Here is a 144,179-nt window from a genome sequence, read left to right as displayed (position 1 = left end):
CCTGGAATATCAGGTTCACGAATCAAGGCAAATTGGAAGTGGTCAAACAAGAGATGGCAAGGGTGAACGTCAACATTCTAGAAATCAGCAAACTAAAATGGACTGGAATGGGTGAATTTAACTCAGATGACCATTATATCTACTACTGCGGGCAGGAATCCCTCAGAAGAAATGGAGTAGCCATTATGGTCAACAAGAGAGTCCGAAATGCAGTACTTGGATGCAATCTCAAAAACGATAGAATGATCTCTGTTCGTCTCCAAGGCAAACCATTCAATATCACAGTTATCCAAGTCTATGCCCCAACCAGTAATGCTGAAGAAGCTGAAGTTGAACAGTTTTATGAAGACCTACAAGACCTTTTAGAAGTAACACCACCAAAAGATGTCCTTTTCATTATAGGGGACTGGAATGCAAAAGTAGGAAGTCAAGAAACACCTGGAGTAACAGGCAAATTTGGCCTTGGAATGCGGAATGAAGCAGGGCAAAGACTAATAGAGTTTTGCCAAGAAAATGCACTGGTCACAGCAAATACCCTCTTCCAACAACACAAGAGAAGACTCTACACATGGACATCACCAGATGGTCAACACCAAAATCAGATTGATTCTATTCTTTGCAGCCAAAGATGGAGAAGCTCTATACAGTCAACAAAAAGAAGACCAGGAGCTGACTGTGGCTCAGATCATGAACTCCTTATTGCCAAATTCAGACTTAAATTGAAGAAAGTAGGGAAAACCACTAGACCATTCAGGTATGACCTAAATCAAATCCCTTATGATTATACAGTGGAAGTGAGAAATAGATTTAAGGCCCTAGATCTGATAGATAGAGTGCCTGATGAACTATGGAATGAGGTTCATGACATTGTACAGGAGACAGGGATCAAGACCATTCCCATGGAAAAGAAATGCAAAAAAAGCAAAATGGCTGTCTGGGGAGGCCTTACAGATAGCTGTGAAAAGAAGAGAGGTGAAAAGCAAAGGAGAAAAGGAAAGATATAAGCATCTGAATGCAGAGTTCCAAAGAATAGCAAGAAGAGATAAGAAAGCCTTCTTCAGCGATCAATGCAAAGAAATAGAGGAAAACAACAGAATGGGAAAGACTAGAGATCTCTTCAAGAAAATTAGAGATACCAAGGGAACATTTTATGCAAAGGTGGGCTTGATAAAGGACAGAAATGGTCTGGACCTAACAGAAGCAGAAGATATTAAGAAGAGGTGGCAAGAATACACAGAAGAACTGTACAAAAAAGATCTTCACGACTAAGATAATCATGATGATGTGATCACTAATCTAGAGCCAGACATCCTGAAATGTCAAGTCAAGTGGGCCTCAGAAAGCATCACTAAGAACAAAGCTAGTGGAGGTGATGGAATTCCAGTTGAGCTGTTTCAAATCCTGAAAGATGATGCTGTGAAAGTGCTGCACTCAATATGCCAGCAAATTTGGAAAACTCAGCAGTGGCCACAGGACTGGAAAAGGTCAGTTTTCATTCCAATCCCAAAGAAAGGCAATGCCAAAGAATGCTCAAACTACCACACAATTGCACTCATCTCACACGCTAGCAATGTAATGCTCAAAATTCTCCAAGGCAGGCTTCAGCAATACGTGAACCGTGAACTTCCAGATGTTCAAGCTGCTTTTAGAAAAGGCAGAGGAACCAGAGATCAAATTGCCAACATCTGCTGCATCATCAAAAGAGCAAGAGAGTTCCAGAAAAATATCTATTTATGCTTTATTGTCTATGCCAAAGCCTTTGACTGTGTGGATCACAATCAACTGTGGAAAATTCTGAGAGAGATGGGAATACCAGACCACCTGACCTGCCTCTTGAGAAATCTTTACGCAGGTCAGGAAGCAACAGTTAGAACTGGACATGGAACAACAGACTGGTTCCAAATAGGAAAAGGAGTACGTCAAGGATGTATATTGTCACCCTGCTTATTTAACTTCTATGCAGAGTACATCATGAGAAACGCTGGACTGGAAGAAACACAAGCTGGAATCAAGATTGCTGGGAGAAATATCAATAACCTCAGATATGCAGATGACACCACCCTTATGGCAGAAAGTGAAGAGGAACTAAAAAGCCTCTTGATGAAAGTGAAAGAGGAGAGTAGAAAAGTTGGCTTAAAGCTCAACATTCAGAAAACGAAGATCATGGCATCCGGTCCCATCACTTCACGGAAAATAGATGGGGAAACAGTGGAACAGTGTCAGACTTTATTTTTTGGGGCTCCAAAATGACTGCAGATGGTGACTGCAGCCATGAAATTAAAAGACGCTTACTTCTTGGAAGAAAAGTTATGATCAACCTAGATAGTATATTCAAAAGCAGAGACATTACTTTGCCGACTAAGGTCCGTCTAGTCAAGGCTATGGTTTTTCCTGTGGTCATGTATGGATGTGAGAGTTGGACTGTGAAGAAGGCTGAGCGCCGAAGAATGGATGCTTTTGAAGTGTGGTGTTGGAGAAGACTCTTGAGAGTCCCTTGGACTGCAAGGAGATCCAGCCAGTCCATTCTGAAGGAGATCAGCCCTGGGATTTCTTTGGAAGGAATGATGCTAAAGCTGAAGCTCCAGTACTTTGGGCACCTCATGCGAAGAGTTGACTCATTGGAAAAGACTCTGATGCTGGGAGGGATTGGGGGCAGGAGGAGAAGGGGACGACAGAGGATGAGATGGTTGGATGGCATCACCAACTCAATGGACATGAGTTTGAGTAGACTCTGGGTGTTGGTGATGGACAGGGAGGCCTGGCTTGCAGTCCATGGGGTCACAAAGAGTCAGACATGACTGAGCAACTGAACTGAACTAAACTGATGTATCTTTGAAAGTAAAGTTCTTTCCAAATACAAGGGTATTCATTTCAAAGTGTAGTTACCTGGGACTGTGGATAATTCTGTGGACAAGCTAGGTAGGAGAGAAAATGGAATAAAGCAGTCAAGATCCTGGCAAACCTGGATGCTCACTTAGCTGCCCTAGATAATTTGTTTATGTATCTAGGCAGAGAGAACACGGTTGGTCAAGGGAACATTGGGGCTTTGGGTCCTAAACCCTAGAGACTAGGACAGGACCATATGTGAAGTGTAGGAACTCTAATACATACTTCCTGATAAGTCTACATCAGTGTTTATCAAACTTGAGTCATAAATTAACTGCAGTTAAAAGGAAAAAGAAATTTATTATGGATACCATAATTTTACTTAAAACCTATCAATAAAATATTGTTTAAATACTCAGAAACAAAATTAGGCATAGATTTGTTTTATTTATGGGGCTTCTGAGGTGGCCTTAGTGGTAAAGAACCCACTAACCAGTGCAGGTGATGCCAGAGACACGAGTTCAATCCCTGGGTCCAGAAGATCACCTGGAGTAGGAAATGGAAACCCTCTCCAGTGTTCTTGCCTGGAAATTTCCATGGACAGAGGAACCTTTTGGGTTACATTTCATGGGGCCATGAAGAATCAGACATGACTGAGTGACTGAGTTTCCCTCTATTTTCTCTCTCTTGTTTTATTTACCAATCTAAAAGCTAAACACATCAAAAATTTTTAAATGTACTGAAAAACCACACACTAGTAAGAATCAAATAACAACAGCTATTAAATGTTATTGTCTGATACTGTTTTGCTGAAATTGAATGCCGCTTGTAAAGTGGCGATGGTTCTGGCTGGTTTGGATGGGCTCTTTTGAGCCTTTCTGTGTCTGCTGTAGTGAACAGTGATGACTTCTAATCATCACTCTTCTCTGTTTGTTCTATGGCAAAGTTTGTATTTGAGTAAGTGCTGTGGCATCAGTTGGTCTTCACATGGCACAAAGCACCAATCACATTTAAGCTCATCTTCTTCTCTTAGTATCTGGTGACAAAGTAATGCCATTGTAGTAATATTTCCAGGAGTAGCGTGAACTATAGATTATAAGATGAACCTGTGAGCCATATGGTTTGGGTTTTAATCTCAAGGTCATTAGGTATCAGCTGTGCATTTGGGGGCAAGTTAGTAAGTGTTTTATGCTTTTTCTTTATCTCTAATAAGAGTGAATACTTTATCTCATGGCTGTTGTGAGGATGAATGAGGTATGTATGTTAAACACTTACCAGAGTGCCTCCTGTATAGCAAGCACTCAATATAGTCCTTTGAGGCTTGTGTAAATATTGTAAGACTTTGCTTGACATCAAAATGTGAAATATAAAATTCTTAAAGGTAATTATCGAACTCCTGGAAAGACCTCAGTTTGAAAGATACTGACCTATGGTACAAACAGACAAAATAGACATTTGGCTCATTTTTCTCCCTACAGCCTAATATGAGCTTTTAGGATTGCGGCTTCTACTCTTTCAAGGTTCACAGTATATTTAGAATACTAAAAGTAATACATTTGAAGTGATTAAAAAGTAATTACTGGTATAGATAAAGAGCACATTTCAGGGTGAAAAAAATACAGGTTCTTGTATTTATTCCAAGAGATTAGACAATCCTTCATACTTTGATAAATGAGTGCAATTTATTTTTTACTACTGACAAGAATGTAAGCCATAATAATAACACTTGTTGGGTAGAACACTGAGTTGAGTGAGGACTTGTGTGACACATTGTAAAGCAGTAAAGGGCATTTAACTTTCTGCAGGTAGGAGGTATTCACAACATTCAGCTAACGCCAAAGAAATACATCGTCAGTAGAACCTGGAAGGACTTAGCTTTGGGGTTGTATAAGCACACAGTCATTTTCTTGGGCTCCAAAATCACTGCAGATGGTGACTGCAGCCATGAAATTAAAAGACGCTTGCTCCTTGAAAGAAAATCTATGACCAACCTAGATAGCATATTAAAAAGCAGAAATATTACTTTGCTGAAAAAGAGTCCATCTAGTCAAAGCTATGGTTTTTCCAACAGTCATGTATGGATGTGAGAATTGGATCATAAAGAAAGCTGAGCACTGAAGAATTGATGCTTTTGAACTGTGGTGTTGGAGAAGACTCTTGAGAGTCCTTTGGACTGGAGGGAGATCAAACCAGTCCATCCTAAAGCAAATCAGTCCTGAATATTCATTGGAAGGACTGACGCTGAAGCTCCAATACTTTGGCCACGTGATGCAAAGAACTGAGTTCTTGGAAAAGACCCTGATGCTGGGAAAGATTGAAGGCAGGAGGAGAAGGGGACGGCAGAGGATGAGATGGTTGGATGTCATCACTGACTCGATGGACATGAGTTTGAGCGAGCTCTGAGAGTTGGTGATGGACAGGGAAGCCTGGTGTGCTGCAGTCCATGGGGTTGCAGAGTCGGACACGACTGAGGGACTGAACTGAACTGAACTGAAGCACACAGTCAAGGCAGTAAATGTTTCTACACAGATAACAACAGACTGCTCAGGGTGATCAGTTAGAATATAAAAACAATATGTATCTTTAGCTGGAGCCCAAACAACTGTGCACATTGAACACACTGGCAGAGAGTTCAGCACTGCAGTGCCTCATGGCCCACAGTTTGAGGCTCACCACTGCCCTCAGTGGTTCTCAGCCCTGTGGCTTTCACCATTGCTTTGAGGTTCTCAACCTTTTCCGTACATCAGAAATACCCAAGGAATACTTTCAAAATATACTGATGCCTTGAACCCACTGCTGACATTTTCCTTTTATTGCGGGGATAAGAGTCCCAGAGTCAGTGGGCTTTTAAGTATCCACCAGAGTCAATTCCTGGTGGTCTATTGGCTAAGACTCTGTGCTCCCAGTGGAGGGGGCCTGGGTTTCATCTCTGGTCAGGAAACTAGATCCCACATGCCACAACTAAAGATCCTGTATGAAGATCCAGTACCACCAAATAAATTAAATAAACAAATCTTAAAATCTCCCAGGTACTTTGAATGGGTAGCCAGAATTGAGATGCACTGTTAAAGATACAGGACTGTTACTACATTGTAAGAAGAATGAAGGAGCGATGGACTCGAGGGAGTTTGTGTCAATGGTAACAAGCAATATCTTGCAATTCACCTCATTTACACTTCTTCCAATACAATCCCATCTTTTAGTAATGGGGCACAATTTTAATTTTAATTTTATCCTTGAAGCTATCTAGGGGATCTGGAACTCCTCCTAGAAGCTAGAAGTGTCCACTAATGAATTTCTGATAGACCCTAGAAAACTCTGGAGAATTCAAGAGAGCACATATTGGCTGAGCTCCTAGGAACAAGGCATTGTACCAAGTGTGGAGATTAGGAAAAAAGCCACCAGAATAAGATGCTGGGGAGAAAGGATATTGATTACAGTATAGTTTTTAATTTTGAAAAATTGCAAAATAACCTGTCTTTCAGCAGAATAAATGGATTACTAACCTATGGTATTCCATACAAGGAGATGCTATAAAAATGTTAACATGTGTGAATGAGGGTGGCCTGTCTCAAGCTAATTTATCAAGATATGAGGAAAAATATGGTAACTTGCAGATCATATGTACTACATGTTAGTAGAATACCATTTAGATAGTTCTAAAATGTGCAAAAGAACAGTATATACTATTTTTGGATATATACAATGTGATAAATGAGAAAAAATAAGAGAAAAAAATTGGAATGATACTTCTGTGTGTAAGCTCTGAAAGCAGAGGGTTTTGTTTCATTTATTGATGTTCTTTCATTCCTAGACCAGTGCTTGGCATTTAGTAGTGCTTGAAAAATTTTTGTTGACTAGAACAGTGGGCAAAGGGGAAGGAAATGAAGTCAGGAATGAATTTACAAGGTCTTCAGCTATAAATGGTACTTTTCTTTCTTAGAAGGCATTCTACGAATAATAGCAAAACACAAATATTTGATAGAGCTTAAAGGTGGATACATGGTGTCCATTATGTTATTTTTTAAAATTTTTTTCTATATGCTTAAAATACTGCATTGATAATTTTGAAAACACCACAGATGCAGAACAGACAGGGATGAATATAATTGATGAGAATGGGGTGAGGGGGCTTCCCTGGTGGTCCAATGGCTAAGAATTCGCCTGCCTAGACAGAGGACACAGGTTCAGTCCCTGCTCCAGGAAGATACCACATGCCGCGGATCCACTAAGCCCATGTCACAGCTACTGAGCCAGGGCTCTAGAGCCCTCAAGCCTCAGCTACTGAAGTGCGCATGCCTGGAGCCTGTCTGTGCTCAGCAGCAAGAGAAGCCGCCACAATGAGGAGCCTGTGCACCACAACTAGGAAGTAGTCCCTGCTCTCTGCAACTAGAGAAAGCTCATGTGGCAGCAACAAAAATCCAGCACAGCCAAAAATAAACAAATAGATAAATCTAGAAAAAAAATTGGGTAAAAAAAGTGGGAGTTGAAAATGATTGAGATTTCAAATCTGGGTGACTGCAGAGTAGCAATGCCTCTCAGTTGCCATTGCTAAATGGAATGAAACAGAGGATGAAAGCACCACTTTGGGATATATAATCCTTAAAATTCAGGCTGCATTTCAGCTAGAGATGCCCCCAGACCTCCTGGAAATGTTCATTCTGATACTATCAGTTTTGAGAAGAAAAGTACCAGGATGTCATTTAAGGGTTTCACACTCAGCTTTTCCTGATGTACTTTCAGAGCAACACAATTAGAAGTTGAAAACTGCGGAAAGTTAGTGAAAAGCAGTATTAATGAAGGGACCTGCCATTGGGCTCAAAATTAATACCTGATCACCTTAAGTGCCAAGGGATAAAGGCCTTGGCATATGGAGGTGGTGAACTCTGGGGAAAGGGCGACTAGAAGGCAACAGAAAAGAATTTTGTTGGATCAAGATAAAATTGGCCTGCCAGGCTGGTTGCGCAAACAATACTAGGCCCCCACAGGCAGGTTTTGGGTTTAACTTCTCCCTATTTTTGCCCACCTCGTTCTCTCCAAGTGCGTAATTGGTTCGTGTGAGAACAGAAAGACCCCTAGTACTTAAATTATCTGGACTTGGTTCTTAGGACTTAAATAGCCTGGCTTTTCGCAGGAGAAAATGAAGACTGGGTGGGATGAAAACTCTTCAGTGGGAGTCAAAAGGCCTGGATTCTTGTCCTGGTCCTGTCATAAACCAGCTGGTAAGTTTTGGATAAGTTTCTTTGTGTCTCCCCAAGCATTTGGTCCTTGAAGTCTCTGAACTCTATGGCTGGTATTATAAGTAGATTTCCTCTTTAGTGCTCTTGTAGACTGATGGTAGCTATTTGGAGAAGTGTACAGAGGAGAATTGAGAGGTGGTGTGTGGGTCCAGTGGGAAATTGTGATCTCATTGCTTTGCACTAACATGTGCAGGGGCTAGATTGTGTGTGCTTGTGTTCAGTCATGTTTGACTCTTTGGACACCATGGACTGTCGCCCGCCAGGCTCCTCTGTCCATATAGGATTCTCCAGGCAAGAATACTACTAATGACACCTAGGAAGCCCTGGGGTCTAGATTAGTGATCAAATAATGGTCTTTGCTCTTCCTGATCTACAGAATTCTATTATTGAATCTTTTCAGGGAGAACATATGTGTGTGTGTGTGTATATCTATATCTATATAGTTTCCAGAAGGGGAAGAAAAACATTTCTTATCCAATTTCAACCTTCTTCCCCTCCAGCAAAATACACCACTGATTGATAATAGCCTCTCCTAGAGAGAGGAAGGGTGAATCTACATTTACTCTGTGGGATTTCTCTCTATGTTAAATCTACAGTGCCATCTACTGAAACAGGTAGGGAATAATATAAAGACTGTTAAAGCATTTTACAGTCAAAGGATGGGATGGCCGGATGGCATCACCGATGCAATTGACATGAACTTGGGCAAACTTAGGGAGACGGTGAGGGACAGGGAGACCGGGTGTGCTGCAGTCCGTGGGGTTGCAAAGAGTCAGACATGACTGGGCAACTGAACAACAAAAAAGCATTGCAAATGACAATGAAAGGAAATCTGCTTTTCATTTAAGACCATATATTTTAATCTCATAATTTAGCTGCAATTTCATTATAATATTTTGACAGGAGAACGTTTTTGAAAAACTCACAGCATTTTTAAATCCATGTAGACAATCATTAGTATGTTGTTGATACATGTTGAATCACCTGTTTCCTTTTCTTGAATTAGTTTTTTAAATCATAGGGTCGAAGATTAAAAACTCAAAACCCCGAAGTGTATTTCTAATGTCCTTGTGGCCACAGTAAGGTTTGTTTGAGTCTATTAGGTTTTGCTCCAAATTAGTATTGGCAGAACTGTCTACGCTAGTGTCATGAAAACAGTTTCATGATCCAGTAAATTTGGGAACTACTGTATGCTCAACCCCAATCTCACAGATTCACAAGATACATTATAATCATGGAGGTTTTCAGACACTCTAGAGGCCAAAAATTTATTTAACCTGTCGAATTCAGTGCTTCCTAAAATTAGTTCAAGCATTTCAAATATTAGACTTCATTAGTGGCTCAGTGGTAAAGAATTCTGCCAATGCAGGAGTTCAGTTCAGTTCAGTTCAGTCATTCAGTCGTGACCGACTCTTTGCGACCCCATGAATTACAGCACGCCAGGCCTCCCTGTCCATCACCAACTCCCAGAGTTCACTCAGACTCAGGTCCATCGAGTCCGTGATGCCATCCAGCCATCTCATCCTCTGTCGTCCCCTTCTCCTCCTGCCCCCAATCCCTCCCAGCATCAGAGTCTTTTCCAATGAGTCAGCTCTTCGCATGAGGTTTCAGCTTTAGCATCATTCCTTCCTAAGAAATCCCGGGGCTGATCTCCTTCAGAATGGACTGGTTGGATCTCCTTGCAGTCCAAGGGACTCTCAAGGGTCTTCTCCTACACCACAGTTCAAAAGCAGCAATTCTTCAGTGCTCAGCCTTCTTCACAGTCCAACTCTCACATCCATACATGACTACTGGAAAAACCATAGCCTTGCCTAGATGGACCTTAGTCGGCAAAGCAATGTCTCTGCTTTTGAATATGCTATCTAGGTTGGTCATAATCTTCCAAGGAGTAAGCGTCTTTTAATTTCATGGCTGCAGTCACCATCTGCAGTCATTTTGGAGCCCAAAAAAATAAAGTCTGACACTGTTTCCACTGTTTCCCCATTTATTTCCCATGAAGTGATGGGACCAGATGCCATGATCTTCGTTTTCTGAATGTTGAGCTTTAAGCCAACTTTTTCACTCTCCTCTTTCACTTTCATCAAGTGGCTTTTTAGTTCCTCTTCACTTTCTGCCATAAGGGTGGTGTCATCTGCATATCTGAGGTTATTAATATTTCTCCCGGCAATCTTGATTCCAGCTTGTAATTCTTCCAGCCCAGCATTTCTCATGATGTACTCTGCATAGAAGTTAAAGAAGCAGGGTGACAATATACAGCCTTGATGTACTCCTTTTCCTATTTGGAACCAGTCTGTTGTTCCATGTCCAGTTCTAACTGTTGCTTCCTGACCTGCATACAGATTTCTCAAGAGGCAGGTCAGCTGGTCTGGTATTCCCATCTCTTTCAGAATTTTCCACAGTTGATTGTGATCCACACAGTCAAAGGCTTTGGCATAGTCAATAAAGCAGAAAGAGATGTTTTTCTGGAACTCTCTTGCTTTTTCCATGATCCAGCGCATGTTGGCAATTTGATCTCTGGTTCCTCTGCCCCAGTGCAGGAGACTTGGGTTTAATCCCAGATTGGGAAGATCCCCTGGAGAAGGAAAACGGCAACCCACTCCAGTATTCTTGCCTGGGAAATCTCATGGACAGAGGAGCTTGGGAGGCCACAGTCTATGGGATCACAAAAGAGTCTGACATGATTTAGTAACTAGATGGCAATGATTTCAAATATTGGTCTTTCATATGCCAGACATGGTGTTGGGTACTTCACATATGTTAACTGCTTTATGCTTCATTACAGTCATTTGATTCTAAATCGTTGAAATGGTTTGTGGAGCAAACCAAATGAAACGTGTGGAGCGTATGATTAGAACGTGGCAGTGTTAGCCTGCTTCCTCAGAAGCTGCTGTTTCTAACTGTATCACAGGATCTCTCAACAAGGCCTTTCAGGTACCAAATAGCTGAGGACAGAATCTTCTGCTTGACAAGGGGGTGGGAGTCACAAGAGCCCTACTTTTAGTTGGCTTTTCCCTGGGGTGGAGACTCTTTCAAAGCCTACTATTGTAGAAGCAGCTGATTCTCTTCTCCAGGAGGTAAGAGACCCTGGCCTGCTGAGCTAGCTTGTGTTTCTGTGTTATCCCTCAGAACCTTCACCGTCTGCTTCCACAGCTGCCCTTATTTGGAGAATACCCAGAGAATAACAGTGTCCCTAGGGGATTCTTAATTTGCGTGAGATGTTTTGCCTCTAGTCTCTTTCCACGTCTGTACTAGGCACTGGTTTTGTTAGCCGTGAAAGCAGAGTTTCTAGTCTAATTCTCTGAGATTCAAAGTCAGTTCCCTGAAGAGATCATAGCTTTTTGTACCTTTCTAGTAAAGAACAGCTATTAAAGAACAGGTAACTTCAGAAGGTCACTTGTCAAGAAACTATTTTTAGGGAGACTATTTTGGGTACTTTCGGTAGGAAAGTTGGATGAGAGCAGGCCTTTAGGACAGAGGACCGGAAAAGATGGGCTCTTTAAAACCCAGCTGAAACTCTTGCTTTCTGTGTGATTCTCGGTTTCCTCAGGTGTTGAAAGGAAGTGAATATACCTAGTACTTGAGGCTGAATTCAGTACAGATGAGATCCTGAAGATCTGCATTCTCCCACTCCAAGTTGTTGTAAGTCTATAAAATCCAGCAAAGACAATGTGGAAAACAGTTGCCAAGGTTTATTAATACGGTGAAGGAAACTTGCATGTCTGACCCATGATGCAGAAACTATTTGGGATTCCCTCACCTCTTCAAATGGTAGATTTAAAGGAAAGTGAATTTTAACAGTTTGATCTGGAGAGAGGCAGCCAGGATGGTGAAATAGGGAGACCCTGAACTCGCCTCCTCCCATGGGTACACCAAAATTACAACTACTTGCCGAGCAACCATCTATGAGAATGACCTGAAGACTAGCAGAAAAGATTTTTCCACAACTAGACACACAGAACGGAATCACAATGAGACAGGTAGGAGGGATGGAGACACGGTATGGTCAGGACACACTCCCCGGGGTTGCTGCCCCCCAGACAGGAGGAGTGTGACAATTGTGGAAGTCCTCCTCCTCAAGGAATGAGGGGTCCAAGTCCCCCATCAGACTCCGCACCCTGGGAGTCCCGCACCGGGAAGGCAAGTTCCCAGGATGTCTGGATTTGAAACAAACATCAGGGCTTATGTTTGGGAGAGCCAGAGAGTTATAGGAAATAGACTCTACTCTTAGAGGGTACGAGCGAAATCTCAGACTCTTGAAGTCCAGGTAGAGAGGCAGTAGATTGAAAGAAACCAGGGTCAGACCCACTTGCTGATCCAGGAGGCAACAGGGACCGCCCCTGGGGATGGAGATGCTAGTGGCAGGCCTACTTGGAAGCTCATTCTACCATAATAGCATTGATTCCAGCAAGCAGTATTTTAGAATTCTCTCTTTAGACTATTAACCCTAGAAGTCCAGTCCCAGCTTCCAGAAGACTGACGTCAGTTCCTTGTCTCCCCATGCCCGGGTCATACAGCCAACCATGCAGGAAACCTACCTTTATTTCCAGCAGTCCTGCAGCCGCTGTGCAAGGCTCAGCCATGCAACCAACCAGACTGGAAGCCATCCTTGCCTTGTACACCCAGAGGAGTCAGCCCACTGCAACAGAAAGGCTCACGCAGCCCACATAGAGGGCACACCTACATCACGCAGCTCTGGTGGCCATAGCGGACAAAGCTACTGAGCCACATAGGACATCTATATGAGGCCACTTGTCCCCAGCTGGGAAATATAACCAGCCTACTACCTAACACAGAGACACAGAATTGGGCAAAATGAGGACATAGAGAAATATATTTCTGATAAAGGAATAAGACATAATCTCAGACAAAGAACTAAAAAGTAGAGCTATTCTATCCAATACAGAGTTAAAGGTTATGATCATAAAGATGCTAACTGACGCAGTAGAAAAATGGATGAACATTGAGAATCTCAACAAGGAGATGCTATAAAGAACCAAAGTAGAGGGTTCCCTGGTACCTCAGATGGTAAAGAATCTCATCTACCTGCAATGTGGGAGACCCAGGTTCAGTCTCTGAGTTGGGAAGATACCCTGGAGAAGGGAATGGGTACCCACTCCAGTATTTTTGCCTGGAGGATTCCGAGCACAGAAGAGTCTGGCAGGCTTAAGTCCACGGAGTCAAAAAGAGTCACACATGACTGAGTGACAAACACTAAACAGAGCAGACGAATATAATGACTGAAATAAAAATTACAGTGGAAGGAATCAACGATAGATTAGATGATAGATCAGTGAACTGGAAGGCAGAGTTGGGGGAATCATCCAAGCTGAAAAGGAAAAAAGAACTTTAAAAAATTACTATAGTCTGAGACTGCTTGGACAACATTGAGTGTACTAACACTGGCATTTTAGGAATCCCAGAAAGAGAAGAGAGTAAGTGGTATTTCTTTTTATTTGAAGAAATAATAGCGGAAAATTTCCCTTATCTGGGAAAAGAAATAGACATCCAGGTCCAGGAAATACAGACAGTCCCAAACAAGGTGAAGCTAAAGAAGTCCACATCAAGACACATTATAATTTTAAAAATTAATTTATTTATTTTAATTGGAGTGTAATTACATTATAATATTGTGATGGTTTTTGCCATCAGTTCAGTTCAGTCTCTCAGTCATGTCTGACTCTCTGTGACCCCATGAACTGCAGTACACCAGGCCTCCCTGTCCATCACCAACTGTCCCTGTCCAAACCATGGGTTTGAAGTCCACCCAAACCCATGTCCATTAAGTCAGTGATGCCATCCAACCATTTCATCCTCTGTTGTCCCCTTCTCCTCCTGCCCTCAATCTTTCCCAGCATCAGGGTCTTTTCAAATGAGTTAGCTCTTCACATAAGGTGGCCGAAGTGTTGGAGTTTCAGCTTCATCAGTCCTACCAATGAATACCCAGGACTGATCTCCCTTAGGATGGACTGGTTGTATCTCTTTGCAGTCCATGTGAAGTGAAAGTGAAGTCGCTCAGTCATGTCCGACTCTTAGCAACCCCATGGACTGCAGCCCGCCAGGCTCCTCCGTACATGGGATTTTCCAGGCAAGAGTAGTGGAGTGGGGTGCCATTGCCTTCAATCAGCCGTGTGTCCCCCCAATCCTGAAACCTCCCACCACCCTCCCCACCCTATCTCTCTAGGTTGTCCCAGAGCACCAGTTTTGGGTGCCCTGCTTCATGCATCGAATTTGCACTGGTCATCTGTTTTATATATGGTAGTGTACATGTTTCAGTGTGATGCTCTCAAACCATCCCACCCTCAGTTTCTCCCACTGAGTCCAAAAGTCTGTTCTTTACATCTGTGTCTCATTTGCTGCCTTACATGTAAGACTGTCAGTACTGTCTTTTTAAATTCCATATATATGTGAAACGGCAAAAGTTAGAGATAAACAGAGAATCTTAAAAGCAGCAAGAGGAAAGCAACTAGTTACACACAAGGGAAGTCCCGTAAGTCATGTGTGACTCTTTGCAACCCCGTGGACTTAAGCCTGCCAGACTCTTGCTGACTTTTCAGCAGAAGCATTGCAGGCCAAAAGGGAGTGGCATGATATATTCAAGGTGATGAAATGAGAAAAACCTATAATCAAGAATATTTAGCAAGACTAGCATTCAGAGACAAGATAAAGAATTCAGACAAGCCAAAGCTAAAAGAGTTCAGAACCACTAAACAAGCTTTACAAGAAATGCTAACATGACTTCTCTAAGTGGAAAAGAAAAGGCCACAAGTAGAAATATAAAAATTATGAAAGGAAAAATCTCACTGGTAAAGCAAACATACGCTGAAGATAGCGGATCCACCACTTATGAAGATAGCAGGATGTTAAAAAGACACAAGTAGCAAAATCATCTGCATCTATAAGAAGTAGTTAACAGATATACAAATCGAAAGTAGAAAATGTGGTTGAGGAAGGAATTAAAATGCAGGGTAGCTATAGTGCATATGAATTAGATCAGTTTAAAATAGTTATATGTAGGTTGTTACATATGGACCTCATGGTAACCACAAACCAAAAACCCATAATAGATACACAAATGAAAAAGAGAAAGGACTCCAAACATAACACTAAAGATAGGCATCAAATCCTAAGGGAAAGGAGTAAAAGAAGAAAGAACAACCAGAACTATAAAAACAACCAGAAAACAAGCTACAAAATGGCAATGTGCTTAAAACTCCAGAGATTCAAGGGCAAACCTGCCAGAGGTCTAGTTGCCTGAGAAATCCAGGTGCCTGTGGCGAGAGAAAACTGACCCTTGCGGCTCAGCTCATCTGCAAAACTACTCTTGGTTCTGGGGAAATCATTTAAACATCACAACCTGCGCTTGATGGGGAAGGAGTTCAGTCTGTTAGGGGGTTGTGGGCATCTTCTTCCTGGAGAGATGAGAGCAGCTGCAAGGGCGGGGTTACAGAATGTCTCAGGGTGTGGGGGTCCTCAGCTTGGCTTCTAGCCTAGCTTCCTGCAGAACAACTCTTTGTCCTTGGAGGAGGGGAGCTGTAACACGAGATTTAATCTAACAGAGTGGTTGTGTCAGTTTGGAGTGGATGAAAAGCAGCTGCCAGGTATTTTGCTTTTACAAGAGCCCAGTAATAAGCCCAGAGCTGATTCTTCATTTGCAGTTCTTATTAGTGAAAGATGGAGGCAGGACGGTCAGATGCTTTAGCACTGATTTTTAAGATGGAGGAAAGGCCTTGAGCCAAAGAATGCTGGCAACTTCTAGAAGCTGGAGAAGATAAGGAAACACATTTCCCTTTGGTTTCCGGAAGGAATACAGTCTTGCCAACACCTTGATTTTAGCTGGTGAGATCCATCTTGAACATCTGATTATACTGGTAAAATACTAAATTTGAGTTTGTTTTAAGCTATTAAATTATAGAAGCACTCGGAAACGAAACATATCCTGAGTTTGGCCCTTCTCTAGGGATTTTTCTCAACATGTTACATTTTATGTTTCAAAAGTGCTTTTGAATCAGTTCTTTCTTTTTTAAAAAATATGTGCTTGGCTGTGCTGGGTATTAGTTGTGGCTTGCAAAAGCTTGGTTGTAGCATGTGGGATCTAGTTTCCTGACCAGGGATGAAACCTGGGGCCCCCTGCCTTGAGAACATGGAGTGTTAGCCATTGGACCATCAAGAAGTCCTCAGTTAATTCTTTCTTATCCAGTCTCACACTTTTGCCCCTGGGTCAAGCACACTTAGAATCGAACCCCAGGGTCTGCTTGTACCTACGAGGTGATTCTTGCTATCCATTCTGGGGATATACTTTCTTTTCTCTCTTATTGAGCCCAGCATGGTCCAAACTGAATTATGCTGGATTTAACCCTATCTATCATCCTGGCAGTTAGGAGAGGAGGTGGGACCATCACTTTGGGAGTTACCTGTTGGAGTAGGAAGGAGCAGCCTTGGTAGTGTCTTCTCACACAGGAGAAGTACTAATTCTAATGGTGGATGGCACCTCTGGAAACTCTTGGGGGAAGATCTATGGAGTGAAATCCTTGAGGGAATTCCACTCAGATGTCTCCATCCCACGTTTCTAGGGTCCCGTGCTTTCCCAACCAGAGCCTTGGCTTTAGCGTAACTGACATATTTTGGCTGAGTCTTGAAATGTGAGTAACTATAAATCCAAGGGCAGCACTGCAAGAGTCAGACAAGTTATATACTGTGCACAGTAGACAATCAGCATTAATGAAATAAACAGGAATCGAGTGCACACCCTCCGATACTTCCGAGAGTAATATGTGGACTGGAATAAAAGATGAGAACAGGTGCTAGAGCCACCGATGATGTGTTGTTTCTTACTGAAATATCTTTGGAGTTCTGCAACATTGTGAACTTCTAAACATGCTCTTCAGCTGTGTTTGCTTTTCTCCTGCAGGAAATAAGCTTCCAAAGAGGCCCTCTGCTTCTCTCAGTCAGCCAGCAACCACCACACCTGTTTCACATTACTACTCTGTGACGCACTAGAACAACTTGGTAACTAACTCAAGAGACGAATTCTCTTGTCTTTGTAGGAATCATTCCCCAATATCTTTCAAATACCTGAGTCATTGTATGGCCAAGAGCTTTTCCTTCCCACAGAGCATTTTCCAGATTAGCACCGGTGAAATCTTCAGCAGCTGGACTGCCCCCTGCGCCAGGAACTATCTGTGCCCTGCAGTCTCTTCAGAATGGACTCATCCCTGGCATTCGGTTAGTGAGTGAGCCAGTCCCGACCCTGTAATACTGCCTGTTTTCTTGGACCACTTCTGGTATCACCTGTGTCATCCAGGAAGCAGATGCCAAGATGAGATTACACATCCAAGAGATTTATTGGGGAAAATACGCAGTTAGGGAAGGGAACAGAAGCAGGTTAGAAAGCCTATAGGCTGTGGTGCAGACCTGGCATTTGTAAGAGGAGAGAGGGAGGGAATGATTGCATAGGAAACTCCCCAGACCACAGTGCAGTCCTGGGAAAGTCTTGGTTAGGCTGATAAGGAATCTCTGAGCAAAGTCTGATTGATAGAGGAATCCTGTGCTGGGCGATGATGGCCCAGTTCTAATATCTCTGCTGTGCTCATTGTCTGGGAGCAGCCTGGGGTAAGTGCAGCCTTGTCATGAATGACATGGTAGATCCAACCATGCTTCCTGTTCTCTTAAAGAAGGTCTGAGTGGTGGCCTTCCGTGGCTATGACAGTGCTCAGAGTTTGAAATTTGTTTGTGCCACTTATTTGCTCTTTGGTTATTCATTTCTCTACTGCTGCTGTTGCTGCTGCTAAGTCGCTTCAGTCGTGTCCGACTCTGTGCGACCCCATAGACGGCAGCCCACCAGGCTCCCCCATCCCTGGGATTCTCCAGGCAAGAACACTGGAGTGGGTTGCCATTTCCTTCTCCAATGCAGGAAAGTGAAAAGTGAAAGTGAAGTCGCTCAGTCATGTCCAACTCCTAGCGACTCCATGGACTGCAGCCTTCCCGGCTCCTCTGTCCATGGGATTTTCCAGGCAAGAGTACTGGAGTGGGGTGCCATTGCCTTCTCCGATTCATTTCTCTAAGCCCTAGTTATCACATCTGAAGTTGTGAGGTTTACAGTAAACACAGGCAAGCTGTGAGGTTTAAAGGCTTGATACATATGAAATGCATAGAAGACAGATTTTCACATGGAATAATCAATTATAGGAGACAAAATTAGAATTGGTGACTCTGGAACCTATTCTCTTCTTTGAGTCTACTTATTGCTCTTGTGAATATTGTAGGGTGTCCACTCTAGTCTTCTTTAGTTATTTTACAAATACTAAAAGTATCCTAGGCACAATATAGAGTGTTGCTGACTCTTGTAGTACTATCTTAGGATTTGTGCAGCTCAGGTGTGAATTCTCTGAAATCATCAACTTGAACTGTGTGGCTACCACACAGGGTCCCTTTCTAGTTCTTACCTAGTTCTTACCTGTGGTGTTTATACCCTGGAGAAGGAAATGACAAACCCACTCCAGTACTCTTGCCTGGAGAATCCCATGGAGGGAAGGGCCTGGTCTGCTACAGTCCATGGGGTCGCAAAGAGTCGGACATGACTGGTGGTGTTTATATGGTAGAGAAGAATCTCATTTGTGCACATCAACATCTCAAGTAGTTTTTCCCAGGAACTTGAAGTTTAAAGCTGTTCCTATCTCCTCATACTGTGCAACACCAAATTCGTTCACATATATTTTCTTTCTTTCTTTCTTTCTTTCTTTGGCTGTGCCAGGTCTTCAGTCTTTAGTTGCAGCATGCAAGATCTAGGTCCATGACCAGGGATAGAACCCAGGCCCCATGCATTGGAAGTTCAGAGTCTCAGCCAGTGGGCCATCAGGGAAACCCTATTCCTCAAATGTTTATTGAGTATAGTCAGTGGTCAGGCATGAAGATGAAATATTAGTAAGATGACTGAAATACTCAGAAACTTTAGTCTCCAGGCAAAGATAGATAAGGACACTACTCTGAATTTAACGTGAAAAGCCCAATTAGAAGAAAAGCCATGAAAAAGACAAAAAGATATAGTGAAATGATTCCCAGGAGCCTTCAAGGACAAGATGGCAGCAGGGACAAATCTAGAATCATATGTAGAGAATGTCTGGAGATTTTGCCTGACTGCAGTTCAAGCATCTCAGAAGACTTTATAGCAATATCACATTCTTCTTCATATGTTTCTTCCAAAGCCCTTTTGCAGATAGTATCTTGGGAACAGTGCTGGGGATACTGTAGCTTACAGTGAGTATGCAAAGTGACTCTGATAAGAGTTTAGGGCCCTGTGTATATATGTATGTAATGTGATTTAGCAATACAAGTAGTACGTGCTTTCCATGTTTGCTGGTGATACCTACAGTGGTTCCTTGAGCACCATTTTAGCTCTAAAGTATTAGCTAGTCAACCTGCTGTTGGGCTTCAGTAAAGAATCTGCAGTAAAGAATCTGCCTGCTAATGCAGGAGACTTGGGTTCAATCCCTGGGTCAGGAAGATCCCCTGGAGAAGGAAATGGCAACCCATTCCAGTATTCTTGCTGGGAAATCCCATGAACAGAGGAGCTTGGAGGGCTACAGTCCACGGGGTCACAAAAGAGTCAGACACGACTTAGTGACTAACTACAATAGCAACCTGCTATCACTTTTGCAGAGGTGGAGCAAGAATCCCTAGTTAACAGGAAATGAATAAGAGCAGTCTTATATCCAAAGCCAACGTGGAGCAGTACTTGTAAAATTATTACTCCAATAGATGAATAATAAAATTCCTGGAAAGAACCGAGTTTTGTGCTAGAAATACCCTTTTCACATCTGGCCCAACATAGTGTAATCCTTCAATTAAACTATAAAAAAGCAGCCTGTGTGGGGCATTTCTTCCCATCAGAGGAAATTTTAGGTGGACGTCATTTTTTCCTTTTTGGCCACACTGTAGGGCTTGCAGGAAACCAGGGGTTGAACCCACATCCTTGGCAGTGAAAATACCAAGTCCTTACCACTGGTCCACTAGGGGAGTCCCTAGATACGCGTTTCTTTGGAGAAAGGAACACATGAGGACAGGACTCTGAGCAAAATTACTGAATTCATGTGAGAATTATTTTCATTCTCCTAGATGACCAGATTTTTCTTGACTTAAATTAGAGGTGTTAAAAGATAGATTGAAGCATATTAAAACTTTTCAGAGTTTATTTGAGCAAAAATCAATTGGTATTGGGCAGCACCAAATTGGAAGTGGGCTCTGGGTCCACAGGAACCAAGAGAAAGACATATATAGAAAGTGTCAAAGCAAATTATTTGATTGACTACCACTTGGCTATGATCAGTTATCTGTAGATTTCTATTTCATATCTAGACATTTACAGGCTTAATTACGTTTCCTTATGTAGGCCCTCATAGCATTAGAACCACCTCAGTCCAATGGCCTCCTTGTTTAACAGAAATAAATTTTACTTCCAAGGATTTTCCTATTGGAGATTTTGAATTTGAGAGGCAGCAGTTTTCAGGAAAGAAACAGTTTTATACTGATCATGGTCTGGATTGCCTGTGGAACCTGAAGAACCAACTCATTGGAAAAGACCCTGATGCTGGGAAAAACTGAAGGCAGGAGGAGAAGGGACAGGTTGGATTACATCCCCAACTGTGTGAGTTTGTGCAAACTCTGGGGGATGGTGAAGGACAGGGAAGCCTGGTGTGCTGCAGTCCGTGGGGTCATAGAGAGTAGGACATGACTTAGCTATTGAACAACAACACAGAGCGTTGTAATATGTAAATGAAATAGTTTAAGTAAACTCATTTAGTAAACAATCTAAGTAAAAAGATGCTCCAGAAGTGCTAGCTCTGTTCCGTTTGTTAATCCACATGGCAAAATCTTGGCCAGCTAGAAACTAGCTTTCCAGAAAACTCCATTAAACACATCCTTTCATCTGCCTTTCACAGAAGAAAAGCTGGTATATGGTGTAAATATTAGTTTATAAACTTCAAACACAACTTCATACATTCTAAACTTGTATAGTTACCAAGAGAAAGAGAAAGGGAGAGAGGGAGAAAGAGAAAGAAAGGAAGAGAGCAAGAGAAAGAGAATTTTTGTTTACCATGGAACCTTTAGCACTTAGAATTACCTGGCACATTGTAGGTACTCAATAAATATCTGTTGAATGAATAAGGACCCAGAAATCCTTAAGGAGCTTCTTTCTTTTTTGAACTTTTTACTTTGTATTGTTGTATGGCTGATTAATAATATTGTGATAGATTCAGGAGAATGTGAAGAGACTCAGCCAAACGTATGCATGTATCCAATCTCCCCAAACCCCTCTCCAATCCAGGCTGCCATAACACATTGAGCAGAGTTCCATGTGTTATGCAATAGGTCTTTGTTGGTTATCCATTTTAGATACGTCAGTACGTACATGACCATCCCAAACTCCCTAACTATCCCTTCCCCCCAGCAATCATAAGTTTATTTCCTAAGAAAGAGCATTAGGAGACTTTTCTTACTGAGGTCTTCAGTGAAAAATGTTGCAAGTAAAATACTTAACTGGAGATTTCTCTGAGTTTCTCTGAAATGTTCTGTTTAATCAGCAACTTATAAGTATTCAAAAATTCATTAGTATTTATTTTTTGGTTACTATATGCAAAACAGCAAGATACAGAGTCACTTTTTTCAAGGAACTCAGATTCGAATAGGAAGATAGGGAACGTCAGGCCTAATTGAAAGAATGAAGAAGCATGAACTGAAATTGAAGCTGTGCTGCAGTAGAATAAGGAATTCCCTCTCAGGGAGGGGTGCAGGGAATTCTGTGAAGGGGAAATTTTACTGTATTTGAGTCAAACCCTAAAGTGGGACTTAATTCGTTACAAGTGGGAGTGACTAAACTGATAAAGAAGACTAGAAGGGAGATGGTTATGAGGGGAGAAATTCCAGGCATAAGACAAGACATGGCTGGTAAAGAAGCAGAGAAAGCTTTTGCTGGGGATTTTGAAGGGACAGGTCCCAGAGAAGACACAATATGTGAGAAAAGTAGAGAGGACAGGTGATAAGTTTTACCACGTTTACTGCAGATTTTGTACTTGAATGCCATTCAGAGTCACTTGGAAAATATGAAGAGTAAAACTCCTTATAAATTATTTCTTGAATGTGAGTCTGAGACTGATTTGAAAGAGATTAGATTTTTATCTGGGAAAAATAGGCAAGGGGTATTAAAAAATAGTTCCTTATATGGGAATGGTGCCCCCATAGTTGTAGCCTAAACCAAAGACTAATGGCAGAAGAATTTCTGGCCAGACGATGGATGTCATCTGACTACTCCTTCAGGCTGCTCTCAAGGGTTTAGAATGTGGCAAACTAAAGCCAGTCTTCGAGATAAGCTATTTAACTGCAGAGAAAATGTTCACTCTCATTATTTTGGATGTTAAATCTTTCTCAATTAGATTACATATTTCCTTACTTGATTAAACATAGAACTCTAAGAATAATTTAATTGCTTTAATGACTCAGGGGTCATCATTGTGGACATTAATTATTATGCCAGGTTGTACAGAGTGAGACCTTTGGAACTTAGAGTGTGTCAGACTTCTTGCCTCTGTATCCATGGTACTACCATCACATTCAAGTTTTTTTGTTTTTGTTTTTTCCAATTATTGTTCGTTCCTTTCTCTCCTTTCTGCTGCCTATGGTTGGTATGAAGCAGAAGTTCATTTCTAACCTTCCAGTGGTCAGAGTGGGAGCTTTTCTCTGATACAAAGCAAAGGGTCTTTGTATTTCAGGGGCCCTGGTGGAGATAAAAGATGTTTCAGTTTAGTGGAGTTTATAATGAAAATATTAATTGGTGGGTCTTCTGTAAGACTTGAGTTTTAGCCTCAGCCTTTTCCCTCGTTGCGATTAACTGTTTGGCATCACTTAAACTTCCTCAGACTAATTTCTACATTAAAAATAGAAATTTGAAGACATGTACCTCCAGAATGATGGATGCAGCGTGGATTCAGGAGTCAGACAGTATTTGCAATTTCTTTTTTCCTTTTTCCCCCTGCATTGTATTTTTAAATTGGTGGGTAATTGCTTTACAATGTCACGTTGGTGTCTGCCATCAACAATGTGAATCAGCCGTAAGTATACACGTGTCTCCTCTCTCTCCAGCTTCCGTCCCAGCCCCCACCCCATCCCAGCCCTGTATTTACAATTTCTTCTATGCAAGCTTCACAAGTTACTTGGATAAGTTAGCTCATCTCTATGCCTCCTTCTGTTCCCTTTTCCATTTTGGTGGATGATAATAGTTTTTTCACTGTGGAGTGTGGGTAGGCTAAATGGGGAAAGTTCTCACAGTGCCTACAACCCAGGAGGGAATACTTGTTAGTTCCAGTTCCCTTTCTTCCACTGGAATCTTTTCAGCAAAACTGAGTGCCTGAAAGATCAGAATTCCCCAAGCTATTGAAAGTCTCTAAGTGTCATTAGCAAATGGGCCACTGGATGTCACACTTGATCTAAGCTGCTGTACCTGCTTTGTCCAGTACACTCGGGCTCTGGACAGTCTTGGGCTTCTAGAGCTCAAGTGGACCTTAGTGATCTTTGAATCAGAGTTTGAGATGGAGTTTGAAAACTGAAATTTGTTTTGCTTGTGTTCCGTTTTGTTACGTTTTAATGGAACATAAATGCACCCAGGCAGAGGGTGCCCTATTCTAATCTGTAGAGCCCTACTTGGTCCTTTCATTCATCTGGGTTACCCACCTGGTTCCTCGAGGCAATGGGGTGTAGAGCACCTGATCTCATTTTACAGAGGAGGAGACTGACCATCCAGACACCTTACATGGTTTGACTGAGGACACGGGTTGAATTGGTGGTAAATCAGGCCACCTGCCTCCCTGATGTTTAGCCAGGTACCCTAGATTCCATCAAGATTATGCACCTTTAGCAACTTTCCACTGTACAAAAGCAGCTGAGAGGGCTCATTATCTGACTCTCTCTCCTAAGCTCTGTTCAACCACAAGCCTCAGAATATTTTGACTTTCACCGCAGCACTAGATGGGCAGTTTTATCTCATGAATGTTTTATCTCATGAACTTGGTTGGGGGGTTGGGACTGTGTTTGGACATTGGAACATGTTTCCCAAAGCACTTAGCAGAGAGACATTAGGCTAACAATAAAGTCCACAACCTCTAACAGGAAATCAGTAAGACAAGCCAAGGGTCATGATTTATACTGACTCTTATCAGAAAAAACACGCCAACAGAGCTCACTCTGAGTATTAATAAGTTATAATGTAACCGTACACAACTACACAGGAGTTTAAATTTTCATGACTACCAGACAGAGGATAAACACTAATATTGCTCACACTCTACCTACCAAGTTTGGAAAAACCAGATCAGAGAGGGTAATTATCTCTCAAATTTAGATTTCCCTGGTTGTGTTCTCTTTAGAAGAGAAGAAGGTTCTTTCTGGGACAGGGTCGGCAGAATTGTAGGCCTATAGGAATTAACAAGATAAGAGTAAATCAGGCTTCCATTGAGAACATTTTCCTGCCTAGGTCGGGGGTCCCCAGCCTCTGGGATCTAGTGCCTGACAATCTGAGGTGGAACTGATGTAATAATAACAGAAATAAAGTGCACAATAAATGTAATGTGCTTGAATCATCCTGACACCATCCTCCTGCCATCCTCTGGTCTATGAAACAGTTGTCTTCCATGAAACCTGTCCCCAGTGGCAAAGAGGCTGGGAACCACTGGCTTAGGGCACTTATTGGGATATTCTGCACAATTTGGGAAGGCTGTGATCCCTTCCCTGGCAGCCAGGAGTGCAGAGAGTGAAGCAAGCCTATCTCTTTAGTTGATAAGGATTTTGAAGGTTCTAAAAGGGAGCTTGCTGGCAGTCTCTTTAAAGTCTAATTTGAAGAACTCTTATGTCAGTGATCAGAAATGGTAGCGTAGTCTGTTAAAAGAGGAACAAATGTTAAACAGCATGAAGTCTAACAATTTTCACATCGAACAATCAAAAATAGGGGTCCAGAGGAGACAGAGGCCCTGGGTTCCACAGCAATTTAGCCGAGCCCATACTTTTTCCTTTCTTTTTCCTTTTGTCAATACTTTCTTGCATCCATATCATCAGAATTCTCATCTCTTGATTTCTCGAATTACGCTGATACTTTTACTATTCCATACTCATTTTTAAATATTGAAGTCTTATTGACATAAGACCTATACAAATATACATAATAAACTATACAAAATAAAACTATACAATTTGGCAACTTACCCCAGGATTCTTGCCTGGAGAACCCCGTGGACAGAGAAGAGTGGTGGGCTACAGTTCATAGGGTCACAAAGAGTCAGGCATGACTGGCTGAGGATGCAGGCCTGACATGTATATACTCACTAAGCTGTCATTGCTGTCTGGATGATGAACGTATTCACCACACTCCAAAGTTTCCGGCTGCTGCCTGGTAAGCCATCCTTCCTTCTCTCCCCACCGCCAACCCCAGGCAAACACTGACATGTTTTCTCTCACTATAGAAGAGTGTGCGTCTTCTAGAATTTTATATACATGAATCTCTCTTGTCTGAGTTCTTTCACTTAGCATACTTACTTTGAGCTTCAGTCATGTTGTAGTGTGTATCACTTGTTCATTCTATTTATTGCTGAGCAACAGACATTACTTTGCCAACAAAGGTCCCTGTAGTCAAGGCTATGGTTTTCCAGTGGTCATGTGTGGATGTGAGAGTTGGACTATAAAGAAAGCTGAGCGCCAAAGAATTGATGCTTTTGAACTGTGGTGTTGGAGAAGACTCTTGAGAGTCCCTTGGGCTGTAAGGAAATCCAACCAGTCCATCCTAAAGGAAATCAGTCCTGGGTGTTCATTGGAAGGACTGATGTTGAAGCTGAAACTCCAATACTTTGGCCACCTGATGCAAAGAGCTGACTCATTTGAAAAGACACTGATGCTGGGAAAGATTGAAGGCGGGAGGAGACGGGGACGATAGAGGATGAGATGGTTGGATGGCATCATCGACTCAATGGACATGGGTTTGGATGGACTCCGGGAGTTGGTGATGGGCAGGGAGGCCTGGTGTGCTGCAGTTCATGGGGTCGCAAAGAGTTGGACATGACTGAGTGACTGAACTGAACATTCATCTGCTGATGGACCTCTGGACTTTTTCCAGTTGTTGTTGCAAATAAAGCTTCTATGAATCTTCATGTACAGGTCTTTGTATGTGCATGCCTGGGTGTGTGCTCCGTTGCTTCAATCATGTCCGACTCTGGGAAACCCTATTGACTGTAGCCTGCCAGGCTCCTCTGTCCAGGCAGGAATACTGGAATGGGTTACCATGCCCTTCTCCAGGGAATCTTCCTGATCCAGGGGCTGAACCCACATCTCTTAAGTCTCCTGCATTGGCAGGCAGGTTCTTTGCCACTAGTGCCACCTGGGAAGCCCTGGTCTTTGCATGCATCTAAGGAGATGGCAACCCACTCCAGCGTTCTTGCCTGGAGAATCCCAGGGATGGGGGAGCCCGGTGGGCTACCGTCTATGGGGTCGCACAGAGTCGGACATGACTGAAGCGACTTAGCAGCAGCATACTTTTGACTGAGCGACTGAACTGAACTGATACTTTTGATTGGATCAAGATTCAGTAAAAGAATGGCTAGATAATAGAATAGGTATGTATTTAACTTTTTTTAGATGAAGCTTAACTGAGTTACATTTGATCTATAACAAACAGTACATATTTAAATTACACAATTTGATGTTTTGACACATTTATATACCTGTGAAAACATTACATATTCATACTAGTAAACATATTCATCAGAAATGTTTCCTCAGGATCCTTAACTGTCACTCTGCCCTTCTCAGCTTCAAGCTCAGGCAACCACTGTTTTTTCTCAGTATAGATGAGCTTGTGTTTTCTAGAATTTTAGAAAATGTAGTCATACAGTATGAGTTATTTGATGTTTATTTTCTTTCACACAGCATAGTTATTTTAGAAGTCATCCACGCTGCAGAATATCAATACTTCATTTCCTTTTCTTAAAGAGTAGTATTCCATTATATGGGTGTATTTTTGTTTATTACAGATAAAGCTGGTGGGAACAGTCATGTGTAAACTAATGTTTTGGCCACAACTCATTGGAAAAGACCCTGATGCTGGGAAAGATTGAAGGCAAAGGGAGAAGGGGGCCGCAGAGGATGAGATGATTACAGAGCATCACTGACTCATTTGATGTGAATTTGAGCAAACTCTGAGAGACTGTGAAAGACAGAGAAGCCTGGTGTACTGCAGTCCATGGGGTCACAAAGAGTCAGACATGACTTAGTGACTGAACAACAAAATTCTTAGATTTTTCTTAGGGTGGATCATATAGTGCACGTACATTTAGCTTTCTAAGGAGGAGTTTTCCAGAGCGATTGTATCATTTTACCTTCCAAAGAGTAGTGTGTAAGAGTTCTGGTTCTTCCACATTTTTGCCAGTGTTTGGTAGGTCTATCTCTTTAAGTTTTGGTTACTCTAATAAATGTATAGGGACATTTTCTATGGTGTTAATTTGCATTTCCCTTAGGACTAATAATGTTGAACATCTTTTTATGTATTTGACACTTCACTAAAATGTCCAGCCACATCCTTTGCCCATTTTTTAAATTAGGCTGTTTGTTTTCTTAGTGTTAAGTTTTGAGAGTTCTTTTCATAGACTGTGGTGTTGGAGAAGACTCTTGAGAGTCCCTTGGACTGCAAGGCGATCCAACCAGCCCATCCTAAAGGAAATCAGTCCTGAATATTCATTGGAAGGACTGATGCTGAAGCTGAAACGCTAATATTTTGGTCACCTAATGCGAAGAACAAACTCATTTGAAAAGTCCCTGATGCTGGGAAAGATTGAAGGCAGGAGGAGAAGGGGATGACAGAGGATGAGATGGTTGGATGGCATCACTGACTCAATGGACATGAGTTTGAGTAAACTCCAGGAGTTGGTGGTGGACAGAGAGGCCTGGTGTGCTGCAGTCCATGGGGTCACAAAGAGTCAGATATGACTGAGCAACTGACTTTACAGTCTGGATACACGTCCTTAATAAGATACATGCTTTGCAAAGATTTGTTCATTGTTTGTGTCTTGTTTCATTCTCTACTGAATGCCAGAAGTTCTAAATTTTGATGAAGCTCAATTTATCAGTTTGTCTTTGTATAGGCGATGCTTTTGATATTATATCTAAATAATCTTTGTCTGAGGGTCACAAATTTTTCTCTTATTTTTTTATTCTATAAGTTTTATTTTAGGTTTTAAATCTTGTTCTATCATCCAGTTTGAGTTAGCAGTTATGTACAGTGTGAGGTAGGGATCAAATTTTGCAGTTTTACATATAAATATCCAATTGTTCCATCACAGGTTGTTGAAAAGAGTAGCCTTTTTCACTGACTTGACTTTGAACTTCTGTCAAAAATCAGTTGTGTGCGTGTGTATATTTAAACTCTTTCACTCCGTTGATCTATTTCACTATTCTGATGCCAGTACCACAAGAGCTGGGTTCCTTTAGCTTTATAATAAGTCTAGAAGTCAGGGAGTGTAAGACCTCAAGCTTCATTGTTTTCAAAGTTGTGTTAGCATATTGTATTTGCATTCTATATAAATTTTGGAATCATCTTGTCAATATCTAAAATATCTTCTGGGATTGAGATTTTGATTGGGATTGCACTGAAACTATAGACCAATTTGGGGGGAATTGACATTTTTAGGAACATTGAGTCTTCTGACTCATGAACATGGTGTATCCATCTACTCATTTAGACTTTCTTTAGCTTTTTTTACTTTGTTTAATCTCAGAAGTGTTCTGTAGTTTTCATTGTATAGGCCTCACATCTTTTGTCAAATTTAAGTCTTTGTATTTCACATTTTTTTGATGATGTTGCAAATTGTATTTCTTTTTAAATTTCAACTTTGAATTCTTTGTTGCTAGTACATAGAAATATAATTGATTTTTGTATTGGTCTTATATCCTGCAACCTTGCTAACTAAATGATTAGTTCTAGTAGCTTTTTTAAGAGCCCTTCAGATTTTCCGTATAGAGTATCATGTTGTCTCTGAATAAAGACAGTGTTACTTCTTCCTTTTCCATCTAAATTTTTAAAATTTCCTTTTCTTATTGCACTGGCAAGAACCTCCAGCACACTGCTGAATAGAAGTGGTAGAATCGGCCATCAATGTCTCTGCTGTTACAGCCTTTCTCCTTTGAGAAGTCCCTGCTGAGGCTGGGGGCATGGGTGTCTATTCAAGCCTGCCTCAACTTGCTCTGCAGCCATTCTTCTCTAAGATCTTATTACCACCTGGTGGGTGCTGCTTGGATGCAGAAGCCAAATTCCCCATATTCTTGGCTTTTCAGATCTCACTGTCCTCTCTCTCCCCATCCCCATCCTCTTTCTTCTCTATGATAGTCTGTTTATACTATGAATCACTGTCTCCTATTCTTTCACTCACTGTAAATTCTTTGAATGGATAAAGCTTTTGGAAAAACACAGTCAGATATCCTTCCATGGAATCTCCAGTGTTTGGCCACATACCTTTACTGAAGCAACGTAGACAAATGGGCCTGCTGAGAAAGGGGGACAATACGGTGAGAGCCAAGTGAGTTCATGTCATCCCTTCTTTTCCTTTTCTCTTTCCCTTTGTCTCTTTCTCTATACCTCCATCCCTTTCTCCCTTTCTGCTTTCCTCCATCTTTCACTCTCTCCCTTCATCCATCCCTCCCTTCCTTTCTTCTTTCTATTCAACCAGCAATTCTGAGCACCTCCTTTCAGGTACAGCCAACCTCCTTAGCTTCAATCCTCTGCAGTAGTGGGCAAATGCTCCTGCATATGGGCAACAGCAAAGTGATTCACAAACTCAAAAACCGAGTTGGGTTCTCTGATTTTGCGAACAGCTTCAGTGACTCTCAGATAATAAGCACAATTTACATTCACTCTAACTTGATAACTTTTCACTGTTTTATTATTATCTATTTCTTCCCAATGAATTATCCTGAAGCTTGGCAACTTAGACTTAAAACCTCCTATAAGTGATCCAGGGATCCAGGGGCAGTTTAGCTGGGTCCTCTGCTTCAGAACCTCTCACGATCTGCCATTAACCTTGTTAGCCTGGGCTACGGTCCTGTCAAGGCTCTGCTGGGGAAGAATCAGCTTCTGAGTCCAGTCATGTGATTCTTTGCCTGATTCAGTTCCTCACAGGCTATTCCTTGCCATATGGTCCTTTCCATAGCACAGCTCACAGCAGGGCAGTTGGCTTCACCAGAATGAGCAAACGAGATGAACTAGCAAGATGCCAGTGAATGGAAATTGTAATCTTTTATAACCTTATCTCAAAAGTGATATTCTATATTCTCTTCATTAGAAGTGAGCCACTTGGTCCACGTTGTACTCAAGGAGAAGAGATTATTTAATGGTGTAAATACCAGGAGGTGAGATCAGTGGAACCATCCCTACCATAACTATACTTTGAATGGGTGCCAATATCTAAAGAATTGAGGTAAACTGGCAGTTTCCTTTATTTGGGGAAGGGGAAGGAGCCAAGGTTTGTATGCATCTCCCCTGTGTCAAGCCCAGTGTTGAATGAGCTTATGTGCCTTCCTTATTTCACTCCCACATCTTTCCTGTGATATATTTGTGGCAGATGTATTGAGGCTTTCCCTCGATATTCATCCTTCCGTTCTTTCCTGTTGTTCCGTCGCTAAATCATGTCCAGCTCTTTGCAACCCCATGGACTGCAAAATTTCTGATGGTTGCCCAGATGAAGACTACATTTCCCACTCATTTTCTGCAGCTAGGGATGGCCGTGGGCCTAAGTTCCAGCTGATGGGTTGGAAGCTGAAGTGTTGTGTGGCAGCTTCCAATAAACCCCCTTGTGGGACAGCTAGTAGGTATCCCTTCCTCTGCTTTGTCCTTCCTCTGTCCTCCAATTTGGAATGCCTAAGTGCCATAATTTTAGGTCATGAGATTGACACCATGCAGGGAAAACAGCTAGCAGAGAGACCTCCTGTTTATGACATTGCGAAGCACAATATCAGCATTGTATTGCCTTTTGGGACTTTAGGGGAGGGACAGTGAATTGCTATCTTATTTAAGCTGCTATTTGGGGTGCTGTCAAAATGTCTGGTTGGCAAACTTTTTGTAAAGAGCCAGATAGTGAAGTCTTTAGTCTGTGTGGGCCACCTATGGTCCTTGTCAAAAATTCTTCCTTTCTTTTTTTCAAAACAACTTTTTAAAATGTAAAAATAGTTAAGTCGTTGAAACAACAGCAACCATCCATAGCTCAAGGTTCAACAAAGCACAGGCAGCTGGATTTGGTCTCCAGGGATGGTGTGCTGACCTCTCTGCTCTTGTCTTTTAAGGGAACAGTAGGAACCCCAGGGTAAATGTTGACTTCAGGGTCCACTTACCTTTCTGGAGCCATGTTTTCTCATTATTTTTTGTTTCTGAGTATTCTTGTTTTCTTTATTGATTGGAAAATAATGCATTCAATCAGTAAAAGTTACATTTACTCTCAGAAGTTGCACCAGAGGAAACTTTTATAAAAGATGTGGATGCAAAGAAGTCACCAAAGGAAATATTGCAACTATGGATCATTAATATTTAGGTATTTACTCAAAGAGGGAAAATTTTAATTTTCAGGAAAGGAAAATGAATCAGCAACACATGTTGATACTTTTTAAAATTTTATAATGGTTCTTGAAAATTCAATTAAAATCATTTCACCATCCTGGAATTACACTAATCATTACAATATCACATTATTGATTATCTTATGAGATTTATGCTTCTATAGTGCACATTATATCTTCCAAACCAATGATTACTTTCCCGATGAATGAATGTTGTAATTTTACTCAGTATATTTAGATAGATCACAGAGTTTTATAAAACATTGTACGCAAAGTACAAAAATAAGTGCCTTCTGCACACTCTTTAATACTGTTTTCGTTTCTTTCTTTGGTACCTCAGCTAACTAACTTCACATAAATAATGTTAATAATAACAAGAAGGAAAAGAAGCAAGAAATTGCTTAACATCTAGAAACTAGAGATGCATTTTGCAGACAGCATGCTTTTTATCAAGAGTAGAGATAATATCTGGCTATATTGTAGTCAGAAAAGTAGAAAGAAAAAAAAAGAACTCATGAAGAAATAGGGATAAAATGCCAATAATTACATCACATCTTTAAACCACTGATAATAACAAATTGATTTAAACAGACTGATCTTCAGCCTAGGAGCTCAAATCTCTCTTATGAATTATTGCAGAAAATGCAAAGTTTTAAAATTTATGTTTGGAAAAAGTTATGTATACTTCATTGTAAATCATCTACTGGAAAGAAATAAAGGTATAGACAAGGATTGTTAAACTTTGTTAAATTTTATAAACACAGGTATACTTAGAAAATAGAAATAGCTAATAACCAAAATGTTCTCAAGTAAATAAAAAGCATGGATCCCTGCTCATTAAGATCATAAGTCAATAAGTGAATTTGTCAACTCCATGTTTTAAAGCTCCCCTGGATCTCTAACTATTTTTTCTTCTTTTAAAATTTTTGGATAGTCTGTTATGTTTCTCCTGGGGAAAATATTTGAAAACTAATTTTTACTTATTTGTCTTTAAAAAGGCCTACTGTACCAACCTAGTGTTTGGCTGGAAATAAAGTTTAGAGCAGAGTTGATTTATTTTGGGGATTCTGACTAAATGACAAAACCTACCAGCTGATGCACTTAAATATGTGCAATTATATTAATTTTTAAAAACTGCATAATGGATCACTAGACTGTGTACCCCACTGAGGGAAAAAACTTTTTAAAAAATTTGTATTCACAGTTTCTGGCATAAGAGTAAGTGCATAGTAAAACAGACTGATCATACATTCTATGAATATTTTTGTGGGCTAATAGCAATAGAGATTAATAACACTCAGTAAAGAGAATAAAGGAAGAGTGAAAAACTTTCCTTTTTAACAGGAATTTCTATCTATTAATATTATTTTCCATTACAAATAATAAAATCTTTATATGGGATTATATGAGGATGGGGGGTGAAGAATAGTTGATGAATAACCATAATGGTGAATTAAATGCAAGGGAGTTGGTGTTTGAGCAAATCTGTAAGACACAGAAGGAGGGGAAAAGGCTACATGCCTCTTACTGTGAAGCTTTATATAGGAAATCCTTTCTGTTTTGAGGTGCAGGTAACTTGGTTCAAGAAAGAAAGAAACCAGCAAGTGCTCTAAGACCTTACAAATGCCCTCCGGATTTTGACAGACCAAGCACATGCCTCTAAGGGCTATTTTTCATCTTTTCTGCTGCACTCTTTGGCCAAGTGGCTGCGAGCTCAGTGAATGACAGGCAGAACTCAGGACCCAGCACCCAGGGGCAGTGGGAAGAAAGCAAGGGTCAGAATGGGGTCATAGAGACTCCGCTAGACAGACAGTGGATCGAGGGTAACGCTGGAGGAGAAGACGATGCATTCTAATGTTCACCATGCTCCTACCCCAGTCAGCAAGAAGTGGTCAGGTCTCTTAGTTTAAGCTATATCTGCGCTGGAGACAATAAAGCCACCTTGACAACATGAAGAAAACAAAAAGAGCTGCAAAGATGGAGTCGCTGTATAGTTTGTTGTCTAAGCTGAGACATGTTTGAGAGTAAGGGGGACAATTGTTTTAATTGTTGATAGTTAATATTTATAATGGGACAACAGATGTAAGCCTACACTGTCCTGGCAAACCAGGATGTACAGTCACTCCAGAGAGATGCTATTAAACAATGAGTGGCGTGGATGCTCGTTCGTCTCTAAGAAATTCCTGCTGGCAGCTTACTTTCTTTAAAGAGCTATTTCTTGCTATTTCTCCTCCCCTTTAGGCAAAGTAACATATGTGAAGAGAGAGTGGGGGCATCTTCTTTTCTTGATTTCTCCCTCAAAATAGGAGAGAGGTCCACAAGAGAGAGGTAGATACGGAAGTATTCTATATTTTATTCCAGGCATTTTTGAATGAATGCAGCCTTCTGGTTTCATATTGTTTTTTTACTTCAAGATTGGTTATGAACTTCTCTTCACTACTAGCTAAAGTATAAGGTATTGTTTTATCTTTCCTACAAAACTGAGGGCAATGGGGCATGTGTAAAGCCTGCTATCTTCCATCAATGAGTCTCTGTGTTCAAGGTATACAGTGCTGTCCCTATTATACCTGTTCATTCTATATTCTGTATAACATTGCAAGAAAAAGCTGGCTTTTAAAATGTTGGCATTTGCGGGGCAATAGAATATTCTATACCCATTTTTTTATTGAGTAAAAAAAAAAATTAATGTTTTACCCCATAAGTAAAGAGATAGGTACGAGGGGGGAGTCAGAAAAAAAAATCTTATTTTCCTAGTACTTTCACTAATTATAGCAGGATACATTTGGCTTTGTTCTAATGTTGGCAAATACAAATATATAGCCTGGTGAATACTTGACATGTTTTATGACTATGTCCTCATTTAACTGAGAGTATTTTCAAGATATTGCTAGAATGAAGTGAAATATCAACATCAGATTCGACAGATTAACAAAACCAGTAGACAGCTGTTGCTTGTCAGGTAGGAATGTCTATTGTCTTCTCTTTCAATAAGTATATTAAAATTCCTAAGTTGTGCTATTAATATTTTCTCTTAAAAAGTGTTTATCACAAAGTTCACTTATGGTGTCATATTTGAAACTTAGTTTGTCTTTAATAGATGTCTTTACAATATATAAAAATGTATCTACAAAATATAAAAAGTAAGGATTCTCTAGTTTAAACTGTAGCTTTGTTTTTGCCTCCTGGAAACTTCTATATGAGTTCAAGGGTGAAGGGGGTACATGACTATGGACTTGTGTTGTTCCCTTTTAGCTGTAAGTTCCTTTTGGGAAATCTGGGCTAGGGCTGGAGTTGTATAATCATAACAAACTTTATCAAACTTTGTAGCTTTGAATACAAGACAATTTACTGAAAAACCCTAGCTTTCTTTATTGACCCTTATTCTGCCAAGGCACCCTGGAAAATCTCCCTATCCCCATGAATTCAAACTGTGACCCAGTTGCCCAAGAAAGAACTATAAAATAGTCATTTAAAAATGCAGTGAAAAAGAACATAAGTTAAAAATTAACATCGAGGTAATATTTCTGAAAAGCTAATCTATATGACTGGAAGAATATTTTGTTTTATATTTTTAAAAAACTTCTAACTTTTAAGTAAGACTGAAAGTAATTTCCTGCATATCTGTTATCAATACATAGCTATAATTTAATTTCCATCCACCATTAAAAAGTTAAATATCTGTGGTTTGGAAATATGTTCTCATTTGTTAGATATTTCTTGAAGTTGATGTTTTCTTAACATGAGGTAGCTTCCTAGCAGCATTTTGGGTGCTGTCACCCGAATACAGTGTGGTTTGGCATGATACTAGGTTTGAGCAGGGTTGGCTGGGTATGGATAGTCAATCTAGGAAAATTATATTTTGTGGCAGTTAAGGGCCGTTCTAGCTATATTAATGGGGTGGGAGAGAAATTCAACAATTTAGGAAAAGGAGCATTTTTACAGAGAAAAAAATTGACATCTAATCTCACTGCTATTGCATCTCCTCCTAAGAACTGTAGGACTGATTTTAATTCTCACTAAGCTATTAATACCCAAATTTAGAAACCCAATTCTAACTTACTAGATGTTTCTAGATTATTGGCTTGGGTATTTTGTTTTAATCACTTGGTACGTTGATTTTAAATTTTTCTATGGAGATTTTTTTTCTACTAAGCAATAAATTAAGAAATAGGAAAATATCAATACACAAAGAATGATAGGTATTAGATAAGTGCTAATTTCTGAAGTCCAAAAACATGAACATGTGAAAAGAAACTGTGGTTCAACATTTGCTTTTATATTTAAATCTCAAGTTTTAAAGTTTCAAATTCATCACAGTGGGACTTATTCTACATTATTTAATTTGGGCAAAGGAAATGAAAACATATGGTATGGTGAACACACTGAAATTTTCATGATTTATGTTCTAAATGGGATTCCCTAAATTTTACTAGAATAAAGTTTTAGCAAAAAAATAAAACTATATCTACTCACTTGAATAAAACTAGCACTCAGGAAGTAAATGTCATGAATGCTTGTTTTCCTTTGAGCAAGAATGAGCTGATATTCCAGTGGAAATTTTCTTTACACTTTGGTATTATTGTATATTTATGTTTCTGCTCTTAACCTTTAAAAAAGTGATTATGATTTAATTTGGAATAATAATTTTTTTCTCATAAAGAGATTCTTATATTAACTAATTGTTCTTTTTGATTACGTTTTAAACTACTCTGGATCTGACCTTCTATTGTACATATACTAGCCATGCAGAGTGACTTTTTTTTTCTGTTTATTTTCAATGATTTTAAAGAGCATGAAAAGTTTCGTCCTTGGAATTTGAAATGCTTCTTTGGACTGAGTAGAAATTTGCCTGCCTTCACTGTAATTATTCTCCATGAGTATGAAAGCAGGTCCGTGGGGGAGTATAAATTTAAACCTAAGAATTGCTTAAGGAAGTATTTTTCACTTTCTTCTATTTAGAATTGGTTTGGCCCAAGAGTTAGTTTGAAGCCAGTATGAATTACAGTCACATCTATACTTCTCATGAGATGAATATATTTAAAACTAAGATCTGGCTATTTGTTTTCATTTATTAGACATTTTTTTTTTTTCATGCATCTTTCTACTTAACAAAAGTGAAATTTAAAACAAAAATTTTTTTTAAACAGAGTGGAAATACAAAGAATACAGCAGTTCCCAAATTTAGCTGCATACTTGAATCACCTAAGGATCTTAAAAAAAACCCAAAAAACTACTGATGTCAGGCTCCGATCCCAGGACATTCTGATGTAATTGGTATGAGGTGTGACCTTGGCTTTGGTGGGCTGAAAAGCTCTCCAGGTGTTTCTAATGTGCAGTCAAGTCTGGGAAACACTGTCCTTGGACATAAGACAAGTAAAACATAAAATTGAAAGCACGAGGCCTTTCAGTGTTTCAGCTGTAGCCTTGAAGCCTTCGATACCTAACTGGAGTTAACAGAACTGAAAGGTTACAAGGACTCGTAATTGTTGTTGGAATTTACCTGATTTTGACTGGAATCTGGACCGATCGTTTGGATCATAGAATTCCATTTAAGAGTTAACACATTTTTCTACACTTTGGTGTTTATGTTCGCCCTTTAGTCTTGCAGAATTTTACAAAGGCCAAGGGATTTTTGAAATGGAAATTGAGTACTGAATGTCTTTCACCACTAATGAGACTGCAGTGGTTCATAATAGGTATTCTGTGTGTGGACTTTGCTTATGTCTGTTTTGAACAAAAAGCCATCATTTACAAGTACAAAAAGAAAGCCGCACCTTCTACTCCCATCTCCATCCCAGTTTCTGTAGCACTCACACCTCGGATGTTCTAGAGAAGAGGCCTCAAACTCTGAAGATTTTGATAAATAGCACCTTTGCTGAATATCTGAAGACTCAGCTTCTAATATTCAGTGATGGACGCGAGGTTCTCCTGTGATAATTTTCAAGACCAAAGGACTCAGACATGGTAAACGGGTCTGATACTTACTGAAAGTAAAAGGAAGAAAAGGCAGTGGATTTCTCAGCAGATTTAGTACAGGTGGGTTAGAGTCCATGGCTGAACGTAAGATGATATAACTGTCTCTGAATGCTGGATGGTGGGCTAGGTACTGCAAAAACATCAAAGAAATATGAGTAAATCTTCACTCCCCTCTTAGTTTGAAGTGACTTTTCAGCCAATGTGAATAGGGAAAAGTATCATAAATGGTATTCTGTAGATTTGATTTTTACAATATTGGAGATGAGCAAAATGAGACTGAGAGGAAAATACATCACTATGAGCAAGTCAGGATGTTTAAAATGAGAAAAAGTCACTTCACGTTGGTACGACAATTATCTTCTGGGGATCCTTGGGATTGGTAGGAGTTCTAGGGAAAAAGAGGTGTGGGCTAACGAGTTAACAAACGATGGGCCTGGATTTGTTTTAACAATAGCTATAACAGATCACATCAATTACCAAGTCCCCAGGGGGTGCAGGGGATGAGAAGATCCTGACCCACAACAAAATGACTGGATGGAATTTTTCAGACTGACATGATGCTGATTCCCTTAAACCCTGGACAATCTCTCACAAGCTCCAGGCTGTGAACATGCCCCATGCAGTGGGCAATGGGAAATGGACTTGGAAACTCATCTCCTGCCTTCCCTGTCTTTTGTGACTGTGTATTAAAGCTGTAAGCCAGGGCCTAAGACTGGAACTACTTGGCTCCTTTGATTGTTACTGGTTGCCCAAGTCTGTTTCGCTCCTGAATTCTTGCTGGCTAAAAGGTCTCTCTCTACTTTGTCAAGGTTTGTAAACATGCTCCCCAAACCCTCAGGAACCCTGAAAGAAAAACTTTTGGGGACAATAACTCTTTAGCTATCTGTTTAGATAAATGGCTCCTTAACATTGCATTTAGTTAGGAATAAAGTCCTCTTAGCATAATTTTTACAATTAATATGAGTTGTACAGTCTCAGGACAGGCATCACTTGGGACAAGTATTGTGATCATTGGGAGACTGAGTTAGCGGTTTATTTCTTCTGGACTGAGTTTGTGTGTTTTATTCTTAAGACAAAGATGTCTTCAGAAGGTTCCGTATCCATCCCCTCGGGCAGTCACTGCAAAAGTGGGGTAGACCTCATATGCTGCATACGCTGCTAAGTCTTGTCCCAGGGTCACCGCTTGCTTGAGCTGGGCTGCAGACACAGACGCAGTTGGACTGGGGACAGCGTAGCCTGGAGGAGGAGGCAGAGAAAACTGCATGAAGGGGGTTTAGATTTGCTTCCTTTTGGCTTGTTGTCTTCTTTCTGAAAGATGACAATTTAGCATGGTTGCTTAAAGCCCCAAATTAATATGTACATTTTAAGAGGTGCCCTCTGAAGACATAATATCCGGACTCATGCATTAGGGAACAGTGTTTCTCAGAATAGGGTCAACCACCTATGTCAGAATCATTTCACTTTTAGAAAACTAGAAACATTGCTGGTAGGTCCCAAGAAACACTTCACAGGATGCTGAGTTGAGAAAAGCTTGAGGTTCAGAACTTTTTCAGAGGGTCTCAAAACTTATAAAGGAGGGTTGGCAATTGATGGGTCGGCAAGGCATGGGGGGTGGGCTCTGTGGGTCCAGTACTGCACCCCCACCTCACCTAAACAGAATATTAAAAACCATTGCTGTACTCAGGATTGTAAGGACTGCGCAGACCAGTAGGATAAATATTTAACATTTTAGCACATTTCTATGTAGCAGCATAAAAGCAAATACCTAGTGTGGCCATATTTTGACCTAACTGGACAGGGCCAAAAATACCTAACCCCCCAATCAGTCTGTCTTTGGTGTATGTGGAGGCCTTGATGCTCACCCTGTCAGAGAACCAAGGGATTTGAGTAATAAGGACATAATCATGTACTTTCATATTACTGTTTTTCTAGCTGATCAGTATTCCCTTTTGAAGAAAAGAGCATAATAGCTGTTATCTACAAGCAATATTTCCCTGTTAATGTTTCAGATCAAAACCTGGTTCTCTCTGAGATGATCCCCAAATTGTGAAAGCTAACAAGAAAAAGGGAAAAGTGTGCTTAAGCAATGAATGGGGACCTGATTTTTTTTTTATTTTTTAAAAAGCCCATTGGTTTCTGTGTTGTGGAAGTCTGCCCAGCCCCAGACACATTGATTTCTTTCTGGTGGCTTCTCAGGAAGTGGTGGCAGGAAGCTGGCTGGACTAGTTTTTAAAAAATTGAATCCGCTCCTTGGCTCGCGCCCTTGGGGCAGTAATGCTGACTCATGCACGAGTGGGGTTTGGTACATTTTCTATGGATATAAGAAATGTGTTAAGAATTACTTTCATAACTTTGGAAACAGTATTTCTAAAGTAAGTAAAATGTGTGTGTGTGTGTGTGTGTGTGTGTGTGTGTGTGTGCGCGTGCGTGCATGGGGCATAGATTTTATCTTCAGGGATTTTGAGTTTTCTTTTTCAATTTGGCTAATTTCTAAAGTGCAAGAGTATTTGTGTTCCAAACAGAGTCTTCCCTTGGAGGCTGTTACTCTTTGCTTGACTTCATAGTGAGTTATAAAAGATCATCTCAAATTCTTCAGCATTCCCAAGATGATTCTCCTGCTCTAAATGATTTTTTATTTCTTGTAGGGGCAAATAAAAGTGAGGATAAGATAAAACGTTTTTGAGTAAAAAGCAAATCCTTTCCAGTGTGAAGGCAAACTTAAAAATTCTTCTGGCAGTGGCTCATTTATTTTTACAGTACATGAATTAGATGTCTTTGGGGTACAGCTCTCTGTAAGGCAGGGGTTTAACTTGCTGCGGGAACTGAGAAGCCTGACACAAGTCCCCAGAAGATGGATGAGTCAACACCCTGCTGTAGGGAGAGCGAGCACAAAGCTTATGGCCCCAGCACAACCCAAGAGGGACCTGGCCCTTGGCAGTGGCTGCCGTTGGCTTGGTAACCTTGAAGGCGTGCATCACACATCTTCTCCACATTCTACAGAACAAAGCTGGAATTGAGATCATACTTGTGTGTGGAGTGTGATTAGTTTTAGCTTCACTTGCCAGAATGGAAGACATATTGGCAAGTTTTGAGAAATAAAAGGAAATGAGAGCAGGCTCTCATTTGTTATGGATGTGAGGAATATAGCAGTTCTCGAACCCATATGTGATCAATATAGAAGTTAATCAGTTGATAGGGATGTCCTATTTCTAGGTCTAGTCTGATTTGGGTTTATGGGAAGTATGCCAACAGTGACAAGTCAGAATGATAGATTGCTTTGAAAGATACAGACTTTTATTATTAAGAGTGTAGTTGCTCAGACTAACTGCTGAAGGAAAATTTCCAAAAGACATTTCTTGTCTGGTCCTCTCTAGAGGATTCATTTTAATTATTAGCATTTGTTGTGGGTACATAATAAATGGGGGAAAGTCTTTTAAATGTGACCCTGAAGGCATGTTGATCTACAGATAGGCTTTGCTTTAAGTGATCAGCATACGCCCCAGACTTAAATTATACAACAGATAAAATGAGCCTGATTAAGCCCCTTATTGAAAGGGTCTCTCTCTTTTCTCTCCCTCTCACATACAGAATTTACTTCAAATAATTTTTAAAAACTGCTCTACACGTTTCTTTCAGAAAGCAAATTAATAGTAGGATTGAGTAGAACTGAAGATTAGAACTGGGGAGGGAGTCCAAGGATTGCTTCAAAGCTGATTGACCTTGACCAATGGCTTAATCTTTCCAGTACTTGGTTTGTTCATCTGTACAATGGGCATGATGGTAGAGTCTGTCTCTTGTGGTGCCGTGAGCATTGCTGAGATAGGTGAGTGCCTGGCACATAGTTAGAGTTCAAATAAATATCAGCTATTCATAGGCAGTTCTAAACTCTCTTACTAAAAGTAAAAACCAAAACAAAACCTGAGGCAGAGTGGCTGCTTCATTCTCAATCACGTAGATGCTCATAACTGAGCTAAGACTAGGTGCCCCTACCCCTGCCGCCCAACTCTATTCTCTCGCCTATGCATTAATGGGTCACTACTCAGATTTAGAGTAGATGTTGTTCACAGACAACTCTGTGAGTCCATGGTACCCAAGAGGGTTTCCCAAACACTCTCTGTATGGTGTCATTTCTGGCGCTATTTTTTCCAAACCTGGAAACGCAGTAGCAGCAGCGGCGGCAGCAGCGGCGGTCTGGGCGTCGGCTCCATCAGTGGGGATGCCCAGGGCCTGCAGGGTGTACTCGGCCGCGTATGTCTTTGCTTCATCCACATAGGCACTTAGCTTCGGAGGTGTGAAAGGATGGCTGGAAAGCAGAGTCAGTCAGGGTGCACATTTTATTAATAAATGTGTGCTGCTGAGACAGATGAAAAGCTAAGGTGCTGTATGCTTTTTAAGATGATCGGATAACGGAATTTTGTGTGGGTACTTATCTTTCTTTTCGCTTTTAAACCTTTTAAATATCTATGCATCTCGGAATATTTGTGAACTTATTTAGAACATGGGTGGGATGACACTCCTGGAACGAACTTGCAACTCATTATAAACCTTTTCTAATATATATGTGAAACATGATGGTTCCTAAAATGTGTAGAAATGCAGGCTCAAGGTAAAATTCTGAAGGTAACAACGTCTAACAGAGAGGTTATGTCTTTCGTCCAAGATTTAAATGGCAGAGGATGGTGTTATTAGGTATAAAATGGTAATTTCATATAGTTCAACCCAAATAGTACACAGATAAAAACATGGGCTATAGTTTCCATTTCTATTACACTTCATATCTGCAGTTTTCCATTGGTTGATGAGAGTACCCAGTCTTCATTGTCTCTGAAATTTAGCGGCTTTGAGATGCTAGTCTCATAGCTGGCACAAATATCCCAAATACACATCTCAACGTATGCTTTGAATAAAATGGGTCGGTAGTAAGCTTGAATATTTATCTTCTTTAGATAGTGATAAACATACACTACATTTACAAGAGACTCTTATTCTAAGATCTAAATGATGAGAAGTTACGCACATGGCAGGATTCTGGCTGGCCAGGGCAGGAATGGTTATTTTGTATAAGAAGAGTTGTCTTTGATCTTGTCCGATGGCAGAGTGAAGTTGATACACAGGTTGTCCCCAGTTATTTTTCTGACAAATTTCTTCCAGTATCTACAAGAGCGGGAAAATAAGAGTGACTTTTCTTTCAAATGTCACATTTGCATTATTTCTCCAGCTTTCAGGTTTTTAAATGGAATCTTCGGAGTTTAAGCAAATATAAGAAGATATAAAATGCCACATGGTTTAATGACTCATAAAATTTAAGATGAACTCAATTTGAACTCCATTTAAAATGTTATGTCTATTAATTCATAAAAATCATTTTCACGCCATTTATTCTAATATGCTTTTAGTTTAGTCCATTAGCTCTAACTTTTTACCAATACTTTACTTTTACGATTTGTTTGATATATTCTTTGTTTTTAATTGCTATTCCAGCACTGTGTAGCTGGATTTACTCATCATTACTGTGAATCCTTCTGTTTATAGTGGGTTAGAGAAAATAACCTAAGGATTCATTCCTATTTCACGGCATTTGTCTAGAGGGTTTTAACTTTACATTTTCACAAAAGAAGAGTTAAAAGGTTTGATGGATATTTCTTGATGGACATGAATAGATGGGTGTTGATAGTTGCCATGTTTTTGTTTGGCAAAACACCACTTCTGGCTATTTTTACAGTGATCTGATTTTTAGAAGCTGCCTCCTGTCGTTACTCCAAACCAAATCTTTCCTAACGGCACATATTTTCTTCATCCTGAAACCATTTTTGGTTGGCCCACAAGCCTTGATGCTCCCACTGGGCAGCAGATTCAGTAAACTGTGCAACATAAGGCATAAATCTGAAAAAATAACTCCCGGGGCAGAACTGTTCCCTAGACTGAGTCCATGGATCTTATCTCATTCGCGCAAACGCTCGTTCAGCAGCAATGGCACAGTTTCTTGTTTACTAAACCTGTAGGTTGTTTCTATTTCCTCTACCAACCTTTGCTTTTTAGCACTCTCAGCTTTGTGGCACCTTTTTTCACCTCCAAAGTGTTCTCTAAGGTTCCAGGGCAATAGTCAGCTACCTTGAGCTAGTAGATGTCTCGCCTGCTTGTTTCTGCCCGTGGTGCAGATGCGTGTAGGGGGCTTCAGCCCTAGCTCCTGACTTGCGGGGCAGCCCTAGTGTCTCTGCTCTTCTTGTGGGAGTTCCTAACCCTCTGAGAATCTGTCAAGGCTCCATTTGGCTGGTTGGTGGTGGCATGACCCTTAATTTCTAAGCCATAGTTGCAGAGATTCAGAGAGATGAATTTTTAAAACTTTCATTAGTTCATAGAGATGGTTACTGATGGTGCTATAAAGCATGACCAATTTCTCACCTGGGTTAATATAAAAGCAGAGGTCATTACACACTCTATAGTAGCTCCTAGAACTATTACGTAGAATTTGTGCCAATGATGGGGCTTCCCGAGTAGTGCTAATGGTAGAGAACCCGCCTGCCAAGCAGAAGACATATGAGACATGGGTTCAGTTTCTGGGTCAGGAAGATCCCCCGAAGGAGGGCATGGCAACACATTCTAGTATTCTTGCCTGGAGAATCCCCTGAACAGTGGAGCCAAGAGGGCTACCATCCATGGTGTCACAAAAAGTCGGACATGACTGAAGTGACTTGGCGTGCAGCATGCACATAACAATGATTCTTTTTTTTTCCTTAAAATGTTTCTGGATACCCGAGTACTTTAATTAGATTGCTTATTTTAGGTTTTAACCCAAGATATATTGGATGACTAGCTTTTGTGTTTTCTGACCAAAGCTCCATCGTTGTACTTAACTGGATTTTATTGCAGTTATTTATGTGTCAGGATCCTCTCACTGGGTTGCCATATGATTTTTGATAGCAAGAATTATGTTATATTTGCTTTTCCAGCTTTAGCTCCTAGCGTAATACTTGGTGCATAATACTGGCCCCCCAAAAGCTTTTAAACAGACACATTAATACAGTTTACTACTCTAATTGGCATCCTTAAAAAAAAAAATTACCTGGGGAGGGTTGCAGAAACTATAGATGAGCTCCTTTATATGTATAAGAAAGCTATTAATCCTACCAAAAATAATCAACCAAAAAAAAAAAAGAAACCCTTCAACATGAGCTTTTAGAAAATCAAGTTTTCTACTCAGTTGTAATCATAAGGCTACTTCCATAAATTTGGGGCTTATACCTTTGGGGTGGGAGTCAGAAAGATTCCTTTAGGATGTGTAAACTGTCAACTCGATATTGATTATTCGGCCAAAGTGTCTTTGCAGAGGCCAACACATAATGCGCACCCCGAGGGAGCAGTCTGAGGGTTAACACAGATCCTGTCTGGTTTTATTTTTAACCCTGTGATTCAGTTTCCATACTGGAACAACTTTCATAGCTTTAAATTTTCCAATAATAAAAATCATACCCTCATGCAGGAATATGGAAACTTAGAACTGTGAAATGAACGCAAAAAAATTTACCATCAAGCCACTGCCCAGATATAATCACTGTAGAAGACTTGATTTGATATGACTGATGGTGTATCATAGTTAATATGAGTAATGATACACCACAGATTGCATGGTGTTTTCACTTTAACAGTGTTTCCAAGAAAAGATGTTCTGATGAATCTATTCATTCCCTGTTGTGAGTGCTCTTCATTTGCTAACCAACCTTGCTTTATTTTGTTTTCTTTTAAAGTACTGGTTGATAATTCTTAGTAGTCCTCAGGATTTTTGCATTTCAGTGGATGATTATTTAAGATGTCAAATTTTATAATTAAGAAAAACAAAAAAGAAAGAGTCTGAAGTAGACCAATGGTATTCAGTGCCCACTGTTGTCCTACAATATGTTATGTTGATTGGTCACTTTATCTAGGTAATAAAACAAACGGAAACAAAGCAAGACTACAGCCCCAAGTAGGGATCAAGTCAAACCCATTGATGAATGGTGAATGATGGTCTTTGACCCAACTTACACAAACTATCCAAGCTGCCTCTGGAATAACATTACATACCTGGGGAGCAAGTTTAATTCCTTGGGGCTTTAAAGTGGCAGGATTCATTGGGGTGAGCTCCATCCCAGGTAAAAGGTCATAGAGTCTGTCTTCTCTCTTGTCTCCTTTGACCTGGTATCCCCGGCCCAGGCCTGTGTAAGCCAAATAGCCACGGCCGCCCAGTCCTCTCACTCCCGCAGCCCCTACAGGTACATTCATGTAAATTTCTAGGAATGTAAGAAGGCATTAAACTGAATCAAACCACCAGAAAATCACCCTGAATCTTACTGTAATGGAAAAGTTAGCCCAAGTCACATTGATTATTGCCCTGAAGATGGATAGAAAACTCCAGGATTCTAATGTAATGAAACTCAACATAATACAGCATTTACCTTAGGCATCTTTTTTTTTTTTTTAAACTGTACATAAAAGAAAGCAATACTATCAAACCTATAGATAAGTACACATGCCACTTTAAAACTTGGGTATAGAGAAAATTTTTGCAATTTCTCTCTTCAGTTAATTTGCGTTGACTTTTTTTTTTTGTAGACTAGTAACTGTTGGGAGGTATATATTTTCACATTTTACAGTGTAATATGACCACATGTATTAAATTAAGTCTTGCCTTTTTGTCTTTGACCAGTAAATTAGAAATGAATTCTAGTTTCCCTAATGTTAACATTCCTGATGACCTGTTAGAAAACCAATGTTGAGAAAATGTGTTTTAAAATACACCATTTTCTTATATTCTATTAATGTGAGGCTTAAATTTCCGTTGAGTTTCATTAATAGATTACTTTTGATTTTTTGTTTTGCCACATTGCTACTTTGATTTCCTATTAGTGCTGTAAAGAGATAAAAAGTTGATTACCCTTCATCCATGAATATCATTCATTGATTTCTTTCTTGTTATAAGACAGGTATTTTTCCCCTTGGAGTACAGTTTGTTTTTTTCTTACATTACAACTGGTTGACAACTTATACTTAATGGAGGGATTGTTTAATGATGTGATTTTAGATGATAAATGTACAATGGTTTAATGACATAATTTGTCATCAAACATATAAATAGATTGTCCTGAATGGATTTCCTTCAGGAAAAGGTTCCTAAAGGTTTCTTTTATATTACAACTTTGGGTGAAGTGATTGTATTATGAGTGTGGAACTTTCAAGGCAGTTGAAGCTAGAACCCCTAGGATGGCCAATTCAGTTCTCCTGAAAAATAGTAAAACACAGTAAGATAATTGTTTCCACAGTAATCTGGATATGCCCCTTGCTTCTAGTCAAACCCAAGAATAGATTTAAGTATACAGTTTGTCGTTGAATTGCCCAGACTGTTGTCATATTTGGAAGACAGAATTGAGATTCTGTTGGCATTGATTCCTAGCAGAACCATTCTGAAGGATCCCATTAGGCAAAATCAAGACAGTTTCTTGAAAAAGTGCTTTCTTTATCTTTGACATTTTTTGAAATAACTGAGGTCATAGAACTGCTTGAACATTTGGAATTCTCATAGGATTCAGTAGGCAAGATTTGTTTGGCAATGAGATTGAGAGTTGTTTATTTATTTATTTTTTCTATTTGGACTTTTACTATTTAGTTCCCCGTATCCTGGAGGAACAAGTTGATTTCCCTAGTAATGTGGCTTTTTGGAAGGCATTGTACATATTTCTCAGGGGAGGTCAGATGAGAGCATCTCATGTATCTGTTAGAATATATTTATGATAATTTGTGATTTATATATGGACATGATGGCACTGAGTCACCATCCAATACACGTGTCTTGACATTTGAGGTAGTTGGTTTCCACTGAACCATACTGCTCCCATATGAAAGTTTTGTAATGAGTCACATATGTTTGTAATATGGTAGTACAATGATAAGGAAGAAACTAGTAATTGTGGATTTGAATTTTAGTGTGTGTATATTTTATGGGCCTATGCAGAGATCAAATGCATACCTTAAATTCATTTACACTGTATTCTGACCAAGTTTTTCAATAACCAGTTGTAATGTGAAAAAAGATTCCTATGAAAGGACAAATATTAATGTAATATTTGATTTTCAATAAGCAATTTTCCAGTTATGTTTCTCCCAGTAGACTCATCCAATTAGACATAACTTAGACACAAGTCTATTGCAATACACATAGTTTGAAATCGCAGAGCTTCATCTAAGACAAGAGCTGATTAATGTTACCTCTAACAGAAGGGGCCCGGATAATGGCCCTGCTGCCAAGATGTCCTTTTGTGGCTGGGAAATGAAGGCTGGGAATCGCTGTGTAGGCCTGGGGGGCATAGAAGACAGGGGCTCCAAGATAGGTGGTGGTGGGGTCGTAAACGTGGCCCAAAGAGTAGGTGTACTCTCCCTGCAACATGGCGCCCCTTCCGCCTGTTCCTCGGGTGTACCGAACATAACTGTCCTTGTCCACTGGTTTGGCTAGGGTCACTTCAATAGGCGACCCGTCCAGCACCTGTTGTAGACAGTAAGGAAAAAGCATGTGAGAAGATATGAAGACAGCCAGGTGTGGCTGAGTCCTAGTAACACATCTCCTTCTAAGGGTTAGTCTATTTGCTGCTATGTTTACTATTTCACTTATCTGTTTGAATGGAAAATGTTGCCTGTCATGTCAGTAAACAAAGGCTGTTGCAACCATCAAGCCATCACATTACAGCTGCCCCCAGTGGTGACCTCGAAGGATGGGAAAGAACAGGACACTGGCCCTAGATAGCTGAGGTGCATATCACAGGAATGATTTCAACGAGCCCAGGCTCTTGCATCTTCCCATATACCGAAAAGTGCTAAATTCCTTAACTTGAGATATCAGGTTTTCTTTACCAGTTATCTCTTGTTCTACCTACCTGATCTTTGTCGCAAAACCCCTATATATCTGGCTCTTCTCTTACCTCTTCAGAGTAGTCCTTTATAACTATTGAGAGGCTGTCTCCCAGACTTCAAGTCCTCAGAATATCCTCAAAATGAAACAGTTCTCAACTTTTAGGTTGTGTAGTTTTTCCAGTCAACATATGCATCATCTTTTCTTAGGTTCTTGTTTTGTGCGCCAGTTGGGTTTTCCCTGAATGGTTTGTTGGTAGATTGCATACAATCTGTCAACAGGCCAATAATTGGCCACTGCCTATTGACATATTAGTTATAAATCTATTAAGTGAATACAGTCGCTGAGACAGAATTATATAATATTTTTATGGGATGTATTTTAAAATGCATACTTATATAATTACATAATTCTAAGAGATTTTAGGTTAATTATGGGTGGAATATAATCTCCAGTACCTAGCACAATGCAACGAAGATGAAAGATCAATAAAAGATCTTATCAATTGTTCGCACTTTGTTATGGGCAGCCTGCTGCTGCTGCTGCTAAGTCACTTCAGTCGTGTCCGACTCTGTGCAACCCCATAGACAGCAGCCCACCAGGCTTCCCCATCCCTGGGCTTCTCCAGGCAAGAACACTGGAGTGGGTTGCCATTTCCTTCTCCAATGCGTGAAAGTGAAAAGTGAAAATGAAGTCGCCCAGTTGTATCTGACTCTTAGCGACCCCATGGACTGCAGCCTACCAGGCTCCTCCATCCATAGGCTTCTCCAGGCAAGAGTACTGGAGTGGGGTGCCCTTGCCTAGTCAGGCCTTTCCAGCTAAGTGTCTTACTCTTTGGAGCTACATAATAGCTGAGTTTTTACTGGAAAAGAAGAGAGGCTTAAAAGTAGGACCCTACTTAAGGAAGTGAAATCATTGAGGGTTCTGCATTTGTCTTCTAGAGATATTTTCTTAAGAAGCAAACTTTTGATCTGCTAAACAAACAGGAATAGCAGGTCAGGACTAGTGTTTCTCAAGTCAGGTGCCACTTAAAACTTGCCTTCAAAAATTTTTTGAATTTTCCGATACAAGTTTTTTTACATTTTGCAAACAGATCTGGATATTGAAAATAATGGCCATGTGTGGTTCTACAAGTGTGATTTGCTTTTTTATGTGTTGTTTGCATACATAAGAGACAAAGATGGCTCTCAACAATTACTCGATACATTGATATATTTACTATCAAAGAGACAAGGTGTTTTGAGGAGGCATTTGTAGCTTCTTTCAAATAAGAATATTATTTTTTAATAAAGAAAGGAAATATTAAGTGTTCTTGCAAATATTCCCTTTCACAGCAGCTGATGGTTTCATGGGTGATTCAGTGCTTCCTGGATCACTGATGTCTGCTGGACAACATTCATACTTTATGATCATCCTGATCATTTGGGCTCAGCCTCTTGTTCCTAGTTACATGTATATAACTTTCCTACTTTTTAGTATCAGGAATCAGTATCAAATATCTTAGGTCGAACACACACAGAGAGAGAATTCAGCTCATATTCTACCATATTATATTGATGTTGATATAATTAGAAGAAACAGACTTAGAGTATTAAAGAAACCTTGGATGTAATTCTTTGTCTTTGTTCCTACCTTAAGAAAGATAAGGTCTAAATAGGTCTGTACTTACAGGCACTTCTATATCAAGAGATGTTTTTAGCGAAATGATTCCTTACTGAAAAGTTAGATTTCTTACTGAAATATGCCTCTGCTCCTTTACAGTGTTCTCAACATCACTGACTCGACGGACGCGAGTCTGAGTGAACTCTGGGAGTTGGTGTTGGACAGGGAGGCCTGGCGTGCTGCGATTCATGGGGTCGCAAAGAGTCGGACACGACTGAGTGACTGAACTGAACTGAACTGAAACCAACTATTGTATTTTACTTATTTTGTTTAGGTGTTTCAAGGTCTAGAACAATATCATATTAACCTGTATAGCCCCAAGCCCAGCGAGATTTCTTTCTCATTGTAGACATTCACAGGTATTTGTAGAAAAAGTGAATAGTCACGTGCAAAGCTCAGTTATCACCTTTCTGTCCAAATAGGTTCCCCGCCTGACTTCCCTAACATCATTATCCTCGTTCTCTATATTGAAAACCTAAAATGACTCATCCTTCTTTCCCACTGCTCTATCCAATCAGTTCCTGGATCCTTTGAATTCACCCTGCATAGTTCTGTGTAGAGCTTTCTCCTTCATTCCATTCTCACCCTCATTCAAGCCCTTATTTCCTCCCATTTGAGTGACTTTAATAGTTACTTAACTAGTTCCAATTCATCTCTCTCCCCATTCTATGAAAGTTCAATTCTTAATAGGTTGATTTCCCTAAATTGTTAATGGGATCATTACTTCACTGCAGAAAAAACTTCAGAGCCTCAGCTTGTCTAATAGATTAGATATAAATATCCGTATGGATACTTAAAAACTTTCATAGTTCTAGGCAAACTTACTTTTGCTTTTCCCATATCACATTACAGTTAAGTATTATTATAATATTTAATATATATATTTAATAATAAGATTGAATATGTATTTGACTATATAATACATGTATACGTTGTTATAAAAATATCTAGCCATGGGTTTCCCTGATAGCTCAGTCAGTAAAGAATCTGCCTGCAGTGCAGGAGACCCAGTCTTGATCCCTGGATCAAGAAGATCCCCTAGAGAAGGAAATGTCAACCCACTCCAGTATTCTTGCCTGGAAAGTCCTATGGACAGAGGAGCCTGGCGGGCTACAGTCCATGGGGTAGCAAGAGTCGGACACAACTTAGTGTCTAAACCACCATAAATATGCCAGCTGCAAAAACTGGAAACAGTTTGGATACTTTTTCACTGTGATGATTCCAGTGCAATTATTTAGCATTTAATTTACGATGGTCCCTTCTTTGCAAGCATCATGTATCCTCAGCAATGTTTTCAAAGTGAGAAACTGTCACATTTTTTCAAAGAAATATTACTATGACACTAAATGTAATTATCAATGAAGAAGAAATAATATTTTGCTTCCTAGATATATTTAAATGTGCATTAATATTTTGCTTTCAAGTTTTCTTTTTGTGTTTTGGAGTCAGTAGTCTGCAGCTCGCACAGCAGGCTGCACACACTCTGTAGACCAGGAATAGCTCATAACCCCCACTATGTCTGAAGGCCTTGTCTGGAGACCCTCTATTTGCCCTGCAGATCCACTCGCCATTGGCTGCCAGCCTCCAAGCTCCCACAGGGAGTTCTGCATGGCTCCCCTTCAGGGCTCCTGGGCCTTCCAGGATTATGATTGAATTTAGTCAATGGGGAGGCCTGGCCAGAGGTTGGTGGGAGAGAGAGCAGCAAGTGTGAGCTATTTCTTCTCTTGGCTCCCTCTCTATGAGGTGACCTTGGCCTGAATATATCCATTGGCCAAAGTTCATTACTTTTCGCAACAAGATCTGCTCTTTACAATCCTCTCTCCTTTAGGTTTCCTGTTACTTCTCTAGTTCTTTGCCTCCTTGGCTCCAGGACTGCATGAGCCCCAGGCTCCTGCAGAGTCTCTTTTAATTCTCCTGCCCCGGGCTCATATCTTTATAGTTAGTCCCTTTGCCGACTGTCTCCTATTAGGATTGACCAGTGCAAGGCCTGGCAGGTGAAACAGGCCTATGCTCATTCGATTCATAGCAAGGCAATCCATCTTTCCGCTTCTCCAATTATACTTTGCTCTTTACAAATTCTATGCCTCTGTCTGAAATTACCTCTCCTTTGCCATGTTTTGTGTTTTTTTTTTTTTTTCCTTTTGGAATTCTTCCCAAGTGTCAGGGCTTCTCTTAAATATTATCTTTTCACATCTATGAAGATTTTCTGATTCTTAATAACCCACTCCTCTTTGAACATTGTCACCACTTACCCATTTTTTTTTTTAACAAAATTTATCTGACTGGCCTTTGCAAAGGTGTGTGAGTATTTGTCTTAATCCTCAGTTGACTTTTAGCCCTTTGATAAGCATCTTTGGTTTGATCCTTTAAGTATTCCAAACAATACTTAGCATGATAAATGGTTTACAGAAGATTTTCAATATTATGGGATTAATAAGTAAATATTATACTGGTTTCTCTATATAAATCATAAATTAGAATATAGTATTACTAGTTGTTTTCCCCAGAGCTTACTCTTGGCAATGTGAAGAGATTCCAAGCTTTCCAGACTTGGAATATCAAACTACAAGGGCAGAATGATAACCCTGACATCTTGTCAGATCCTCAGTCTCCAAAATACTGTACTACAAAGGTTATAATTTCTTTGAAATAATGAGAGAAAACTGAAATTGGGAAAATCACCTTGGGATACTCCATTCCAACTCTCTATTTCTAAAAAAATTGAGGGCCAGTGACTTGTCCAAATCAGCCAAAATTAGAGATAGAATTGGACGTATAAGCCACATCTCTGTTGAATTTTCCATCACCCTTTTGTTCATCTTAGATGGATTAAGGCAGCCATGTCAGAGATGGAGGAAGCCTGAGTGGGATGGACTTGTAGGTCTGTTCTCCTGAATAAAACCTCCACAACAAACGTCGGTGGAATCTGTGCATAGTTTTCCTTTGTCCTACATTACCTTCCCATTTAAAGCTTTCATAGCCTCCACTGCATCTTCTCGGTTAGTGAAGTGCACAAAAGCATAGTCTCGGATTTTCTTCACCCTTTCCACAGCACCTGGAAGCAGAGTGGAAGGAGCTGAACATGATACACTGAAACATTTAGCTTGCAAGAGTGAAAGTAGCTCCATAGCAAGCCTGAGATAGCTGAACATGATGTACTGAAACATTTAGCTTGCAAGAATCTTTTTTAATCTTTTATTTTGGAGAGTCAGTATTTAAAGAGCCCGTTGAGAATATTTCCTGTGTTCAGGTTTAAAATTCTGCACATTCAACAAAAGATTTTGTTTGTAATTCTTTAATAACACTTGTGTTCTGCCTTATTATTTATATATTTATTTATGGATTTGTTTTTCCACTTCCTAGATTATTATCTTTGAGGATAGAAGGGTATCTTTCTCAATATATTATATAAAGGATAGTAATTTATACATGGTAAAATATTTGTTGCATTAAACTCAATTATTGGTCATCTTATATATTTAGGTAATTATGGCTCTTTCCTCAGAAATACGTCTTGACTCCTTTGATTGATACAATAAAATTTTAGAGGTAGAAGAGACTTAACAATAATTTAATTTTTAATTCATTTAACCTTTATTTGTTTTCAACGTAAAGATTCTGAATCTAAATCTCTGACAAAGTAAGTGAAATTTATGAACTCAGCTAGGAACTAGAACCCAGGTCTCTCACCTGCTTATCTCATTTGATCAAAACAAACAAACAAAAATTCTGAAAGTACATCTGAGAACCAAGATAGTTTCTTACCATGCTGGTTTAAAATATCAAAGGTTGGAAGCAATGTACATATCCACTAATCCTACTAGAGGAATCTCTTTAATAGAAGTATTCACACATGTGCAAAAGGATCATGTGTAAGAATATTAATAACACTAGTCAGTTGAAATAGCAAAATAAAACAACTTAATGTCCTTTTTCATGAGAGTGATTAAATGTGGTACACTTGTATTAAATAATACTAAGAAGTCTTTAAAGAGAACAAATAGGCTCTTCATGTATACTTACATGGAAACCTTCAGGACCTGTTGTTAAATCTAAAAAGTTACAATATAGTAAGTGTAATATTATAGCACTTATATTTATAAAATCCCAACCCACATATATATTGCATATAAATATGAATATACACACAGAAAGAGAACTGAAACGATCAAGATTGAATTGTTAATAGGGGTTAGTTCAGCAGAAGATTCTGATGCTGGGAAAGACTGAAGGCAAAAGGAGAAGAGGGCAGCAGAGAATGAAATGGTTGGAAAGCATCACCAACTCAGAGGACATGAACTTGGACAAACTGCTGGAGATGGTGAGGGACAGAAAGGCCTGGAGTGCTGCAGTCCACAGGATTGCAAAGAATCAGACACACTTAGTGACTGAACAACAGCAGGAATGGGGAAAAAAGTTGGGGAGAATAAAGGGGACTTTCATATTTTAATTTGTATTCTTTGGTGTTTTTACAAATATTTGCAATATTGATATATATTCTTTGTGTAATAAAAAAAAAATAACATCAACCCAACCTATTACTATGTAGAGGGATTGCTGTACATGTTGATGGGCATGTGTAAAAATAAAGTTCTACCAAGATGGTTGAACTTTAGATTTTACATTTTATTATTAAAATGTCCTTGCTTACTCAATTTTAAAAATAGAACCTTTGCCTAAAGATAAAAACTTGTTTAATATTAATTTGTTAGTTTACCATGCAAATTATCCTTTTAGTCACCTGGGTATATTTTGAGCACTCAGGTTTTCTTCCATCCTTAGTTTCCAGGGCCAACCGAGGATGGGACCCTATGCCAGGGAGGATCAGAAAAGGATATGTCTTTTCCTTTTTCCCTCTCACTATCAACGTTCAGTTATCTACCCTCTTAGATTCAAAGTCATGAAGACAATTTGAGTTTCTACTCTGTCACATGTTTCAATGGCTATAATCTGTCTTCCTTTGGAATAATGATAGGGTGCTAATGTAAAAATAATTTAAAAACATTGTGATGCTTCTTTTTCCCCTCAGTATTTGCTTCTTTACTTCTTATGATAGTGGTTGTACAGAACGAAGTTATATGGCTAAGTTGAGAAAATAAAGGTATTTGAGACCATGAACCATGCAGACATGTAATTAACTGCATTGCAAATGTGGTCTCTTCATTCCTTCAGTATCAGGTTGGAGTAATTATTGACTTAACCTCATGCTTTTCTTGGGTATTAACAGGTAAAAGATGGGCCAGTGAGGACCTCTACCTTCCCGGTCTTTGCCCCATTCACTCTGCAGTGCCATCCTCCAGCTAGTCTGTTAGCTCCCAGAGGCAGCTACAACATTTCCATTTCCACTGGAAAAGGGCCTTGGTATTGTCCTTACCTAGTTCCTGCACAGTATTTTGAGCACAGGGGCTATTCAATGAATATTCCTGGAATGAGCAAGTATTTTAGTCAATTTATATTCTGTTATCATTCACATTAGTTAGGTGGCATTTCAGATGATAATAGATTTTGGTGTACTCAAATTCTACTTGCAGATATTGAAATCAACTTGGGTTTTTTGAGCCATAATGTTTAGCCACACTTACTTTTAGAAATCATGGTATGTGAAAATGTAACCTCATTAAAAATGCAGATAGATTAGAAAGTGAGAGTTTTTAAAATCATAAATGGTGTTTACCGTGTGGCTTATTTTAATATGTTTCTTCTTGTTTATTGATCAATCATCATTTTGCAGAGGGTGAGGCAATAAAATATCAATGGTCCTCCATAAGACTCTAAAACAGGGAATCAGAAAACAATGACTCTGTTCATTATCAACTTGTCAGCAGCAGTTGAATTACCTGAAGACAAACACATCTGCAGTCCCAAGGGGAGACTTTCAGAAGGTCATGTTTCCCAAAGTATGGTCCTTAGACCAGCAGTATCAGCTTCCTCAGAACTTAATGGAAATGCACATGCCTGGGACCCATCCCAGACCTATTGTTGTTCAGTCGCTCAGTCCTGTCCTGCTCTTTGCAACCCCATGGACTGCAGGCTTCCCTGGTCTTCACTGTCTCCTGGAGTTTGCTCAGGTTCATATCCACTGAGTCAGTGATGCTACTGAAGATGAAATTCAGGTGGGCAGGGCCAGTGATCTTTTAACAAGCCCTTCAGGTGATTCTGAAGGTAAACTGTTTTAAGAAAATCAGATTTCATAAAATTATAATTGGAATTTCAGCAGCTACTCTTAGGCTACACTGAGGTAGAATATACATTTTCTGGCTCTAGTTTTTTTTTTTTTAATTATCATTATTTCTCTGAATAGCAATATAATATTTTCAGTTTAATAAGGGTTAAAATAATATATTGATAATTATTTGCGAGAATACTCAGGGTCCTTTGAGGGATCCAACTTTCAATAGAATTTTTTAAAAGTTATTTTTTTGTTTCTCAAATTTTTCTAGGTTAAGTATAAACTTATCATTTCCACTGGAAAAGAAACTAGTTAGCTCTTTTTTCCCCCAATACAGCAGATGTCTGCTAGTCAACAACTCTCTGCAATTCATTTTTCCCTTTTTTTTTTGCAGAGTGCCAAGAAGCAGCAGCCACATATCCTTATGGAGTCCTAAGAGCTGTGGCACCAGCCTCAGAGAGAGAGAAACAGACCTGGCATTTATTACTTTCACTGCAATTAAAAGGGCCTAGACACTTGCCTCTCTTCAACATGCAGACTAGAAAGCTGATAGCCAGTGACTATGAAAGGAAGCACCCTTTTAGTAGTTTCTCATTCCAGCCTTTCTGCACCCCCTCCATCCCAGAGAGTAATGTTTTAATTACACAAAATAAGTGTTATTCATTATGGGAAGGAAGAGTGTCAGTGCTAAGTCATGGTGAAACAATGTTTATACACGCATGTATCAGTTTCTATGCTCACAGTTGCATCAACTTCCAGATCTCCAATTACTTGTCACTTCTCCTAAACAACCTAACCCCAGGAGTTAGGTTGCCATTGCTGTTAAACTCCTTCCACACACACACACTTCCTACCTGTTAGTTCTTCCCACCATGGGGCACCTAGGAGCTACTGAAAAAATGACAGGTGAGTGAATGAGTGGGTGAATGGAATATGTGTAGGTCAGGGGGTGCTTGAGTTGTTAAGAACAAGCTCTTAACCAGAGCTGGATTTAAGTCCGGACCCTGCCACTTTCTGGTTGTATGACCCTGGACAAGTAACTTATCTGCTCTGGGTCCTGGAAAATAATGGAAGTAGTAAGGTACCCTACATCACAGAGTTGTTGAATATACCATTATAGTCAAGTAGCAAGGAAGGCAGAGTTCCTGAAGTGTGGAAAAAGACAAGTCTCTGGTGAATCTTTAAAAAGGGAGAAAAGGGATCCTTACTAATTACCTGTAGAATAAATCATCAATTGATGCTATTACACTTGAGAGAGCAGTCAGAGTTGGAAACAGGCAACATCACTATGTGAAGTGAATATTCTCCAGCAGTTCTAAGGTGATGGTATCATGGCCCATGCTTATCAGCAACTTAGGAAGTTCTCATTTTTGGAAAGATGTCACCAGAGTGATATTAGACTAACATGTTCTAAGGCATGCGAATCCCACAAGATGATCTGCCAAAAATGGGCTCCATGGCCCTCAAATTGGGAAGTGAGTCATTCCGCTGCTGCTGCTGCTGCTGCTACTAAGTCACTTCAGTCATGTTCGACTCTGTGAGACCCCATAGCCGGCAGCCCACCAGGCTCCCCCGTCCCTGGGATTCTCCAGGCAAGAACACTGGAGTGGGTTGCCATTTCCTTCTCTAATGCATGAAAGTAAAAAGTGAAAGTGAAGTCGCTCAGTCATGTCTGACCCTCAGCGACCCCATGGACTGCAGCCTTCCAGGCTCCTCCGTCCCAGCTCCTCTTTTGGAGGCTTTCAAAGCAAATTAGAAGGTTAAGAACTATGATAAGTCCCACAGACAAACAAATTTTTAATTTTACTGAATTTGGTGTTAGCAAACTTATTTGACCATGGATCCCTTTTAAGAGTAACATCTACTGATAGTTTATAGAATTAGTGTTCTGCAGAACTGGCTTTGAGAAATACTTGTTTGGACATCGTTTCTTAAAATGCTTTACCTGTCTCAGTGTTGCCGTTCCTCTATGAGGAAAAAGAGATAGGGAGTCAATCTCATGGCTTAAAACGGACTGAAAAATATTGACAAAATGAAGAGTAATAAATTTTCCTCCACCATCCTTTTTCTTTTATATTCACTCAAATTAGTTTTCTAGGACAAACTGTTACTTCCTTTCCTATGTATCTAAAGTCATAAGCATATTCCATCAGACCAGTGGTTCTCAACTGGGGGCAGTTTGCTCTCCCAGGCACAAAAAATTCTAGAGACGTTTTTGGTTGTGAAAATTACAAAACATTACATTCTGGAATGCACAGGACCGACCCCCACAGCCAAGAATTATTGGCCAAAAATGTCACAAATTTAGAAAATGTCACAAGTTTAGAAACCTGCATCAGATCTTTAGTTATGGCCACGCATTCATTACCAGAGTAAATATTTAGTGAACATCAACTAAGTCCCAGGCACAGAAATAGGAGCTGAGGAGACATCAGAAAAAGAGCTCATGGAATTTATAGTTCAGTGAAGGAGACATGTATTAAGTAATCACACAGAAACACGTAAAATAATAATATTGATAAATGTTATAGAACCTTACGTCCACATTTTCTAATCCAAAGGTAGAAATATAGTTTTAATAGTCTGTATGGGATTATGAGAATGATAAGTGAAAGCTATCTTATTTAAAGTTATGGGAAATCAGCTCAAGCATAAGTGTTTTAAATATATTTTGAACCAGTGATCTTGTCTGGCATGTCCTACCTGGTTTAATGTTATTGAATTCTTTCTCAATCATCTCTTCTGAGGTAGACAGCATTAGGTTTCTTACGTACAGGATTTTCACTGAGGACATTGTGTCTTCATCAACTTCTACTTCTGGTTCTGCCCAGTCTACTGCAATAGGGTGTCCCCATAACTGAATTCTTCCTGTTGAGAAAGATCAGATATGATTAATTATATAGAAATTAGGACATCATCGCAGTTCCTACTAAAATGGCCTTTTAAATTGAACCTTGAGACGTTGATTGAGCAAGAACACTAATATTAAAAAAGGTGATGGTTGATCTTGAAAGGTATTTCAAATAAGAGCTAGTTAGAAGCAAGTTCCGGGCTTCCCTGGTGGCGCTAGTGGTAAAGAAACCCACCTGCAGGAGACATGGGATGTGGGTTCAGTCCCTGGGTCAAGAAGATATCCTGGAGGAGGAAATGGCAAGCCACTCCCATATTCTTGCCTGAAAAAAACCCCATGCACAGGGGAGCCTGGCAGGTTACAGTCCAGAAGGTCACAAAGAGTCGGACACAACTTAGCAACTGAGCACGCACGCACAGAAATGAGTTCTGAATGACAAGCGGCTTATCATAATGGTTGGGTATAAAGGGAACTCGAACATGACTTGCAGCGGAACAGGAAGAAGGCAGCAGATGTCATGTCTGGATCTTAGAACAGTTCTCTCAGGGTGAAGGTAGTCACTGAAGACGGCAAAAAGGGGAGAAAGGGAGAGAATGAGTTTAGGGCTCAGACATAGTCTGGCTTCAGGAAGCATTAGAAAGGTCACTAGAATCTTTGTGATCAAGGGCCACCAGAAAACTGTCCGAAAAAATGGTGCGTGTGAAAGCTGTGTAGGGCTCAGGTACATTCTCTGTCCCTTAGAGCTCTGCTCAACAGGATTCTCTCCTAGTTCTTTGCCAGAATATAGGAAAAGTTATTATGTTTCCAAATTAAAGAGCATCGGTAGAGTCTAGGATGGGAAACTGAACTCATCTTAAAAAGGTAGCTGTTATCTTACATAGATTTTTGTGTTTCTATAATTGTAACTAATTGAGTGTCTTTATGTTTCCCATATTCTGTCTCAAAGTGACTTCTCACAGTAACTCTGTGGGGAGGGGTATGACTTTCTCAGTTTTACAGAAAAGGAAATGGACTTTTGAGAGGATAGGTTGCCCAGATCCACTTTACTTCTCCACTGGTCCCTTTTGCTTTTTATTACTCAGTCTTGTACCCCTATACAGTGAAGATCCATGTTGAAGTGATACGAGGAGGGTGAGGGTCAACTCATTTTCTAAGTTTGATTGGAAATATGTTTATTTTTTATTAGTTTTGGAACAAGTTATATCCTGGAAGCAATAAAAAGTGTGAGAAAATAAAATCAGGAATCCTCAGTATTGGTAAGAGTTTAGTTGTTTAAGTATTGCATGTTTAAGGCAATTATTGTCAATCAAAATGTACCTTTTTATCCTTTAAAAAGCAGTCAATGAAAGCACCTGTGGCATTGACATTCTAAAACCCAAACAAAAGACAGACGCAGCCTGATGAGTCAGCCGATCCTGGGGAGGCTGTTTCCTACTCTTCCAGTCCTTCCTTGCATCCTACAGGACAGTTTTGTCCATCACTCTTTCCCCACTCCCTTCCAATCCCCTTCTATACCTCTCTCCCTTTTCATACCATTCCCTTCCTTTCCTATGCTTTACATAGACTTTGCTAAAGGTCTTACCCCAAGATCCCTAAGGTTCCTAAGTGACTCTGGTTTCTGTAGCTCAGTGGTTCTTAGTCTTGACCCCACAGTAGAAGAGCTTAAAAAAACATGGGTTCTACTGAATCTGCTGGACCGAGCTCCTTTCTACCTGCAGGGATAGACTCTTCAATTTTCAGAATTTTTTGAGTCAGCTGATGTCACCTTGGTAGCTTGAAATGAGCCACAGTGGGAGTGTTACACTAAGGAAATCCCAAAATGCTACAACCGAGGCGTTTGGTTTTCCCCTAGGAATTGCCTCATCTCTGATCCCGGGATCCTTCTTCCAAATTCTGATCTAAGTGGCCTAGTCTTCATGATTTTGAAAAGCATCTCAGTTAATTCATCCAAAATTGAGAACACTATTCTAGCTCATTGACTTTTGCCTACCAAGACTGAGACCACATTAAGTCATTCACAAGCCTGAAGATGTGGAAAAGGTTAAAATGGATAGAAGTGAGAGGGAATGCAGGAAACAGCGATTTCCATAAACATCGCTGTGAAAGTCAGTGTTGGAAAGTGATTTGCGAATGTGAGCTTTGAAGTCAGACAGGTTCCGTAATCAGATCAGTGATCTTGGCTAGGAAACAACCCTTCTAGCTTCACTTTCCTCATCTGTAAAATTGGGATAATAAAAATACCTACTCATTAGGGTTGTTGTGAAGACAAAGAAGATGATGCATGGAAGGGAGAATTTTCACTTTTAAATGATAATTCAATAATGTACTTTCCTCTTGCTACTTTTTGGTCAATTTTGGAGATGTATAGTTTATAAAGGATATGTGTTCTTTGAGTCTAAAGTAAATGGTGTCAAACTACAAATGATTTTTTTTAGAATCTCCCTTGTCCTTTAGAAGAAAACAATGTACATTGTAGATACTTAATAAATGTTTCTATCCTGAGTCATTCCCCAGGTTTTCCTATATCTCCCATGTGATTAAATGGCTGATATCATTAGACTTCTCTGGTGGCTCAGACGGTAAAGCATCTGTCTACAATGTGAGAGACCTGGGTTCGATCCCTGGGTTGGGAAGATTCCCTGGAGAAGGAAATGGCAACCCACTCCAGTACTCTTGCCTTGAAAATCCCATGGAGGGAGGAGCTTGGTGCAGGCTACTATCCATGGAGTCACAAAGAGTCGGGCACGACTGAGCAACTTCAGTTTCACTTTCATTAGTTGATGGATATAGCCGTGGATCACAGAATTTGGCGCCACAATAGAATTAACCTTGAAAACTTAAAAATATCAGTGCCTCAGTGCTACTCTCTGCTTCCAGAGAATCTCTGATTAGTGATTGATTTGGGTATTGCCATTGTTTAAAAACCTCCTCAAGGATTTCCCTAGTGACTCAGTGGTAAAGAATTCACCAACCAAAGCAAGGACACAGGTTTGGTCCCTGCTCCAGGAAGATCCCACATACCACAGAACTAACCCTGTGTGCCACAGCTACTGACTGACCCAGCACTCAAGAGCCTGTGTTTTGCAGCTACTGAAGTCTGCATGCCTGGAGCCCATGCTCTGCAACAGGAGAAACTACCACAATGAGAAGCCCAGGCATCGCAACTGGAGAGCAGATCCCGCTCGCTGCCACTGGAGAAGGCCCTCATGCAGCAGTGAAAACCCAGCACAGCCATAAATAACATACATAAATCTTAAAGCCTTGGGTGATTCAAATTTGTAGCCCACCATGGACAATCCTTGATTTAACTAACCAAATCTCAAGCCTGAGGTCTCAGGGGCAGTTGCATCCTGGCAACTTGTTATAAATGCAAATAATCAGACCCCACACCAAACCTGGGGTCACAAAGAGTCTGACACAACTTAGCAACTAAACAACAACAACAACAAACCACACCAGGCCTACTGAATCAGGAGCTCTGGGCGGGGGAGGAGGGGGGCCCTCCAGCACTGTCCTTTAGTAAGCCCTCCAAGTGGTTCTGGTGGAGACTAACATGGAAAAAGCACTCTTGGAACTCTTTTTCAGAGCGTCCTTAGAATGCTTTGATAAACTCTGTGCTGGATGCATCATCTTTCGCTCCATATATGCCTCAGCAAAGATGCACTGTCAGGAGAGAGTTGCTACTGTTGATAATGTAGGTGGGGGAGAGGGAGACTCAGTACATCACTTCAGACCACAGTTTTCTGTCTGTCTCAAGTCTGGATCAATTAAGAAGGAAAAGCTTCTTGTGGTCCTTGCTTATCAGGTTTCTGAAAGATCTCCTTATCCTTTCAAACCAGGCTCTCCAGAGGATTGCCCATTACTGAAATCCTGTTTTGTCATTTAACGGGTGAGGTCCAAATGGGTAATAGGTTTTACTCTCAGGCTTTTGTAGAAATGAAACAGTTTGCTCTGACTGGCTTATTTGCTGCATCTTGTTAGTCTGCTGCTGAGGCACTCTGACTTAAATCCAACCTGACTGAAACTCCAACAGCTGAGGCCAATTAAAGGGTCAGGCAAGGAGGGCAGCCTCAGATAATGAGGAAATGAGGAACACCTGGAGAGAGGGGCTGCCTCCATGTTGCTGCTTCCTGGCCAGAGACTCCTGGGGAAGAGTCAGGATCTTGGGTGGAAGCTGAACATAGTGCTCGAGAATTCTTGCAGCCTAGGTACTCAGCCCTGACCCGACTAGAAGGCTCAACTCAGGTAAAGACAGAGGCTTTTTGTGTGACTCAGTGTGCTGTTTTCTTTGAAGAAAGGAAGCTGGTGGGAAGTTTTAATTCCCCAGGAACTCTGGTTGACTTCTGAAAACCCTTTCTCCTATTTTGGATTCTCTTTCACTGCCATTCTCCCGCTACCCCTCCCAAATGATTGTATGTATCTGTACAGGTGATAAAGGAGGAAAATAATTAGTGTGGCCTGAAACGGTATAAGGCTGGTTTCTTCACAAAGTGATGGCTAAGCTGGGCCTTAGAATCAGTGAGTCAGGAGAGGGGAAAGCGTAACTCTTTCTAGTAGCAGATATAGCTTTGGGAATAAAGGATATGAAATGAGCAAGGCATTGTTTAGGACGTTGAGTTTGTCCTGAGAGAAAGGAGGGGTTTTTTATCGGAAAACAGAATGTACAACGTATGTTTGAAAAGATCTGGAACCGTGAGTGAAAGGCCTTGAATGACAGGCTCAGAGGTTTACGGTTTATCTCATAGGCAGCAACAAGACAGTTCAAATAATATTTTTTAATAATTTTTAGCTAATTTTTTCACTGAGTGAGTGACAACATTCAGCCTCTTAACAATGAGAGGCTGAATTTCTGCTCTGTAAAAGAACTTGTAGAAAGGATGATGAGATATTTTAGGAACACTACTCTGGTGGTGAAGTTCAGGATGGAGTCACTTGAAGGTGTGACCCATTGAAGAGAAAGCAGAGCTGAGAGAGTAATTAGAAGACCTTGATAAAAAAAAATCCAAGGTTGGGCATATATGTGTTAAGCCTACAATGATGGCCCAAGAACACGATGGAAATGAGGGCCTTTTCAATAGAATTGTTGGTGTTGAAGAGGACCAGTTAATTCTGGTCACTGAGAGGCTAGGTAAGAAGTGTGAGTTTTAGTGATTCTATGCCCCTATGAGTCAGGCACCTTGACCACTGGGTAGTGAATTTATGTTCACTTCTTTTCTTTTGACTATTCACTTTTTAATGGACGCATCCATGTTGAACCTATTCACCTCTCAGGACAAAACATTTTTACTGTTAAATTTTAAATTTTGATTTCATCTTCCCTCATCTTTGTAAAATTTCCCTTTCCTATATTTTCTAATACTAATGTTGTTCAGTCACCCAGCTGTGTCCAACTCTTTGCGACCCCATGGACTGCATGTACAAATTTTATGAATATTACTGTAGATATAAAAATATCCACCCCAATAGACTCAGCAATTTTGGGGGCTAGCTCATATGTTTCATTTTAAGCTGCCTTCATAGTATTAAAAAATATTCCTCAAGCTCAGAAGCCATATTTCAATTTTGAAAAATTTTAGAGGGCTAATCCTGTTAGTATTTTTTAAGAACGTGTATAGGGCAGCATACATCTAGGTATTGTTGCTGTTTTGCTTTATTTCAAATTAAGGTAGGTCTTCCACAGTGCTTAAGAGAAACATTGATTCCATTGTGTTCAATCAGTTATTCTTGAAATCCTTATCATTTTAATGTTAATTCATTTCAATACCTTTGTGTAAGTTTTGGCAAATATTTTAAAATAAGCACAAGACTTTCAATAATTTTTCCTAAGTTGATCTGACTGAGACAGTGTCTTGGTGGAACTTTCTAAACCTAGGAATTTATGGTTGTTGCCCAGACAGGACCTACCTTGTATTTATAGCATCTAACTAAGGTGTCCTTTTATGGAAAGCTATTATTTCTAATTTCTGAAAATACAAATTATTAGACACTTAGTTTAGTTCAGCTGCTCAGTTATGTCCAACTCTTTGCGACCGCATGGACTGCAGCACACCAGGCCTCCCTGTTCATCACCAACTCCAGCAGTTTACTCAAGCTCATGTCCATTGAGTTGGTGATGCTACTAGGGAGTTATAATAAAAGTATGCCACCTAATTGTCAATGGGATAATGTTTCACTTGCATATTTATTATTTCTTCATTATGATGAATAATGTACCTTATTTCTAATAAGTCTGATAATGAAAATGATACATAAAGATAACTGTTGGTTGATAAATTTAAGGAGATTCTTCAGTTTAAAGATTCAGTACGGGGTTGCTATAGCTCACGGTTCTAGATTTCTTCTGTGCAGGTGTATTGGATTTAAGGCACAGAGTAAATAGTTTTCTGAACCTAATCTGTGAAAACTCTAGGGAACAGAATTAACTGAGAATAGAAAGACAGAGAGTTTAAAATGTTGCATAATGAGAGATAAAGAGCAAAGAAACAGCCTGCAGGGTTTTGCTTCCTTTGCTAAGAAGCACAGCAGCCTGAAGCAGGCAGGAGGGAGTGACGCCTCCTCTTTGAGGATGGTCCTAACCTGGGAGAAGCTTCCTCCGGGCCATGGCAGCTGCCCGGTGATTCTCATACTCCACGAAGGCAAAGCCGCGGTTTTTGGTTTTATCTGCAGCACTTGGGTAGACGATGACATCCACGACTCCTTCGGTGACCTTTTTCATCTCTGATAAGATTTCTTCTCTCTTTTTGGTCTTTGGGATTCCCCCGACAAACAATCGGCAGTTGTCCACACTGGCACAAACCCCTAAGAGACGCCCATTTCTGCCAAAAGAGCAGGTGTTTTGATTGGTGAGAATGCTTGTGTGGTTAAGGTTTAAGACAGAAGTTGAGCATGTCTGGCCTTGAAACTTTTATGCTCTGTGGATGGGTGACGTTTGGCTACCTTTGGGGTTTAGATTGCTTTTGGAAGGGAACTGCTTTTAGGAAATTCTGCTTAAAAAAAATTTTTTTTTTAATTGGAGTACAATTGCTTTATAATATTGTGTTAGTTTCTGCTGTACAACAAATCAAATTAGGTATATGTATACACATATCCCCTCCCTCTTGCGCCTTCCGCCCACCCTTCCACGCCACCCCTCTAGGTCATCACAGAGCCTGGAGCTGAGCTCCCTGTTCTATATAGCAGCTTCCCATTGCTATCTTGAAAAAAAATTGAAGCTTAGTACCTGCTGTCTTTAGACTCATTGTTAATTCGCTAGCTATTGCCAATCCTTAACCCTCCCAAATATTAATATATCACCAATCCTGAGGCCTTTACACCTGGCCTAACCTACACATGTAACTTGCCTGGCTTCCCTGAAGGTATCTGACGTTGCAACCCCTGGTGCTCCCTTTCTTTTCCAACCAAATAGAAGCTATTCTGACATCTCTATTCAAGACAGGCCATATACAGAACTGATTTTCACTTATTATCTTATTTGATGACACAAGGAGAATGTGAGATGGGCAAAAGAGGTATTGTTTCCATTTTTCAGTTGAAGAACTTGAGACTCCAAGAAATGAAATGACTTGCTTACAATTTTGCAGGTTTTAAGATATAAAATTGGCCTTTGGGCTCAATTCAATCTCCGTTTCTCACACTGTACATGTTGCTTATTAGCAAGTTGATGGGTACGTTTGCCAAGATGAGATCGGTTCAACTTTTCCAGGAGCATTTGGCAAAATGCATTAAAAAAATCTTCACTGTGGGAAACCTTTGGCCATATAATGGCCCTCTGGGGTGAGTATCCTTAGAAATAGAGATGGGCACTAGAATTTTGTGTAGTTATTCACTGCTACTATTTAAAATCTCTCCCAAATTGGAAATGAGCAAAACATCCCATCATAGAGAGCTGGTTTAATGTCTCTCAGCTGAGATGACACTGATTCTAGGGCTGGCTATGTCCTCATTGTATCCTGTGATGTGTTTGCCCTCCCTAGTTCTCACCCACTCAGTGCCAGCAGCCACCCATTAGGTCATCCAGGAAAGCCTCCTCACCATCTCATGTCCCTCAGGGGAGACAATACTGCTCCTGGCTGAGATGCACTGGTGAATAAAAGATGAGCATTCGTAACATAAAATGCTCTGCAGTCAATAGACACAGTAATAGAGGAGAGGATTTGATAGTCGAAAACACCAGTTCAGTCTGTGCTGTTGGCTTAAAAAAAAAAGACTATAAAATGAGTATATGAGAAAGCCACTTTGATTAAAACTGTATAGAAAGTCTAGAAAGACTATAAAAATTCAACATAGGGCAATGAAGAATGGTTGGAACTTTTATTACTTTTTTTTTTTTTTGGCTGTTTTTGTGTGTTGTGTATTAGGCTATGTGACTTTTGTAATAACACAAAGTTATTAAAAATGGGTACATTTCCCTTAATAGAAACGACTCGTTCATTAGGAATAAAAAGTGCTTAAGGGGGAGATTGCTCTTAATTCTTGCTTCTAGTGGTTCTCAGTTGTGTGGCAGATGTTTGACCAGGGTCTATGCTTTGCTGAAGAATCAATAACTGCATATCAGACCTGTGACAGGTCTGTCTCTATTTGGTGAACATTGTCCTAGGAATGTGGTTTTTCTGGAGGGGTGAAAGGGTTGATAAAATGAACTTTCAGTTGTTTTTTTTTTTTTAAACAACTTAAACCTTTTGCTTCAAGATATTATTTATTTAGAAAATATATTATTGATCATTAAGGGGCTGGTCTTATCAGTTACCAGTAGGGGGAGCCTGGAGTCTCCATATCCTGTTTTCAGAGCTGTGTCGTTTCTCAGGCAAACCACTCCAGTACTCTTCCCTGGAAAATCCCATGAACAGAGGAGCCTGCTGGGCTGCAGTCCATGGGGTCACAAAGAGTCCAGCATGACTGAGCGACTAACACTTTCACTTTTCCAAGAATTGGAGATGAAAAACTATGTCTCAAAAGCTGAGGGCATGACTTTAATGTCGCCAGAAGCCAGGCATTTAGAAGATACTCAGTGGATATTTGATGAGGAGGAGCATGACATGACAATTGTGAGCCTTTTCCAGATAAGAACTTTATCTATCTCCTGAGAGATAGTGGCCTTTATCCTACTCATTAAAGTCACTCTGTGCCTTCACCTTGCTTCTGGCCTCCAACCTGAACTTCGGAATTTTGGCCACCACTTTTCTCTTTCCAAATACTTTGTCATATTTCTCCTCTTCCTTCTCACCCTCCTCCTGTCATCACCATAACCATCAGCAGACATTTATAGAGCAGCTGACATGTCAGGCGCTGACTTTTCCATGCATTATCTCTTTTTTATTTATTATGCCCCCCATGAGGTACAGGTACTTTTATTTCTATTTTAAAGATGAAGACATTGAAATTCACAGAGGAGAGTGTTATTTTTCAGTGGATTGTGTTTTTTGTTCATACCCTATCTATTTTCAAAAAGTATTGATAGGCTCTAGTGTGTAACAGCGGAGAAGGCAATGGCACCCCCCTCCACCACTCTTGCCTGGAAAATCCCATGGACGGAGGAGCCTGGTGGGCTGCAGTCCACGGGGTCGCTAGGAGTCAGACACGACTGAGCGACTTCACTTTCACTTTTCACTTTCATGCATTGGAGGAGGAAACGGCAACCCACTCCAGTGTTCTTGCCTGGAGAATCCCAGGGACGGGGGAGCCTGATGGGCTGCTGTCTGTGCAGTCGCACAGAGTTGGACACGACTGAAGCGATTTAGCAGCAGCAGCAGCAGCAGTGTGTAACAGTATGCTAAGAAGATCCAGCAAACCCCATTGATTCCCTATACAGCCAATTCTATATCCATCTCAATTTAAAAGCTCTTTTGGCAATAATCCTTACTGTCAAGATATCCAGATACCATGAGAGATCAAGGAATGGAGAATCCTCTAATTCCTGAGAACATATAACTGATATTAAAAGCTATACTAGGATACAGCTTTTTATAGCCCTTTCTGAAACAATTTGGTAGGTGTTATTTCGTGTGATGGATGCCCAGAATAACTCAGTGTGATCATATGGTAGTGTAACAATGATGCTGAAAGAGGTCAAAGGATTTGCTCCGAAGAATCTGGACTAGACCTCAGATCTCCTGATTCTCATCCCCCCAAATTCTGCACATAGCAGAACTCTTTTGGATGCATGGAGCCATATGTTGGGGGAGCCTCCTTTATGTTTTTTCTAAGACTCTGTTCTAGAATCCAGTCTTGAGACTGAATGGCTAGACTACTGGCGGTTGCCAAGTCCAGTCAATGTCCTTGTGGCTAAGGGGTTTAAGGAAAATGATCCAGTAGTTGACTGACTTACAGAATTACAGGGATAATGTGGAACTTATTTGGGGCCTAGAAGAAGTGAGAGAAAAATAATGGTAGGAAATCTACTGTCTTTGTACTCATCAAATTTCGGCTTCCATCACTTTTAAGGTGTGATTCTGTTACAGGAAGGAATGTCTTCCTTCCTTCCTGTGAAAAACAGCAGCTCAGAATTAATGTTGCTAATATGTGACTTCTATCATTTATTGGCCTGTTCTGAATACTGGGCTAAACATTGGAAAATCTGGATAACTTCCCCATAATAAATCTATGAAATAGTATGATTATTATTCCCACTTTGTAGATGAGGAAATTGAGGCTCAGAGAGGTCAAGTCACCTTTTGACACTCAGCTGAAACCTGTCTGACCCCAGGCTATTCCTTTTTCACTTAGTACACTAATCTTTGCTCTGGGTGACCCTGAGCTTCCTTAAGAAAGGATTTATGGCAGTTCCCTCTAGTTTACGTTTTGGAACTCAAACATTTTCATGAAGTTTAGTCCTATTGCCAATTTATTGATTGTATAGGGTCAGGTGTGTCCTGGGACCTTCTGCTTATTTCATGGCTTCAAATATTACCTTTATTTGGCTGACCCCCAGGTTTGTACTCCAATCGTGACCATTCTCCTGACTCCGGTATCACACAGTCATCTCCTCATATCTCCCCTGGGACATGTAATGTTCATCTCAGGTGTTGCCTGTCCCCAACATAGCACTTCATGTCTTCCTGCTATTCTCCCAGACTGTTCCATCTCAATGACACTATCACATCCACAGAGACTTGAACCAAAATCCAATTTTCTTCTAAATCCAGTACTTAGCCAGTCTTGTCTATTCAACCTCCAAACTATCCCCCACATCTGACTTTTTACCACCTACACCACTAACCAACCCCTTTGTCTAAACACCACCATTTCCTGCCTAGTTCTAGACACAGTGGCAGCCTTGGAACTGATTTTCCCTCCTTTAATCCTTACCCTGGCACTTAATAGCTGGAGGAATATTTTTTAAAAGTATGACTCTAGTTGAACTCTTCTGTGATTTCCCCTTTTATTAGACTAAAATCCAGATTCTTAAAGATGAAACATGACTCTCCAACTAACTGTATTGTCCTCAACCCTCCTCTCCTTACTCGGTTCCGAACACTGGCTTTTTTTCTGTTCTCTAAAACATCACGCTTACTGTCATTTTGAGACCTTTTTCACTTGTTGTTCTTTCTTTCTCTGCAAAGATCTTCCTCTAGGTCTGACTATCGTGGTGGATTCTTTTCATTCAAGTCTCAGATTAAATTTTGCTTCCCAGAAGAGTATTTTCTTAAATACATCAAGTTAGAACAGCAACCTCTTCACACAGCTTTATCCCATTTCCTGGTTTTATTTTTTCAAACTCTTTTGAATACAACCAATTGCTTACTATGACTGGAGGAAAGTGTTCCTTGATACTTCTAATGGTTTGAACAGTGGCCAGCATGTATTTATGAAATAGATAAATGAATGAATTTTGTTCCTTTGAATAGTTTACAGAACTTAGTCTGGCACCTTACATAGTGTTGACTAAAAAAATGTTTCATTAAATTGATTTCCAAGGGAAATAGCTAACATATTTTTCCCTGATTTTGGCTATCTTTTGCATATACTAAAATATAGATAGACTTGATAGAAGAATAGATAAAGGTACATTGATTCACTTTTAATCTAGAAGAGATAGATCTTACCTGATTTCATAATTATTAAGTTGCTTGATTGCATTCTTGGCTTCCTGTTTATTTGAGAATGTTACAAATGCGTAGCCTCTATTGTTGCCATTAAAATCCATCATCATTCTCATTTCATAAATTTTACCAATCTACAAGTAATGAAAAGAGAGACTTCATATTTAAACACACATACACAACCCACTCCAGTATTCTTGCCTGGAGAATCCCATAGACAGAGGAGCCTGGCAGGCTACCGTCCATGGGGTCACAACAGGGTCAGACACAGCCTAGCAACTGAACAACCGCATATGGGTACAACAAGAGCTGGACACGACTTAGTGCACTGTCTCTCACACAGACACACACTGGTTTGTGAAGTCTGCCTCTACGACGTTTGGTGTTTGCGTCTCACGTGAATGGTTCACATGTTTTCATGCTGGGTTCAAATTTGTCTGCTGACTCATTGGCAAAGTCAAGATAATAAAGAAAACGTGTGCAAGTGGCATTTCAGCCTGAGTTGCCAGAATATAGATATATTTTTGACAGAGCAAGCGACCTTTCATCACACAATTATCTGGGGATTTATACACCATTTTAGGGACCAGAAAACACATTTGTCATCAGAAGTACAATTTTTCGATAGATTTGTCCTTATTCTCTACATTGACCTCTGAGGTCTCCATAGTTTTATCTTTACTTGGTTATACTCTACCCTTAGTGTTTAAAAACCAAAACTAGGAACACTCCGGAGAAGGCAATGGCACCCCACTCCAGTGCTCTTGCCTGGAAAATCCCATGGGCGGAGGAGCCTGTTGGGCTGCAGCCCATTGGGTCGTAAGAGTCGGACATGACTGAGTGACTTTACTTTCACCTTTCACTTTCATGTACTGGAGAAGGAAATGGCAACCCACTCCAGTGTTTTTGCCTGGAGAATCCCAGGGACGGGGGAGCCTGGTGGGCTGCCATCTATGGGGTCGCACAGAGTTGGACATGACTGAAGCGACTTAGCAGCAGCAGCAGGAACACTCGTGTGGAACACTGCAAAACTGCCTTATTTGCTGTCTTTCGCCCACCATGATACAAAGGTGAACAGAGCAGGTGCATTTCAGAGGATGGTCTGGGAAGCCCTGTTTTCTCCATCTGTAGGCGGAAGGCAAATGCTAGTGTTAGTGCAACTGGTCTGGGGCCAGACCTCCATGGCCACAGGGCACTCCCTCTGTCCCTCAGTGCAGCTCCTGCGTCGCCTCTATCCTACTCTCTCCTGCTTCCCCAACTATTCTTCATAATCCAGACACGGCCATTCATTATTGCTGGCTGCTGTAAGAAGGATGGCCGACACAGATGTGAGGGACACGTGTGAGAAGAGGCATTATTCAGCAAATGTTATTATTGCAATGGTGGCTTGCCCTCAGCTCAGCCCCACCCCATGCCACCCCAGGTATTCGGTGATGGACACCTGTTTCTCCTGGGCTCATTAGAAAAAAATCCAAGCATGTTTCATCTCTGCATTTCAGGTGGCTTTGGCACTAATTTTCACGTTCAGTATATAAGATTCTTACCGGATGAAGTCCTCATAATTTGTTCTTGTGCCAATTAATGTTGTTTGTATAAAATTAAAAGTAGTTCTGAAACAGGCTGAATTGCACACATACAAACACACACATAGCTGATTTTGGCATTAGGAAAAGAAATAGCTAAACTCTCATTTTCACTAAATTTTCTAGGAATGTGATTGTTTGAAACACCTACTTGGTAAATTATCAAGAATGTCAATTTTGCATTTTCGATTTAGCTTTGGGTTCAGTAGCAAAATGTAATTTAGAGTTAAAACTGAGGAAATTTATTCCTCAATTATGTAATAACTTTGAAAAACCATGTTATTAATCTTGCTCATCACATTCAAATTTTTAGAAATTTTTTCTTTCTGGATCAATATATACAGGTGCCTAGTTGAGCAGTGACAAATATAGACTTTTTTTTTTTAATGTGACAGTCTCACACTTTATAAAACCATAGTAACATTTCATGTTGAAGCAATATCTTATTTTAGACAGGTTGTTGCAGTGTTATTCTAGACTGACAGAGATGTTGAGTTTGCAGTAAGATGGCTTTGCCAGTGGAGATGGGGGATTGAAATACAGATTTAAAAGTCATCAGCAATGGTAGTTTCAGCTGTGAGTAATAGAGCAGAGAGAATTCAAGGCATTGATTATTAGAGGCAAATCACTAATAGCTAGGAAGGTTTTAACTTTGTCCATGATTGAGGAGTGGCAATTGGAAGAGAAACTGTCACTGACCAAGAAAAATGAGGGTGAAGAGAATATATCTTTTTCCTTAAAAGATTTTAAAAAATCATCTTCAGACTCACTTTTTCACATAGTGGGATAAGCTCATCTTCAAAAAGGTCTCGGGGGAGTTTTCCAATAAAAATTTCACAGCCCCTTTCTGGGGGTGCAGCATCCCAACCAGGCGGGGGACCACCGTATTTTCTTTGTCCATTTTCCTGCGAATTCCATGTGGAGTATAGGAGGGAGAAAAAAGCAATACAATCTTTAGTTTGAGTTCCTTGAGCATTTTCAAAATCATTTCTTAATAAGGAAGATGCTTATTGACAAGTAATAGTAGTAGACTGGTCAGATAAAAATTGAAGTCTCTTCAATGTGGATTTTAACACCATGTTCTTTGGTTCAGGGACTTGCTTCAGATAAGCACAGTGAAAACTTATAAAGTGCTGGACAAATATAAGGGGTCATTATTATTTTTTGATTGCCATTCAAACTTACCAGTGCCTGATCATCAAAAAATCTGAGCCTAATTTGAATCTGGGGTTCTGATTTAATGTTGAAGTCTATGAGGGTTCTGGACCTGGACTATTTGGCTCTGGGATCCACTAGCTGTGGGACTTTGGACAACTGTCTTGACTTCTCAGATCCTGAGTGTTTTTCATCTACAAAGTGGAGACATAATCAGCTTTTGATTAAAGGAGATAATGCATCAGACGTGCATGGCACAGGTCTTGGCATGTGATATATATTCAATAGTTACTAATCCTCTTCTTGCCTGCCTAGATTGAGGTGGTTTCATAAGCAAGGCAATGTGAACCCCTACTTAGAAACATCATGAAGGTTAGCATTGGAACTGGCTAATTTGGGGGGTCTGTCTTTGAAGTTGACAAGACTGGTGAGAGGTGTTCACTGATGTAGGATCTTTGTGGGGAACCAATGCTGTTCTTAGCCCAGATATAATTAGCTTCTATTTTTTCCTTTGTCATAAAAAGACCTTTGGTAAATTCAGTGTCTTTTGTTTTTAATTGGAATATAATCGCTTTACAAAGTTGTGTTAGTTTCTGCTATCCAACAGTGTGAATCAGCTGCATAATGTCCTTTTCAGGGAGGAGTAACACAGGGTTTTCTGCCAGCGCTGTCTTTATTTTTCTGAAAGCTAATGACCTAAAAATAACTTCAGGGGCCCCAAAGTGAAAGATAGGCCTAATCCACCACTACTGAGCTGACAGTTCATTTGCTAGAGAGGGATAAATTTCCTTTTCACTTAGGCATAGCCAGAGCTCTTTGTTATTATACTTTATTGTGAGTTTTGGAAAAAGGAAAATGTAAGGAACCAAACGTCCATATTCAGTACTAACTTCTACCATGATTACTTAAAAATTTTTCATACCATAAAATGATGCATGATGTTGGAAAAAACATGGTAATGTATAAAGTAAAACAGAAAAATTTCCCAATGTGTCACCCTATCTGCTTGTAGAAGCAGTTGTCGTTAAGTTTGTCTGCCTTTCCAAATACTTTCCTTTGTATATTTCTAAAAGACACATTTTAGTTATTTAAGGACATTGTTTTACGTGGTAGTTGTTTGTTAAAAATCAGAGTAAAGCAGTTTCTAGTTTCACTGTTAAATCTTTGAGAATACTAACTTGAGACTTTCTCAATTATTTTATAATTGATAATACAAAAGCTTTTTGGATTACGGTATTTAGTGTCTTTAATTGTAATCATGTTTAAAATTCCTAATAATTTAATCATGTTGTTTTAAATTAAAAAGATGTCATATGGGTGTTCTACCTTGCCTTGATTACTTTTTGCTTCAAACAAGTAGGTGTTTCTCATTTTACTGAACATGGAAATATTTGCCTCAAGAGTTCTTATATTTTTTTTCCTTCCCCTGTATTCTTTTAGGATTATTCATTAAAAAAGCTTTCACTGAGAAATCTGAGAAATGAAATGTATTATACTTATAGGAAAAAATTTAAGAATTCAATGAGCTATGTCTCAACCAAGAATTTCCTAAAAAATGAATTTGATTTTTTTGGAGACATATTTAAGATTTTATTTACTTAACAAATATCTATATAGTGCTTACTACATACCAGTCTCTCTTCTAATTCTCAAACAGTATTATAGGTTATGGACTATGACTATCCTGATTTTACAGAAGACACTGAAGCCCACAAAAGATTAAATAATTTGCCAAGATCCTGTGGTTGGGAAGTGGGGAAGTCAGAATTTAAAGCCAGGCAGTCTGGTGTCAGAGTCTATCAGCTTAATTTCTACTATATTTTGCTTTGTTATATGAAAACCTAGTCACTTATAACAGATTCATACATTCAGTTACTTATTTATGAAAAAAATTGTCATGCCATTAAATTGCAGACTCTGTTGCTTTTAAAATCATTCCAACTTCCAATCATTTTACTACACAAATTTTGGAAAGAACATATCTCACACCTACTTTCTACAGAGAGAAATATTTCTATTGCCCACTCTATAGCCCACCTCTTAGGACTGACTTTTACCATTGAATTGATGTAGATCCCTCTGAGGCCATTTTTATTTATCTTAAGTATCTGGAGATATACTTCCCAGTGGATTATTGGAATAAATTTAGTATAAACTTGGCAATGTTTTTATCTTCAACCTAAGGGAAACAAAGTTTCATTGCATAATAGTGAAGTGGCTATTCCAGAATTTCTCATTTGACAAGTTTTGATAGCTTGAAAATAAATAGGCAACCAGCAGATTGACCTTTAGAATTTCCTCCTCAAGTTTCTTGCTATTGCTAAAAATGTCACCAAACTGTTTTGTGCTTATCATGTATTTAGAACTCATGTGATTATGAGCCAAAATGATTGACTAGGAGAGATTATTAATTCTTTTGTTTCTGTAACACCAAGAGTATTTTGGGGAATCACCAGGAATCTGACTGGTGCAGAGATGCCATAAAATTCAGACACTTGGGGAGATTTGTCCTATGAACAACCCACTGGGCTCAGAATGCACCAGTTAGTGGAGGTCCAGGCCAGTTTAAGGCAGGCTCTGGGCATTAGTCATGGGGTTAGAATAGCTGTCCATTACTTGGACAGTTGGAAGCTGAATTGCTGGTATTTTAGGCACCATGTTTATAGTTGAGGAGTTTAAAATAGATAAAGCACAGTTAGAGCTGCTCCTCCCTCTCCTGGCTGATGTCCTTCTCAAGGGGTGCATTCTTCCAGCAGCATACACGTATAAATAGTTAAAGATAAAAAATACAGGTTTTTGTTTTCTCTGAGAGAATGTTCATTAAACTCTGGGATCTTTTATTTTTCCATTCAAAGATGTGAATGTCACATATAAATAGGTGAAAATCTTCAACTATATAAATTTCAATATTAAAGAGCTAATTCTAACTATAAATCCAGTGGTTTTAATTTAGATACTGAATACTGAGCTTACCCATAACTCAGTTATATGTTAAGAGTATTTGGTAGTCCCTTCTGCCACAGATATTTTAAGCCCTTTCATGAAGGAACCGCAGAGTCTTTAAGAAATTTTATATACCGTCTTCTTCACCTTGGTTAAAACCACCCAACCTTTAATACATGATTCTGAGCAATAAATCTTAGCTTGAAGGACAAGCAGATTGAGTTAATTTGGGCCACCTGGCATCTGATCTTTGACTACATCTGAGAAATCTGGGCAAAACTACCTTTTTCCTGTAAGAGTTAAAAATGCCCAGATATTTGCTTTTCTAATGTCCCTTGTAGCTGGGATAGTTCTGGTTATAATAAAGTTAAGTTGGGTTCTGGTGCACAAACTGTGATGGTGCTAACATTAGCACTGACAGTGGATATGTCTTATTACCATTCCAGATTTGTGCGTGGTTCTGGGTTTCATTTCTAAGAGTTTACCCTTTTTGAAATTATTTTGTTTTAATATTATTATTTATTTTTTAAATTGAAACAGTTGATTTCTGATGTTGTGTTATTAATAGTTTCAGGTGTATAGCAAAGTGATTCTATTAGATGTGTATATATATTTATATGTATATTTTTGTAAAAGCTTACATCTTTTTTACTCTTGAACCTAGTTCTTTACATCCAAAATTTCTAGAAACCAGTAAACTTTTAACAAACTGCTTTTCTGCTTAATCATCCAGGGTTTACCTCTAATATTTACCCGTAATAGTAACAGCAACTGAAAAAACAACAGCTAACCCTGAGTCAGGATCTGTGCAAAAGCTTTCCATGCATTAATTAATTTAACCTTCTCAACAAACATATGAAGATATTATTATTACTTTCATTTTGTGGGTAAGAAATTCAAGGCACAGAATGTGTCCAAAGACATACAAACGGTAAGTGACAAAGACAAAATTTGAGTCCTGAGTCCATACTTGTAGTTTTAGCATTATTTTTCTTTCTTTTTTTTTTTTTTGGTTTCTTAAAATATAAATTTATTTATTTTAATTGGAGGCTAATTACTTTACAGTATTGTATTGGTTTTGCCATACCTCAACATGAATCCACCATAGGTATACGAGTATTTTTCTTTTTTAAAAATATTAACCTAATATGTTCATTTTACAGAGGAGGAAGCTGAATCCAGAGATATTATGTGACTTCCATAAGGTTGCATTGGTTTAATTTATTGCAGCAAATAGAGACTAAAAGTTCTCTGGTTCTCAATCTGGTGGACTTGGCATATGGACTGTTCAAAGTTCGTGATGACCTTTCTTCTCAGGCTTAGCAGTCTCACAGTTTTGCGTGTTGTGTGCCACACTCACTTTCTTATTCAGCCTCATCAAACATGGATAGCAGATGGCTGGTTGTCTTGCAAAATGAACCCATTCATAAACTAGAAGGACGTTAATTAATGAACCCTCATTCAGTCTATTTTCCTGAGTAGTAATTTCAACTCCTTTAACTGGTTCTTCGGAAATTTTATATTCCAAATCTGTCACCATCTTTGTGGTTCCTTCGCTTTGGTCCTTTGTTTTTTCTTGCCAAGAGGGAAGAAACTGTGGATGTTTCCTTACTAAACTGCTTTCAGATGTTCTCCAACACATTTTCCAATTGACCATGTTTGTATCTATTTCTATTTCCGTTCTCTTAAGTGCTGGACAATCTCCCCGAGTTTGGTGGCGTTTCTAGCCTTCACAAGCATGCCAGTCACCAGTGTCATACCAAGAACCACGGTTCTCTGGCTAAACTCCTGCGGTCTGTCCTCATGGTTGACACCTACACACGGAGAACAGCTGTAGGGGCTGTGTCTCTGGGAGTTCATACATTACTGCTGTGTTTTCCTAGTTGCTGATTTGTGAAATTGAATAAAGGTCTTTATCGTTATTACCTTCCACCTATAAAACACCTATACCTCAACATGTGACAGGGTTCAAGGCAAATCTTCGGGGCCTTAAATAAGAGGTACCAAAAGAATCTCCTTAGTTGTGATTTTCCCTTTGATCTGCTAATGCTATCATTGTTGTGGGGGACAACAGACAGTGCTATAAGGAATGTTTATTTTGTTAATTCTGTATGAAAGCTAACAGTCTGTTTTGTGTATTATTTGTTTACCCACACATTTTAAGATCAGTGACTTCAAATTGGTAAAATCTACTTTAGGCTGAGAATTTTTCCAAGGCAGAATTTATCTAACTTATTTATGTTGGAAGTTGGCATTACCCTTGTTAGGTACTTTTTTTTTTTTTTTTACAATCTTTGCAAGGCATATACAATATGAATGCCAGATATTTTACTTAAAATAGAAAAATAACGATTGTAGTATAAAACTGAATAAGTGGGATGTTGGAATTTGTAGAAACATGGTACTATAGTTAGTAACAAACAGGAAAAGCCAGAGCATGACTATAATACATGAATATAAATTTAGTTTATTATCATACAGCCCAGAGTTTCTCAAAATATCATATGTGAGGTGATATTAGGTAGTTTATAGTCAATGTTTTATTTTAATAGTTATGTTTTATTTTAATAGTTATGCATTTATTTATTGCATATTAGGAATGTAAGACTTTTCCCATTTATATGTTAGGAAAAGTCTACTTTTAATACAAAACAGTATTTCTGTTCAAATTTTTAAATAAATTTCTAAATATGATTGTTGGTGGTATGTGTTTATGGCAAAAATCACATAGATGCAATAGATTTTGGCTTTTGGAAATTTATCTCTTTGTTTCAGTCTTCAAAGGGCTCTCACATTTGATCTTTAAAAAATGTATGGTTTGTCCATAGAAACAAATGTTAGCAAATTATGAATCATGTTCTTGATGTATCGTTTTGGAAGAGTGACTGTTCAAATCCAATCACCTAGGAAGAGTTTTGATTTCAAGTTGTTAGTTGTCTTATGAAGGCAGAACTAATTTGTTATCAAATGATGACTTTAATGATATCTTCTAATATTTCCCCTTTATTTTTAAGGTTTATGTGTGACAGCCACCCTTTAGGATTTCAGTATCTCAGTAGTGGAAGTATTTAAAAGCAAACAGGTTTTTAAAAATAACTTGTGTTTTATAAAGCTTCCTAGACATTTTTGGCTAATTCATGTGAACGTGAAGTTCAAGAATATCCTTATGCGAGTTTAGAAATCAAGAAAATATATTTTTTGGAGGGTGTATGTGTGTTTCTGCATAAGAGAACAAGTGAAATGCCAGTTCACTTCTAAGACATTCTATTTACATTTGCCCTGAGGTTCACTAATGTGGACTGCAAAGCATATATTATCATGAGACCAGGATTTACTGTGTTCATGTTCACTTCCGGCTCTGGGTATGTGTCTTGTCTCACTCCTCCAACCTGCAGGAAACTATAAATCATATCTATGAAATAGCTAGATGAAAGCTTTGGTGACTCCTTTATCTGTTTTGGGCTTTTATCATTTTGGAATGTGTAATTTATTCCATAGGCCCATCCAACATTTTATTATAGATACAATTTGCCCTTTTGCATTGACTGATAGTAGCCGGAGATCTGGTTAAATGACATAAAGATATTCACATGCAGATTTGACCTAAAAAAGATTTGTTTGGGGTTAATTGTTCTATCCTTTTCTAGTTCAACGTGTGCCGAGGAGAATTCCGAGTGCACTTGCTCTCTTAGCATGTGAGAAGTCTTGTATAGCAATTATTCTTCTTACCACACCCAGAAGAATTTTTGACAAGCTAAGGGACTCAGCAAGGCACTAAATCTTTCCTCAGGAAATTCTTCATTTAAAAGGGAAAAAGATTAATGAGGTGATTGCAGAGGTCTTGGGAGGGTGTTAGGATGCTTGTGAAATGGAGTCTGACTTTTGCCATATTTAAGTGTGGAAACGTATTCATAGAATGCGTTTTGAGTTAATTAATAGGATCCTTAAAGGAAATATAGGGATTTTTAAAATCCAATTGCATATCCACTTGACACTTCATCCATTAATTATTCAGTACTTAATGACTTTCTTTGCATTGATTCACTGTCTTAAACTTATGCAAAAAAGAAAGTATCATTCTCTTAAGTGGAGTATAATTTCCCACAAATGGAAGGTCATTATTTAAACAATACAAAAGAAGGAAACTGTGATTAAATTCTAGCCAGACATTGTTATCTACTAAAAACCGATCCCTAGTCCTGTTCTCTGCTTTAAAAGATTAGCAGGGGAAGGAGAGGTGTTTAAGATGTACCTCTAAAAACTTTCCTCATCAGAAAACTTAAAAGAGAATTGAAAGGGGAATAATTCTCTCAGGATGAAATTCAAAGTTGTTGAATGCTCTGCCAATGTATTGTTCAACATCACTTCAGGTCTCTGCCCTGCATCTCTGAAACAATGTTCAAAAAAAGGATCACAGCTACTGAAATCCCACCCAGCTTCATGATTGTATGCTTTTGTGATCTCACTTTTTTCTCTTTAGCTTATGTTAGAGAGTTCTCTTTGCATGTCATATTAAGATTTTAGGTGAAGATTAAGAGCCACTTATTTTTTGTTGCTGATTGATATTAAACCAACAGGTAACAGTTTTAAAAGTCCTGAAGTTACCTGCAAACAAAGTCTAAAGTTCAAAACTGCCATCAGTGCTTCTGTGTGAGTCATGAAATTTACACCATTTTTTAAGCCAACAAAACAGAAACCGTCATGTCCTTCTATTTTAAGGGAAAGCACTATAGTTCGTATATTGCAAATATTTTGAACCTTAAATGGAAGACCTCATATATAACCCACTCCCTATTAGGCGAGTGGAGAGGAAATACATTGCTGTTTGAAAATAGCTCCTGGAATGCGTTTCTATTCCTTGGGATGCTGAAGTTCCCATCTCACGTCAGGTACATGCACTCTCCACAAAAGGATTCACAGAGCTGCTCCTTCATTTGGAGTCTTCCACACCAGGCTTTGGCATTGCTGGCTAGTAAAAGCGAAGCTTCTTAGGAGCTTGAAAATGAAGTTAGCCTATGGGTGGCTAGAGTGGTGACCTTAAGGAATCATGCCTGTGATGATCTGATGGTACCATCCTGTTCTCATGTTTAGTGCCACCTATTTAAGGAATTAGCATTCATGCACTTGAGGCATGACATAAGTCCTTGAATAATGGGGACCGAAGCAGGTGGTAAGAACAGGCAACAAAAGCAAAAGGAGGGCCCAAGAGCTATATTTTGTCATGGAGTCAAACTTACTTCTGTCCCTAGGATTTTTGTGTGGTGGTTGGAAAAGAATGTCAATACCACAGAGTTTTTCCATCTGCTTCTCACTGATCTAGTCTAGTTGAAGCCAGTTGTAAACTCTGGGATCCCAAGTTACTTATTTTTATGGCATCGTTTGTAGAAAAAGTTGCCATTTCAAAAGTACCCAAGGAAAGTTACTAAAGCACATTATACCAAACCAAAGAGATAGGGGAGTTAATTTGAGGCACATAAGCAGAGAACGGCTTGCTAATCTGATTAATGTTGATCTGGTGCCATCTTTTGTACCTTTTGGCTTGTAGATATTTACTTAGGAATTGAACAAATTAGAAAATTAAAATGTGTAGTTGCAATGAAACTCCAAATAAGAGTACACGCATGGAAAGGAAAGTTGAGAAATGGGAATTAAAGTCTGTATTCTGTCCTTCAGTCGTGTCCGACTCAGTCGTGTCCGACTCTTTGTGACCCCATGGACTGTAGCGTACCAGGCTCCTCCCTCCATGGGATTTTCCACTTCCTAAATTTTGTCCCTAGTTTGAGGAAATTGCTCCTAGGGGCAGACTGATGACTGATTGAAAAAGGAAGAGAAAGATGAAGCACACTGATTTCTTATTTATCTGCTGTAATCTTACTGAAATTGAGGCACTCTGCTTCACTGCTTGCAAGTCATTGTGCATTTTACAAATATTTTGGTTAATCAGTGCCCCCCAAGCGGCCCCCTCTGCTAAAGATGCTGCTTTGTTTTAGGCTCCTGGCCATGCTTGTTTGCTCTCATCCTTCATGTCTCAACTTCAATGGCATCTTGTCTGAGGAAGGCCTTCTACCATTCTGACAGAATGACACTTGACTTGATTTATGATATTCATAGCATTTAACAGGAGAAGGCGATGGCACCCCACTCCAGCACTCTTGCCTGGAAAATCCCATGGATGGAGGAGCCTGGTGGGCTGCAGTCCACAGGGTCGCGAAGAGTCGGACACGACTGAGTGACTTCACTTTCACTTTTCATTTTCATGCACTGGAGGAGGAAATGGCAACCCACGCCAGTGTTCTTGCCTGGAGAATCCCAGGGACAGGGGAGCCTGGTGGGCTGCCATCTGTGAGGTTGCACAGAGTTGGACATGACTGAAGCGACTTAGCAGCAATAGCAGCAGCAGCGTTTAACATGCTAGGCTGTTTTTTTATTTCTTGCTTATTTTCTGTCTTCCTTTGAGTAATTTTCATGAAGGTAGGCACCATGTCTCTATTTGTGGAGTAAATAAATAAGTGAAGGAATGAGTGTTTAGGCTCGAATTGGTGGGAAGGACAAGGAGGGATGCTCCTAATTCCTTTAAGGAATCTTAAACCCTCATCTATGTTATAGGGCATTTTCTTTAAGAACTGAATTAGAGAGCAGACTTGTGGTTGCCAAGGGGGAGGGGGAACAGGGGAGGATTGGACTGGGAGTTTGGGCTTAGCAGATGCAAACTATATATATACTTATATATAGTGGATAAGCAAGGTCCTATAGTATAGCACAGGGAAGTATATTCAATATTCTGTAGTAAACCATAATGGAAAAGTGTATGAAAAAAGAATATATATAGGTACACACATATATATATACACATACGCACACACATATGTATAACTGAATCACTTTGCTGTACACCAGAAATTAACATGGCACTGTAAATCAACTGTACTTCAATATTTTAAAAATCTATGGATTAACTTACAGAGTACTAAATTAAGGATAAGAGTTGGGAGTCAGCAAACTTTTTCTGTAAAAGGCCAGATAGTTGATATTTTAGGATTTTAATAAAAACAACCTTCTAATATTGTGAGAACCACTCATGTCCTTAAATCACTGCAAAAACAGGCTGTGGCCACATTTGAGTCACGGATCAGTTTGCTGACCTCTGGCTTATGTCTGTACTGAACTGTATAACTCTGGAGCTTGTTTTCCAACAGTGAAATGGAAATCTTGGATTATATCAGTATTGAATATGCGTACAGCAAACATACAAAGAATTAGAAAGAATCGCCTAGGGAACCCAAGCATGTAGCACCCAGCTTCAATAATGATGTTTTCTTCATGAAATTTTCCCAGGTTTTCTATTCCTAACTGAATGCTTCTTAGAAATATTTTCTACTTTATGAGTTTTTTTCCTTGAAATAAAAATAATCCATATTCATTATAAAGAGTTTGGAAAATAAGAGCACAAGAAAGAAAAAGCTATCCTTATCAGAGATTACCTTTTATTATCTTCTAATATTTGTGTGTGTGAATAATTTCTTAAAATATGATCTGTGAGCTGATGCATACAGGTTTGCTTTCTTATTTTTAACCTAATTTAAAAATTTGGACATTTTCCCATGTCTTTCTTGGAAACCACAGTTTTATATGACCATATAATTTGGAAATATAAGGGTGACATATTTTATATGACCAGTAATAGTTTATGATGATATGTCCAATATTTTTAAACATTATAAATTCCACTATGATGAACATCCTTATGTCTAAATATTAGTCCTTATTCCTTAGATCAAAGACTATGGTCAATTTTAAGGCTCTAAACAGAAATATTATACCCATTCAATACAGTCTTATGTTGTCCTTTTAAATTCTAGATAAATTAATTTTCATTGCAATTACTTGATATGCATTTTAGGTCAGCTGCTATAATTTATACTTCTGTAATCTCAAAGACTAATACTAACACACTGTGTTTCATAATAAGGATTAGGGGAAAAAAGCAAAGAAAATTTTGTTAAAAACAACCACTGCATTGGACAAACAGTAGGACTGGCATGCCACATAAATGTTTGTGTTGTGATAATTTTTAGAAAATAGATGATCCATAGGGTAATTGGACAAAGTACTAACACACACCATATTTTAAATCACCTAAAAATGCTGTATAACCATTGGGTCTTCTTTAAAATAAATTCAGACTACTTACGAGTGATCTTCATTAACTATATGTTTAGACTCCCTTGTAGTAGATCTGATGTAAACTGACTCCACATTGGGTAGAAAGTTGTCTGAAAATACCCACCTATGGAAATTTATTTTTCTAGTTTTAGGGAGAAAATTCTGGATGAGAGGAGCATCAGATGTCACAGGGTTGATGACTCACTAGTAATACATTCTGGAGGAAAGGATCATTATAATGTTATTTTTTGCCCCTGTGTGTCTCAAATATATGGTAGTTTTGGAAGATCTGGGAAGTACAGTTGAGAGTGGAAAAGTGAAAAAAAAAACTCCATATCTAATTTCATTGCCTAGAGACAGAGTTCATTTACAAGTTAACATTGCAGCACACATCTGAAATCTCTCTATGTGGCATAATGCGACTAAGTTGAAAGTTTAGCTTGTCAACATTACACAGTTTTTATAACAATATTTATTGAACCTCTATTCATTAAAATTCTTTTATCATCTAAAGGAATTAGATAAAAATTTTAGTTATCAATTCTAAAGATATCCAATTATTATTTAAAAAGAATATCACAAGGTGTGTTTTCAGATCCTCATGAGCACGTTTTATTGCATCAGTTTGGATATGAGACTGACTCATGTTATTAAGTAACCTGCAAAATTCTATTTTTGGCAGCTCTATTTGTCCTGCTAGTGATAAGAGTGCACGGATTAGTCACACTCTCCTTCTGGAACTCTTGTTTTGCAAGTATTCAGCATTCAGTATCAGAGACTGCAAAGATACAGCTGAAGCAAATCCTTCAAACCCTAACTTAGTGAATACTGTAATATTTTAAAATATCATTATATAGGTACAACTCCCTGAAGTGTATTAATATACTTTTTAATGTCTGCACTTTTGTCCAGGGGCTTTTTAAAAAGTACATCTGATGTTCTTTTATTTGATGATGATGCTAATGTTTTCTCTAATCCGGTGTAGGGAGACTGAAAGACTGGGAAGGCTGAAGGATTTTCCCTGAACTGCAGAGTTCAAAGCTATGTTTCAGTACATGCTGGTTTCCTTTTCCAATGAAACAAGTTTGCTGACCAATAACCAGACTGAGCATATGCTCGAATAACAAAACCTTGACTCAGAGCGGAGTAGGTCCTAGCCAGTCTTCTGGGAAGTTAAGGCCGAGGGCTGTTAAGGGACTTGAGGTTGGGGTTAACATATACACACTAGTATATATAAAATAAGTAAACAACAAGGACCTATTATATAGCACAGGGAGCTATACTCAATATATTGTAGCAACCTACAAATATATATACTTACATATATTTTTATATATAAATCTTAATCACTTTGCGGTATACCTGAAAGTAATGCAACATTGTAAAGCAACTATACTTCAATTTAATACAGGAACTAAAAGAGAAAAAAACGATTATTCTTGTGTGTGGTAGAGACTGGGTTAAATAACAGGTCTCTGATTTGAAGTCCTGGGTGACTTTCTACGCTTTGCAGTCAAAATCAGAAAGGATTTTCCAAATCATTCAAAATGATTGAACTGAATCATGTGCATATTTACATCTTGATTAGAGGCTTTTAATCTACATAGCAAAGGTTTCAGAACTTTAGGTTTCTACATCACTAGACAATTTCTGATCCAGTAGTCATTCTGGGGCTTCCCTGGTGGCTCAGATGGTAAAGCGTCTGCCTGCAATGCGGGAGACCCAGGTTCGATTCCTGGGTCGGGAAGATTCCCCTGGAGAAGGAAACGGCAATCCACTCCAGCACTCTTGACGGAGGAGCCTGATAGGTTACAGTCCATGGGGTCGCAAAGAGTCGGACACGACTGAGCGACTTCACTTTCACTTTCAGTCATTCTGCTAATAAATGATTACTTCAAGCAAATCATGTTACAAAGTTTAAGCTCAACAAAGTGCTTTTAGCATGCTTTGGCTTGCTAATCTCTCAAATAGCAATCTTAAAGATAGCATTATAATAGCACTTCGTTCTGTAAATCTTGCTGGAAATTTTGGCCAATTGAAGTGGAATTATGGCCCATAAATCTTGGGCAAACTATGGAACTCCTTGAGCTTTGTTTTCCTTATCTGGAAATTGGAGATGATCATAGTAACTAGCTCACAGTGTTGTGGTTAGGACTAAACAATTAATAGACATAAAGCAGTTGGAATATAAGTGCCCAATAACTGTTTACTGTTTTGTAATTGCTATTAACTTGTGATCTAAATCCTTATTATTAATATTTTCTGAATGTGATTGATTATGTAAGACCAAAGTGATAGGCAAATAGGCCATATATTTTTAGGTGTATTTTATTTGAAAACACTTTCTATAATAAGGGTAAAATAGCCCTATTATTTTTTCCTTTTTAATGAAAATGTTCTTAAATTATTAGGTTTATGAAAAGGTCTCCATTGCTATTTGAGCCTTTTAAAAATGTATTGTTATTTGCAAGCTTTTTATATTGCTTTAATATGCTAAAGTTTTCAATTCTGCAGAATTTTCTACATGATTACTTAGTGACTTTTTACGTTTCATTTGTAACAGGAGTTAAAGGTGGAATGCAATTCTTCTGGCCTGTGATGTGGATATGAAACTTACTGGACCAGCAAGCAGGACAAGGAGGTAGGGAGACACTGTTTAACAACTTTAACTGAACACCTCCTACCCCTCCCCATCTGTGAGTTTAGAAAAAATATTGAAGAGTTTAAGAGGAATTTTGGAATTGATTCAAAGATCTCTGGAGCCCATTGCTAGTGTGTTGTGAATCCTAGTTCCCCCTAGTGGGAGGAATTTTGAGGTGCTTCTCAGCTCACCTAAGGCAGAGGAGGGGAGTAAGGAAAAAGCTCGTGGAGCTTGCTATGCACTCCCTGCAGTTGGGAACACCCAAGGATGGTAGGTCTAACTCACCCCTGGAGTATCTCAGCAATAGGCTGGCCGTTTGCTTTGATGGTGGTGAGAAGAACTTGTTGCTTCATCTCACCTGCACTTGCAGGTTTTACTGGGTCAGAATATGAGTTTCCAAGGGTCTAGAGTTGGGCCGCATGTAGGAATTAGGGTTGAAGTTCCATCTCCTCCAAGAGGGATGCTAGGAGTGTTAAAAAGAGCTCTGTTGAAGGAGGCTGGGTCTCAGGGAAGTAGCCTCTAGCTAATTCAGGGTGTCTCTGATGACACTAGAGAGTACCCTAGGAGCTTTACACACCTGCCAGGCCCAGAGACCAATGCCAAAAGCAGTCAGGCGAAGACTTTCCTGTCCCCTCTCCTTTACTCTCATCCCTTTCTTCCGTTTCAGCTGAGTCAGGAATTCTAGTTAGTAAACTGGTGTAGGGAACTGTGCTTCTGAGAGCATACATAAAGAGAAAAAAATAGAAGTTGCCTTCTACCCTGATATGTGTGGGAAAGGGAAATAGCTTTCACTTTGAATGAAGTTAAGGTTTTATTCTACTGGACTAGACATATTCATTATTTAGTGGCTAATCTTTTATTAGCTGAAAGTTACCAGAAAGGTCATGAGACTCGCCCTGAATTTCATCTAGGGGAAATGAAAGAATCAGTGCCCAGAGTAAAGTTAAATGAACAGTTTATATTGTTTTACGGTAATTTTCATAAACTTCTGCTTGTTGAGGTTAATTATATATTCACAGTGAAGACCTTGATATTAGAAATAGTGTCACACTAGAAATGTCTATATATATTTTCATCATTATATTTTAGATCATTAGAGGTTTGTTTCCACAAGGAGAGTACCCTTATGTATGAATATTGACAAATTGCTTTTCAAAAGGGTTTAAGTGCTTTTCACTCTCACTGTTCTTATATGAGTGTTTCAGATACAAAGAAGTTAAAAAGATAAACTGATTTAAAAATTATTGATTTTATAACATTTATGAGACTGCTGTTTACAAAAGAAAAAGAACATTGTTTTCAGCTAACCATACCTAAGCAAATGTAAAAAATTATTCTAAATATTTCTGGTTTATAGACTGTAAATGCTATTGCATTTTCTCTGTGGCTTATGAAAACCCCTTTATGTAGGAAAAGACTGCAAAAAAAATTTCAGTCAGACATTAATTTTGAAGCACGTTAAATTTGGAGATAAAGGCATTTAGATTATTAATGATCCTAAAATAGACTTTTATTAAACATTAAAAACTAATAATGCATTAGTATCCCCCTTGGCTTAAACTTTTAGGAGTCTTCTGGGACATAATACTTTCTGAAATCTTAAAAAAGACTAAATAAATACTCTTCATTAAGAGGAAAAATTAAAAATAACTGAGCATTATCTCTAACAAAGTGTGCCATGACTCATAAGAGTATTGCGAAGTATGCTACATTTAGTTTTCAATTGACCTGACAAAGGAACTTGCAATAAAGGATACTACTGTATATTTTATTGTTATCCACTTATGACTTTCACTTTCATAATAGCACAAAGTTTTGGTTAAGTCAGGAAAGTATGTAGGGAAAAGATAACAGCTGAGAATTAAAATATTAACAATTTGTTTTACTGTAAAAAGAGCAACATTAAAAAAAAAGATCAGCATTATTTCTTCAGATAAGATAATTTATATGTATAATACTAGTTTGCTTTTCAATGTATCATAAACTCTCTAACAGAGGTTATCATAAAGACAACAATATGCAGATAATTCTGAACAACTAGTGACTATGAATAGTTAGTTTTAGGATATTTTTTCTCCTTTCTTTTTCAAAAATGCTGGACATGGAGAGAAATTATTATATATCCTAAACGGCTTGAGTAGCTATTTTGAGAAAACATCCTGAAATAGCTACGCTGACCAAATGGTCAGTTCTTGCATCCTTTATCTACAAGCTGTCATACATCCATAGTCAGAAATTTCTCTGGAAACCAAAGCAAGTCTCTGGATAGTTTGTTTTCTGCTGATTTCTTGAAACACCAACTTGGTTCTACTTCACTGACTCCTCTCAGTGGTGAATTCCAGATGACTTTTCTTATTCTAAATTGGCCTGTCAGAACTGTGATAGTCTTCATGACTGTGAACACTAGTTCAGCTTCCAAATGACAAGGCAAAATTGAGTTGATAACCCAGAGTAGAGAGAATATCACTTGTAAGGTCCCCTGCAAGACCGAAAGGATCCAACTTCCTCTGCCCCAGGAAAGGAGTGTCCCTCATAAGTTACACAACTGACCAGTCACATTTTACATGCTAGGATCACCGATATTCCCGCCACTCTGAGTTCAGTGGTGAGTCTCAGCAGATGGCTTGAGAAGTTCCTACCTGGACCAAGCTATATCCTGTGCGCTGGACCAGTGCGCGGAGAGCTGCTTCCTTCTGGGTTCCGCTCAATCCATCCCCGGATTTGTGATTTGATTCCATTGAGAGTGATTATCAGCAAAAAATCAGGTTAATTAGGGTTGCTCACTGAAACCAAATTTAAGATAAATTAAATAAATTACTATTACCTAGTCCAAATGTGTCCCTTTCATGAAGGACATCTTCAGGAAACATTCTCTATAAATGAGTCACTAAGGATATAGTAACTAACAGTCATCCACAAACCAGACCAGTTAAATGTCCTCATTAAAAAAGAGCTTTTTAAAAATGTTCAGTTTTAGCTGAAATTTAGAAGTAAGAACTGAATGATATCTCTTTTTACACTTAGATGACAGACCAGTATTTCTCAATCCAATTATCCCAGAATGTCACCAAATGCTTGAAAACAGATTCGTTCTTACCAATTAAAAGAATACGTAGAATGGTCCTTGCAAATGTGGGGGAAGAGCACTTACTAAATCAAATCAACTAGAATATGGTATGAAGAGCCTTACCTAGGACATTTACCAACTTATTCTTCAAAGACAAATTTCTAGACCACAGTGTGCTGGTACCAGATATAGAAAAGTCATGCAGGCTACTCTGTAATAAAAGTATCAATGGGGTTTAGCAGAACAAGGACAATGGATCCTTTTGAGTGGTGCTGGAAGTGCCTACTGGCACCTGGATCACATGCAACATGGACCACTCAGGAAAGGATGTGAGGCCTTTGTCAAATCTAAGAAATTACAAAAATTTGCATATGTCAGTGTTGATCTATGCAGGCTACCCAGGTGGCTCAATGGTAAAGAACTTGCTTGCCAATGCAGGAGACACGGGTTCGATCCCTGGGTCGGGAAGGTTCCTTGGAGAAGGACATGGCAGTCCACTCCAGTATTCTTGCCTGGGGAGTCCCATGGACAGAGGGGCTTGGTGGGCTACAGTCCATAGGATTGTGAAGATACCGACACGACTGAGTGACTCAGCACACATGCTGACCTATGTAGCTACCAATAGGAAATTTCAGCATTTCATTATCTGCACTCTCTCTTTGGGAACATTATTTGAGCCCCATTCCCAATTTGATGGTTGCTCAAATCTACAGATTTCCAGGGCAAGGACACATCCATGGTGAAGGTCCCAGTTCACAGTGGGGAGAGGCCCTGGAGGTTTTCATGTTCAGAGAGGAATGAGCGGGAGCGACTCAGTGAAGCTCCTGTGCTCGATTTTCACTTGGCCTGATGTGCTCTGCCAACCAGGACAGAGGAAGCTTGTTTTACACTGATCGGAATCACATGCAAATATTGTGCATTTCACTATAGGCCCTCTAAAAACTTCTCTGTCCTGGGCACTGGGGTTTCCTATACTACTGTGGTTTTCATTTAAAGATTCAGAGTAAACGTACCATTAACAACACAGGGAATAGGTAAAAAATTAGGTGACAGAAGTGAAATTGAGATAATCATTTGAGTAAAATGAAGCTTCAAAGTATTCTATTATTAAAAGTAATAAAAATGTTCCCAAATTAACAGACATCTTCTAGAACATAATATTTTTCATATAATTTAGAAAACTCAATCAAGATTCCAGCGAGAATATTCATTAGCTGTTAAAGGGATAGAACAGTTTCTTATTCTGTATATAAGCATGGCCATTCTTGCCCAGAATTTCCTCATAATTCTTGCCTGCTTCTGACCCAGATCGATTCAGTGCTCAATCACTCATTCTCTCAAGAAGCAATTAGCTATGTTATGGGGAGGGGGGTGGGAGGGGGGTTCATGTTTGGGAACGCATGTACACCCGTGATGGATTCATGTCAATGTATGGCAAAACCAATACCGTATTGTAAAGTAAAATAAAGTAAAAAAAAAAAAAAGAAGCAATTAGCTAGTGTTGTCTGCATGCCAGTTTCATTTTCTGCCCAGCTTTATGGCACTGCATTCTGTGGTCAGGTGACTAAGTTTCTGTGTTTCTTACTTTACAAAAGGCAGAGCTTTGTTTGTTTCCATTTTAATTTTGTATCTTGGTTAAGACAAACTGGAATGTATTTTCTGATAGTGGTGGTTATATATATATATAGATGCAGCAATTCAGAATGACGTGTCGCTTTACTGATACATTTATAGTATAAATAATCTCTATGCATACTACAAGTAGGCATAAAATGAGACCTATATTTAGTTTATAATTCTAAACTGCTGGTGAAATAGTTATAGAAGTTTCTATGAAACAATGTAAATCATTTAAAAAAATAAAACTACAAAGGCATTTTATATATTTTTTAAAAAGGCATTTTGTGCCTTTGGCAGCAACATGGATGAACCTAGAAATTATCATACTAAGTGAAGTAAGCCAGACAAAGACAAATATCATATGTTATCATTTATATGTGGAATCTAAAAGGATACAAATGAACGTATATTCAAAACAGAATAAATTTATATTAAAAAAAAAAAAAAGAAATAGACCCACAGACGTAGAAAACAAACTTATGGTTACCAAAGGGGAAAAGAGGGGAGAGGGATAAATCAGAAGTTTGGGATTAACATACACACATTACCATATGTAAAATAGATAGCCAACAAGAACCTACTCTATAGGAAAGAGAACTGTACTCAATATTTAGTAAAAACTTTTAAGGGAAAAAATCTGAAAAGAATATATATATTCTGTATATATTCAGTCATACGTGTGTGTGTGTCTAAACTGAATCACTGTGATGTATACCTGAAACTAATACAGCATTGTAAATCAACTATGCCTCAAAAACTTATGTTAAGTTCCCCCAAAAGGGATTTTGAAGATTCAGAAAGAAAAAGCTAGTTGTTAAGACTATTTCTAACTTGTTTACTTTTCTCAAATGTTACTAAAAGTGCCTTTTCATCCAGATATTCTCAAATGATCCTACAGTGCTAGATTTAACCCATCTGAGCAAAGAGGTCATGGATGGACTGGGGTCTGATGAGGTTAGCCTTGTGTGTGTCACAGATGTTGGAAGGCAAAGTCTGTTGTCTTCTAGCCAAGCTGTAAGTTTGCTTTTTGCTGAACTTCATCTTCTCCATCAGGAGATAACAATTTGTCGTGAAATGAAAGTTTTATTTGCAAAACTTACCTTTAGTTTTGGTTAATTATTAGTAAAGGTGATTAAACATTTGACATCAGAATGGCCTTTTGATCACATACAGGTTCACTCCGATATTATTGAGAAAATCTGTAGAATATCTCAACATAGTATCAAGTCTTTGCAAATTAGGACATGAAAATAAAATTCAAAATTTGGACAAGAGACACTTGATCTTCAATGTTTATTCCTCAAAAACAATCCTCTTTCAACACTGACCTAATCTAAGTGGTGAGCTCAAATCCAAGATCAATATATTCTTAAGCAAGTCAAACTTTTGTTAAAAAATTTGGGCAATTTGAGAAAAAGGCTTTGCAATACATTTTCTAATGTGCAGAGTTGGACACGACTGAAGTGACTTAGCAGCAGCAGCAGCATACCTTATAAATACATCAGATCTGAGCTTCTGAATTTTGAAAGAGTAATTTCCAGTATAATTTATTGAGGCAATCGAATTCAAAACCTATACATAATAGACATTCAGAGCTAAACAAAAAGCACTCGTAAACACTTATCACTTATTCATTCAAAAGTTGTACACTGGGTACATGCATGCATGCCAAGTCGGTTCTGTCATGTCTGACACTTTGCGATCCTATGGACTCTAACCCATCAGGCTCCTCTGTACCTACCGTCATCCAAGAATTTTTGAGACACTAGGGATAAAGCAGAGAGCAAAGCAAATCCCTCTCTCCCCCAAATCTCATGAAGTTTTATGTGGGTGTGATAGACAATAGTAGGCAGGATAAATAGGCAAAATGTGCACTGTGCTTATATTCATTTCAGAGAAGAAAAAAAGAATGGAGAAGGAATGTGAAGTATATGTGTTGGGAAGGGCATGGAATTTTAGATGGTGTTATCCTGATACAGTGAATTTAGGAAGGGACCTGGCTGAAGTCAGGGAGGTATTTGGGACAGAGCATTCCAAGAAGAGGGCTTGGCAGGTTTGAGGGCCCTGAGGTGCAAGCTTGTTGATGAAACAGTGGAGGCCTAGGTGGAGAGGGTGCAGCTGAGTGAACTAGTAGAGAAATGGGATCGGGTATCAGAGAGATGATGGCGGGCCAGGTTGTGAAGGATCTTGCAGTTCATAGAAAGGGCCTTGGCTCTTGCCTCAAGATGTGAAGATGTTACTCATGTTTAGTGCAATAGTTCTAACCATCAAGAACACGTTGATTTGCATTTCTCTAGTAATGAGCAATGTTGAGCATCAAATGTTGCCATCTGTATATCTTCTTTGGAGAAGTGTCTATTTAGGTCTTCTGCCCAGTTTTTGATTGGGTGTTTTGTATACAGTGAGCTGCATGAACTGCTTCTATATTTTGCAGATTAATCCTTTGTCAATTTCTTTGGAAGGAGTGATGCTAAAGCTGAAACTCCAGTACTTCGGCCACCTCATGCGAAGAGTTGACTCATTGGAAAAGCCTTTGATGCTGGGAGGGATTGGGGGCAGGAGGAGAAGGGGGCGACAGAGGATAAGATGGCTGGATGGCATCACTGACTTGATGGACGTGAATCTGAGTGAACTCCGGGAGTTGGTGATGGACAGGGAGGCCTGGCGTGCTGCGATTCATGGGGTCGCAAAGAGTCGGACACGACTGAGCAACTGAACTGAAAGAGGCTCAAGAGGAAAAGGATATATGTATTCATAAAGCTTATTCACTTTGTCGTATAGCAGAAACTAGCACAGCATTGTAAAGCAATTATACTCCAATTATATATATTAAAAAAAAAAAGGTAAGAAAATACATTGAAGGGAGTCAGACAGGCCAAGGTGAGGGTGAGGCAAGGCAAACAATCTGGTTCTGTTTTCATTTAAAATCTGCCATTTTGTTCACCATGAATTCTTTTCATTGATTTTGATTTTTTTAAAAAAAACATTCCATTAATTTATCATTTGTCTAAACTACTGAGTTTTATGATGCCTCTGACAGTTTGCATTTAAGACAGGGCCTTGCTTCCCTTGCTCTGATTGGAAAGGTTGAGAGGAGAAGCAAGGAGACCAGTTAGAAACACTGCGGCAGCCAGGTAAGAGAGAACAGCGGCTTGTGGTAGAATGGTGCTAGTGGGTGTGGTGAAAAGCGATCAAATTTTGGAATATATCTTACAGATGAGTTGTATGCACTGGGAGAGAGAAAAACAAGAGATTGGGGATGATACTGTTCTTTGGCCTGGGCAGCTAGAGAAATGGAGTTGCCACTTTACTGAGATGAGCAACAAGGATTTTGTGAAAAAAGAGCAGAACTCAGTTGGAGGCACGTTGATTTCAAGATGACCATTAGGTAGCCACGTGAATGCACAGTTCAATGCAGTTAGATATATGAGTCAGAATGTTATAGGAGATTCATAGACAGAAGATACCAATTCGGCTACAATCTGCCTAGAGATGATGCCTAAGCTGTGAAATTGTATGAGATCAGTAGGGACCGGGTGTTAGAAAACAGGTCAAAAGACTAGTCTCTGGGGTACTCCAACTTTTGGAAGCCAGGGATCAAAGAGGAATCAGCAAAGGGGAATGAGATGAAATAGTCAGACAGGTAAGAGGTGAACCAGGTGAGAGGGGAATTGGAAGCCAAGGAGGAAACAAAAAGGATTTTGAGATCAAGAGCCGGGTCAGGTGTGCCAAGACCTGCTAAGGCAAGTAAGATGAAGCCTGAATAGGGATGCAGAGCCTGGAGCTAGACCTCCTGGATTCCATTCCGCCTCTTACTCTGTGCCCTGGAAAATTTCCTTAACCTCTTGGTCACTCCGAATCTTCCACTGAGGGAGCAATGGTCTTTCTCTGGGGATTATTGGGTGAGTATTACGTGAGTAAATATTTTGGGAGGGCTTCGGAAGAGTTCCTGGAATGTAGTAAGTGCTGGATTCGTGTTGGGCACAGATAAGTAAAAATAGAAAAGGAAAAAAAGAAGAGGCAATCACCCCAACTTCTCAGATTGTACAGTAAGAAATTCCAGAGGTTCGTGGGACAGTTGGTTCCCTAGATGAGAACAGAGAAGAAAGGGGCAAAGAAATGGAAGTTGGATAGAGAGAGAGCTTATGGGAAATATTAGGAAAGGATAAAGGAAAGAATCATGGACTCCCCTCCCCGCACATCCGTTTGCTTATCTGTGAATCAGGATAAAAGGCAGGTTGTGACATTGCTGTTGTGGAGATGGAATGAGAAAACATCTGCGGCGTGCGGAGTTGGGCCCAGCCCTCTAGGTACGCCCGCCTGCCTTTCTGTCGCTGCTATTCCTCATGTTGGAGGGGCGAAGCAGACGAGGGGAGCAGCAAAGAGACTGCTGGAAGCTCCTTCTCAACATGGCGGCGCTTCCTTCTCCTCCTTCCTAATTCATTATGAAAATGAGGCGAAGGAGGGGCTAACAGTATGAAAAACCAGAGGTCTCCTCCAGCTCTGCCAGCTTTCATTAATCTGCCCTCAAGCCTCCCCATCCTGTTTTTTCTTAGCAAAGGAAGACTTTGTTCAAGCATATGCTCACCACCAAACCTGCTGCATAGATATACTGCCCTCTCGTGTTCTTCCATTCAGTGGAAACTGAGTCTCAGTTTCCCAACATTTAAAATTTAGGATAGTATTAGTTACTACTTCACAGGGTTGTTTTTAAGGATTAAGTATTTTAAATGTATTCATATTTAAAATGGCTATGGACATTTAAAAACTGCCCAGAAAGTGTTTGCTATATTATTATTTAATTGTGATTATAATTAATCTCTAATTCCAAGGGGTAGAGTTGCAAACCACTTGCTGGGAGGATAAAGTCCCAAGTCCTTAGGATGATACATCGTATATTCAGGACCAGCTCCCAGATTCCCCTTCCAGTGTGACTCAGAGACGCTGCTGCTGGGAATTCCCGTGTTTTCTTATATTGATACTTCTGAGTCTGTTTCCAATGCTCTTTCTTTCTCTTCCCTTCTCTTTCCTACCATTCCTTTCTCGCATTTCACCTGACTGCATCCGCCCTGTTCACCCTTCCAGACTACTGAAATATCGTCTGCTCTGTGATGACTTCTGTGATCCTCTCTATTGATAATGTTAGATGCCACATCCTTAATTCTCATGAAAGCTGGTACCTGCCTCGGTTGTTGGAGATAGTACTATAACTATTTGCTTACTTAACTAAATTGTGAATGTCCTGAACATAAGGAGTATGTTGTATTCATCTTTGCCCAGAAGGTTTAGCCTGACTTTATGCTTAGTGCTTAGTAAATACCTGTGGAACAAATGAAGGACTTTGCATGAGCATTTTATAAACTGTCATGACTTGCACTGATCAGAAGTAAAATGAGTCTGCATCTAATTCCCTAATACTTATTATTATGTTTGTTCCAGTCACTTCCTGAAAATTCTATCCTAGAATGAATTTGCTTTATGTAGGAATTGGTTTGCAGGTTTCTCTGCATTTATGAATGAGTCATCATATCTGGGAGAATACAGTTTTATAAAATTAGAAAGATGGTAACAATAACCCTGTATGCGAGACAGCAAAAGAGACACAGACGTATAGAACAGTCTTTTGGACTCTGTGGGAGAGGGAGAGGGTGGGATGATTTGGGAGAATGGCATTGAAACATGTATAATATCATACATGAAATGAATCACCAGTCCAGGTTCAATGCAGGATACAGGATGCTTGGGGCTGGTGCACTGGGATGACCCAGAGAGATGGTACGGGGAGAGAAGAGGGAGGGGGGTTCAGGATGGGGAACACGCGTACACCCGTGGCAGATTCATGTTGATATATGGCAAAACCAATACAATATTGTAAAGTAATTAGCCTCCAATTAAAATAAATAAATTTATATTAAAAATTTTTGAGTACAAAGTGATTAAAAAAAAAGAACATATGTTTGGATTTAATTTTCTTCTCAAGGCATTTCTGGTTTTATATTTGCAATGTTAGTGCCTATTTGAAAAACATAAAGTGAACCTGGAAGTTATTGGGGGATCAAGATTTCTGCCTGCCTGAAAGTCACAGTTGGATTGGAATGAGCAATCACCTCCTCACTTGGCTGAAACTGATTGATAGAAATTTCCAGAGTTCACTATTGGACAAGATCAGAGCTGCTGTTCCTGACCTTTGACCCTGATGGCCTCCAAAGCCAGTAGGTCCTAGCTCAGGGAAGGTAGCAGGGAACAGAGGTAAGAAGGAAGCTGGAAGAAAGAAGCAGGTAGGAGGGGAAGATCATGACTTTTCCAAATCTAGAGCTGTCAGAAATACGCTGTATGAGGCTCTGTTTTCCCCTTGTGTGCTGCTTCTAAATTAGAACCCTAATCTGTAAAGAAAAGGATACATAAAAGTTGAACATAAAAATTGGGCCCACATAGAGAACCTAGTTGTTGAAGGAAAAATATGAGAATCTGAGGGGAATTTAGGTGATATTTGTATCTAGATTTGCCTGAAGTTATAACAATATGGGAAGACCTTAATGCCCTGGTGGCTACTAGGGAAACAGAGAAAGTGGGAAAATAAGTTTTTTGTTTGTTTGCTTTTAAAGTCCCTCAAAACAGTAAACTGAGCAAGGCATGAGACAAAGGTAAGAGGAGTGCACGACGGAAAAGCCCGCTTACAGGACGAAGAAAGAACGGCTTAGCAAGAGCTGAGATGGCAGCTGTGAATGAGAGGCAGAGGGGAGCGAAACGCAGGGGAAGGGCAAAGACAGAACTGAAGTTAGAAGACTTGGTGAAAAACTAAATGAAGTAATTATCCTCAACTTTAACCAAGAGGCCAACAAACACTTGATTATCTATTGCAAACGTGTAATGCCAGGCATTGGGCTGGACGATTTAGAGTAGTTTTGTTCATTTATTTCTATCTCATTTGTTTTGTGTTTTGCTTTTTTTCTGAAGAGAATGGATAGGAATAGTGTTAAGCTGTTCTTTGTGACTGAGGACGCATGGGATCCTGCACTAGCGATGTGCCATGTGCTTGTCAAGTTGACGGGAGCTTCACTTGCTGTTGGGACCTCTCCAAACCAAATCCAGTCTTTCCCCAAAGTCTTACTGTTGCATGACGTAGGCCTTGTGGCTCAGATGGTAAAGAATCTGCCTGCAATGGGGGAGACATGGGTTCCATCCCTGGATTGGGAAGATCCACTGGAGAAGGAAATGGCAACCCACTCTAGGACTGTAGCCTGGAAAGTCTCATGGACAGAGGAGCCTGGTAGGCTATAGTCCATGGGGTTGCAAAGAGTCTGACATGACTGAGCTACTAACACACCAGGTTGGATATAACTCTTAGGCAACATGCAAGTGATTTTATCATGAATTTCAGCCTTCTAATATCCCCTGGGAATCTTACACAGGAGTTTCAAATTGTACTGAAATGGTTTGTGAAGGATTTATGACCAAAGTTTACACATTTGCCTAATGAGATTCAGTAAAAATTACTCTGTATTACTTGATAAAATAATTTAAATTAACTCTAAAAGTCTCTTTGGAAAAGTGTTTACAATTAGTCTCAAGCTCATTTTGGAAGTGAATTAATGTGATAGCTCTTTATTTGGCCATGAATCATGAACGGTAACAAAATTAATGCAGAATATGCATACATAAACTTCCAGAGTGTAGCCACAACAACATCTCACAAAATCCTAATACTCGGCGTATTATTTTTAAAAAATGACATATACAAACAAAAAAATCAAATTAACCAAATACCTTCTATTTTTTTCAGGCATTAGTAATGAATTATGCATTAAGTTGGGCATGGTCAGTTTGAGCTTAGGCAAAGCTTAACATAAAATAATAAACTTGTTCAGAGTAGGTATATTAATTTTACTGGTAAATACTGACAAAATCCTCCTTTTAGAATAGCCTACACATTTTTAGAGAAAGACAGTTTGCGTTTAAATTTCAGTTCTGCCACCATGATTTTCACTCTTCTGAGACATTATTTCCTACTTTAAGAAAAGAATAGGAACATAGATACTTACATGTTTTTCTTTCCTTTGTTTTTTTTAAACACAGGATTAAATAAATCAAATCATGGACATGAGAGCATCTTACAATGTGCCTGGCATACAGAAGGCACTTAATAAGCATTCCTTATTTATTCCTTAACTGCTGATTTGGCTGACCTGTTAGCCATCATGGTCTGTGGCTCTCTGAATGGTTATTCTCCTTTCTAGAAACTGAGGGGAAGAGAAGTGCAGTTTTGAATGTACTATATTATCTTGATTTCTTTCTTACTGCTTTCTTTCTTCTTCTTCTTAATAATTTAGGTACTTGCCTTCATGTATCACTAGGAAAAATCTTCAGTGTCCTCAGTGTTTGTGTGCTTGTGTGTGTATGTATGTGTGATGTCTTATAGAGCACATTTCTTTTTTAATAAAAATTAGAAACAATCTAAATATCCAATGATAAAGAAATATGTTAATAAGCAGTGGTACAGCATAGCTAATAAAATTGATCTAGTAGAACACATCATTTAAGCAGATATTTATAAAATATAATAAAGTAAAAAAAAAATAGCAGGTTATAAAACTCCATATAGGCTGATTTCATTTGTGCTAATTTTTGTATTGTAATCATCAGACTGACTATAAAAGGCTAACTGATTATATCTGGGTGATTAATTAAAAATTATTTCTCATTCTTGCTTATTTAACTATCTTAGCTATCTATAACATACAGTTCTTACTTTAATTTTAAAAAGTTAAATTATATTAATAAATGAATGTCAATATAAGCAAATCATCAAAAAACAAATCATCAAAAACTATGAGATATGGTCAAGATTTTGTTCTGAGGAAGCTGTTTATTTTCAGCATTTTTCTAAGTGATAATTTCACTAAAGAGGCTAGGAAAAGAGCAACATAGACTAAAAGAAATCTGAAGGAATTAAACATAAAGTAAATTAATACAATAAAAATTTGTAAATAAATACATGTAAGAGCTGATTGAAGAGATGGTAAATTAGCACATCTCTGACAGTCTTGACAAGATGAAGAAAACTGTTTTAAAAACAAGGAAAAAAATGAATATAACCACAGATCAAGAGACTTTTAAAGATAATGTTTTTATCAATAAATTGAAAAATGCAGTAGTCAATTACCTGGGAAACTGAATTTTTAAAACTGCTTCAAGGGTAAGTTAAAAATTTGAATATACCAATGACTGTAAACTGTCATTGAAAAAAAAGATTGTATTCTTCCCAAATAAGACAGATCCAAGTGGCTTTATCAGGCAGGTTTTATAAACTTCGTATGTGTCTATGCATCCTCATTCGTGTCCGACTCTGCGACACCATGGACTGTAGCCCACCAGGCTCCTCTATTCATGGAATTTCCTAGGCAAGAATACTGGAGTGGGTTGCCATTTCCTACCACAGGGGATCTTCCCAACCCAGGGATCAAACCTATGTCTCTTGTATCTCCTGTATTAGCAGGTGGATTCTTTACCACTGTGCCACCTGCTTTAAACCTTAAGTTTTCTTAAATGAGTTTTACAGACTCATTTATGAAATATATATTATTATAGAAAGATTTTGAAGCATAGAGTAATAACAGAAAACATGTGAAATTTGACAGATTTAGCATCTCTTATGCAAAGCCAAATATATCACAAAACAGAAAACTATAGACCAATATCACAAGTATAGATATGAACTGCATACAGCAAATTATCAAAAGATTAATATACAATAAACATGGGTTTATTGCAAGACTACAAGATTATTCAGCATCAGGGATTCTATTAGTTTAATTCATTTCATTGATTTAAAGAAGAAAAAATATGAACGTCCCAGTAAATGTAAATTCAAAACACACTATTGGTTCAAAAAAAGGAAAAAACTCTTAGTAACAGAATAGTAATTCTTAAATTAATAGAGTATCTATCAGAGACATTCAGCAAACACTATACTAAATAGTTAAATACTGTAATAATTCATTCTCAGTAAAAAGAAGTGAATCAACTATATAAAACTATTAGAACTAATAAAGAATACTACAAAGACAGTTATAAAAATGTTTCATACTTAAGCAGAGAGAAACAAATGAGTATCTAAAAAATATAAACAAAAAATTTAAAATAACAGTAAACAATGTGAAATATCCAAAATCCATATGAAGAAAATACGAAATTCTACTGAAAGATCTAAAAGCCTTGGTAAATGGAGGTCTTATTATAAAGATTAATTCTTCTAAAATTAAACCAGTGTACTACCAATTTAAATTCCAATAAATTATTTTGAAATTTGACAAACTGACTCTAAGTTCATCTGGCAAGAAAAATGGCAACATATATCATAATGTGTATTGAAAGTGTAAAGTTACTTGGAGCTAGCCCAATCAGAAGTTAAAACAGGCAATGGTGATCATCTGGTAATGCATAGAAATATTGAATTACCATGTTTTGTACATAGAATTCACATAGTGTTATAGATCAATTATACTTCAAAAATAATTAAAATAGGCACAGGAATAAACAAATAGATTAATGGCATGTTAAAATAAAACTAGCCCCATAGTTACGTTTGTATTGGAACTGCCAATAGGTGTAATCATAGGGAGATCATAGACAATTTGAGACAAAGATGAAGTTGGCATACCATCTCACAGCATATACCTGGATTCTAAGTGGAAGAGAAATAACCTTTATAAACGCTGTATAACTGCTAGAAGAAAGTATGGGAGAACATTTTTATAATCTTGCAATGTGCAAAGTCTTCCTAACTAAGCATATTGATAGCCAGAAATGAAAACACTAATAGATGTGAGTAAGTAAAAATTACTAATATCTGTAATGGCAAAATAAAGCTAAGAAGCCACAATCTAGAAGAAAATGATTGCTACTTACATAATATAGAGAAAATTCATATCTGTAATATGCAAAGAGTACTTAAAACCCCGAAACCCCCCCTCCTCTTTCTCTTCTTGCCTTCTGGTGCTCTGATATCAAGTCTGGAAAATCAGCCTCTGGTCCCCTAGATATGCCATTGCCCCACTGCAGGACCTCTGGTTTGCTGGCAGCTATGTCTTAGAAAAAGCTGTCTTCAGCAAGGCAGAAGCAGTTGCTACTCCATGATCAAGGTCAGGAGGGGTGACCTCATCCAAGGTAAGGAGGAGTGGCTGTGCTTTGCTGGAGCAGCCGTGAAGAGATACCCCACTTCCACGGAAAGAGAAACCCAAGTGAGATGGTAGGTGTTGCGAGAGTGCATCAGAGGGCAGACACACTGAAACCATAATCACAGAAAACTAGCCAATCTGATCACACGGACCAAAGCCTTGTCTAACTCACTGAGACTAAGCCATGCCATGTGGGGCCACCCAAGATGGCCGGGTCATGGTGGAGAGGTCTAACAGAATGTGGTCCACTGGAGAAGGAAATGGCAAACCACTTCAGTATTCTTGCCTTGAGAACCCCATAACAGTATGAAAAGGCAAAATGATAGGATACTGAAAGAGAATCTCCCCCAGCTTGGGAGGTACCCAACATGCTACAGGAGATCAGTGGAGAAATAACTCCAGAAAGAATGAAGGGATGGAGCCAAAGCAAAAACAATACCCAGTTGTGGATGTGATTGGTGACAGAAGCAAGGTCCAATGCTGTAAAGAGCAATATTGCATAGGAACCTGGAATGTCAGGTCCATGAATCAAGGCAAATTGGAAGTGGTCAAATAGAGATGGCAAGGGTGAACGTCAACATTCTAGGAATCAGTGAACCAAAATGGACTGGAATGGGTGATTTTAACTCAGATGACCATTATATTTACTACTGCGGGCAGTAATCCCTTTGAAGAAATGGAGTAGCCATCATGGTCAACAAAAGAGTCCGAAATGCAGTACTTGGATGCAATCTCAAAAACGACAGAATAATCTCTGTTCATTTCCAAGGCAAACCATTCAATATCATGGTGATCCAAGCCTATACCCCTACCAGTAAGGCTGAAGAAGCTGAAGTTGATGGGTTCTATGAAGACCTACAAGACCTTTTAGAACTAACACCCAAAAAAAGATGTCCTTTTCATTCTAGGGGACTGGAATGCAAAAGTAGGAAGTCAGGAAACACCTGGAGCAACAGGCAAATTTGGCCTTGGAATACGGAATGAAGCAGGGCAAAGGCTAATAGAGTTTTGCCAAGAGAACGCACTGGTCATAGTAAACACCCTCTTCCAACAACACAAGAGAAGACTCTACACATGGACATCACCAGATGGTCAACACCGAAATCAGATTGATTCTATTCTTTGCAGCCAAAGATGGAGAAGCTCTATACAGTCAGCAAAAACAAGACTGGAAGCTGACTGTGGCTCAGATCATGAACTCCTTATTGCCAAATTCAGACTTAAATTGAAGAAAGTAGGGAAAACTACTAGACCATTCAGGTATGACCTAAATCAAATCCCTTATGATTATACAGTGGAAGTGAGAAATAGATTTAAGGGACTTAATCTGATAGACAGAGTTCCTGACGAACTATGGAATGAGGTTCATGACATTGTACAGGAGACAGGGATCAAGACCATCCCCATGGAAAAGAAATACAAAAAAGCAAAATGGCTGTCTGAGGAGGACTTACAAATGGCTGAAAAAAAGAAGAGAAGTGAAAAGCAAAGGAGAAAAGGAAAGATATTCCCATTTGAATGCAGATTTCCCAAGAATAGCAAGGAGAAATAAGAAAGCCTTCCTCAGCTATCAATGCAAAGAAATGGAGGAAAACAACAGAATGGGGAAGACTAGAGATCTCTTCTAGAAAATTAGAGATACCAAGGGAAGATTTCATGCAAAGATGGGCTCAATAAAGGACAGAAATGGTCTGGACCTAACAGAAGTAGAAGATATTAAGAAGAGGTGGCAAGAATACACAGAAGAACAGTACAAAAAAGATCTTCACGACCCAGATAATTACGATGGTGTGATCACTCATCTAGAGCCAGACATCCTGGAATGTGAAGTCAAGTGGGCCTTAGAAAGTATCACTATAAACAAAGCTAGTCGAGGTGATGGAATTCCAGTTGAGCTATTTCAAATCCTGAAAGATGATGCTCTGAAAGTGCTGCACTCAATATGCCAACAAATTTGGAAAACTCAGCAGTGGCCACAGGACTGGAAAAGGTCAGTTTTCATTCCAATCCCAAAGAAAGGCAATGCCAAAGAATGCTCAAACTACCACACAATTGCACTCATCTCACACGCTAGTAAAGTAATGCTCAAAATTCTCCAAGCCAGGCTTCAGCAGTACATGAACCGTGAACTTCCAGATGTTCAAGCTGGTTTCAGAAAAGGCAGAGGAACCAGAGATCAAGTTGCCAACATCTGCTGGATCATTGAAAAAGCAAGAGAGTTCCAGAAAAACAACTATTTCTGCTTTATTGGCTATGCCAAAGCCTTTGATTCTGGATCACAACAAACTGTGGAAAATTCTGAAAGAGATGGGAATACCAGACCACCTAACCTGCCTCTTGAGAAACCAATATGCAGGTCAGGAAGCAACAGAACTGGACATGGAATAACAGACTGGTTCCAAATAGGAAAAGGAGTACATCAAGGTTGTGTATTGTCCCCCTGCTTATTTAACTTATATGCAGAGTACATCATGAGAAACACTGGGCTGGAAGAAGCACAAGCTGGAATCAAGATTGCCGGGAGAAATATCAATAACCTCAGATATGCAGATGACACCACCCTTATAGCAGAAAATGAAGAGGAACTAAAAAGCCTCTTGATGAAAGTGAAAGAAGAGAGCGAAAAAGTTGGCTTAAAGCTCAACATTCAGAAAACGAAGATCATGGCATCCGGTCACATCACTTCATGGGAAATAGACGGGGAAACAGTGGAAACAGTGTCAGACTTTATTTTTGTGGGCTCCAAAATCACTGCAGATGGTGATTGTAGCCATGAAATTAAAAAACGCTTACTCCTTGGAAGGAAAGTTATGACCAACCTAGATAGCATATTAAAAAGCAGAAATATTAGTTTTCTAACAAAGGTCTGTGTAGTCAAGGCTATGGTTTTTCCAGTGGTCATGTATGGATGTGAGAGTTGGACTGTGAAGAAAGCTGAGTGCCAAAAATTGATGCTTTTGAAGTGTGGTGTTGGAGAAGACTCTTGAGAGTCCCTTGGACTGCAAGGAGATCCAACCAGTCCATCCTAAAGTAGATCAGTCCAGGGTTTTCATTGGAAGGACTGATGCTGAAGTTGAAACTCCAGTACTTTGACCACCTTATGAGAAGAGTTGACTCACTGGAAAAAACCCTGATGCTGGGAGGGATTGGGGACAGGAGAAGAAGGGGACGACAGAGGATTAGATGGCTGGATGGCATCACCAACTCAATGTACATGAGTTTGGGTAAACTCCGGCAGTTGGTGATGGACAGAGAGGCCTGGCGTGCTGCAATTCATGGGGTCACAAAGAGTCAGACACGACTGAGTGACTGAACTGACTTAAAATCAATAGTAAAGAGACTCACAAATAAGTGGGCAAAAAGCAAAGGACGCAAGCAGACAATTCACAGAAAAAAGTAGTTTATAAATTTAATTAAAGGTTATTTATGTTTAATGACAGAAAAGACAAATCAAAATGAAGATAATTGGTTCTGCCTTTTGTGGCATTTAGTCTTTAAGTCGTGTTTGTGACCCTGTGGATTGTACCCCACTAGGCTCCTCTATCCATGGGATTTCCCAGGCAAGAATACTGGAGTGGGTTGCCATTTCAATCTCCAGAGAATCTTCCCAACCCAGGGATTGAACCTGGGTCTCCTGCATTGACAGGCAGATTCTTTACCACTGAGCCACCAGGAAAGCCTTTTTGCCTTTTATGGGGCAGAATTTAAAATTTCAAATAATACAAATAATAATATACATAGCTGACATTAACTGAACAATTACTATTGGCTATGTTCTAAAAGTTTAATATATAATTTAGTTCAGTTCAGTTCAGTCGCTCAGTCGTGTCCGATTCTTTGCGACCCCGTGAATCGCAGCACACCAGGCCTCCCTGTCTATCACCAACTCCTGGTGTTCACTCAGACTCACGTCCATCGAGTCCATGATGCCATCCAGCCATCTCATCCTCTGTCGTCCCCTTCTCCTCCTGCCCCCAGTCCCTCCCAGCATCCATATTAAAACTCAGTGGGGTAGGTATTATTCCTATGATATAGGTAATAAACCAAGTAAGGTTAATGAGGCCAAGGTTACTTGGTAATAAGTGGAAGAACTATGACCTGAATCTGTGCTTCCCTGGTGACTTGGATGGTAAAGAATTCACCTACAATGTGGGAGACCTGAGTTCAGTCCCTGGGGTGGGAAGATCCCCTGGAGGAGGGCATGGAAACCCACTCCAGTAGCCTTGCCTGGAGAATCACCATGGACAGAGGAGCTGGCGAGCTACAGTTCATGAGGTTGCAAAGAGTCGGACATGACTGAGGGACTAAGCCCAGCTATGACTTGAATCTAAGTAGCCTGGGCCTAGCATCTGTGCTCTTAATTACTAAATTTAAGCTCTCACCTACTTTGGCCACATGGTATGAAGAGTTGACTCATTGGGAAAGACCCTGATGCTGGGAAAAATTGAGGGCTAGACGATAAGGGAATGACAGAGGATAAGATGATTGGATGGCGTCATTGGCTCAGGGAACATGATTTTGAGCAAACTCCAGGAGGTAGTGAAGGACAGGCTCACCTGGCGTGCTTCAGTCCATGGGGTTGCAGAGTCAGACATGATTTAGTAACTAAACATCAGCAACACCTCAGAAATATTAGGCAAGTTGTGACAGGGAGAAGAGTGAGATTAAATCTCCTAGCCTCCCTTAGAGTATGAAAACCTTGATACCATGATATAACTGATGAAGCTGGTACTGTGAGTCTATGTTCTCTTCCACGGGGACAACCTTATTGATCATTTAAAGGAATATGGTAAGTTAGTCTCTTTGCTTGAATGAAATGAGCTATTGTTCTAATTTTTAAATAGTGCTGTGGATGGACAGTCTGATGGTTCAGGTGGATGCATTTAGAAGCTAACACCTGCTGGACATAATCCAGAATGGACACATGGTCCTTACCAGCCCTCTGTTACGTTCTTGGTCATGCGTCACTAAAACATCACTCTTTGACAAAGTGTGGAGTCTTCACAGGTGACCAAGTCATGTATCATTTGACAGGATCTGACTGGAATTTCATGTTCATTTCTATTCCTGTATTTAAACTAAAGCATTATTTGTTTCTCATTTTATCTTTAGTTTTTTTGGATTGTAGAAAGTCAGAGAGGAGGGTGTCAGCTATGGACCAGGTATCTGATGCGGTCGTTCAGTAGTGGGTAACCGAAGCCACAGGTACTTCTAATGGGCACCAAACACAACTGTTTCGGTAACAGGGTCTTCTCTCTTTCTCTTTCTGTCTCCCTCCTCCTCCCTCCTTTCCTTCCTCCTTTAAACATCCATTTAACTACTGTTTTCCTTCTCCTTTCTCTTACTGCCTTCCACTCTTTAATCCTGTACTTTATTCTCTCTCCTGCTCCTTTGGTGCCAGTGGCTAAGGAAGTTGCTGATTCCATCCAGAAGGTATACCATATTCTTAAGACAAGTTACTAACGGTTATAGAGAAGCAATGCTGACAGACACCATTTCTAAATAAATGGCTATTTTTGCAAGGATGTATAGGACCAGCTGATACTTTGATTACTGTTTGTTGATGTTTAAATCCATACACCATCCTACTTGGAGTCATTCCGAGTCCTAAATAGAGTGACTTGAAATAGCAAATCCTAAGATACCAGGAAAATTACACTACAGTAAAAATATCTATGGAGAAAAATAAAACTGTACCAGGGAAAAAATACTGTTGGGGCTACCAACTAAGAATATATCAGAAAAAAAAGCAGCAGAAATATAATAGACAAATGATTGGATTGCAGTTTGTGTACATTTCTTTGTGTATGTACTTACACCTGGACTAAATTAGAGCATTATGAACATTGGGTGATGAGAAAGCATGTCTCTTCAACTTTTGTTTTAATAATTAAAAATCAGGAATCACACACAATCTCTTTTGGAAAGACAAGACTAGCCAAACTCTTGGGAAAGGTAAGCACATTCATCTGGTCCACAGGTCATTATTACTGCAAAGCAGTCCTGACATCTGGAAATCCTTCTTGTTTTGTTTGAGGAAAAAGTCATTTCAAATAGTCAACATTTTTAGTTTCACTTTAAACGTCTGTTTAAAACTGAAAAATTTATGGTCCAATAGAAACACCTGCTATTTAGCATATTCTCATTAAGTGGATATTACAGAGGTACGTTTCATCTTCTTCAAAAGATATTTATCATTTATTTGCTTCAAATGCCCTTTAAACATCAACGAAGAGCCTTTAAATCCCTGGAATTTAGCTTGAAACTATAAATTATATGAGGAAAGACAGGAGAGGAAGTGTTAACCTATACGTGTCTTGTCAAATTAGGACTTTGAGATTTAACTGCAAATGTTCCGAATTTTAGCAGAAATTATGGAGAAAGAACAGATTCCCTACCTGGCCTCATGGCATATTCACCTGTATTTGGGAGTCATCCTTACCACCTCTAGAGGAATTATTATTCACCTGGTCTGGAATGGAACCCAGGATAGTCTAAAATGGTATGGTCTGAAGCCTGCTCAGGTGATAATATGCAACCAAGTTAAGAACTTCTGAATTAAACTCTAGTCTCTATTTGTTAAATGTCAAACAAAATGCAATACAGAGAGTAATTTATTCCACCTGCCAAATCATTGGGATATACACATTTTAAAAAATTACTAAAAAATTCTATAAAAGAAAGGCAGAGACTAGTTTACAGGAGAAAGAAAATAATTCAAAATTGCCTTTAATGTCTGTCCTGTCTACCTTCTCATTACTTTCAATGAGTAAATGTTTTTATAATTGCCATCATTTATAAATAATGCCCTTGAAATATCAAAAACCCCCACATTCTTCCCAGAGTCTGGCATAGGTGATTTGTATCCAAATCCATTTCCATGAGGACCAACCAATAAGATATTCGTATTACCACTGTCTGCGTAAAACTCTGGGTCATGGCTCTATATATGGAGGGGAGGCAAAAGCTGTGAGGTAGAGAAAGGATAGGGGTTAGGAAGTCAGGATGGCTTTTAGAAGAGAGAGGAGCAGTTGTAAACAGTAGTTGAGTCAAGTGAACAGTGAAGCAACTTAGCAGGTCTATGAATCCCTGCAGGTGAAGTCCTTAAGGCCTCTTCACCCAGAACAATCTCCAGGATAGGCTCCTCACGGAGTCTGGATCTTGATTTGTTGTTGTTGTTGTTCACTATACATATGTATCCATACTTGTTGCTTTTCTTACTCCTCTCGCTATCCTTCGCCCTGTCTTCCATTGCTAGACTTAGCCAAACTAGAAAGAAATTTCGCTGCTTACTACCCCTAGTTACTGTCCACCATTGCTAGATCAATCTTCCTAAAATATCCCTTGTAATATTCTTCATTGGTCTCATCACTGACTATGAAGAAATAGTCCGGTCCCTTAGCCTGAAATCCAACATCCACCGTGATCTGGTCCTCACTCTACTTTCCTATCTTTCAGTGCATAGCTAGAGCTATTCTGTGCTCAAGCCCATCAGATCTCCCAGATACATCAGTGACTTCTTACTTCTTAGGTTTCTTTGTACTTGTTTCCCATTTTCCATGTGCCTGGAGTCCCCACCCTTACTTTCACACTTTCCCTGGCTGAGATGAATTTATGCCTGTACCATCAGGTTGTGTGTGGCTGTACATATATAAGAATGCACAACCGCACATGTGTGGCTATGAATATGTATATATACACAGGAGTGAATAAACTGGTGACCAGTGTTGACAGCACAACATCACACAGAAAGTTTCCTTTCATAGCTGCTTCTGACACCACCACCCCCTTACAAATGCTCCAGCCTCTGCTTAACTTGTGTAAGAATATCAGAAACTCTGAACTAGAGATCCTTATAAGTGATCTGTACTTGACAACATTGAAGATTGATGATTAAGTTTTTTAATCCAAAAAAAGACATTGAAAAATTTTAACAACAGACAGAAATTGTGCATGTATTGGAGGAGAGAGAGGGTAATAGAGAGGAAATGGGGATTCTTAAAACAGCATAGGCACTTTTATTCTCTTAGGGTTATGTTTTGATGGTTAATTTTATGTAGCAACTTGACTGGGTCATAGAGTGCCCAGACATTTGGCCAAGCATTATTCTGGGTGTGTCTTTGAGGATGTTTCTGGATGGGACAGATGTTTGAATCTGTAGACTGAGTTGAGCAGATTGCTCTTCTAATGTGGGTGGGCCTCACCTAATCAACTGAAGACATGAATAGAATAAAGGCTAAATAAAGGGAATTCTGCCCAGCCTGAGTGCTTGAGTTGGGTCAGCAGTCTTTTCCTACATTCAAAGTTGAACTGAAATGTTGGCTTTTCTTGAGTCTCTAGGCCTCTGGCTTCCAGATAGAAATTACATGTTGGCTGTCCTGGATCTCCAGATTGCCAGCTTCAGACTTATGAGCCTCCATAATGAGATGAGCTAGTTCTTTATAATAAACCTCTTTATCTATTGACAGATAAACATATTTATATGTATCTTATAGATACCAGAACATTGACAACACTAAAACCATGTGCATGTATGTATTAGCCTATTAGGATTCCAATTGGAATATTGGTTCTGTTTCTCTGGAGAACTCTGGCTAACACATATGCATACATGGTTTTGGTGGTATTGTCCTGGTACATGTAACATCAGGGTAACAGCCATCATCAGATGCCTATCATGTTACCCTCACTCAATAATAATGTTCAACTCTGATCCTATGCCTGACTTTCTCAAAGATCCCTGGGAAAGAGAACTGGCAGAGTTCAGAAATTCCAGAGTCACATACCCTAACAAGAGCAGAATCTCCTTGCAGTTTAGCTCAGTTGCTCAGTCATGTCCAACTCTTTGTGAGTCAAAGTCACTCTTTGAGACCCCGTGGACTGCAGCATGCCAAGGTTTCCTGTCCATCTCCAACTTCTGGGGCTTGCTCAAACTCATAGTCTTTGAGTTGGTGATGCCATCCAACCATCTCATCCTCTATCGTCCCCTTCTCCTGCCTTCAATCTTTCCCAGCACCAGGGTCTTTTCCAATGAGTCAGATCTTCGCAACAGGTGACCAAAGTATTGGAGCTTCAGCTTCAACATTAGTCTTTCCAGTGAATATTCAGGACTGACTGACTTCCTTTAGGATTGACTGGTTGGATCTCCTTGCAATCCAAGCGACCCTCAAGAGTCTTCTCCAACACCACAGATCAAAAGCATCAATTCATACACCCAGGAATTGAACCCAGATCTCCTGCATTGCAGGCAAACTATTTACCAGCTGAGCTACTGGAGAAGCCCTGAATTTCCTTGCATATATGTTTAATTTCTAAGTTGACTTAGAAATTGGTAAAGTGGCAATCAGCATACAATGTAGATAGCCCTCAGCTTAAAGGCAGATGCTTGCCCAGTAGTCCTGGGACCAATATTGCTGTGGCAGATTTCAGAGATCTGACCAGCTGGTGAGGTCTGGTGTTATCGTGTGTCTTTATTTTTGTTGAGATTGTCCTTTTGAACTCATTTTCTGCATCTGGTATCCTCAGACCAATTTGGAAAGAATAAGTTGAAAACTCAATTCTCAACCAAAGCTGCCAATCACTGACTAATGGGATACATTTAATCCTGAAGAGAATCTTACAAAATCAACTATCTAAAGCTCTGTACTACAGTGACCCTGAGGCAATCTGACACTTGCAGTAAAGGACAACCTTATGTTTCCCTTTAAAAAGCAGCTAATATAGTATACTAACACATATACATGGAATTTAGAAAGATGGTAATGATAACCCTGTATGCGAGATAGCAAAAGAGACACAGATGTATAGAACAGACTTTTGGACTCTCTGGGAGAGGGAGAGGGTGGGATGATTTGGGAGAATGGCATTGAAACATGTATAATATCATGTAAGAAACGAATTGCCAGTCTAGATTCGATACAGGATACAGGATGCTTGGGGCTGGTGCACTGGGATGACCCGGAGAGATGGTATGGAGAGAGAGGTGGGAGAGGGGTTCAGGATTGGGAACTCATGTACACCCGTGGCGGATTCATGTCAATGTATGGCAAAACCAATACAGCATTATAAAGTAAAATTTAAAAAAAATAAAAATTTAAATTTTAAAATCTTTAATTCTTACATGTGTTCCCAAACATGAAACCCCCTCCCACCTCCCTCCCCATAACATCTCTGTGGGTGATCCCCATGCACCAGCCCCAATCATGCTGTATCCTGCGTCAGACATAGAGGATGTTTCTGGATGATATGAATGCTTGAATCTGTAAACTGAGTAAAGCAGATTGTTCTTCCTAATGTGAGTATCCCTCATCTAATCAACTGAGGGCCTGAATAAAATAGGGGAAGGGAATGAGAGTGACAGATAAGGCTGGTAAGGCAGGCAAGAATTAAAGCAATCTATCTATTGGCATAATAGAGCATTCTTGTTGTAGTATGAAGTCACTGAGATCACCCTGGAAGAATTCTAGGGCCCTGTGTACTTTAGAAAGAGAGCTCTTGAGTTTTCTTGCACACATGCATGCCTTGTTGCTCAGTCGTGTCCAGCTCTTTGTGACCCCATAGACAGTGGCCTGGCAGGCTCCTCTGTCCATGGAATTTTCCAGGCAAGAATACTGGAGTTGGTTGCCATTTTCTACTCTAGGGGATCTTCCTAAGTGAGTAAAGTGAAGTCACTCAGTCGTGTCGAACTCTTTGTGACGCCGTGGACTGTAGCCTACCAGGCTCCTCCGTCCATGGGATTCTCCAGGCAAGAATACTGGAGTGGGTTGCCATTTCCTTCTCTAGGGGGTCTTCAGACTCGGGTCTCCTGCATTACAGGCAGATGCTTTAACTCCTGAGCCACCAGGGAAGCTAACCCAGGGATCAAACCCACATCGACTGTGTCTCCTGCATTGCAGGGAGATTCTTTACCCACTGAACCATCAGGGAAGCCTGATGCATTATCTTGAGGATAGTTTCAAGGCAGAAAGACTAGTTTAGAGACAGATGGGGAAAAGGGGGCAGAACTGTAGTTGAGGAATAAATGTAGCATGAAGAGAAGGAGGGCCCTAAACTCCCCAAGGATATACACTCATCTTCTTAGCCTTCGGCCTCATTCTTAGTTGTCACTTCATACATATTTGCTGAACCGAATGGAAATTTTATATAACCTCTCTGACTATTCCAGACTTTGTGCTCTTTAACTTTCTTGTTTCACCACATGATATTGGAATATACAATATTTGGCTCTGTGTTGTTCATTATTGGTTCATAAGTCTAAGGGTGTCACAGTCATGAACAAAAACCTATGGGATCACAAATTCATACTGGCTTAGGTTCAGATGTTGAGTTCCATCCCTTAAGAACTTTGCAAACTTGGTTTAAGTTATTTAAAAAAGTCCCAGTTTATGAATTTCAAAATGGGGCATGATGATGCCTGCCTTGGGGGGTTGTTATAGTGATCCAAAGTACTGGATGAGTGCACAGCCTGGTACATGGTGCTCACTAATGTTTTCCTTTACCTCTTCTAACCTCTTATCCTTCTTCCCCAACTAGGTGGCTGTTTTATTCAACAAACAGTATTATGCAACTGTTATGCATATATATAACACTTTTAGGTTTGGAAATTAAATAGGATACTTTTCTTGCCTTTCAGAAACTCCTGATTTTGTAAATAATACTCATTTCAAACAAAGTAAGAGGCCTTGAAGAAGGGAGTGATTAATTATCCCAGAGCTACTGTGGGAGCTTTGGAGAATCCTTCATGGGTTCCTTGATTTTAGGGACAAATGTACAATATATCTTTGTATCCAACACAACATCTAGAAGAATGGTGAACTCAACAAAGTCTCAGTAAATCAATTCCCAGTGGGTACATTAACATTAGAATCTCCCTGGTGCCCTTTCATCTTGCCACTTCCCTTAAAATGAACACCGACACCAACCCCTTCCGTGGCAGTGCCGATGCCCCAAAGCTCCTTCACACACAATTCCTCTTCAGGTGTCTGTTATCATGCCTGTGCAGGGGAATGATTTGGGGGCAGTTTATATTAGCTTATGCTTGCTTTTTTGCTGTGCTAATGACCATCATTCAGCAATCTGCACCTTTAAAAGTGCCTTTGAATATTTTGATAATTGTTGTTGTATTAATTATGAAAATAATAGAACCTGAGAGGTTTGTTCTCTGGGGTGATTTCAGATCAGATTTTTAGGCTTCTGCCCTTGGTAATTACCCAGGTCCCTTTAAATCACTCTATCCTGACTTTATTAGGAGGCCCTGCCTGTGACAGAGAACATCTCTGCCTTGGAAAAGATACCACAGAGTCAGGGAGAAAATCGCTCCCCATTTACAGAGCAAGCCAGTCGTGGGGATAGATAATTTCTAAGCCACTGACTTCCATGCTAAAACAGTTTCTACATGTTGACTTCATAGCCTGTTTCTCTCCTAACCATTTTCTTAGTAAAGCATTGTGTAATCAACACAGAAATGAGATGAGAATTACAGCTGTAATAGCTGAGGTTTGTGTACACTTACTTGGCATTGTTCTGAGAACTTCATGTGTAATTTCTGATCCATTCTCTAAGCAGCCCTGATTTTACAGCAGAGGAAACAAGCACAGAGAAATTACCTTGCTAAAAGTCACAAGGATAGTAAGTGGTGGAGCTAGGATTTGAGCCCAGGCCTTCTGGGTCCAGAGCCCTCTGCTTTAACATTGGAATCATCTTCCTCTTGGCCATGCCAACACCATGAATCAGCTTTCTTGTTTTCATCAGAATTGTGGGAATACTTTGAAATCTTGAATTATTATTATTAGAAGTATTAAACTGGGTTATTATTATAGTAAATATTTGATTTATGGCTTATTTTGAAAGGCAAATAAAAATGAGAGTTTGTAGACACTATAAGATTTTCTCTTATCTTTATTCTCCTCTGGGACCACATAATGACATTCTCTGATTGATTTCAATCTAAGTAAATGCACTTGTATTAAATAACTGTTTTGAAATGAGGGAGAGATGGAGGAATTAGTATCTGGTAGGCATGATGCTCAAATTACTTTAATAATAAATCAAACTTGTTTAATAAGTAAATTCTTTCCCAAAAATCAAATACCATTCAAATCTCTTGTCCTCTGATTAGCCATGACACTTCCACCCTGAGCCATATCTCCTCAACATCTTCTCTTCCCCACCATTGAAACTGGCTTGTCCTAAGTCCTCTTTCCGTAAGACTTTACCAGGCTGTTGACTATGCTGGGTGATTTTAGTCTTCCCTGGTGGCTCAGATTAGGTAAAGAATCTGCCTCCAGTGCAGGAGACCCACATTCAATCCCTGGAAGATCTTCTGGAGAAGGGAATGGCTACTCACTCCAGTATGCTTGCGTGCAGAATCCCATGGACAGAGGAGCCTGGTGGGCTACAGTCCATGGGGTTGCAAAGAGTCGGACATGACTGAGCGACTAACACTTTACCAGGCTGGTAACTATGCTCGATGGTTTTAGGCTACAGTGTTCCTGAATGTTAACACCTCAAAGTGCCCTGATCACTCTCACTCTATATCCCAACTAATTTGTATCTTAAAAAGGAACTTCTGAAAACATACTCTTTTTAAGCTAAATGAAAAACTCTCTTGAGGCTGGTGGAACTGCTATTTGGGTGCATCTGGGTCTCCATTTAAAGCTCCAAATTAGGTCAGTTTAAATATGGGATTCCCTTAGCATTCATAGACCCAATTATCCTTTCCCTGGGGAGAAGGGTGTGCCCTCTAGGTGGGAGGTGCTATGTCCTCTTCAGACACTAAGAGAATTCTAGTGTAAGGCAGCCAAGTCCTTCAGGACAATTACTGTATATTTCTAGAGATATCGCCACTGTATTCCTGGCCTGTGCCTGCATGTATTTCCACTGTGATCTGGGCCTTGCTGTCTCTTCATTCACAAGATGGGTCTCCTTTGACTGAGTCTCTGCTGTGTCATCTGTGAATCTGAGCAGAGTGGGGAGAGGAAGACTCTGAATGGAGGAAATATTTCTCATAATGGTGAAGTCCTATTACTCTTTCTCGAAGAATGTGTATAGAGAATCCGGCTGAATTAGAAATGCTATCTAGTGGGTGGTGGTCCAGTGGAAAGGACCTGCCTGAGGACTGGAGTCCTGCATATGGGTTCTCACTCTAATAAAAAGTGTCTTTTATCCTTGGGACACTCACTTAGCTTTTTCTGTGTTAAATAAAGGATCTCAAAGTTTCCTTCTAACTCCAAGACTCGAGGCTTCTCAGTGCTCCATTTTTACTCTTTTTGCATGATCTCTGTGCCAGACTGCTGGAGTTTACTCCTGCTTCTACCACTGATTAACTGGGTGGTCCTGGGCAAGGCTTTCCTTGTCTCTGAGGCCTCCCCTCTTGTTTGAAAATGGGGTGTTGCATTGGTACCCATTCCAGAGGATTCCAGAGGGTTAAACGAGTTCATCTGTGTGTTTGGCATATGGCATAAGCTATGTCAGGATATAAGAACTGTTGTTAATATCATTGCTCTCATCCTTGTTATCATGGGGTGTCAAATGGTTGGTAGTAAATGCCTAAACTGTGAGGCAGTGTTCAGGTTCTTCAGGACAGAAGGCTGAAAAGCGGATTCATGAACTGAGCCTTTGTATGTGCCAACACAGTCTTCTCCTCCGTGGTATCAGATTCTGCTTTCTGGCTTCCACTGCAAGTAAGCAGAGGTTTTAGGCTAACAAGTCACTTCACTTCATGCAGAAGGCCCCAGCTGAGCACTAAATAGAAACCTAAGAGACAAGCTGGATAGAAGTATACTAAAGGTGAGTTAATAGGAATGAAAATCGGTTGCGTGTATACCTAATACCCTGCCAGTGCTCTGGCAGTTTTTCAGGAGGTGTTACAGATTTGTCCCTTTGCTTCCCTCACTATGTTCGTTGCGGCATCTGCACTGGTTTAAATCTTTTCAGGATTGTTTTCTTCTGGGACCTGCATGGAACTGATTCTCCCCTCACCTTCCATGGGGTTCCTTATGCCTTCTCTTCACAGTTTCATCAAACTTCTTCATTCATTCATAGACAAATCAGTTAATGCCCAGGACAGCAGGTGAAGGCTCCCAACATAGTCTGCATTTTTGCTACAAAACAGAGCTGGGGTCATAAACTCTAGGTGAGAGATCATTCAATGATGAATAATGACAATAACCTTGAAGAAACTAAGATTACTAAGTTGACTGTGAAGACAGTTTCTTTAAAAAATCTAAATTCTTCTGTATTCAATGCTAGAATAGTCTATAGAAATAAGGTATCATAGTTGTTAATTTTGCTATGTATCAATAAACCTCATATTCTCAAGTCAATTTAGCATTCCAAAAAATGGTGTCTTTTTAACTGCTGTCGGAATAAAAGGCGTTATTATGTCATTGAAGGAAGAAATATTTTTTATAGAATTGCAAACCAGTTTGCTCACTTAGTCATTCTATGTGACCAAATTGCCATATACTGATTCTCCTTAGCCATGTTATTGACTGGAGCAGAACCCTGTATATAATCTTGCAAACTAGAGGGAGTTATCTTAATTCTTCTTCTTACTGTCCTCTTAATATTAGCAGGGGTGAATCTGGAAAATATTTTCCATATGATTGTTAACACCTACAAATATAAAATTCCACATATATATCCAAATAAGGAAAAAAAACAAGCTTAGTTTATACATCTTTAAAAGAAAATAAAATTAGAGAGCTTAAGAAACGAGCATATTTTAGTCAAGACAAACATTTTTATAAAGGGAAATATTTTAATTTTGGATTTGGATCCATCAAAACTGTTCACCACAAAATGTCGATGTATTAAATTAAAAATGTAAAATAGTTTTTAAAGCTGACCACCTAGTTGGATAAGGTTTAATGGGATAAAATGAAAAGCTGCTGATTGAATCAGCAGTAAATATTTGTTAATTACTGCCTGGATTTTACCTTATCAGGCCAAGGAGCAGATGGGCCTTAGATTTCTGTATAGAAGGTCACTGCAGCCCTTCTGCTCCTTTTCCAGGTGCTTCCCTGGGGGAGTTTGGACTGTGAGGACTGCACTTTAGAGGAGCCTGGTTACTGTTTCCATGAATCAGATAAAATGGTGTTTATCCTCTGTGGATCAATACCATCTTGTTTGAACTTACTGAGTCATTTAGAGACACAGAAGGTAATGAAAACCATTGTGCAACAGTACCCAGCAGAGTACCCAGTGTCCTGAGGGATGACAATATTTTAAAAGACAGTTATCAAAACAGATTTGTGACATCAACTGGCTGTATGATGAAACGAACGCACGCGGTGACAGGGTGTCCCGTGGGTTTCAGCAGGAAAGGCTTTGGGTTCTTAACTAAGAGTCTTCTTGAGGAACATTCTCTACAATAAAAATGATATAGGATGCTTATTTTTTGGAATAAAAGAAAATGATAAATTCTCTTATTTTCTGAACAAATAGGAGTTCCCTTTGTGACTCATCAAAACTTCATTTTTTATGTACAGTGTTTGATTTAAATAATAGCCTTGTTTTGACAAAGAGGAGCTAATGGGGAAGTTTGGAAAGTTTTAAGAAACTCTGGAAAGCTTTAGGAAACTGTTGGAGGTTTATACCAATAGGGAAATGGACAGGGAAGAGAGTTTTGCTGAATTTTTGAATTCACATTGCTGAGGACTATGCTTAATTAGTTTCGCTTTATCATCTCCTGTGATCTTTATTAAATTCTGCAGGACAGATTTAACCCCCATTTTATATTTGAAGGGGCTTCCCTGGTGGCTCAGATGGTAAAAAATCCATCTGCAATATGGGAGACCTGGGTTTAATCCCTGGGTTGGGAAGATCCCCTGGAGAAGGGAATGGCAACCCACTCCAGTATTCTTGCCTAGAGAATTCCATGGACAGAGGGGCCTGGCAGGCTACAGTCCATGGGGTGGCAAAGTGTCAGACATGACTGAGCAACTTTCACTTCAGTTTTACTTTTGAAGAATCCTAGATTCATGCCTAAGGTCACAAACCTAAGAAATTTGGGAACAGGAATTCCAGCCCATTCAGTAACTTATTCATGCCTCAGTTGTAAAATGTTATAATAGTACCTAACATATATGGCTATGCTAAGAATAGCTTGAGCTAAATGCATGAAAAGTACTTAGACGTGCACTTGGCCATATGCTTAATAAATGTCTGTTAGCGTTATTATTTGGAGAAGGCAATGGCACCCCACTCCAGCACTCTTGCCTGGAAAATCCCATGGACGGAAGAGCCTGGTGGGCCTCAGTCCATGGGGTCACTAAGAGTAAGACACAACTGAGCGACTTCACTTTCACTTTTCTCCTTCATGCATTGGAGAAGGAAATGGCAACCCACTCCAGTGTTCTTGCCTGGAGAATCCCAGGGACAGGAGAGCCTGATGGGCTGCCATCTATGGGGTCGCACAGAGTTGGACACGACTGAAGCAACTTAGCAGCAGCAGCAGCAGCAGCAGCGTTATTATTACTCATGTATTAACAAGACGTGCTTTAATTGTCTGCCATTTCCCCAACTTACTTAACAACACAGTCTCCCTTTGGAAGCCACATGTATTAACATCCACTGAATACAGTGTAGGGAAGGTTACATTTGAAATGAAAGAAAACCAACTTGGTATTAGCCCAGGTGAACATAATAACTAAATATTCAGTGTTTTTATATCCACTATGTAACTTTAGGTTTATCCATAATAACTAATTTCTTTTTTCTCTTTTTTGGACAACCATCTTTCCCCTTCCCTTACATTTGATAAATAATAAACTGAAACAATAAAGTGTGAGAATTTTCTCAAATGTAGAGTATCCATACTATTCCAGAAAATATGGTCCTTAAAAACGAACCTGTAAGTCATATGTTTATTACCTATATTTAGCAGAGGAAGGCTTCAGTGCTTTAAAATAAGTGATTTCACTTGTATTTCTTAACCTATGCCCTATTGTATGCATCGCAGCACATATAATAAAGAATTTTTCAGGCCAGGCCACCACATCTTTGATGTTGCTAAATTATAGCAAGAGTTAAATTTGCCAACACACGTTTTACAAAACACTAATCCTGCCCAATGCAAACTAATACTCTGTTAGCCATCTTCTTGAAGACACACAGTACACAGCTGAACAGTCCAAAAAACTTATTTGACTTGGAACACACTTCTTTACCATTCTCCCTGGAACTTACTCTGGCAATTATAGAACAAAACTATTTCAATTAGAATATTTAAGAGATTTCTGGGAGGAATGAGATATTCCTGGTAAGTGCCCTGATTGATTTCCTTTTTTAGATAGAATACCATCATAGTCGGATTGTGAATCATCTTTTCGGAGTGAACAGAATGATCACGTGAAGTATATCCACTGCAGCACAGCTGCCCAAACCATCCTGAAAGGAAACGATCTGAGAATTAAGCCATCTGAAGGTAGAGATTTAATACACTCAAGACCAAAAATTTTCCATGACTGTTTTTGTTTCGTTTTCTTGTGGTTTTGGTGGTTGTGCAGGATAAAGGAAGAAAGGGAGGGAGATAAATGAATATGTGAAATCTAAAGTATGGTAGAAATTATGACCCCCACAGAGAATGCAGAATCTGTCAGTGATGTTAATACCATTTCTCTTGTTAATTACACTTTTATGCTTCCCCAGATCCGAGGACCAGAACAAGACAGTCAACCACAACTCTCCCGGCTGTCTGGCTATTGCTAAATACATTTCTCAGAAACATTAGCCTGACTCTTGAACCTGGTGTGATAAATTTACATTATTTTTTTACCCTCAGAAATTGATTAAATCAAAGAACGAAAGCTGGCTGTTGTCTCGTTTTGAGATTATATGATCATTCTAGTATTTTCTTTTGTTTTCAGATGGCTTTATCAGTATAAAAGCAAACTAGAAATATCCCTGAATTCAGCTGTCTTGTGGAAGCGCGTAAAAGCTGTTTCACTGCATTCCCACTGATCCACACAGCACAGTTTCACAGAGTTGAAATAGAAAAATCGAAACACATGGACCATACCTGAGTGATTTCAGAGATCCCCACCCGGAAAAGGTTTCCTTGATTATGGCGAATTCAACGTGTCACTCTTGTTATGCTCTAATCATCATATCAAACTCCAAAGGTTCAGTGGCTTTAGGTTTGGTTTACAATTCCTGGGAGTTAAACTTTAACTCACCCTGTCTCTTGCATCCATGCAGCCCTTTGACCAGATAATTGGGTCACTACAACCCAAGCAGAATCTACAAAATTACTGTTGTCATTTGTTTACCATATTAAAATGAATTTTGTATTAAAAATCATTGAGGTGAATATTACTTTGATGTGTTTTAAGTGACATATATTTTAAAAAGTAGAACACTGCAATTTGGATAACTAGGCTTTCCTTTATATTAGGTCCCTTGTTTTCTGCTATGCCAAAATGAGATTAAGCCTATGGTAATTTAAGAGAATGTTTCACACTCCTTATATCATTGTATTACATGGAATAAAGTGTGGAGTTTTAGGTCAAGTATGCGGATAAATGCAGGCTTAGAAAAATAGAACACATAAGGTATTTACATAACCAAATAAATAGTGTCAGATCATGTTGGGGAAAGCAGGCTTCTTTTTATATAAGCCGCTCATTCAGATTTTAAGAGAACCATATAATCAGCCATGTACTGAGGTTATATGAGAGCCAAGGCTGTTCATTGCTTGCAATCTCAGTGGCAACTGTGTTTATTAAAGAATAAGTGAAGTGAAGTGAAGTGAAGTGAATTCGCTCAGTCGTGTCCAACTCTTCGCGACCCCATGGAGCGTAACTTACCAGGCTTCTCCATCCATGGGATTTTCCAGGCAAGGGTACTGGAGGGGGTCTTCCTGACCCAGGAATCAAACCCAGGTCTCCTGCATTGCAGGCAGACGCTTTACCCTCTGAGCCACCAGGGAAATGTATTTCCAAATATATAAACCCAACATCCTCAATTCTCTGATAAAAGCTCCAGTCTATACAGGAAATTTCTAAGAGTCATAAAGCCCACTGGGGGGAAAAAAAAACAAAACAAAAAAACCCTTCTAATTTTGAGTAAATTGTAAGGGTTTATAAACCACAGGCCCTAACACTAAAATTAGAGGAGTTGCTCAGCTTCAGTTCTAATAAGAGGAGTCTGCTTTTCTAGGAACCAACTACTAACAGAAGTACTTGCTCATTCTGTGTTTTAGTTTATTTCACAATCAGTCGTTCCATAATATGGGCCTAGAGGAAGACGAGTCGCTTGCTGGCATCTGGTAATCTAAAGCCTACTGTTGGAATGCTAGTTCTGCCCGCAGTTTCCAGCTCTCAAACACAAGCAAGTGTAGATGTTCCTAAACTTTTCCCAGAGCAATGCCTGACAAAGTTAAGCAAACACACTCCCGGACCTGTTGCTTTGCCTTGGAATTGTGACTGGAATGAATCCTGAGGGAGGCATCAGGCCCCTCCCAGCTGACCGCTCTCTAAGGGTTGCATCTCTCTACGGCCTCCTCGGGAGTGGATGCCCCTCACCAGGCAGTTTTTTTGGTTTTCCTAGTGAAGGCTCAGTCTGGGTGTGTATGATTTCCCATTGTGTGGGGAATTCTTACCCTGAATTCACCTGGTGCTGCAGAGAACTGTTGATACTGTGAGAGGTCGGCCTGGGAGGATTTTGTTGGTTGCTTGGTATGGTTGGTGCCTGGATGGTGAGGAGTGGAGATGATGAAAAGAAAGCCAGGGGTTTGAGGTATCTCATGGAGTAGCAAAATATGACAGTAAAAGAAGGCATTATATTAACTAATTATTTTAAAATGTATCAGTTTCCTATTTGAGGGGTCCTGGCCTTGGGACAAAGAAAAACCAACTGATCAGAATGAGATCAAATAGATGACCTTGATCTCATCTGTCTAATCAAGGGAAATGAAGTTCCTTGAATGGCAAGGCTTGCTTTCACTATGTAAAAATAAACCTAGGTTAGCTCTCCTGGGGCCTCCTTATCCTAGGAGAGAGAAAGCAATGATCAAAATGTTATACAATGTAAACAAACAAATTCAGTTTAAATAGTGACTGGTAAATATTTTTCATTTATTTATTCTTCAATTACCTAAAGACCTACAATTTGCCAAGCATAGATGGACATTTATGTATTTAGTTTCACACATTTTATTGCAAGTACAATTTACAGAATACCATAAAACTGCTATAAACGGGCATGGATGAGCACAGTGATACTAGGTAATTGATTTCCATGGCTAGTGTAGGACTCATTGACTAAGGTGTCTGAGTTTTTATATTTTTACATTTAAACTTGTAAATTTTAAAAAATTAACTTCTTTTCCAGCCTTAGTAGAATATAAAATACTAATGATAGTAATGATAAGGCTAATTATTCTTAAGATATATCATACCATCTTTACTTTATTCTTGACATATCATACCATCTTTACTTTTTATGATCCATATATGTAGTTTTTTATATATTAAGCATAGAATGTTGGTCTTTTCCTGTTTTATCCAAGGTAGTCCCAGTAGATTAGATGAGTAATTTTTTAAAATGAGGGTTGAATTTACTAGCAGACTGGAAAAGCAGGATACTGAGTCATATACAACATATTCAAGCCAGAATATAATAGAAAATACAAAGTGAATTGCTTCTAGAAAGGGTATGTAGTGTTCCTGAAACTTTTGTTTCAGTTATATATATGTGCACATGCTGTTTTTGATATAATTTTATTTTTTTGTATTGTGAAGCAGAGTTTGAAAAGCTTACAGAATACTGTGTTAGTCTTTAGGTATTCAGTGGTTAACAAACCAGATACAGGGTATATGCACTGAGCAAATTTTCCCCCCAGTGACTGACTGAGGTATAAGTATCATGAAAGAGAAGTACAGGATGCTAAACAGAACAAAACACAGGGATCTGCAATGATACCCAAAAACAAACACATTCCTAGAAAAAGAGATCATTTGTGGTTACCAGAGGCAGGCATGCGGAAATTGGATAAAGGCAGTCAAAAGGTACAAGCTTTCAGTTATAAAAGTACGAGGGATGTAATGTACAACATGATAAATACAATTAACACTACTGTGTGTTGCATATGGATGTTGTTAAGAGGGTGAACCCTAAGAGTTGTCATCACAAGAAAATTTTCCATTCAATTTTGTACTTATATGAGATGATGGATATTCATTGATATAGCTTGTTAATAATCATTTTAAAAAGAAACAGAAGCAACACCACCAACACAGAAACCTAGCCTAGTGTGGGGCTGGGTGAGAGTAAGGAAACCCTTTCAGAACAGCAACTATTTAAACTGAGACCCAAGGCATGTGTCAGTGAAGGATGGGCATTCTAGTATGGGGAAATAGCACGTGCTAATGCCCAGAGGGTGGCACATTCAAATAACGGGTAGAAAGCCAGTTGTGAGGGGTGAGAGGGCGGTAGTGGGGGAAAGTGGCCGCTAAAGGGCTATGTATGTGGTGTTACAGATTTCGAGCAAGGGAAAGTCACTGAAGAATTCTAAGATGAATCACATTCTGTATTTGTATATATTTGGGGTATAGAGTTGAGAAAAAAATTGTCATGAGATGATACTGTCTACCTATGTCTTTTTTATTAAAAAAAATTGAGGTATAATTGATATGTTCCTGCTGTTCAGTCGCTAAGTCCCATCTGATTCTTTGCGACCCCATGGACCACAGCACGCCCGGCTCCATTCTCCTCCATGATCTCCCAGAGCTTACTCAAATTCATGTCTATTGAGTCGGTGATCTCCTTTTGCCTTCAATCTCTCCCAGCCTTAGGGTCTTTTCCAATGAGTCAGGTCATATATAACTGATACATGATATTATATTAGTTTATGCTTTTTAAAATCAAAATATGCTTCTCTTAGAATTGTTTGATTCATGTATGTATTTAAATAAGAGTTAGTCATTTGGATTTGAGGGAGGAAAAGCATCTAATAGACGTCATGGTGGTAAAGGTTAGGACAGCGGCACTGGAGCAAGAAAGAATGGAATGAGAGTAAAAGCTTTGCGAAGTGAACTGTAGCCCTCAGGTCCATAGAACTGCTCAATAAATAGGAGCTGTCGTCCATCATTTGCTTGTGGATTTTGAAATAATCTTGCCTTTAATATCAGATGACTTTGCCACCTAACAGAGCTGGTATACTTACGCAAAATTTGCTGGTAATTGCTGACTTAGGTAAAACAAACGTTTAAAAAAATTTAAGAGACAATTCAAAGCCAAAGGTTACCAAGTGTAAGAAGTTTTCGTCCCAGTTCATAATCTTCCCTCTCCTACCTTAATAAAAATGTTGTCCATTTCTTAGGAATGCAAAATTTATCTTGGATGTCTGATAGGTTGGTGGAGTTACTTAATTCCCTGGAAGGGAGCATGCTAGATAACGTAAGAGCCATGTTGTGCACATTACCTAGGGCCCAAGCCTAATTGTCTTTTCTTGTCTATGATGTAGAAAGAGCTTTGAGCTTTGAGCTTTGAGCTGGTGCCTGAGGAATCCAGGCCTGATGCTGTCACTCATGAGCTGCTTGACCCTGAGCAGGTTCCTGCCCCTTGTCTGAGCCTGCGTCCCTGCCTTTAATGAGGCAGGCCTCTACCCCCCTTATCTACCTCACTGATTATTGAGAGGGTCAAAGTATATGTGAAAATGCTTTAAAAATAGAAGAGTACAGAGTAGAATGATTGCAGAGCAGATGAAATTACACTCTCGAGGTTATGTCAGTGCAGCTTCTTGTTTCAATCTGTGAAATACATGGTCTTCCAGCATTTTAAGCCTGCTCTTTCAGAGATTTAGAACATGTCAGGCCTAGAAGCCTGATGCTATTATTAAGGCGTGCATGACTTTAGAAGACAGTAGAATTTGATTCAGTGGGTTAGAACCCATCTGTTCTTTAAATGCCATATTCCAGGATTTTAGACTTTTGACAAGTTATTGGTTTTGTAACTAGAGCCATCTAGTGTTGAACTGATTAAAACACACACTTGCACATACACGCACACATGTGTGCACATGCGTACACACACACACAAACACACACCCTTCTTTGGTTTGTGCTTGAGGAAATTGCATTAGGTTCTCCTGACATATCTGAATGGTATTTTCAGTATCACATAATTGTAGGATTAAATGAAGTCTTGAGAATTTATCTAAAGTGTAGACTAATCTAAAAATCATATCAGCCAATGGGAAGCCACACTGGCCCTGTCCTTTAAGCATGAATGGTGTACCTTCCATTTTATAATCCATGGTCCTTTTGATTAGCATTCATATATTGAAATAAATGTTTTTGAAATTTTAGTTTGCAAAAATCACGTTGCTTTTTTAAAGCAATATTACTTAGCTCAACCCCAAAGCAAAAGCAAATATTATTTTTTTAAATAAAAGAACAATTTTAGAAAAGGAAATCCAGTTGGCAACCTGGTGTTTTCCTTTCTTGATATTAGAAATTTATGCTCATTTGATTTTAATCTGTTTAAGGTCCTGTGTTCAATTTTCTTTAGGGAAAATAATTCCCACAGAAAAATCTCCACTAAGCTCTTAGATAACTTCTAGAGAGGAAATTATACAGTCTCTCTTAATGATTATAATATTACCCATTTTCTTGAGTTAATTTTACTAAGTTTAAAAAAAGATCATTTCGAAAGGTAGGAGATATTCTGGGGGAAGCAAAGTCAAAACACATATATACACATACACATCCCAGACAGGATGATTATGGTGTAATCACATTTTCCCTCATTTTCATTCAGTGTACCGCTTGGTGTGACTAACTGGTATACTGAATACTTCAGGTTCACAAAGTATCTGAGAAATATTATGGCAATTTGGACAGCATCTTGAATTGTTTTCCTATAAAACTAGATTTGGCTGATTTAGCAAATCTAGGTTTTCCACATCCAAGCAAGAAAACATTAAGTATTAGTTGCTCAGTAATATCTGACTCTTTGTGATCCCATGGACTGTGGCCCACCAGGCTCCTCTGTCCATGGAATACTCCAGGCAAAAATACTGGAGTGGATAGCTATTCCCTTCTCCAGGGGATCTTCACAACCCAGGGATCAAACCTGGGTTTCCTGCATTACAGGCAGATCCTTTACCATCTGAGCCACCAGGGGAGGTGGCTCAGATAGAAAACAGTATTGGATATAAAGAGGGGACTTTTTTCTGATTTTCTTAAATACTAGAATAACTTTGGGGTTAAGGATAGCAGAAGTGGAATAATAAAATGTTAATTATTTTCATTAATCATTCTCAAATGGTAAAAGGAAGCTGAAATTAATGTTGAGATGGTTAGGAAGAGAACATTAATTTTTCAAACATAACCGAAGCTGCTGTTTAATGGGCCTGATTCCTAATTTGTGTTCATTGTGGTTTATACAAAATGAAAACTTACATTTCAAATGCACTTTGTATTTCCAAAGCACTTCTAATGGATCTTCACCACAACCATATTGGATTAGGACTTGGTAGAGTTTAATGTTTAACAGCATGATGTTAGCAGTCCATTCTCTTGGGTTATAATCTCAGCTAACCACTCAGTATCTGCCTCCCCTCAGACAAGTCTTTAATCTCTGAGTCTCTATTTTCACATCTGGAGATGGAATCATGGTAACACCTGCCTCAGACTTCCTATGAAACTCAAAGGAGAGAAGGTGTGGAAAGAACTTAGTTCAATGCCAAATGCATAGCAAATATTTGTCTATTAATTGTATATTGGTTTTAAAAGGGACTTTGAGAGTTAGCTGTCCTTCCATCATCCCCAGTGAACAGAAAACTGCAATTCTGTGTGGTCTCAAATGTACTGCTCTGAAAATTGTTGTTTCCAGTCAGATGCTCCAAGATCATTGACACGGTTTGGTGAACAGCATGTATCTACAGTGTTGAATAAACAGTTTGCATGTGTTTTGAGAATCATAGATCATTGTAGGAATTAAGATGTCATATGCATTACTGCTGCTGCTAAGTCGCTTCAGCCGTGTCCAACTCTGTGCAACCCCATAGACGGCAGCCCACCAGGGTCTGCTGTCCCCGGGATTCTGCAGGCAAGAACACTGGAATGGGTTGCCATTTCCTTCTCCAATGCATGAAAGTGAAAAGTGAAAGGGAAGTCGCTCAGTCATGTCCAACTCTTGGCGACCCCGTGGACTGCAGCCTACCAGGCTCCTCCATCCATGGGATTTTCCAGGCAAGGGTACTGGAGTGGGGTGCCATTGCCTTTTCTGGTCATATGCATTAAGATGTATGTTTTTCTTTCATAGAAACTCTAGGAATTGATGAAGGCAAGAAGGCAATTTCCTCTGTTTTGAGGAAGAGAAGATGAGCTAATAAGAGGTTAAATGTTTTAACAAAGTGATATTATACTAGGAAATAGTATAAAGATGAAGCAAAGCATACAGGCTTTTGCCATTTACTCACCAAGTGGCCTTAGAAAGTTTCCTAATGTTTCTGAATATCAATTTTTCCTCATCTGTAAAATGGAACTGGTCATCTCTAATTTATAAAGTTCTGTGGACAGAGGAGCCTGACTGGCTACAGTCCATGGGGTCACAAAGAGTCAAACACAACTGAGCAACTCAACCACAATAACCAAAGAGTTAAATGAGCTTTGTGTCTGCACCACGCCTGGCACATGGTAAGTCCTGTTCTATCTCCGGGTCTCTTGCTACCACACTGGAATCCATCCAGATTAGTGTTCTTATCCTGCTTCTTCACTAACAAATCAGAATTTTTATTTAGACTGCTTGAGAAGCCTTCTGTTTCCTGAATCTAAGGATCTGAGTCTTTGATTGCTTACTCTTTCTCATTGTTTCTTTAAATGTTGCTCCTGAACCGATTCTCTCTCATCTTTCCATGCATGTAGATATTAGAAATTCTATTTGTTTTTTTTTAACAGAACTGTGCATTATTGTTTATTTTTCTTTGTTTTCAGTTCCATCTTTTATTTTGTGTATCATGATAAACATTTATTTATTGTCTGTATATGATTATGCTATCATAAAGTGATGCATTTCCAATTCTGCTATTTTTGAGACTCTCTTTTAAAATGTCTTATTGATGTATGGCAAAACCAATACAATATTGTAAAGTAATTAACCTCCAATTAAAATAAATAAATTTATATTTAAAAAATAAATTAATTTAAAAAAACTTTTTAATAAATAAAATGTCTTATGTTCTTGTAGTTTTGTCTTTTTTCAATTGTTATATTTAACATATAGAGGTTATATTTCATATGTGCTTTTATAAGTAGGAATCATGGACCACCTAGATTTACTAACTGGGTTGTGTCCCTCCAGAGAGATTCTGTGTTTGTATCCTCTGGGGACACTGTTCTACATTCATTTTTTAGCTTGATATTTATGATATTATGCAATGTATATTATACACGCATGTATTTATACACATACATCATATATGTGTGTGTGTATACCTTAAAACTTGCATACGGATATACTAGGTTATACATATTAGAAGCAATTTTATCTTATTTAGATCTAAGATTGACACAGACAAATTCCACTTTAATTTTCCTTTGCCAGTGGGCAGATATTTTCCAGTCTGCATTTCATTTTGGATGGGGCAGTTACATTCAGAAGTCCTGGCTTTATGAAGGCACTCAGTACCAGTGCTAATACCATGCTTATTTCTGGTCCAAGGTCCTCACCTGGTTACAAAGATCCACTTCACTTGGTTGCTAATGATCAGCTTCTGTCAATTTTTTCTTATTGTCTTTATGCATTTATATGAATGTTATATTCTATCCACATTTCTAGGTCTTTTAGTGGAAATTATATATATTTGAATTAGGTTTTGGATTCATATAATTGGAGACCCAAAATAGCAGTGACTTAGAAATTTATTTATGTAAAGTTAGTCCACAAGGAGGCAGTAAAAGCTGGCTGGGTGGATATAAGCTTTTTTCAGAAACATGGGCTCCTTCCTGCTGTCAGCTATGTTATGACCCTCATCTTCATACACCAGAATCCTTATTAAGTTGGCCATCACTTCTAAGATCCAGGCAGCAGGGTACAGAAAGGGGTTTGGAAGTCATATGCTTTCTCTTTAGTGAAACTTTCCCCAAAATCCCACTCAACACTTCTGCTTACATCTCACTGGCCAAACTTTGGTCATAACGGGCTCATTTAGATCCTAGTTGGAGGAATTATTCTTTTAAGGCTGCCCCAAATAAGTACTCTTGCCTGGAAAATCCCATGGATAGAGGAGCCTGGTAGGCTGCAGTCAGTGGGGTTGCTGAGAGTCGGACACAACTAAGCGACTTCACTTTCACTTTTCACTTTCATGCATTGGAGAAGGAAATGGCAACCCATTCCAGTGTTCTTGCCTGGAGAATCCCAGGGACAGGGAGCCTGGTGGGCTGCTGTCTCTGGGGTCACACAGAGTTAGATATGACTGAAGTGACTTAGCAGCAGCAGCAGCAAATAAGATCAGGTTTCCATTACTATGTAGACAGAACTGAGGTGAGCAACTAGTCTTTCTATCACAATTTTTTAAGAGGTCTAGTATACAGGATTGTACCTAAAGGAACAATGTTCACTGAGCACTTGGGTCATGCTTGATATGGGAGTTATTGAAGCCAGCCAGTATGGGCTCTGCTTTTATGAACTTTTGTCTAGAGTGGTAAATTGTCATATACATAATAACTTAATAATTATAGAGACAATTTCATGTCTCTGAATCTGTTTTATCACTTGAAACTTTATATCCAATTAGGAGAAGGCAATGACACCCCACTCCAGCACTCTTGCCTGGAAAATCCCATGGACGGAGGAGCCTGGTAGGCCGCAGTCCATGGGGTCACCAAGAGTCGGACACGACTGAGCGACTTCACTTTCACTTTTCAGTTTCATGCATTGGAGAAGGAAATGGCAACCCATTCCAGTGTTCTTGCCTGGAGAATCCCAGGGATGGGGGAGCCTGGTGGGCTGCCGTCTATGGGGTCGCACAGAGTCAGTCGGACACGACTGAAGCGACTTAGCAGCAGCAGCAGGAGCTTTTTTGATGATAAATTTAATGTGTCAACGTGGCTGGTGTATAGTACCCAGATACTTGATGAAATGTTATTCTAGATGTTTCTGTGGAGATATTCTTTAGATGAGATTAACATTCAAATTGATAGACTTTGAATAAAGCAGATTATCCTCAATAATGTGGGTAAGCCTAATTCAATCAGTTGAAGCTTTAAGGAAATGACCTTCCTCAGGGTAGATGGAACTCTGTCAGCAGACTGGCTTTGGGCTTGAAATGTGACTGTTCCCTGAGTCTCCTGCCTGCTGGCTGACTGTGCAGGTTTTGGACTTACCAAACTTCTAGGATTGAATTGCATGAACTAATTCCTTAAATTCTGTTGTCTCTCTGTCTCTATCTCTGAATAGATACACACACACACACAAACTCAAATACTTGCTAGAGGCAAGCTACTATAAAACCTACATTAGAAATTTGATAATTATCAAAAAGTGAAGATAAAATCAGAAATGAACAGACAAAGTCAGTAAACATTTATGTGTGTTATGAGCATTTATGAGCATTATGTGTGCTCAGTCCTGTCTGACTCTTTGCGACCCCAAGGACTGTAGCCTGCCAGGCTGTTCTGTCCATGGAATTCTCCAGGCAAGAAGACTGGGGTGGATTGCCATTCCCTTCTCCAGAGGATCTTCCCAATCCAGGGATCAAACCTGGGTCTCCTGCACTGCAGGCAGATGCTTTACTGTTTGAGCCACCAGAGAAGCCCCAGTAAGCATTTGGGGAAAGGCAAATCTGTGAAACATAAGTAACAAATTCAGAACATAGCACGTCCAAGAATTATTATCCTCAGATATTTAATAGGAATTGGTATTTATTTAAAAAAGAATTTGTTATTATTTAGTCGCTAAGTCGTGTCCAACTCTTTTGTGACCCCATGGACTCTAGCCTGCCAGGCTCCTCTGTCCATGGGATTTTCCAGGCAAGAATACTGAAGTGGGTTGCTATGCCCCACTCCAGGGGATCTTCCTGACCCACGGATCAATCCCACATCTCCTGCATTGGCAGATAATTCTTTACCACTAAGCCACCAGGGAAGCCCCCACAACAAAAATGAAAAGAATAGGCTACTATCAAGAAGAAATCTTGGGCAAGTGAAAATACTTCATCATTTGAATTTCAGCAGTAAGAGTATATTTAGGTATAATTTTTAATACTAATTATTTTAAAAGTGGAATATGTATAGTGCTGTTGTAAAGAGTGTGCTAAATTGGTTAGTAAAGAGATGCTTACTTTGTAAAACTGTATTTGATACGTTGGAATGAAGCTGAGTCAAGAAAAGAGAAGACAGAGAGGGTTCGCTTTAAATTTTGTTCCCATCATAGGAATGGCAGTTACGCTATAAAGGCGGCTTTGGAGAGAGGAGGTTTCTTCACCACCTGGTTTGTCATTCATACCTTTAAGCACTGCCTTTCCTTCTTCTTCTTCTTTTTCTTTTTAATAATTAAGGGAAATCGAGTCCCATAAAGAAGTGAGCTGTGCAAGGCTGACAAAAGTTTTAGTTTAGTGGAGACCATCAAGTTCTAGGATAAGCAACTCCAGAACTTGAATTCCAACTTTAAAACTTGGTTCTAGGTTTGAATTGGGAGGTTGAGACTAGAATTCTCTGGATGATATGGCTGCATAGTAATGTCTGGTGACATGGTGCAATGATGAAGCATTTAGGCTCTCAAGCCTGATTTCCTGCTTATTTACAATGTAGCTTCCCCACTCACTACTTGTGAAATCTTGGTGAAATTATTTGAAATTTTGGTACTTGAATTCATTCCCTCTAACATGAAGTATTTTGAGGATTAATATATTTGTGTGATATGATAATTACGTAAAGCACATAACTCATTGCCTGGCATAGTTTAAGGATTCAATGGATGTTAGCTATAGATTCTTGAAGTAAAACTAAGTTCCCATGATATGAAGAGGTCACTATACAGAAAGATATCTCAATAAACAAGGAAGGGAAGACTTCCTTTCCATTGTTATTTGACAGAAATATGCAAGAGAGGGTAGGAGGGCTCACAGTATATCCAGTCTTGGTCAAAATGTGGGTTAAAATGTGTGCTTGGTGTTCAGGGAAGCGCTATAATGCCTGAATCCTGGAGTGAGAGTATTGGAGAGGAAGACATAAAACGCATCCCAGGTTGTGTTTGTTTTGGCCGACTCAAATATTCCTGGATTCTGTTGCTGGAAATATTTTGGCCTGGCCACACAAATTACTTTTACCCCATTAACTTCACTCAGCGGAGCACCGCTCAAAAGAGAACAACCAAACTTGACAACATCACCCAGCTGGAAAATGAGCCCCATGTTAACGGCAGTGGATCACTTTGCTGCAAAGGGACATTCATCCAACACACCAATTAAAGGCACATTTAATTCAACAAGACCTACTTTGCTGAGATCTTTTGAGTTCAAACATCTGACTACTGACTTTATGCCAGAGGAGCTGTTGTTGTGTTTTTTTTTCCCCCATTTTTAATAGGGAAGTAGATTGATATTTTCACCATTTTGTGATTTTTACATTCCCATAAAACTGTGACCAGGATAGGCCTTTTAAAATTACTCATCTTATTAAGGCTATGGTCTCTGTGTTATAAATACAAAATGAGCAATTATTTTGAGTGGCTTCCCAGGTGACAATAGTGGTAAAGAATATGCCTGCCAACGCAGGAGATGCAAGAGACATGGATTCGATCCCTGAGTCAGGAAGATCCAAACAGAGAGCCAGAAATAGTCCAGTTTAATGAGTCTGAGCTCTGGCCAATCTGCTTGAATGCTTTCTGAGCCTTAGTTTTCCCCATCTGTAAAATGGGAGTTTTCAAACTTCAGAAGTCTATGAAGAGTAGGTGAACTTGGTTCTATTTAAAGAGTTTGCTACATGCTGAGCACACAAGCATCTGATACATGTTAGTTTCCTTCTTAGACTGATAGAAGTATGGCAGCATCTTGGAGTCTCAGATGAAACTGTCATACTTAGGGATCTTGTCCCCTCTCCCAGGCAATGGCCCTTAGGTTACATAACTCAAATCAGTGACTCCAACAGAGTAGATATCTGACTTAGGAGGCAGAGCTCTTTTTTAAAAAATCCAGCAAAATTTATCAGAATAAAAAAATAGCTACTGCTAAATGTGTCCAAACTCAGCTCTTCCAGTACTGCCTCAAGAAAACTGTTGTTCACACATATATAAATCCAGAAGCTGGACGTTAAATCTAGCAATTGCTTACTCTACAGGTTCCATATGCTTCTATTTAGGAGCATGTCTGAAAGTTTTTGAAAATATGTTTATTAAAGTTTACAACAGCACATTATAGACTTTTAAAATATTTCTTTAAAATAAACTTTACTTTTAGAGCAGTTATACACTTACAGGAAAATTGTGAAGATGCTGCTTAGTTCCTTTATATCCTGTAGCCAGCTTGCCCTTTTATGAACATTGTGTATAGGCATAGTACGTGTGCTACAATTAATAAACCAGTATTGACATGTTATTTCTAACTAAAGTGCATACTTTATTCAGATTTCCTTAAATTTTACCTGATATTCTCTCCCCATTACAGGTTCTCATGCAAGATATAGTGCATTGAGTCATCGCATCTCCTGAAATTCTTCTTGGCAGTGAGAGTTTCTCAGACTTTCCTTGTTTTTGATGACCTTGACCATCTTCAGGCATACTGATGAAGTGCTTTGTAGGGTATCCTTTAATTGGTTTCTATCTGATGTCTTTGTCATGATTAGACTAGAGTTACAGATTTTCCGGAAGATCACAGGGGTGAAGTGCTATTTTAATCACATCATATCAGGGTTACACACTACCGACATCATTTACCACTATTGACGTTGACCTAGATCCCCTGGCTGAAGTAGCATTTGTCAGGTTTCTCTGCTGCAAAGTTGCTTTTTATCTTCCCCTTTCCATACTGTACTCTTTGGAAAAGAGTCACAATGCACAAGTCTGTGCTTTTAAGGAATAGGGAGCTATGTTCCCTCTCCTTTAGAGTATAGTATTTACCTACAGAATCTATCTGAAATTCTTCTGCATAGGAGATTTGGCTCTTCTCCCCTATTTATCTATTTATTTATTAATATCTATATCACAATGGAATCATAGGTATTTAATTAATTAATTTTTAGGACAAATAGTTGATTTTCAATGTTGAGTTAATTTCAAGTGTACAGCAAAATGATTGCTATCCCTGTGCTATACAGACCTTGTTGTTTATCTGTTGTAAATATGGTGGTTGCTGCTGCTGCTGCTGCTAAGTTGCCTCACTTGTGTACTAACTCTGTCCAGTTAGTAAATGCTAATTCCAAACTCCTAATTCATTCTCCCCTTTCCCCTTTGGTAGCCATAATCTTGGACAAGCCAGATTTGCTTGTCTGTGAGTCTATTTCACTTTTTTGGATTTCACATATGAGCTGTATCATGTGATATTTGTCTTTTCTGACTTATCTCAATTAGTGTGATAATCTCTGCTGCTGCTGCTGCTACTGCTGAGTCACTTTAGTTGTGTCTGACTCTGTGTGACCCCATGGATGGCAGCCCACCAGGCTCCCCCATCCCTGGGATTCTCCAGGCAAGAACACTGGAGTGGGTTGCCATTTCCTTCTCCAATGCAGGAACGTGAAAAGTGAAAGTGAAGTCGCTCAGTCGTGTCTGACTCTTAGCGACCCCATGGACTGCAGCCTGCCAGGCTCCTCCGTCCATGGGATTTTCCAGGCAAGAGTACTGGAGTGGGGTGCCATTGCCTTCTCCAATGATAATCTCTAGGTCCGTCTGTATAACCACAAATGGCATTATTTCATTCTTTTCCATGGCCAAGTAATATTCTATAGTATATATTAATATGCATATACACCAAAAGGCAAAATGATTGTCTGAGGAGACCTTACAAATAGCTGTGAATAGAAGGGAAATGGAAGGCAAAAGAGAAAAAGAAAGATATACCCATCTGAATGCAGAGTTCCAAAGAATAGCAAGGAGAGATAAGAAAGCCTTCCTCAGTGATTACTGCAAAGATATAGAGGAAATCAATAGAATGGGAAAGACTAGAGATCTCTTCAAGAAAATTAGAGATACCAAGGGAGCATTTCATGGAAAGATGGGCTCAATAAAGGACAGAAATGGTATGTACCTAAGAGAATCAGACGATATTAAGAAGAATTGGCAAAAAAACACAGAAGAACTGTACAAAAAAGATCTTCATGACCCAGATAATCACAGTGGTGTGACCACTCACCTAGAGCCTGGAATGTGAAGTCAAGTGGGCCTTAGGAAGCATTACTACGAACAAAGCTAGTGGAGGTGATGGAATTCCAGTTGAGCTATTTCAAATCCTTAAATATGATGTTGTTACAGGGCTGCACTCAATATGCCAACAAATATGGAAAACTCAACACTGGCCATGGGACTGGAAAAGGTCAGTTTTCATTCCAATCCCAAAGAAAAGCAATGCTAATGAATGCTCAAATTACTACACAATTGCACTCATCTCACACAGTAGTAAAGTAATGCTCAAAAATCTCCAAGCCTGGCTTCAACAGTACATGAGCCGTGAACTTCCAGATGTTCAAGCTGGATTTAGAAAAGGCAGAGGAACCAGAGATGAAATTGCTAACATCTGTTGGCTCATTGAAAAAACAAGAGAGTTTCAGAAAACCGTCTATTTCTGCTTTATTGACTATGCCAAATCCTTTGACTGTGTGGATCACAACAAACTGTGGAAAATTCTTAAAGAGATGGGAATACCAGACCACCTGACCTACCTCTTGAGAAACCTGTATGCAGGTCAGGAAGCTACCGTTAGAACTGGACATGGAACAACAGACTGGTTCCAAATAGGAAAAGGAGTACGTCAAGGTTGTATATTGTCACCCTGCTTATTTAGCTTATATGCAGAGTACATCATGAGAAACACTGGGCTGGATGAAGCACATGCTGGAATCAAGATTGCCGGGAGAAATATCAATAACCTCAGATATGCAGATGGCACCTCCCTTATGGCAGAAAGTGAAGAAGAACTAAAGAGCCTCTTGATGAAAGTGAAAGAGGAGAGTGAAAAAGTTGGCTTAACGCTCAATATTCAAAAAACAAAGATCTGGTCCGATTACTTCATGGCAAATAGATGGGAAAACTGTGGAAACAGTGACAGACTGTATGTTTTGGGGCTTGAAAATCACTGCAGATGATGACTGCAGCCATGAAATAAAAAGACACTTACTCCTTGGAAGAAATGTTACGACCAACTTAGACAGCATACTAAAAAGCAGAGACATTACTTTGCCAACAAAGGTCCATCTAGACAAAGCTATGGTTTTCCCAGTGGTCATGTATGGATGTGAGAGTGGGACTGTGAAGAAAGCTGAGTGCCAGTGAATTGATACTTTTGAACTGTGGTATTGGAGAAGACTCTTGAGAATCTCTTGGACTGCAAGGAGATCCAACCAGTCCATCCTAAAGGAAATCAGTCCTGAATATTCATTGGAAGGACTGATGCTGAAACTGAAACTCAATACTTTGGTACCTGATGCAAAGAACTGACTCATTTGAATAGTCCCTGATGCTGGCAAAGATTGAAGGTGGGAGGAGAAGGGATGACAGAGGATGAGATGGTTGGATGGCATCACTGATTCAATGGACATGAGTTTGAGTATACTCTGGGAGTTGGAGATGGACAGGGAGGCCTGGCGTGCTGCAGTCCATGGGGTCACAGAGTTGGACAGGACTGAGTGACTGAACTGAACCATATACACTAAATCTTTATACATTCATCTGTTAATGGACACTTGAGTTTGTTTCCACGTCTTAGCATTGTATGTAGTGCTGCTAGGAACATTGGGGTGCATGGATCTTTCTGAAGTAGTTTTCATCATTTCTGGATATATGTCTAGGAGTGGGATTGCTGGATCATATGGTAGCTCTTTTTTTTAGTTTTTTTTTTAAGCAACCTCCACACTGTTTTCTGCAGTGGATACACCAATTTGCATTCCCACCCACAGTGTAAGAGGGTTTCATGGATATTTTGGAGGTTACTTATTTTATACTTTGAGTTATAATCTAATGTTACTTTTTTTTCTTGCTCAAATTGCTTCCATTTTGATCACTGGGAGCTCTTTCAGTTAGCTCCTCTTTCTAGGTGTACTTTTCACAGATGTGATTTTACAAATATATTTTTATGATTCATTGATTTAATACAGTTCCTCACAAAAAATATGTACTTTATGAGGACAAGTTTGTGTCTTACTGAGATTGGTTCTTTACCTCTGTGTCCTTAATATTTAGTAGTGTGACTGGAATAGAGTAAGTGCTCAATGAATACTGAAGGGCTAAATACAAGAATGAATGAGTAAGTGAATGTGTTAGACATTGTAAAAGGCATGTCACATATATCATTTGTACACTTCAAAATAATTCTTAAGAGGAAGCATTATTATTCCCTATTTTATGGATGGAGGAACTAAATCCAGAGAAGTTAAGTAACTTGACCAGAGACACACAGCTGGTAGCCAAGAACTGGAACCCAAGATTGCCTGATTGATGTGCATGGCAGTCCTGAATGTTGCAGTTGAGAAATATATTAAAATCTTAAAAAGTCTAATTATAAAGTTATATGTGTCTATAGTTGCCCTCTCATTATTTATCTCCTTACCACTCTCTTTATTCATACTTAAAACCAGATATTATCTATTGTCATAAACAGGACCCCCCAAAATGAGTATAATTTTCAAAAAAATTTAAATTTTGCTAGTCCTTCACTCAGTGCATAAATTACTTAACTCTCAACCAACTCTTACGTATCCTGGTTTGCAGGAGAAATTCCAAAACTTGAGTAGCTATGTATTTAAATCAACATATGTTTTCCCAATATACTGATGAGAGTCAAATAGAGCATCCTTCTGGTCTTCATAGAGAGGCTCAGAAGGACCCCTGGCTTTATTTTGCCACCTTAGTGGCCAAAATCAGTGGCAATGGGCAGTGAGTGGAAGGCAGATGGTCTTAGGGGATGGAAGGGCTGGGTTTGATGCATGCCTCTGCTGCTTCCCAATGGGAGACAAGTTCCAAAGAACTTTCAAGCCTCAGAGTCCTTGTCTATAAAATGGTGTTAATCCAAGTGCCCGTTTTACAAGTGAAGATGAAATGGGGACCTTGTGTATTAAGTACATAATATAGTGCCTTTAACTTACAAAGTACTCAATGCATGGTGCTATTGTTTTTATTTTTGTTATCATTGTTATTTCCTTCTCTGGAGGTTAAAAATATTGGAGTGTTGTTTAAGTGATTTGTTTTAATGGAGCACTGATATGAAATACAGGAAGACTCAAACTGAGAACCCGTAAACTACATGTGACTAATTTTTGAGGATATCTAGTTTCAAGATGAGGCTCTACTTGTCTGGCAAAAATATTTTTAACTTGAATACATTTACTCTTAAATTATAATCTAATTTATAAAGGTATCTCCATGGCGCTGTTCAACTGTCTCATAATCTTCGATAAACATGCCCCACACATTTTTAATGACCCTGAACACAGACTGTCACTTATTCCACTAACTTAGAATCTTGTCATCCTCTCAACCAGTGGTAGTAAATCTCCCTTTGTATTGTGACAGTGAAGTGAAGTGAAGTGGCTCAGTCGTGTCCGACTCTTCGCGACCCCATGGACTGCAGCCCACCAGGCTCCTCTGTCCATGGGATTTTCCAGGCAATAGTCCTAGAGTGGATTGCCATTTCCTTCTCCAGGGGATCTTCCCAACCCAGGAATAGAACCCGGGCCTCCTGCATTGTAGACAAATGCTTTACCGTCTGTGACAAGTAATATTTAATTCAACTCGGGCAGATTGGGTATACTGGACAATGAATTATAATGTGAATGTTAACACCTATTGCCAGCCTGTTTCCATGCCCTATAAGAACTGCTTTCTAGGGACTTCTCTGGTGATCCAGTAGTTAGAACTCACTCTGAGTTCTCACTGCCAAGGGCCTGGGTTCAATCCCTGGTTAAGGAACTAAGATCCCCCTAGTCACTTGGGCACAGCCAAAACAAACAACGACAAAAGAAGAACTGCTTTCAAATACTGTGTAAAGTTTCACCAATGACTCACCATTCAACCCACAAATCACTGTTGCCTTAGAGAATCCTTCAGCACAGACCCTGCTGTTGGCCCCGCGTCTCCAGTTGTTTACTGTGACTCTGAAGGAGTAGTTAGTAGTCCCGGTAGTGGAGAGTTGGGTAACCTCTCAGCAGGCATGTTCTCATTCCAACGGTGAGGTTCCAAATGTCCGTATGGACATTTACAGGCATCTGTGGGCTTCCTCAGTGGCTCAGCATGTAAAGAACCCGTTGCAATGCAGGAGATGTGGGTTCCATCCCTGGGTCAGGAAGACCCTCTGGAGGAAGGCATGGCAACCCACTCCAGGATTCTTGCCAGGAAAATCCCACGGACAGAGGAGCCTGGTGGGCTATGGTCCATGGGGTTGGAAGCGACAGAACACCAGCACCCCGTTCTGTATTCAGTGATCCTAATATGCACAATTTCCATATATTAATCTCAGTGTGTCTGAAAATCACTGTTGGCCAGGAAGTGAGTATAATATCTTTTGCCTCCATGTGCGTATCAGTATTAGAATAGGCGTTCCTGGGTTGAAAGGAAAATCTGAAGATGGTAGTGGACCATTCTTGTACAAGAGAAGAAAATGCATTGCTAGTACCTTAAATGGCATAGAGAAGTTCAGTGTACAGGATCCGAGGAGAGCCAGACTTAGTGTGAAGTTTTGAGATGATCTTAAAGCTGTTTGGTGTGCACCCTTTTTATTCTGCATAATAAGGTGATATGCCCAGGTAAGTCTGAAAGAGCTATTTCAGAAACTAAGTTTTTAAAAAAAGAAAACCCTTGAGTGTAAGAAAGCATTCTGTCTCAGGGACAGAGTTTTTTCTTAGTGGTGCAAGTCATAATGGCATGTCTTATGATGGATGGCTTATTAGATTTGATAAAATATGGCAGCCGGATGCCCTCATGTTTTAGGTTTTAGGTTTGTTCTGGAACTTCTGGTTCCTTATTTCAGCCCCTTGCAGTTAATTTGCCTCACGACTCACATTCTTACATAGCAAAATCTAGAGGAAGAGAAAGATCTTCATGGGTTCATTTTTCAATTAACCTCTGTAGAGACAAGCTATCCATTGCATGGCTTAAGTCTGATTTTCTAAGTCAATTATTGGCAAAGAGAAATTAGATTCTCATGATTAAGATTCAGGTCAGTTCAGTCACTCAGTTGTGTCCAACTCTTTGCAATCCCATGGACTGCAGCACACCAGGCCTCCTTGACCATCACCAACTCCCAGAGTTTACACAAACTCATGTCCATTGAGTCGGTGATGCCGTCCAACCATCTCATCCTCTGTCATCCCCTTCTTTTCCCTCCTTCAATATTTCCCAACATCAGTGTTTTTTCAAATGAGTCAGTTCTTTACATCAGGTGGCCAAAGTATTGGAGTTTCAGCTTCAGCATCAGTCCTTCCAATGAATATTCAGGACCGATTTCCTTTAGGATGGACTGGTTGGATCTCCTTGCAGTCCAAGGGACTCTCAAGAGTCTTCTCGAATACCACAGTTTAAAAGCATCAATTCTTTGGTGCTCAGCTGAACATGACTACTGGAAAAACCATAGCTTTGACTAGACGGACCTTTGTTGGCAAAGTAACGTCTCTGCTTTTTAATATGCTAAGTTGCTCATAACTTTTCTTCTAAGGAGTAAGCATCTTTTTATTTCATGACTGTAGTCACCATCTGTCATGATTTGGGAGCTCAAAATAATAAAGTCAGCCACTGTTTCCACTGTTTACCCATCTATTTGCCATGAAATGATGGGACCGGATGCCATGATCTTAGTTTTCTGAATGTTGAGCTTTAAGCCAACTTTTCACTCTCCTCTTTCACTTTCATCAAGAGGCTTTTTAGCTCCTCTTCACTTTCTGCCATAAGGGTGGTGTCATCTGCATATCTGAAGTTATTGATATTTCTGCCAGCAATGTTGATTCCAGCTTGTGTTTTATCCAACCCAGCATTTCTCATGATGTACTCTGCATATAAATTAAATAAGCAGGGTGACAATATACAGCCTTGACGTACTCCTTTTCCTATTTGGAACCAGTCTGTTGTTCCAGGTCCCGTTCTAACTGTTGCTTCCTGACCTGCATACAGATTTCTCAGGTGGCAGGTCAGGTGGTCTAGTATTCCCATCCGTTTCAGAATTTTCCACAGTTGATTGTGATCCACACAGTCAAAGGCTTTGGCATAGTCAATAAAGCAGAAAGAGATGTTTTTCTGGAACTCTCTTGCTTTTTCCATGATCCAATCAATGTTGGCAATTTGACCTCTGGTTCCTCTCCTTTTCTAAAACCAGCTTGAACAATGCTTAAGATTAATCAGGATCAAATCTGAAAACCACATGGGTTGGTGTATTCAAGAGAAAGGTGGAGAGAATGTTGTGAGGCAGCCAGAAGGGTCCACTACA

General features: G+C 39.4%; 1 protein-coding gene across 2 annotated transcripts; it reads right to left on the bottom strand.

Moving 5' to 3' along the window:
• Positions 1-31,771: 31,771 nt before the first annotated feature.
• On the bottom strand, positions 31,772-122,691 carry A1CF (APOBEC1 complementation factor). Of its 2 annotated transcripts, none has more exons than XM_068961193.1 (12): positions 122,637-122,691; positions 90,391-90,534; positions 73,620-73,754; positions 71,270-71,400; positions 65,805-66,043; positions 59,081-59,245; positions 53,166-53,263; positions 47,910-48,183; positions 45,732-45,937; positions 42,688-42,824; positions 41,822-41,973; positions 31,772-38,906 (listed from the first exon to the last, which is right to left on the bottom strand). In XM_068961193.1, the coding sequence occupies exons 2-12, from the start codon at positions 90,487-90,489 to the stop codon at positions 38,755-38,757; spliced, it is 1,788 nt and encodes a 595-aa protein (XP_068817294.1). In that variant the 5' UTR covers positions 90,490-90,534; positions 122,637-122,691; the 3' UTR covers positions 31,772-38,754. The 2 variants fall into 2 exon arrangements, with proteins under 2 accessions (XP_068817294.1, XP_068817295.1); XM_068961194.1 differs by having other exon boundaries at positions 45,732-45,913.
• Positions 122,692-144,179: the final 21,488 nt, after the last annotated feature.

Source organism: Capricornis sumatraensis, chromosome 23 (genome assembly GCF_032405125.1).
Source record: "Capricornis sumatraensis isolate serow.1 chromosome 23, serow.2, whole genome shotgun sequence".
Classification (NCBI taxonomy): domain Eukaryota; kingdom Metazoa; phylum Chordata; class Mammalia; order Artiodactyla; family Bovidae; genus Capricornis; species Capricornis sumatraensis.
Note: the sequence above shows the minus strand (reverse complement) of the source record. Positions and strands in the feature narration are given on the sequence as shown.

Bases quoted from the DNA above. Each gene is read 5' to 3' on its own strand.
- A1CF (XM_068961193.1), bottom strand. From the start codon at position 90,489: ATGGAATCAAATCACAAATCCGGGGATGGATTGAGCGGAACCCAGAAG. The intron at 66,044-71,269 runs GTAAGATCTATC...CTCTTTTGGCAG, and splicing joins CTTAATAATTATGAAATCAG to AAATGGGCGTCTCTTAGGGG. The intron at 38,907-41,821 runs GTTTGGAAAAAA...CTCCTCCTCCAG, and splicing joins TGCTGCTACTGCGTTTCCAG to GCTACGCTGTCCCCAGTCCA.